The sequence below is a fragment of the Numenius arquata genome, chromosome 12, assembly GCF_964106895.1.
Source record: "Numenius arquata chromosome 12, bNumArq3.hap1.1, whole genome shotgun sequence".
NCBI classification, from domain to species: domain Eukaryota; kingdom Metazoa; phylum Chordata; class Aves; order Charadriiformes; family Scolopacidae; genus Numenius; species Numenius arquata.
The window spans coordinates 16,317,925-16,457,256 of NC_133587.1; the positions used below are offsets into that span (position 1 = coordinate 16,317,925).

At 55.3% G+C, this 139,332-nt stretch overlaps 2 protein-coding genes across 2 annotated transcripts; both read left to right on the forward strand.

Moving 5' to 3' along the window:
* Positions 1-33,419: 33,419 nt before the first annotated feature.
* EPB41L1 (erythrocyte membrane protein band 4.1 like 1) lies at positions 33,420-62,861 on the forward strand. Its single transcript, XM_074156987.1, has 21 exons — positions 33,420-33,578; positions 34,290-34,454; positions 36,849-36,953; positions 37,032-37,074; positions 37,735-37,810; positions 38,097-38,315; positions 38,421-38,508; positions 38,815-38,967; positions 39,755-39,852; positions 40,001-40,176; positions 40,574-40,722; positions 41,281-41,316; positions 43,232-43,423; positions 54,704-55,102; positions 56,467-56,553; positions 56,998-57,075; positions 57,268-57,330; positions 58,265-58,360; positions 60,288-60,368; positions 61,413-61,529; positions 62,721-62,861. The coding sequence occupies exons 1-21, from the start codon at positions 33,420-33,422 to the stop codon at positions 62,727-62,729; spliced, it is 2,589 nt and encodes an 862-aa protein (XP_074013088.1). The 3' UTR covers positions 62,730-62,861.
* A 4,120-nt stretch (positions 62,862-66,981) lies between these two features.
* Positions 66,982-75,015, forward strand: AAR2 (AAR2 splicing factor). The gene is made up of 3 exons (XM_074157479.1): positions 66,982-67,732; positions 69,681-69,910; positions 73,796-75,015. Exons 1-3 carry the CDS (start codon positions 66,982-66,984, stop codon positions 73,961-73,963), a joined length of 1,149 nt encoding a protein of 382 aa, XP_074013580.1. The 3' UTR covers positions 73,964-75,015.
* The last annotated feature ends 64,317 nt before the right edge of the window (positions 75,016-139,332 follow it).

Consider the following 139,332-nt stretch of genomic DNA (forward strand, 5'->3'; position numbering starts at 1 on the left):
GCTGCCTGATGGCATGAGAAGGTGCTGTTTGCACATCGGTCTTTTTGAGAGTAAAAAAGGCCTCTAACGTAATCTGGATCTTACATTCTCCAGCGAGAAGATTTGCATGGAGCCTCAGTGCAGAGCTGGAGCCGGGCGGGCACCATCTTGCGATGGAGAGAGCCCGGCTAACGGCCTTCCCTGCACTTCCCATCATCTCTGGGAAAGGCTTTTTTTTCTTCTCTTTAACCAAATCTGATTTCTTCTTTGCAGGTTCTGAATCGTGCCCGAGCAGCGTGCTGGGAGCAGCCCCTGGACGCAGCGTGAGTTTATCCTGAAAGCTTTTATTCTCCTTTCCACATCCCGTGTAAGGCTGAGTGGGTTTTGTAGCGCAGAAGGGGTTGCTCAGCCCGGAGCCAGTGCTGGAGGGAGGTTCCTTGGCCAGAAGCCCCCGGCAAGACTGGAAATCTGGGCTGCTACCACCAAAGCACGGAACTGCTGGGCTTGGGCTTGTTCTGGCTTTCTTTGTGTTGGGATTTTTTTTTTTTTGGTGGTTTAGTTAGGAGTTGGGCAACAGAAGGGCTCCTACCGGCTGCTCGAGTCTTTGCCTGCTGACGGAGTGACTTTGGGGACATCAATGCTTAACGCTGAGTTTCCTTGTTCTCTCTCATGTGGCGGATCTGAGGGAGGCGGTGTGTTTGCAAACCAGCCCTTGGATTCCGTCAGGTGTGGGTCTGACCCCAGGGTGCAGGTCCCCAGGCTCACGGGGACTGGGCAGGGGCTGGCAGCTGGGAGTGGAGGACGGGAGAGGAGAGCGATAGCTCTGAGCTGCGGAATTAAAATGTTGGGATGCCTGAAAGAGTGGAGAGTCTGTGGTCCAGGCTTTCTGGGAGACCCCCGGGGTCCCTCCGGCAGGGTGGGCTGCTCCGCTCCACGGCCCTGGTGCCCAGCAGGTTTGCACGGCGATGTCCCTGCGAAACTGGTCATGAGATGCTCCTGGGTGTCCCTCAGGCGGTGTGTGGCCAGGGATAGCAGGGAGGACAAGGTCTGGCTTCTGCTTTCGCTCCCGGGGCTGCGACGTGAGCCCAGGCAGACAGCAACGTGGCCGTGCTCCCTCGCTCTGTGCCTGGGGTGGGAGGAAGTTGTTGTCATCTGAAAACTGAGGACAAGGAGCTCCATGGCTGCACCCCGCCATCCTGGCTCTTTCCCTGGTGACAGGAGCTCACTCCATCCACAGATCCCTGCTGTCCCCTGGGGTTCAGCTCCCGCCTACAGGAGGCAAAGGGTGCAGAGGCGGGCAGTGCCCAGGAAGCAGGCAGGGGGTCCCCGTCTGTGCCGAGGGCAGTAATGGGCTGCTGCCATGTCCTCCTCGGGGCTGGAGGTGTCTCTGGCTTTCAATGGGGCAGCTCCTTACTTGTTATGAGTGGTGCCTCACCAATGGTGCTACAACACCATCCCTCCAGGAAGGGTCTTTGTGGGTCCGGCAAGATGCCACCTCTGCCCATGTCTGGGGACATGTCTGTAAGGAAAGCAAAGAGAATGACAGGGTTTCTTGTCCCATCTCCGTATGCGGTAGAGTTTGGGTGCTGGAAGACCTGTTTGGGAATTGGTGAGCGCAGAGGTGCAGGCCCAGCTTCAGTGGTGGATTGTGTAATGAAGATTACACAATGTGTAATGAAGGGCTGCAGCCCCTCTGCTGTGAGGACAGGCTGAGAGAATTGGGGGGGGGTTCAGCCTGGAGAAGAGAAGGCTCCAGGGAGACCTTAGAGCCCCTTCCAGTCCCTAAAGGGGCTCCAGGAAAGCTGGGGAGGGACTCGTGATCAGGGAGGGGAGCCATAGGAGGAGGGGGAACAGTTTTAACCTGGAAGAGGGGAGATTGAGCTGAGATCTGGGGAAGAAATTCTTTGCTGTGAGGGTGGTGAGGGCCTGGCCCAGGTTGCCCAGAGAAGCTGTGGCTGCCCCATCCCTGGAGGGGTTCAAGGCCAGGTTGGAGGGGTCTTTGAGCAACCTGGTGTGGTGGGAGGTGTCCCTGCCCAGGGCAGGTGGTGGGACTGGATGGTCTTTAAGGTCCTGCTCAACTCTAAGCATTCCATGATTCTATGTGATCCTGCATCACCGCATGCCTCAGTTTCCCTCCACCTTCCTTCCTGTGTGCTTCTTCTCTGGGCCTCTGCACGAGGAAGGCTGCTGGGGAGGCTGGGCACTGGCCACCACCGATGTGGGAGCCTTCGGCTCCTGGGCAATGCCTGGTGGGAAGCTGTGTCCTGCATCAGGGGGTGAGTCCCTCTGGGAGTTCCCCACCTTGAGGTGGCACTGGGAGTAGCAGGACACACAGCACCTCTGCGGTGACCCCAGTGGCCAGCCAACCCCTCAATTTCACTGGTGGCTTTGGTGTCCTGCATCCAGCTGGGGGTCAGTGGCCCAGGTCTGGGTGACTTTGAGAGTCGTGAGCCAGCACCGGGGACTTGAGGAAGCACTTACCCAGCAGAACTGCTTATGGCTTTGTGCTCTGAGCAGACTCACCGAGTCCTGTGCCAGTCCCCTGTGGGTCCTGGCTCCCTGGCAAGTCCGGGCAAGAGAAGTCTTGCCAGTACAGCGCAGGCCAGCTGCCGCTTTGTGTTGAGGGAGGTGTCCCTCTGCTTCTGGAAGGGTTGGTGATGCTCCTGTCACAGCACAGTGATCGTGTTGGCAATGAGCTGCTCATTTCTCTGTATTCCTACAGCTCCCTCTCGGCTGATGTAGCATCCTACCTCCTGGATGTGATGAAGGGCTTGCTGCTGGGATTTGGTAGGCAAGGGTGGAGGGGAAGCTTGCTCGAAGGAGATGGTCATCCATCAGTTGGACTAGATGATCGTTGTAGGTTCCTTCCAACTGAACTGTTCCATCTTCCTTGGAAATGGAGCACAAGACATGACCGTTGGTGGAAATGGAACTTTGTAGCCCCTGCTTTAGACTCCAAAGAGGGCTCTTATGGGGCTGCAGATCAGGGGACAATGACTATAGGCAGAGAGCTTGCACCTTCCTTTGGAAGAAAAGAGAAGATGGGAGAAGGCAGGGCCAAGCAGGTGCCTGAACTGGGCTCCCTTCGGTGGCTCCCCTTGCTCTAGGTTCTCTTCACCTACTCAAGCTCCTCCACCCTTCCAACATGCTGCTTACAGGCCGTCCTCGTGGTTTCCAGGGTGGCTGGTTCTCTGTTCTTCTTGAACACAAGGCAGTTGTTCTCCCCTGGCCGCTTCGTCCCAGTGGAAGATGGCTGGACCAATGGTCTCTACCTTTCTCCGCTTGCTTTTGTCCATATGCGGTGGTTGCTGCAGAGGCAGCGGGTGACCTGGAGTGGGGATGGGAGCTGCTCTCCACTGTCACCCCGGTGATGAGTGGTCCACGTGGTTTGCAACCCCCCTGCCTGCTTCTGCTGTGTATCTGAAGTGCTTTGCTCTGCAGTGGCAACCATGGGGTGTATCTGCAGCTGGGTGAAGTGGGTTTCAGAGACTGCTGGGTGTTACTGTCACAGCCTTTGGTTCTGTCTCCCTGCCTCTGTGACACCAGAAGACCCCCGGGTTCCCTGCCTGAGGGCTGGAGTAGGAGAGGAGGGATGGCTGCAGTGCTGGTGGTCCCCGTGTCTCCGTGGAGAACCTGGTCCCTGTCCGGTCTGATTGCTCCATTTGACCGTGGCCCCTCTTGGGCAGCCCCTTCCCTATCCAAAAGAGCATGGAGGGGCCAGCAGGGCAGTCCCATGCCACCAGCAGAGCCCCCCGCTCTCTCTGGATGAGGCACTGGGATGGTTTAGCCCCTTAACTCTGCCCGCAGGCGGTTTGTAGAGGCTGCGAAGCACAGATGAGCACAGAGGTCCCTCCCCAGCGCCCTGGGCAGGATTAGATCCTTATTGTAAGAATTGGCCCAGGACAGTGCACAGATCGCCTTTTGCTGGAGAAACGCCGTTGGTCCATGTTAGGGAGCAGTTGGGAGGGTGACGCTGTTCTTCTCTGCCTGCCCTTTGCCCCGAGCGGCGGCAGGAGCCCGGCATGGCCGGTGGGAGCTGGCAGCGAGTGTTGGCAGCGCTGGGGAGGCCATGCCCGCTCCCCCCGCCCCAGCTTGGGGCTGCTGCTGCGCTTTCCTCTTGATTTGGGGCCCATCCTCACTGGGAGACATGCCTGGGTCAATGAAGCTTGCTCTGTGCCATCCCAGCTGCTTTGGCCTGGGCTGAGCAAACAGGTTTGCGGTATGTGGCAATGCATGCCCCGGAGGTGGGCGAGAGCTGCCAACTCCCTCAAACTCGGCCCGGGAAAGGCTGGCTCCTGACCAAACACCCTGCTTGCTTTGGCTGGTACTTTTAACCTCTTCTGCATCACGTCAGTCAGGAGCTGGGCTTCGCCCGTGCTGAGGGCGAGCTGGGATGTCCACCCACCTGTGCCCGGCTGTTGAAGGGTCCTCTACCTGCGAGCCGTGCTGGGGCTGGCATCTTGTCCCACCTTTGACACGCAGCAGGAGATGGAGCTTTCCTTGGAAAATGCAGCTTTGCTGCTCTGATGGTGCTCGCCCAAGTCCTTGGCAGGTCTCAGTGTGGCAGAGAGGTCCGTTCCCATGCGATGTACCACCCTCACCACTGGTTTTGGCCAAGGATGTGCAGGGCTGGGACTGCTGCTGCCTTGCTAAACTGGTGGTCCCACTGGGACTGGGTAGAGAGGAAGAGCTGTCTGTTTCAGACCCCTGCAGAGGAGGACTTGCCACCTGCGATTGGTGTTTCAGCAGCTTTTTCGGCACAGCAGGACCCAAGGGATGCGAAGCTGTAGGCAGTGTCTGAGCAGACGCAGTGTGAGGTGGGGATCTGCAAGACTTGCTCCCAAGGGTGGATGCGGAGGCTGGACCATGTGCAGGAGAGCACCCAGCCCTGGCATGGGTATACTCCAGGGAGCAGGAGTATCTTCCAACAGATGAGTGCTGGTGGTGGCACCTCTCTGGGTTTCTTCCAGCCTGGCTTCCCCACAGCCCTTGTGGCTCTCTCCTTTCTTCTGGGACAGAGGCATTTGAATTTCCTTTCTTGGCTTTCTTCCCTGTTGTTGAAGGGGTTAAGCAGCGTTTGGGCCACTTCCCATCCTCAGCAGCTACAAGAGCATGTGCTGAGAGCTGCTGGGTGGGAGGCCAGCAGGTTCTATGGGGCAGGATCTGCTCCCCCCACTGCAGCCTGCCAGGCTCATCCCCATCCCGAGTGCAGGTCTGGGTGCTGGGGCTCACCTGCCTCCCTGGTGCCACCCCAGGAGGTGCTCCTTCCATGGGGGCTGGGGGCTCATCATGCCTCTGCTCACAGCATCTTGGCCTGCTGAGAGGGTCCTCAGCGTGGCTGGTGTTTTCTCTACTGTGGCATTGCTCAGGGACCTCTGGAAAGGGCCAGTTCTTCCTGGAGCCATGTGCTGCCCCAGGACTCGGGTCTTGGCTTGTGTCCTTCCCCACCTGCAAAGCAGGCAGGATGCTTGGTAGGGCGATGGAGAAGCTGGCGGGGCACCGAGGGGAGCTTTGTGCTGCGGTGAGGAGCTTTCAGAGCCTTTGAGGCCACCAAAGGTGCTGGATGGAGAGTTAGGTTGGGTCTCCTTGCCACTGGTGTCACCTGGAAGATGCTTGTCCTGCCCTCATGTGCATGTAAAGGCTCAGGCCATTTGAGGTACCCGGTGCTGAGACAGCACCCGTCACTCCACATGCAACTGCTGCATAGATCCCGCTTTCCTCCAGCTGACAGACCACAGGCTCCCGGTGAACCCCGTGGTGGTGGTTGGCAGGGTGAGTGGGAGTGCTGCCGCTCCCCATGACCCTGCCATGGTGCTGCTTGTTCCTCACCGCAAGGCTATGCTTTAATGATGAATTTTGAATGGAAAGGGCAGGAGGGCGAGGGAAGGAGGGGGCTGCTGTGATCCTGCAAGGGATTCAGCATGGATTTTGCTGCACAAGACTGCTCAGCTGCAAGTAAGAAGGTGCTGGTACCTGGGTTGCCGGGGAGACGGAGATGTTCAGCCGCTGGGGAGATGCGGATGCTGCGGCCACGCTGGGCGGATCGCTGTCCCACCCCTTTGCTGCCACCAGTGACCGCCCCAGCGGCTGACCCTGATGCTGTTGCAGGGGACGCAGTGCTGTGTGGTGTGTGTGCTGCCTCGTCCCCAGAGGCATTGGTGATGGAGCCCCCATCCCAGTGGCTCCTGGTGGCCGTGGCCACACCAGTGCCCTGGGTGGATGCCCCAAAGTCAGGGCAGGCTGGGGAGAGCTGGATGAATGTGGGTGCTAGTGGCATGGGTCAGGCGCCTGTGCCAGGCCATCTCCCAGTGGGTCCCTTGTGCTGGCCCCGGTGGGGTGATGCTTGGGGGGGAGGGTGTGCAGTGAGAGGCTCTGTGGGGTGCAGGTGGCCTTGACACTGCTCGGCTCCTACACCTGGCGACTGAGATGGGCAGCCCCGTCTCTTGGCAAGTCCAGACATCTCTCTTCTTCTAGAAGGCACCCGTCATGGGCCACCTTCAGGTCCCTGAGGGGTGACCAGGGACCAGTGAGCAGAGGCACATGCCAACCAGGGGATGGGTGCAGTGTGTTGGTGCTCTGCCAGGGCTACAGCCCTGCCTGTGTCCCTTCATCCTGTCACCCACACAACACCTCTTCCACCACCATGCCTTCTACCTGTGTGCCTAGCCCTGGGCGACCTCTGGCAGCTCCCTGCGCTGTTCCCCCAACACCTTCCTCTGGTCTGTGGGATGACTGTCCTGCCCACTGTCCGGAGGCCACAGTGGAAAGCGGCGAACGCATCAGGGATGGCTGCTGAGTATAAGAGGTATCTCTGTCTTGTTCCCCTCGTGCTGCGGTGAGAGTGCTCTTGGCAGCCGTGGTGTCACTGCCTGGTAGCCCGGCTGCCAGGCTGGGCTGCGTGGGACAGAGGGGTCAGGCTGGGATGAGCCTGGAGCTGCTGCTGGCTTTTCATCCCCAGTCCTGGCTGAGGCTGCCCCGGTTTAGCTGGGAGGGCAGGAGCTGTGCCAGCCTGTGCCCAGGTCTGCGTGGCACAAGCCGTGTGCCAGGGAGTGCTGCTGCCTCTGCCAGCCAGGGACAAATGTCTCCCTTGGGTTGTGCCATGGTGGGGCTTGGCTGTGGCAGTGGGGGCCCTGCTGCCCATGTTCAGGCTGGTCACAGCACCCTCCTGTGCCAGGAGCAGGGTTTTGTGCCCAGGGTGCCTGCGCTATGGGTTGGGACCTTCCTTTCTGGGCACGAGAGTAGGGGGCACTGGTGTTCACCACGGGCTCTGCCCTCCCTGGGGCTCTGCCCTTGGGTGCGGTGGGGAGGGGAGGCGTCATTCAGGTTTGCCCCCCCCTCCCCCCCCCCGCCTTTATTTATTTATTTCTTTTATTTAAAAACTTCTCCAGCCCTTCCTTCTGTTGTCATTTGATTGTGCAAGTTCCCTGAATACCCGTCACCTGCCTGGGGGTAGAATTTGAGACACATCAAAGCTAGATGAGCTTCTGCAGGCGCTAAGCGTACATCCTCTGGGAGCTGGAGAGAGATTAAACAGCCGAGAAAAACAACTGCTCAGGATTGTCCGAGAGGTAAAATGGAAGGGTTGGGGGAGAGCAAGGGAAAACCAGCAATATTTGCTTACCAGAAAATGTCTGCCTCCTGCCTGGGAGGCCGGCTGGAGTGGTGGGTCCCCCCTGGCGTGAGGCCTGGAGGATGCTGGATGGGGGAACACCAGGCTGGAGCAGTTCTGCAGTGGGAGCTGGGGTCTTCGGGCATCTCTCCCAGTTTTGACCCTGGCATGGCTTTGACCCTGGCATGGCTTTGTCAGGATTATATCTGTGTGTCATCTAAATGACACTGATTCCTGTTACCCCTCTGGCAGGGTTGGCGTCTGGTCGCATGGACGTGGAGGAGCAGTACCAGGGATGAAAAGGGTTAAAATTAAACTGGCAAACTGGGTGTCATACCTGGGCTGGATTCCTGTGTGGGGTCTGCAGGCACAGCGTGGGCAGATGTGAGGTCGGGCGGTGGGAGAGGACCTGCACCCACCCAGCTGCCTGCGACCAGAGGGGTGATTCAGACTTCGACTTCCAGTTGAAGGGGGGGGGGGGGGAGGGGGGAAATAACTTTAAGGTTTGCATTTGGGATTAATACAACGCAAATGGAAAAAACCTCAAGAGGTGGCATTGTTTGTAGTCTCAGGACCAGATCAAGCTGGTGCTTGGAGAGGTGTCACCATCTCGGTCTCTGGCAGAAGGTGGCTGCCTGCCTGCATGAGGGAGCGTGAGGTGGGGCTGAGCAGAGCAGCTTGCTGTGGGTCCTGGTTGCTGCCCTGTCCAACCAGTCCTCTGGGCCTTATTGAACCTGCATTCAAAGAAGAATAGGGTCTTTTTAGATTTGCTTTTTTGGGTTTTTAAAAAAAAAAAAAACAAAAACCAATAGTATTTTGTTGCATGAAGCATCTCCTTCCCAAATCTTAAAAAAAAAAACAACCCACCTAAGATATTCTACTCCACTCAAAAACCTTTGGTTTTGATGATGCTGATAAGCGAGCTGGGCTCGGGACACCAGGCCACACCAGCGTGGTGGCATCTCCTGTGCCATCCAGCGTGGCCCCGGGTGGGGGTGCAAGGGAAGGTGGGGACCTTTGGGAGCATGGCCTCTGGAAACCCAACTGCAGGTATCTCTGGCTACTTCAATGCACGGGGCCTTTGCCTCCTGTGGTGCTGGTGCCCAGTGCCAAGCTGCAAGGAGGCTGTTACTGCAGGGCTGAGAGCTCGTGGAAGCCCCTCAGCATTTTCAATGAGACTTTGGGGCAATGTGCTTGCGATCACATTGATTTCTTGCAGCACTGATGATTAATCAGCTTTTCACGTACCAAGCTGAAGGAAAAGCTTGGTTTGCTCTTTAGCTCTGATCCAGGAGAGGCTGGACCTCTGCTAGAGACACCGCTGCTGGGGACAGTTTCAGGAAGCCCCAGAAGGTCTATTTTTCAGTCTCCATTTTCCATGGTTAACATAGCAATTTCCTGCTCCTCTTTCCAGCTCATCTGTCTTCACTCACAAGTAAGATGAACAGCAGTACAAAGTGCAGGCGGTGTCCAAGACAACGTTTGCAAGAGCAATTCTCTTCCTTGAGCTCCAGCTCCTGCCTGTGTCACTTACTGATCTGCTACTTTTCTTCCTGTGAACTTGTAGCATTTTCTTCCCTGTAAAGGAATTTTGAGATGTTTGGAGGGATTGGAAAATCCCAAGTACGTTGGCCTCTATGGGTTGGGAAGCAGCAGCCGATGCTGAGGCTTGTGATTTGCCCTTTGCAGCTTGGGGACTTGCTAGGATGGAGCCAAGCTGTGAAGGATGATGCTGACCAGAGCGTGGAGGGGCTCAGATGCATCGGTGTCCCTGGGAAAGCAGGGTTGTGTGGTGCTGTGGGAGATGCTCCTTCCAGGTCAGTTGGGCTGACTACTTGAGATGGGCTCAGATGGCATGAAGTAGCTTCCGTTTGTCCTTTTCCTTTCCCCTTTCTAGCATTTATCAGCTTCTGGGGACAGCAACTGGACTTGGGGTGGAATATCTGTCTCATCTAAAAGCTTTGCTCCCTTTCCTGTAGGCCTTGGGTCTGTGGCAAGGCTGGGGGCTGAGACATGGGGACCAACGAGGTGCAGGGACACATTGCAGCATGTCCCTGCCACAGCCAGGCCCTGCTGCTTCATCGGGAAGGGGGAAGCTGGTGGGTTCCAGGTGGAGGTTTCTGGTCTCACCTCAGCTGTCTGAACTGTTGCAGCAGAGCTGGCGCTGCTGGCAGGGACGTGCTGGCGAGGTGGCTCCTGCGGGATGCTGGTCGCTAAGCAACCGGCAGAGGTGGAGCTTTCTGGGTACCATCCCCACCGCTGCCTGCCTGCTCCGGCATCGCCCGCATCCTCCCCAGGCAGCACAGGAGGTCCTGCCACCCTCCTGGCCCCCCCACGCTGTCCCTGGGCAGAGGGGTGCCCCAGGGTGTCTCTGGGCATTGCTGAACCCTGCTTTGGGGTTCCTCTGCCCAAGATGGCTGACGCCCTCACCCTGGGGAAGGAAGTTGTCTTGAAGCTTTGTTGACCCTTTTGTTTGGGGCTTCCACCTCAGTGCTGCTTCCCTACCTGGTTCTGCTGTTTCACCCCAAAGCAGGGCAAGAAGTGGGGAGCCCCAAGGCTCCTGTGCCCCTTGGCTCATGTGCAGCCCCTGGGCTGGGCTGGGGGTTGTGGATGCAGGGTGGGCTGGCTGTGAAAAGCTGGGGGAGCCTGTTTCTCCTCTGGAACAGTTGTGCTAATGGAGCCTGGGCCTCCTTAAATGGTGGCTCTGCCAAGAGAGGGGCGGTCAGGGTGATACGGGAAGGCTGGGTGATGCAGAAGGGTTTGGGGAGGTGTTGGTGGCTGCACTGCTCGGGTGTCCCTCCTCAGGGCTGTCCCCTCAGGGTGACTGCAACCCTGCTTTGGTGCCCTTTTCTTTACGACCTTCCTGAGGCTGGGTGTTTGTAAGGTACTTGGAAAGTCTTTGGATGAAGTGACATCCTGCAGAGTGGGAAGGAGCGGTGTCGATGGCTGCTCAGGGGCTGGAGGATGCGGAGGTTGCTCTTGGCGGTGGCTTAAACCCTTCAGTGCATCCACAGCGCTGGTTCACCACGTGCCATCACATCGGAGGATGTTGTGTGCTGAATGTTAAAGCAACCTGCTGTCTCCCCTGCCCACTCCTGCGATATTCCTGCCCACAGCCAGTGCTTCTTGCTGGACCTTTACTGGGAGAGCTGAATGCCCTGGGAGCATGTCATGTCATAAATCTGTCTCCCAGCCCCTGGCATGCTCTGAACTCTGCTGACAGCACAAGTGTGCCTTTGAAAAGGTATGCGTTTGCCTGGAAGAGGCACATTCCTTGCTTTACAGGGCTGCCTGACGTGAGGGAGGAAGCCAAGCTGGGAAGCCTTTGGTTTTGCAAGGAGCCTTAATGAACTCCCACACCCCCCAGGCTCTTTCCCAGAGCAGCAGGATGCGGGCAGCTGGCAGAAGGGGATGCCAAGGTGGGGGATGCTGGTGGCTGTACGGTTTCTGGCATGGGGGCTGCCTGTTTTGCCGCTGGATGCTGGTGTGAGGACCTGTCCCCGCTGTTCCTGTTGCTCCCAAGCTGCCACGCTGCCGGTGGCAGCCTGTGCTCGGCTGGGCTGGGGCTGAGCTGTGGGGTTCCTATAAGCCGATGGGCTGTACTGGCACAAAGGTGCTGCGTGGTGGTGTGGCTGTCCCCGGTCAGGGAAGGGACCGATGAGCGGAGACATGCCTCTGTCCCCGAGAGCCAGCGGTGGTGCTGGCACGGTGCAGCATTGCCACCAGGCTCTCTTCCCAAGGAGGCGGCGAGGTGGCCATCACCATCTGCCTGCTGAGCTTTGGAGATGGTTTGGAGTGGGTGGGCAGTGGGGATGGCTCTCGGGGAGCGGCAGCCGTGGCTCTGCCCAGGAGCAGGGGATGGTTCTCAGCTGGCTGGTGACAGGTAGGCATTTCTGCTTGTGCTACTGGGTGGCTGGTGTCAGGGGGAGGGAGCTGAGGTGTGAGGGAGTCAGGACAAAATTGGAGGGCTCTGGAATAGCACTGGCCCTTTGGCGCCTCCAGAGGCTGTGGAGCTGGTGCCCTGGGTAGGTGCAGGCAGGGCCCTGGCATGGCCAAGGGCATTCATTGGCCTTGGCTTTTGCAGGAGGAGAACAGGTGAGACTGGAGGGACCGGTGGGTGCCGAGGAAAGAAAAGAAATCCCCCGAGTGCTAAGCAGGAGGGGCATGGTCTGCTGAGAAGACGGTGCTGTGCTGTCCGGGCTCAGCGATGGCACGTGGCGTGGCTGGTGCTGCCAGCCCCATCCCACGTGGGAGGGCAACCCAGGGGACAAGGGGTGGCCGGGGGCTGTGGTCTGTGCCGGCGCTTTCATCTTGCTGATGGGTGGTGTCTGGGCTGCACTTTCATCTGGAGAAGCGTGGGGTGTTTTTCCAAGGGCTGAATCACCCTTCTCCTGACCCACCAGTTGGGAGATCTTCGTTTGCATGTTAACGAGGTTGTGTGGAAGGTGCTTCTTGGCTTCCCAAGCTGTCTGCTGTGAGGGGTCACAGCAATTTATTCCTGAAACGATTTATTCAGCTGGGAGGTGTCACCCGAAAGGGTGGGAGTGAAACTTTCTTTAAAATGGCCCTAAATTGCTTGGGTCTTGAAAAACGGCTGCGTGCCACTGTGCATGGCGGAAGAGAGGCAGGAGGGAGGAGGACGTGCTGCTTGAAGGAGGAGGTGCCTCAGCCCCGTCCCCCTCCCCGGGGACACAGCAGGGGTCACGCTCCTCTTCCCTGGTTTTTCCTGGTGCCAAAAGGGGCTGGGGCCGACGCACGGAGGGAGCGAGCTGGAAGGAGGGAGCAAGCTGGTCCCTCGGGACGGACTCTGCCCCGGCTGCTCTCGGCGCTGGCAGCTGAGCCGGGGAGGGGGTGAGTTGCCATCACTGACTTGGGGGCCCTCTCCCTGTGAACTCGGTGGCTTCTTAACTTTGTGCTTTTTTCCCCTAACTTTCTCGTGATTCATTTTTGACCCATGGCACGATGCCTTTGAGCCACTGGGGAGCTGAGTCCGGCTTCTGCAGTGTAGTTTGGTGAAATAAGCTCAGGCTGCTTCATTAACCCTGGAGCAGGGGGATTCCACCCTGGGCAGTAGGGCGATGCCTGTGGGGGACAGGGTGGTTTGTGGCGGGGGAGGCACTTTTCTGCCTGTCAGCTGTGTTTGCAGAAGCCCCGCATCCTGCTCTGGGGTCAGAAGTCTCCGTGCTGCCTGGCTCGCACATGATGAGCGAGCAGATGTCTGGGCTCTTGGCAACCGCTGACATAATATAAATACATAATTGCCCAAAAACAGATTCAACATGTGTCAATTAAGTCTGAGCTTGCTGCAGGAGAGCAGCTTTGCCAGCCCTGTTCGGAGAGGTGGGAGAGCCCCACGCCTTGGGCTTCTTCTACGTGGTGGATGCCAAAGCTTGTGGAGGTGTCACACAGGATCGCTGCCCTCACATGAGTGTGTTGCTGCGGGATCATCTCATCCTTGCTGCCTTTACTCTCCTGTTTTTCCCCCACTTGACCCAATTCACTGCTTGGCAGCTCCAGCCTGGCCATCGTGCACCCAGTCGATGAAGAGCCACCATCTGCTTCTCATCATGGTGCTCAGCGGCTGCTTCAGCCCAGAGTCTGACTCCTTTTCCCCAGCTCAGCATCCCTCAGGAGCTCCAGGTCAGGTCAGCGGTTGCAGAGCACACCAGCTCAACAGCCCAAGCTTGCCGGGCTTGCTCGGGGCTGGAAAACAACCACCTCCCCTGACAAAGGTGTCTGTAGTGGCCATCAAAGCCCTACATTGATTTAAGAGCTGCTGGGAAGGCAGGCTGGGGCCTGTCTGCAGGAAGGGGCTGGTCCAGACACCCTTGATGAGACCTTCCTGCCCTCCATCGCCAGTCAGGCTCTGAGCTAGACCTGTCATCTCTGCTGGAGGGACAGGAGCTGACCTGTCCCTGCAGTTTCACTGGGAGCAGCCTCTTGTGGTTAGTTGGAGGTGATCTCCTGCACCAGCAGGTTCAAACCTCATTGCTCTCCCTGCCTGAAGGCAGGAGCTGTGGTGGGGCTGGTCCTGCCAAGGACCAGTGGTGGTGTGTGGTGGGCCAGCCATGGTCTGGTAGCAGGAGAAAGCAGCAGAGCTCAGTTGAGGCCACGCGAGGTCTGCTCACAGGCTGGTGAGAAAGGTGTTTGAGAGGAAGAGGGAATGCTCATGCTGTCCTTTGTCTTCCTAGTGTGAGCTACTTGAGCTCACACCATCCTGCTGGGCAGGAGAACATCATGCTGTGTTGGTCTGACATCTCCTTTCCAAATGCTCCTGGCAAGGGGGTGGGAGGCTTGGAGGTGAGGGAAAAAGGGTGAGTTTTGGGCAACATGGCTGTAAGACCACACGTGTGTGCAGTGACATGGCTAAATGCATGGTGCAAGGCTCGTGGGTGGATGGAAGGGTGACGTCTGCAAGCACTGGATGAGGTGGATGGTAGTGGCAGGGGATGGGAGAGCAATAAAGCTTCTCCCAGCATCCTGCTGCTTCTGCAGTAATTGAGTCCTGTCACACAGGGTGCCCATGGGACGCAGTGCCCGTGCTCTCGTCCTGCCTGTTATGTGCACATTCAGGGGTCTGCTGGGCAGAGGAGCTGGGTCACTGGGAATTGGAGTGTGCCTTTGGGGTGAGACAAAGGGGGAACTGCTTTACTGTAAATGGAGAACATCACAAGAGGTTGTGATTGTCTGGAAACAGACTTGGATGCTAAGTTATCCATCTGTGTGACTGAGGAACAGAGAGAAAATAGCAGGATATGAGGAGGGAATGTAGAGAAGGGGCTTGAGACGAGTGTGTGGGCATGAGGGGTCCTGGAAAGCTGTGGTTACACACCAGATGGCAAATCTCAGTGCTGTGATGGCAAAGCCTTGCCGTCCTGGCTAACAGAGACCTGCAGGAGCCAGGCGGAGGCAAGAGGTGAACCCCGAGGTCCATCCAGTTACAGGGTCACATGGACTAAACCCTCATGGCGTAGCCAAGGCCCTGATGGCAGGAGGAGGAACGGAATGCTTTCGGTTTGAACCCAGCAGCACTCAGTGCCTCATTGCCTGTGCCTCTGCCAGCTGCTTTCTGCTCTTTCAGGGTTGAGCAGAGAGGAGCTCCCCGGGCTGGTCATACGGGGACCTCCCTGGGCAGCTGCCTTTGCCTCTGTAGACCTGCTGCTCTCTGAAGGCTTCCACGTTGCCCCTGGGAAGGCCCAAGGCTGGAACCTGGTGGACCTGAGAAGACACCATCCTATCGGGGTAGATGCAGGTCCTTCTGGCTGAATGCTGGCCACGGGGGGTTGCTGTCCATGGGCTGGGTGAGCTACCATGGGTGTCACCTTCTCCTCTGTGCTGGGTTTTGAGCTGCCACCGACACCATCTCTCTGCGGGGCTGCTCCCGTGGAGGGGTCACAGTGGCCTGGGGACAATGGGGAGCTGCAGAACTTGAAACCGCGGGAAGGCAGAAGGAGCTCTGACCCGGCTCCCTGGGACAGGGACAGCCACAGCACAAAATGACAGGGAAGGAGGTTTGGTGAGATGCTGAAGAACACCCCTCTGATGTGATGAGGAAAAAGCCCCTGGTGCAGGGAGAGGAGTTTCCACCACAGGAGACTATTAAAGGCTTGCTGGGCTGGTCCGGATGGAGCTGTTCCCTGCGTTGAGCCGAGTGGGATGAGATGACCTCTTGAAGCATCCCCTCCCCGCCGCAGTGGAGGGCTGCCACTGCCTCCCAGGGTGCAGGGGCAGTGTGGGGACCCGAAGGAGGGCTGTCGGGAGGCAGCTCACAGGAGGCTGTGGGGACCAGGGCTCCTGCGTCAGCTGCCTCTGGAGCCTCACCTCTGTGAGTCAGCGTTTCGCTGACGATGATTCACAGTGGCACTGCAAGACAGCCAGGGGCTGGTGCAGGGCTGAAATTAATTGTCTGGAAGGAGGGCAGCGCGAGAGGAGGGAGAGAAGATGTTTTCCCTCATCTTATCAGTGTTTCCCAAGCCTGGCTGTGAGTTACGCCAGCCCTGAGCTGGAGAGAGATGTACTCTGCCTGCAAAGGGAGCTCCACCTTTCGGTCCCCTCCCTGGCAGCACCTGCGGCGCAGGGTTTGGTGCCCTGGCACCTTGATGAGCTGGTGGCTGCATCCAGCCATCATTGTCCTAACCTGAGAGCACAGTCCCCTGCTTGGCTGGACCTCCTCGCATGCTGCTTCAGTCACGGACGGCCCCTGTATCCCCAGGAGCCGGCGGGGAGGTGGAGATGCCCTGCCTTCTCCCCATGTGTGTGTGGGCTGGCATCTCTGGTCCCCACAACCCATGCTGCGGGGCTCCTGGCTGACCACATGTTTCTGTAATTCAGATTAAAAGTGGGGGTCACCTCCCTTTTCCTGGTGGGACCCACCAGCACATCTGGCACAACTGTAAATTGTTGAGCTCTTCTGAGCCAACTTGAGGACGAGGGACAAGTACCATTGTTACACATCAAGAATATTATCTGGACATCTTTCCCTGTCCTTTCGGGGCTCAGACACGCTCAACCTGAGATGTAAATTGTCAGACCTGCCCACAGGTGTAATCCTCTCGGGACGCCTGGCCCTGACGTCGGTGCTGTAGCTCGGGGCTGGGTCAGAGGCGCCCTCAGTGCCTGGACCAGCGTCCAGGTGGGTGCTTTCCAGCCTCCGATTTCCTTCTCCTGAAGGATTTTTTTCAGCCCAGGTGCCCTGCAGCAAGCTGAAGCCTGATGGGGGTGGTTTTTTTGGTTGCATTTTGCAAGTCATTGAGAGGTTTTTCCGTTTGTCCCCTCTTCGGGTGTCCATAGTGTCCAGACAGTCGGATGCCAAAGGACAGATTCTCCCCAGCTCTGCGGGGAGACAAATGCTACTGTTTGCAAATAAGGGAGACTAGTGAAGTATTTTCTGAGCAAAGTGGAGTCAGAGCCAGGTAAGAAAGGTTGTTCAAGGCCACGAACCCCTTGCCATCCATCTCCACCGAGGCGACCACGTGAGGGTTGTTTTTTGCCACGGGGCAGCCCGTGGGGAGGTGTCTGCTCGCCTGCACCATGGGCCTTCCCAGCACGTGTAACCCGGGCTCCTGCCTGCTATTGCTGGCTCCTGCTCAGCCCTGTGACATCCTCAAGCTCCTTTGACACCTTGTTGGTCTTTCCTTCTATCTGTGAAATGCTTCAGAGCGTGGAAATTTCCGAGTTCCAGTTTTTCCCCGTGGCAGCGGGAATCCGGCTCTGCCACACGTATATTTTCGGGCTGGGGGGTGGGAGTGGGCACGGCATCGCCCAGCGCTGCGGGGGGGCTGGGGACCCGCGTCACCCAGGCTTTGGGACTCAGACCTTCTGAAGTGATGGCGCACAGCGTGTTTGACTGTGCGGCGATGACACTGCATTAATGTATATAATACAAACATTATGCATACATCCTGAATATAAAAGAAGCAGGGAAAGCAGCCTGGGCAGAGCTAATTGCTGCTGAGAGACAAATGGGGGATGGATAAGGGGTATTAAGCAGGAGGAAATGGGAATAAATCCCTTCCCCTGAACTGGTGGCCCGGTGTGTGGGCATTTCTTACATTGTGCCGCAGCGAAGCCGGGGCAGGGCTGGGGGAAGACAGCGTCCCAGCTCCTGGGGGTGTGACCTGGCGGGGAGCTGATGGGAGAGGAGATGGGGTCTGCGAGCATGGGGGGCTCATGAAGGCAGGCATGGGGCAGCCCCTGTCCTGCTCCTCCAGCCTTGGTGGCACGGCCTGTCCCCTCCCTGTCTCCTCTGTGGTGGGTGAGGAGGGCTGGGGGCCCCTCTCCTCCTTGCCCTCCAGGCTTACCCTGCACGTCCAAGCCCTGGTCCGGTGAAGTGGGGTGCTCCCCTCAATGGGTGCCTGCTAGAGCCCTGGACCCGGCCAGCACATCTCCTGGCAAGCTTTGCATCAGGTCCGGGGGTGTCCAAGGGGTGTCCTTGGGGACCCCATGCACTGGGGCACCATCCCAGACAAACTGGAAAACATGAGGATAGGCAAGAGCAAGCCTGGCTGTCGTGGGAGGCCTCTGGAGGGTCCTGGACAAGGGGGACCCAGGGGCACAGTGTGTCCTATGCTCTGGGGTGGCAGGATGTGGCAGGGCCTCTTGGGCAGCACAAGCTGGGGGTCTGGGTTGGGGTGCACCCCACAGTGCAGTTGCAGTCCTGGGGCAGGACTGAGGTACTTTCTCCTCAGCACCATTTTTTTTTTTTTTTTCCTTCTCAGTAGCCCCAGATCTGCCCTCATGGCCCAAGTCCCCGCAATGTTCTTCCGTGTCCCATGGTGTCCTCTGTGTGGAAGGTCAGAGCCGATGCAGGAAGCCCATGTGCTGCCCCCCCACCCCATGGCAGCTCTGAGCCAACTTGCTTTTTCTTCTCCCCACCCTCTGTCATCCCTCTTCTGTCCCTTCTGGCTTTTAAAACATTTGTCTTTTATCTTTGATAATTGCCTGCAAGGCTTGAACATCTCCGAGGCCTCAGAGCCTTGGAAAAAGCTAAAAAGCTCTTTTTTCCCATGCCTGGGCACCCGCAGAGGGTGCGTGTCCTCCTCTGCAGCAGCCTGGGAAGCCACTGCAGCGTTGGGACTGGGGGGGGGGCATATTTCGGTGCACGGGACAGGGTTCCTCCCTTTCTGCCCACCCGTTCCTCACTGGAGCTGCAGGTCTTCACCAGCGGACAGGCTGCTCCCCACTTCCCTCCTGCCTCCTCCTGTGGGTGGGTGCCCCCGACCCAGCTCGTTAGCAGGAAGTTGAACCCCGAGATGGGCTGGGGGGCTGTGCTGTGCATGCTGTTGTTATTTAGTCTTAATTGGTGAGGCTCTGGGGTTTCTTAGGGTCCCGATCCAGCTTTGGTCTGTTGTCACCAGTGGGGACGTGGTTCATGCCTGCAGAGCCACTAGGGTGCTGTGGGTCCCCTCTCCCGGCCGAGCATTCCTCGTGGTTGGGAAAGAGTTGGATGGGGAGAAACCAGAGCGAAGCCTGCGCTGGTGTCGTTAGGTGTTCAGAAAGCATGAGCCAGGCACCCCGAAAGCAGGGGAATGGGGTTAAAACCCACAAATATTCTAATAACAGCCCCTCCAGCGCTTGCTTCAGCCTGTGCAAACTCCGAGCTCTTTTTTGCGAGGCCAAATGACAGGGACATCAGGTGTGACATCAGGACAACAGGCAGCGACAGGGGCAAGTGGTTCAAGTGGGATGTCTTGGGAAAAGACTGTTTTGGACACAGACCGGACATGCTGTGCCGCAGCCCCTGGCTCCCCGAATCCCCCCCTCCTGCTTGGGCTGGGGGGGGCAGCAGGGGCAGGCACAGGCACTGTGTCCCCACACAGGGTGACCAGCCGTGGGGTGCCTGTGGGTGCCCCTGATGGCTGGAGGTTACAAGTCATGATTAGCCCTTGCTTGGATTTAAGGCCCCCTGAGGATTCATGTCACGTTTTCTCCTATGCCTACCCCTCCTTGCCCCTCTCGGGGGGGATGTCAGGCCTGAGTCAGCAGCTGGGAGTGGCTGCAGGATGATGCTTCATGCCTCAGTTTCCCCTGCCGGGAGCCGGGCAAGCCCCCTGCTGTGGAGGATGCCGGCGGTGCCACCCTCCCTCCCTGCCTGAGCCTCCTGGTGTGATAGGCACCACTTTCCCCTGCTCCCCGTGTGCGGGCTTGGGGGGGGGGGCACAGACTCCCCTGATGGGGCAGCCCAGGTGACATAGCACAGGGAGGAAGGTGCTTTTGCCCCTGCTTCTGGCATTGCAGAAGTGCTTGGCAAGTCCTGACCCCTGCAGTCCCTTGACCCCACAGTCCCCTTCCCGAGCGGGGAAAGCCATTGTGGCCACTTTGGCTGCACCCGAGCACTCCCCTCCATCTCTGCGGGCAGGTGCAGCCAAGGTTGTCCTCCACGGGACTTCCTTACGTGAGGTACTTCTTATTTTTTTAAATGCAAGTTTGGGTGAAGTTTTTCAATGGATTTTTCAGCATTTCCAGGGCAGGGATTGGCTTTGCCAGCCCTTGCCTGTCCCTTTCCTCCCCTTAAGTTTAATTTCTACCAAATTAATCAGAAACATTTTGATGCTCGAAATCATCAGGACATGGACCTGCTGGAACAAGTGCAGCAGAGGATCACGAAGATGATCTCCAGCATCTGAATGCTGGAGCCCCTCTGCAATGAGGACAGGCGGAGAGAGTTGGGGGGGTTCAGCCTGGAGAAGAGAAGGCTCTGGGGAGACCTTAGAGCCCCTTCCAGTCCCTAAAGGGGCTCCAGGAGAGATGGCGAGGGACTTGTGATCAGGAAGGGGAGCCACAGGACAAGGGGAAAGGGTTTGACACTGGGAGATTGAGACGAGATGTGAAGAAGAACTTCTTTGCTGTGAGGGTGGTGAGACCCTGGCCCAGGTTGCCCAGAGAAGCTGTGGCTGCCCCATCCCTGGAAGGGTTCAAGGCCAGGTTGGAGGGGGCTTTGAGCAACCTGGTGTGGTGGGAGGTGTCCCTGCCCAGGGCAGGTGGTGGGACTGGATGGTCCCTTCCAACTCAAACCATTCTGTGATTCTATCTCTGGGATTGACAGAAGCATAGATTCAGCTTGTAGACAGAGCTGTTCTGTGCAGGAGGACCTCCCTCTCTTCCTTCAGGTTTGCAAATGCCTCCAAGGTGCTGGTGGGCAGCAGCTTTGCCAACCTGGTGGGAGGAGGATAAAACCAGTGCCCCTCTGCCCCTGCAGCATTCTCCGCTGGGATCTAAGGACTGTGATGCTGAAACCTAAGCCCAGCTTTGCCCTGACCCCTTCGAAGAGTTGAGCTGTGTCCCACTGTGGTCAAAGGGACCTGGCTCCGCTTTGGTGCCCAAGTCACCAAATGGCGCTTTGGGTGGCAGTGGGGAATACAAACGGCCACCTCCTGTGCCAGTGGGATCACCAGGACATGAGGGAATGGTGCCATGACGTCAGGAGGGGTGGGGGGAGCAAGGAGGGACTTGCTAGCCACCACTGCCTTTGCAGGAGCTTGGCTCGGTGGCTCAGCTCAGTGCTTGCTTGGAGGGACAGTTCTGGGGTGAGCTGGTCCCCAAGCTGCTCCCTCCTCCAGAAGGGATCTTGGAGTGGGTTTTTGGTGGGTGAGGAGGTGCAGGATCAGGCCCAGCCCATGAGTCACATCTTCATGGGACAATCCCGGTGTGGGCGACCTGGTGGCACTGCAGCAGTTAGGGGTGCTCTTCTCTGGGGTGGTACCACAGCCAATGTCTTTCTGCTGGCCCAAACCCTGTGCTGAAACACACATGGAGGTCTCCTGGTCTCTGCCAGGACTCTGCCATCCACTCCCTTTTAAAGGGAAAAACGTGCCACACGAGTTGGCCTGTGCCACCCCATGGAGCTTGTCCATGAGGCAACTTCTCCCTACTCCCAGGAGCATGTACCATCCTCAGCTGCTGCCGGGGGCTTTCTGCTGAGAAGACAGAGCCAGGTTCTTCTCAGCCCAGGGACAGGACCAGAGGCCATGGGCACACACCAACACACAGGAGGGCCCCTCTGAACATCAGGAAACACTTTTCCACTGTCAGGGTGACTGTCCTGGGCAGCTGGCTGTGGGCAGCCCTGATGGAGCAGGAGGTTGGACAAGGTGAACTCTGGAGGTGCCTCCAACCTCAGACAGCCTGTGATTCTGTGATTCAGTCCTCCAGGACAACGTGGTGGCCTCTAGTGAGGGGAGCATGGAAGGGGTTCAGCAGATCGATGGGGTGCAGGGCAGGCACTGATCCCCAGGGACCAAGGCACCAGCAGGAACCCATTTGAAACCCATTGCTGTTCAGTTGCTTGTGTACCCCGTGGGTCTCACCAGTGGCAGATTTTGGAGCCAGGGAGAGGAGTGTTTCCAGAGGCAGCTCCATCCCTGTTAGGGAGCAGTGGGCACAGAGGGTCCCTCCCACCCTGGCGTCCTGGGGCCCGAGTGCCTCCAGCTGGGTCCATCATTGCTTCTTGCCAGGGATGGAGGGAAGATCCTTTTTGCTCTTGATTTCCCTAGGCTGCCTTCTGGAGCTGGCACAGGGATGTTTCATGGGGTTCAGCGCTTATCAGAGAGGGAGGACATCCCATGGTCGTTGCCTGCCCCCCCAGGCTTGCTCACTCCCCCGGGGTGAGCAGACGTGGCGCAGGAGCAGCTCCTGCTGCCTCTGTCCTGCTTCGGGCAGCACTCCCTGGGGCCGGGGAGCTTGGCTGAGCCGGGGGGCTGTGCATGACGTGATAAATTAGGTCTTTCCCTTCATGTGTCGGGTCCAATCTGAGGCACGGCTTGGGTCTCGGGGTCTTTGTCTGCCACCGTCTCTCCCTTCCCCTCCTTTTCCTGTCTGTGTTTCGTCTCCTCTCGCGGCTCTGGGCTGACGTTTCTCCCTGCTTTCTGTGTCTCCTCCTCCTCGTTCCTGTGGCGGCTCCGCACAAGGAGGTGGTACAGCTGTGGGCGCTCAGAGATGAGTGACGCCAGCCCTGACCACAGCGGGAGGGGTGCAGAGCAGCCAAGAGCTGATGGCCCCCAGCCCCACACCCCCGCTACTGCAAACCCCAGCTGCACTCACGGGGATTGCGCTGTTGAGGCTGGGGTGTTGAGGTGTGAGGGGGGAAGGGGAGATAACTGGGCCTGTCAAGATTAAGCCTGAGGAAAGCATGCCACGGTTTGAAGGAGGCCACATTAGTGAGGACTCACACTCTGACATTTCATCAGAGAAAGGTGATAGACGTTTAGAAATTACTGCTAGAGAACAATGGGAAAACCCTTTCCTAGAAGGGGAAAAGGGTACTAGGCTAAGAGTTAACAAAGCTCACGGACAGAGCTTTAAGCCGAAAGTTAAGGGGGATGGGGATAAAACCAGGCCTGCTGGTAATGAACCTGAGTGTCAAGGGCCAAAGATGGGGGTGAAATCAGTAGCCCAGGTCAAGTGCATCTACGCTAATGCACGTAGCATGGGCAACAAACAGGATGAGCTGGAAGCCATGGTGCGGCAGGACAACTACGACATAGTTGCCATCACGGAAACGTGGTGGGACGATGGTCATGACTGGAATGCTGCAATAAGTGGCTATAAGCTCTTCAGAAGGAATAGGCAAGGAAGGAGGGGGGGGGGTGTGGCTCTGTACATTAGGGAGTTGTTTGACTCTATAGAGATAGACTCCAGTGATGAAGAAGTGGAGTGTTTATGGGTAAGGGTGAAAGGGAAGGCTAACAAAGGTGATTTTGTGCTGGGAGTCTGCTATAGACCACCCAACCAGGATGAGCAGGTTGATGAGGTATTCTATAAGCGGCTGGCTGCAGTCTCGCAAACGCCAGCCCTTGTTCTAGTTGGGGACTTCAACTTACCAGACATCTGCTGGAAATATAACACAGCAGAGAGCAGGCAGGCGAGGAGGTTCCTCGAGTGTATGGAGGATAACTTCCTGACACAAATGGTAGGTGAGCCTACCAGGGGAGGTGCCTTGCTAGACCTACTGTTCACAAATAAAGAAGGGCTAGTTGGGGACGTGGAGGTCGGAGACAGTCTTGGGCTTAGTGATCATGAAATGGTTAAGTTTTCCATTCATAGTGAGGTAAGGAAGGGGATTAACAAAACCTCCATCTTGGACTTCCGGTGGGCAGACTTTAACCTGTTCAGAACCCTGGTTGGGAGAGTCCCGTGGGAGGTAGTCCTGAGAGACAAAGGAGCCCAGGAAGGCTGGACGCTCTTCAAGAGGGAAATCCTAAAGGCCCAGGAGCAGGCTGTCCCCATGAGGCGCAAAATTAAAGGGCGGGGAAAATGGCCGGCCTGGATGAACAAAGAGCTCTTGATGGGACTTAAGGAAAAAAGGAAGGTTTACCACCTTTGGAAGAGGGGACAGGCAACTCAGGAGGAGTACAGAGATTGTGTTAGGTCATACAGAGAAAAAATCAGGAAGGCAAAAGCCCAGCTAGAACTCAACCTGGCCATTAATATAAGGGACAACAAAAAAAGTTTCTATAAATACATCAACAAAAAGAGAGTGACAGAGAATGTCCATCCCTTACTGGATGCGGGGGGAAACCTTGCAACCAAGGACGAGGAGAAGGCTGAGATACTTAATGCCTTCTTTACCTCTGTCTTTAATAGTCAGACCAGCTACCCCCAGGGTGTTCAGCTTCTTGGGCTGGAAGATAAGAATGGAGAACAGAACAACTCCCCTGTAATCCAGGAGGAAGTGGTTAATGATTTGCTTATGCACCTGGACACGCATAAGTCTATGGGGCCGGATGGCATTCACCCAAAGGTTCTCAGGGAGCTGGCAAGAGAGCTCACCAAGCCTCTCTCCATTATTTATCAACAATCCTGGTCAACAGGAGAGGTGCCAGATGACTGGAGGGTGGCCAATGTGACGCCCATCTACAAGAAGGGCCGGAAGGAGGATCCTGGAAACTACAGGCCTGTCAGCCTGACCTCAGTACCGGGAAAGATCATGGAGAGGATCATCCTGAGTGAGCTCTCAAGGCATGTGCAGGGCAGCCAAGGGATCAGGGCCAGCCAGCATGGGTTTATGAAAGGGAGGTCCTGCCTGACCAACTTGATCTCTTTCTATGACCATGTGACCCGCTTTCTCGATGAGGGGAAGGCTGTGGATGTTGTCTACCTGGACTTTGGTAAGGCCTTCGACACCGTCCCTCATGGCATTCTCCTGGAGAAACTGGAGAATCATGGCATAGACAAGTGTACCCTCCGCTGGATAAAAAACTGGCTGGATGGCCGTGCCCAGCGAGTTGTGATTAATGGAGCAAAATCTGGTTGGCGGCCGGTCATCAGTGGTGTCCCTCAGAGCTCAGTTTTGGGGCCAGTCTTGTTCAATATCTTCATTGATGATCTAGATAAGGGGATTGAGTGCACCCTCAGTAAGTTTGCGGATGACACCAAGCTAGGTGGGAGTGTTGATCTGCTTGAGGGTCGGCAGGCTCTACAGAGGGACCTGGACAGATTGGACCAATGGGCCAAGGCCAATGGGATGAGGTTTAATAAGGCCAAGTGCCGGGTCCTGCATTTTGGTCACAACAACCCCAAGCAACGCTACAGGCTTGGGGAAGAGTGGCTGGAAAGCTGCCTGGCAGAAAAGGACCTGGGAGTGTTAGTGGACAGCCGGCTTAACATGAGCCAGCAGTGTGCCCAGGCGGCCAAGAAGGCCAACGGCATCCTGGCCTGTATCAGGAATAGCGTGGCCAGCAGGAGCAGGGAAGTCATCGTGCCTCTGTACTCGGCACTGGTGAGGCCTCACCTCGAGTACTGTGTTCAGTTTTGGGCCCCTCACTACAGGAAAGACATTGAAGTGCTGGAGCGTGTCCAGAGGAGAGCCACCAAGCTGGTGAGGGGTCTGGAGAACAAGTCCTATGAGGAGAGGCTGAGGGAACTGGGCATGTTTAGTTTGGAGAAGAGGAGGCTGAGGGGAGACCTCATTGCCCTCTACAACTACCTGAAAGGAAACTGTAGAGAGGCAGGGGTTGGCCTCTTCTCCCAAGGGAATAACGACAGGACCAGAGGAAATGGTATGAAGCTGCGGCAAGGGAGGTTTAGATTAGATATTAGGAAGAATTACTTTACTGAAAGAGTGGTCAAGCACTGGAACGGCCTGCCCAGGGAGGTGGTGGAGTCACTATCCCTGGAGGTATTTAAGAAACGTGTAGACGTGGCTCTTCAGGGCATGCTCTAGTGCCTGGGATTGTTGGTTTGTGGTGGGGTGTTGTGTGTGAGGTCATGGGTGTGGGGTTTAGTTGGTGGGTGCTTTTTTTTTTTTTGGGGGGGGGGGGTTGTTGTTTGTTTGGTTTTGTGTGTTGTGTGTGTCTGTTTGTTTGTGTGGTTTTTTGTTTTTTTTTTATGTGGTTGGACTCGATGATCTCAAAGGTCCCTTCCAACCACTAAGATTCTGTGATTCTGTGATTCTGTTGGGTTAGGGTGCAAATGGACTGGGCAAGGATTTTGGAAGAGGGGGTCTTGCTGGGAAGTGTGGGGTGACTGGTCCTTCATTGTCACAGGCTGCGTTTTGCTTGAGTGAGACCCCCCACGCCCTGAGCCATCCCACTCCGCATGGCTCAGGAGTCCCTGTGCAAGGCTGAGCGTGACATGTACCAGCCTCGCCAAGCAGTGCCCGGCTCCGCGGGGGGCTCACAGGGAGGGGGTGTCAGGGTACAACCAGGTCCCTGCCCTGCCGCTTCCCCCAGGGCTGATGCTCATGGGTGGGGGGAGGATGGTCCGTGAGCATCCCAACCCATGGGTACCATTTGGGAACTCATACTGGTGAGCAACTGGGCGGCTGGGGCTGAGCGGGGTTTTCTCCCTTTTATCCAGCTTGATCAGGTTCTGCGTGGCCAGACCACGGGGTGAGTGCTTGCACCCCAACAGCAGGAGTCTGCCAGGGGGCTGCCAGCGAGTCGCCTCGTGCTTGTGCTTCTTCCCCAAGGGCTCGTGGTGGCTTGGCGTGCTCTGGAGTTTTCAACAGTGTGTGCCCAAACTGGTGGGGGGGCTACCTGAGCATTGATCACCCCAACAGACTGCTGAGGGATGGGGTGCTGGGCACGCCCTGCCATCCTGCAGCTGCTCTGCCGCTGCCCCTGCCTCTGCTCTGGGATTTTCCAGCGCTCACCGAAGGCAGGATCCAACCCTCTGCCATGGCGGTGTCGATGCTGGGCTGTTTGGGCACTTTGGGATGTTGCGTCACAGGGGTACGAGGCACCTCTGGGGTGCAGTACCAGCTCCCATGTTTGCTCTGTGGCATTGTCCCTCCTGGGGGACAAGGAGCCACGTGCCCTGTAGGCAGGGATGTGCTGGGTGTCACGCTCTGCACTTCACGGTGGACAGAGGTGATGAAAGAGCTTCTGTTCAGCTCTTGCTGCTGGTACGTCTCCAGGCTGACCAGTGCAAGTGGGGTGCTTGGGGACGTGGTTTGGAGGCAGCGCACCGTTTGCTGCCCGAGGACCCATGGAAGAGATGGAGGGGGTGATGCAGGAAAGTGCCAGATTAACTCGGGATGAAGGTGTAGAAGTGGGTCCAGCTCCTTGCTGAGCAGCCAGTGCAGGAGCTGAGTTCTCCTTCCCTGCTGGTGCATTCTTACCTAGTGAGAGATTCTACCTTCTAAAATGTATTTTACCTTTTTAAAAGTGCATTTTACCTTCTTAAAGTGCATCATATGCGCAGGGAAGGATGCTGGCAGGATGGCAGCCTGCGCCGGCTCTCTGATGCCAGGCTCAGGATGAGTCAGGTGTTTGCAGGCAAAGGCGGGGGGTGGATGGGGCTGGCACCAGCACCCCCGTGGGACCCTCCCACCACGCTAAGGGGCGGCGGTGCGGGCACTGGGCTGCCCAGTGGTGGGATGGGAAGGCAGCCCAGTTCCCGGCTGGGCTGCGGCTGCGGTACACATCAATCACTGCGCGGGGGTGTTGGGGTTGGGGAAGAGACGGCTCTGCAGAAAGCGCTGCCTGGGACGCAGCGGCAGGGACGAGCTGCGCTGGAGGCATGGGGACCTGGCACCAAGGTAGGGCTGGCCACGCCGCGTAGAAGACAACAACGTGGGATGTTCTGCGGTGCTGCTGGCTGCCCACAGGATGCTCCAGGCTTTAGTCAGCAGTGAGTGCTGGGTGCGGGCAGCACCAGCCTGGGTGCACCCCCCCCGGCAGGCGTCCTGGAGCCTGGGGGCAGGGGACGGGGCACTTTTCCAGCTGGGGAATGGTTTGGGGCAGTGCAGATCCTGCCCCTGCCAGCCCTGCGTGAGGAGGAGCGGTGTGCAGTCTCCAGGAGCTGGGGACACCCTGTGTTTCTGATCCCCCCCCACCCAGCCTCACCATAAACAGGGCAGCTCGTATGATTTTTTGGCCTTGCTGCAGAGCAGCGCAGGGGAGCTCTCTGGGCCGCCCACTGCACTGCGGAGCGGTTTGGGGATTTGCATGTCGCCCGGTGCCAGGGGGTGAGGGCTGGGTGACGGGGGGGCGCTCAGGGGTGATGCTGGGGCTTAGGGGACAGCTTTCCTTGTTCGCCTTTTTTGTGTCCCTGGAGGATACCCAGGACTCCCCACCGGGGCTGCTCTCATGGTCCCAGGAGGGCTGTGAGGCACTGCCTGTGCTATCCTGCCTGTCCCTGACCAGCTCAGCCCCGGTGGCAGGGGTGCTGGGTTCCGCAGCCCTGGGGAGCTCCTCCGTTGTTCTTGTGGACTGGCAAGTACCTGGAGCCCCCTGCCCGGTGTCACACAGCTGGTGTCCAGCTTGGTCCCCATCTCCAGCCATCTGTGGCAGCCCTCTGTCCTGTGGCAGCTGTCTGTCCCCCAGCATGGCCGATCCGCCAGGATCAGCCCCACAGGGCCCTTGGCTGCTGCCGAATGCCGTGACAAGGGGGGAGGGTGCTTGATTGTTACCCAGCTCTGTGCACCCTGGTTGCACTGGAGCCCATGGAGTTGTGTTTGGGTTCTCACCACGGAGCTTTGCACAGAGACTTGTGCCTGTTCGTGTCAGTGATGCTTCAGAAGATGGGCAGCGTCCCCAGCAGGGAGCGAGGCGGGGAAAGCAGAGCCCAGGAGCAAAGGGGGGTTCTCGGCCTCGAAAACCAGCCCAGCAGCAGGGAGTGAATGGGAAGGGGAAAGCAGGCTTGGGCGAAACCCAGTTTGGAGGCAGCAGGGAAAGGAAAGGCTCTGGGAGGGGATTGCTGCGGAAGCTGGAGCCGGGATGTGCTGGGGAAGTGCGGGGGCAGAGCGTCTGGGAAAGCCGTGAATCCACACTCTAGCTTGGAGGGGGAAGAGGAAAACACCAAGGGAAGGAGGAGCAGGCTGGGAGATGATGGGAGGAGATTATAAGCATGACAAGCGGATCTCCCTCTGATCCTGCTGAGGCTTTCTTTGCAGTCACCGTTCCCATGTGCCTGTTTCAGTAGCCTGGAGCTCCGACCGGCTCCAGCCATTTCACCGGATGTTTGCCCAGAGGAAAATATCCCACAGCCCATTTTGGGTCCAGCTGCAGCAGAAGGAAGCCAGCCCTTGCTGAAAACCGGGGTCGTGCTCAACTCGTGGCACCAGGGACCCTTCAGCCAGCACCCTGCAGGGAGAAAGGGGCTGCGGAGATGGTGCTCGCTGCCTCCTGCAGCTGCCACCTGCAGGAGATGCTCCAGCCCTGGCTTCGATCCCGAGGGGATATGTGTGAGCAAGGCTGGGTGCTGGGAAGGGCTGGGACAGCCCAGGTAGGCTGCCTGCCCTGCAGGATTGGGTCCTGCTCCTGCTGTGGGCAATATTTAGAAAAAAATTCAATGATTTGGGACAGCATTTCCACTGGTCTCAATCAAGCTCACTGCAGCTGTTGTCTAAACCTGTTCTAAAAGTTTGTGATGGCAAATATATCAGTTAAATTCTCCCTTTGACAGCATAATGGGACCCATGTTCTTTCTTGACCCATGGCTCCCCACACCAGGGTCTCCTGGAGGGCTGTCCTGCAAGGACCTGAGTTTTGCATCTGGAGAGTGCTGTGTGCTGGTGAGAGCTCTGCATGACTGGCTTGTTGCTGTTTCATAGAATCATAGAATCATTCAGGTAGGAAAAGACCCTTGGGATCATCAAGTCCAACCCTCAACCCTACTCTACAAAGTTCTCCCCTACACCATATCCCCCAACACCCCATCTAAACGTCTCTTGAGTTTGAAAGTGTGCTTTCTGCCTTTAAATCAGGGGTGGTTTCTGGTGCGGCACAGAGGTGCTCCCATAATAAATATCTTCTGCTTTTGAAGCTCTTGAGTGCTGTAGGAAAAATCTATCTCCCCAGGGTGTAGAAGGGGCTGGGACAGGTCACACTGGCTCCTCCGCCATGAGTACTGCTACGGTCCCTACAGAGGACCCTAGGCGATGTCCCCAGAGTGCTGAGCACCCCCAGTCTGGCGGACGTAACAGTCGAGATGCTGGTGACCATGCCAGCCTTGGTGGCCTTCTCCCACGGCTGTGTCTGCAGCAGCCCCGCGTGCAGGTGACCAGGCTGTGGTGGAGGGTGGCAGTGTCCCATTACTGGCCCAAGCCCTGGAGCTCGGTTCCACAGTCCCCAGGGGCTGGGTGCTGCCAGGCAGAGGCTGACCCTGGGTTCACAGTCAGCCCTGAGCCCCTGGTCCTGCTGCAGCAGGAGAAGCTGCGTTGGGGCGAGTGGCCGGGTCTCTGCTAAGCTCCACCATGGGCAGGGAATGCCAGGCATCACTGCCCACATGACAAAGGGGAAGGGTTTGACACTGAAAGAGGGGAGATTGAGATGAGATCTGGGGAAGAACTTCTTTGCTGTGAGGGTGGTGAGACCCTGGCCCAGGTTGCCCAGAGAAGCTGTGGCTGCCCCATCCCTGGAGGGGTTCAAGGCCAGGTTGGATGGGGCTTTGAGCAACCTGGTATGGTGGGAGGTGTCCCTGTCCAGGGCAGGTGGTGGGACTGGATGGTCTTTAAGGTCCCTTCCAACCCAAACCATTCCATAATTCTATGACATGGCACCAACACCCCACCGGCTCCTGAATGCGGCCGTTGTGGCTGTGCCCAGGAGTGCGGCAGTGCCAGCATGCCCCCCCCCCCCCCCGCCAGTGCTGGGGCTGTGCACATCTGCAGGGCTTGGCTGCAGCCATGCTGTGTCCCCAGGGTCACTGGCTTCCCTGCCAGCCCCATGTCCCGAGGGACATCTCCTGGACCCTTTTACCCTGGCAGTGAGTTTGCACTGAGGGGTGCAAACTTTTGTTTGCCTTTGTTCTTGCCCCTTTGTTGGGGCTCTGCCACCCCGGCACTCCCATGTCATGCTGTCACCTCCTTCAGGGCCCCCGAGTCAGGCTCCTTGCCCTTTGTCACAAGGTTTGAACAGCAGCTTAATACGCAAAAGTAGGTTTGGCTGGGAGAGATGGGATGAATTCCCAGCCTGCCGCCCTTAAACAATCCCCATCATTTCCTCAGGGATCAGTGCTTCCTTGTTCAGGGAAAAAGCAGTTTGGAAGAAAAATTAGAAACTTGAGTAAAAACTCAGTGTGTTTTTGGCCCAAAGTGATGGTTGCCATTTTTAGAGATTTGATGTCGATTAAAAAATTCACATGCTGAGATCCAAACAGAAGTGGTTGGGACTGATCCACATGGGGATTGGAGCTGGGAGCGTGCAACTGCTTGAATTTCCAGTGGAAAAACAGCAGCCCTGTTTCCTCGGCGGAAAAAATAAACCACTGGTGACCTCTGAAGTCTTCTCGTGCCCTTGGCCGAGCCCTGGGTCTGTTAGGAGAAGTTGAGTTGACGTTTCTCAGGGGCTGGTGGCAGGTTGTCCTGCAGGTTCTGGCCAGGAGAGCATGGCCCTGGGGCAGGAGGGTGAAATCCTGTCTCTTTTGGTGTGAACCAGGTCCCTCTGCGGTGACCACACAGCGCTTGCATGGCCAGTGTGGGCAACAGCAGTGTCCCTGCTCGCCGGGCTGTGGGACAGGGCTGCTCCCGGGCAGGCTGAGCCCGGCTGCGGGAGGCACCGGCTGAGTCGCTCGGTCTCCTCTGCCTGTCCCTTCCATTCCTTCCTGTCTGTCCCCTCCCACCCCCGGGAGCCAGTTTTAGTGGTTTCTCTGGGTAAGGTTTCACATCTCCCCATTGTGCTGAGGACACCTGAAAGGCAGAGGTGGGACATGAGCTGTGGTGTGAGATGTCCTTTCTGTGTAAAAGAAGGTCAGCAAGTTTGCGGATGGCACCAAGCTGAGTGGTGCAGCTGACACACCGGAGGGACGGGATGCCATCCGGAGGGACCTTGGCGGGCTGGAGAAGTGGGCTCGTGAACCTCATGAAGTTCAACCAGGCCAAGTGCAAGGTCCTGCACCTGGGTTGGGGCAACCACTGGTATCAGCACAGACTGGGGGATGGATGGTTGAGAGCAGCCCTGTGGAGAAGGACCTGGGGACACTGGTGGGTAAGAAATTGGATGTGAGCTGGCAACTTGCACTCAGAGCCCAGAAAGCCCCCCACATCCTGGGATGCATCCCCAGCAGTGTGGCCAGCAGGGAGATTGGAGAGAGGGGAGGGGTTCTGCCCCTCTGCTCTGCTCTGTGGAGACCCCCCTGCAGTGCTGCCTCCAGCTCTGGGGCCACCAACAGCAGAAGGACATGGAGCTGTTGGAGCAGGGCCAGAGGAGGCCATGGAGATGCCGGGAGGGCTGGAGCCCCTCTGCTGTGGGGACAGGCTGAGACAGTTGGGGGGGTTCAGCCTGGAGAAGAGGAGGCTCCGGGGAGACCTTAGAGCCCCTTCCAGTCCCTAAAGGGGCTACAGGAAAGCTGGGGAGGGACTCGTGATCAGGGAGGGGAGCCATAGGACAAGGGGGAACAGTTTTAACCTGGAAGAGGGGAGATTGAGCTGAGATCTGGGGAAGAAATTCTTTGCTGTGAGGGTGGTGAGACCCTGGCCCAGGTTGCCCAGAGAAGCTGTGGCTGCCCCATCCCTGGAGGGGTTCAAGGCCAGGTTGGAGGGGGCTTTGAGCAACCTGGTATTGTGGGAGGTGTCCCTGCCCAGGGCAGGGGATTGGAACTGGATGATCTTTAAGATCACTTCCAGCCCACACCATTCTGTGGTTCTAAAAGTGGTCTTTCCTTGCCTGCCTTAGGTCATGTTCCTGACCAGGCTCTTGCTCTCCATACCTGCTAGAACAGTGTTTAGGTAGTTGGGACTTACAGGAGGTGATGGTGGTGTGTCATGTCACCAAGCGACTCCTCCAGCCCTAGGTAGGCCAGGTCCATGGCCTGGAGCTGCACTGGGACCTCATCCCTGTGTTAGTGCTGCCAGTGCTGGGGAAAAGCCTGGATTTTGGCAGCTCAGGGAGAAGGTGGCTCCCTGCCCATGCCACATGGGCTGTCATTCCCGAAACAGGGATCAGACATATTCCGTATGGGCTTCCACACTCCAAAAAAGTGCGTTTTTTCTGGTGTTGTCAGCATTACTCAGGGCTGCTCGTGTGGCTGCTCTGTGGGCAAGGTGGGTGATGTGACCGTGGGCAGATGCTGCCGATGGAGCCAGCTTGTCCAGGCATAGCCACAGCCCTCAGGCACTCAGTGGTGGCCATCCCAGCTGGTCCTGTGCAGCCCGGGGAGCCCAGCAATGGGGAGCTGGTGGGGCCTGAGCACCCTGAGTGTGTGATGGTCACAAAGAGTGCTCGATGACCTGTGTGGGCATGGACCCTCCCAGGAGCCCTTGCCAGCCCCATGCTGCATTTGCATAAAGGCTGCAAAAACGTGTTACTGTGCCTTCCCCTCCTCTCATCCTGGCCCCGGGTTTGTTTGTGCATTTTGCAGCTGGAGCTGGAGGCAGGTCTTGTCCCGCCACACTGGCCGTGGGAACCCAGCATGCTGCTGCTGCTGCTGGGAAGTCCAGAGGGGGAAAAAACCAGCCATCCCGGATGCAATATGTGGAGTTGTCCATGTTTGCAATTTCCTGTGTCGGTGCATCCTTTAACCTCACTCACAGCCTGGTTTTTCCTCCCAGAGTAAACCCTTCCACTCATAAAAAGTGCTAGTGAAGGTACTGAAGGCCCCAGGGCTGTGGGGGGGCAGGGGGTTGTGGCCAGCCCTGCTTCCCGCTGTGAGTGTGGGGATGGGGTGTGAGCCCCGTGCCCTGACCGTGGTGGGTCCCTGCCACCAGTGTCCCTCCCTGCATCACTGGCTCTTCTCCTCCACCTCAAATGAGTATGAAATCCTGACCTCCTGTGCTGCTGCCCCGTGCAAAGCCACCTCCTGCCAGCAGATCTGTGCATGGATGGTCCCACGCCTGCCCATGCAGCTGGGGCATCCCGGGCTGCTGGCTGCCATCCTCCATCCCCATGCGCCTGGGTGACACCTCCTGTCTCTCCTTGTGGGTGGCGGTGGCAGAGCGGGGTGACCAGCGGCCATGACGACGGAGACGGGCCCTGGCTCAGAGGTGAAGAACGCACAGGAGGAGGCTCCGCAGCAGCAGCTGGAGGTGGCTGCAGCCACCAACCCTGCCAGCCGGGACGCTGAGGCCAATGAGAAGCCCTGGGCACAGTCCGATGCCCGAAATACGGAGCCGGTGAGTGAGTGACGGCCGGGTGCCATGAGATGTGGTAGAGAAGGCGGCACAGCAGAGGAAGGGGACATGCCACTACTTTGCGCTGCCCATCACCGTGTCCTTGCTGCAGTCAGGGGCTGCAGAGACCCTGGTGAGGTGGGCACATCCCCTGTGCTGTTGGCCCTGGGGGACATCCTGGAAGGGAGCTCCCTACAGCTGGGGCAGTGGATGGGCTCTGCCAGCTGCCTCCCAGCTGCCTGCATGGGTCCTGTGGGGCAGGAGAGGCAGAGGAGCAGTATGGCGTCCTGGAGTGCTGGCTGTGCTGGAAATGGCACCACCAGCCAGGGTAGGGGGACAAGGATGTGGCCCCGTGTCTCCCAGGACTGAGCTGCCCCTGGCAGGGCTGGGAGCAGCGGCTGCACCCCGATGGCTGCACCCCGATGTCAGGTAGCGGGCACAGTGCTGCCCTGGCCCTGCCTGTAGCACCAGGCAGCTGGGCAGGGAGATTTTGGGTGCTCAACTAACCCTGAGCTCATGGACATCCATTTTCCAGGGACCTTGGTTGTGCTGGTGGTGTGGTGTGGGAACTGGGCTTGGCTGTGGACTCCAAAGAGGCCATCAGCTTTCCCCCTGTCAGCTGCCCTCTTCTGCCTGCTGCTGGAGGGCTTGCCCTGTCTGTCCATCCATCCTGGCAGTGGTGCTGGGTAACCCTCTGCGTCTTCCCCGCTGCAGGGCACAGACATGGAGGAGAAGGACTACAGCGAGACGGACGGGCTCTCTGACAAAACAACCCCCAGCAAGACCCAGAAGTCACCCCAGAAAACCACCAAGAAAGTGAAGAGTGCCCTCTGCAGAGTGACCCTGCTCGATGCCTCTGAGTACGAGTGCGAGGTGGAGGTGAGTCCCAGTGTCAGGGGGGCTGCGTGGGCACCAAGGAGGGGACGCGTCTCAGCCCGGGGAGCCGACCCAGCCCAGCGAGTCCCAGATGTCAGGGCTCTTCTGAGGACAGCTTTGTAGTACCTCTTTCCTAGGGAAAAGGTTCCACAGAAATGTTTTTAAGTTGAAACTTCAAAATAAGGAAAAAAATTGGAAAGAGAGACCCTAGCAGGGAATTCCAGCCCAGTGAATCTAAGTTTGGCAGCTACTGACAATAGACAAGCGTGTAAAAAGCAGAAATGTGGGGTGGGGGATAGAGGTCTGCCTAACAATAGGTGTGCGATACATCCGCGTGCCAGCGGGTCTGCTGACACCTCTGGAGCACAGCGTGTTGGCGGTCCCTGAGGCGAAGGACGTGTGTGCACGTGTTGGTGCGAAGAGGCTGACACGTGTGGACCCTCACAGCTGCCCCAGGCAGGTTTGCATCCATCCTCTGTGCGTTCACCTTCTCGTCCCTCGTTGTCCCTCCCCACAAAGCCAGGGGCTGCGTGGGGAAGCGCATTTCCCTGGTAGTGGCTGTCACTGCAGGGAGGGACAGAGGGGACTGGCACCTCCAGCACCTGCCTTGGCATCGGTAGATGCTGCAGGGCTGCTGCAGCCGCTGTCAGCATGGGGACCTCCCCTGCTAGGACAGGGGGACACCCGGGATCAAATCGGGAGTTGAGGCTGGGATTCATGGCAGGGTCCAGTGGCCCTGCGCCGGGGGTGCCTGTTTCTGTCCCCAGCGCCCGCTGTTGCCTCCTGCCTGCAGTGGTGTCCTGGTGGCAGGGACATTTGTAAGGACTGGCAACTTTGCTTAAAAATGCAAAAGCTGAGGTTGCTCAGGAGCAGAAATCCCGGAGCCTTTGCTGGGGAGAGCTCTGCACTCGCTGCTGGCGGGCGGGCAGGGGGGTGTTTGTTGGCAGCCCTGCCTCCCCCGGCTCTGGGCTGCGCAGGATCGATGATGCAGGTGAGGAACGTGGCTCCTGCTCACTGTGGCTGCCTGGGATGAGCGAGCACCCCAAGGCGGGGGGCGTCTGACCCCCTGCCCATGGCGCAGGCAGGGGGCCTTTGATCTCAGCACTCCAGCAGCCCTGACTGTGGCTTTAGTGGTAAAATCTGTCACAAAGCTGTGGGAAGATGGGCTGCCAGGAAGATGAAAGCCCTCCTGAAGAAGAAAAGGAGCAGAGCCCCCCAGGGACCATGGGGGGCTCGTGGGGCATAGGAGCAGTTCTGCAAGCCCTGGCGGGGTCGTCCTTCCATGGGGTAAGGATGATCTCTCCACTATTGTGGTGCAGAGGATGGGGTCGACTCTTAGAGAGCTGCTGCTCTCTAAAAAAGCCACCTGGGGCACAGGGGAGAGGGTTCAGTGTAGAAAGGCTGGTGCTGCATTTCTTTCTTTCTTGCAGGCTCCATAGGAATAGTTGTGCCTTGCCTGCATTCTTAATTAAGGCTTAATTCAGTAAAAATGAAAAAGGGGAGTCAAACTGTTCAGTGTGACACCCCAGCACGTGCCATGGGTGAGCCCCTGCCTTCAAAACATGGGTCAGCAGGAGGGAGGAGACCCAGGAAGGGTGACAGCAGTGGCTGGGAAAGCTTTGCAGGGCAGGAGCCCAGGGTTGCCATTGGGGCCAGACCACTTGGTGCCTGGGCTGCCGTCCCTGGGACACGTGGTGAAGGTGCTTTGGTAAATGGATGCCTTGGAGAGGGGAGACGGGAGCTGCCAGGCTGGAAGTCTGTAAATAGGGGAGAAACACACGTGGTAGGGGTTGTTCTTCCATCTCCATGAGCAAACCTGGGCCTCGCTGCCACTGGTCATGAAGGGAAATTCAGGGGAACTCGAAGGACTAGATAATAAGGGTGCCCTCCATCCCTGTGTGAGGCTCGGGCTCTTTGTAGCTCTCGTTTATCATGCCATGCTTTGGGACCCAGCCACCACTGCCACGGATGGAAGGGTGTTGGGAAGGAGCTTGCCCCATGGGCAGCGCTGGCTGCCACAAGCTCTGGGGCGCATTTGTCCCAGTTACCGGTCTGGAGCGGAGGTGCCTGGGCTGACTGGACCCCTCTCTGGCTTGGTGTCACTGTCTCCTGGTGTGATGGGGGATGAGCCGGGTGGGCACTGTTGGACCTGCTGCCTGCACCACACTGGCTGGGCTTGACCATACCCCATCCTTGCAGCCCCGGGACCACCTGGGTGTCCCCAGAGCAGTGCTGCCAGGTGAGAGGGCTGCCAGCACCTTTTGGTGGTCACCTGGAGGGCCAGGGCTGCCCTGAGCCTGCCCAGTGCTCCCTGCCTGCACCCAGCGGGTGCTACCTGCACCTGCTGGCTCTCCAGGGGAACAGGGCTCACCATCAGCCTCTCCCTGTCTCCCACAGAAGCACGCCCGAGGCCAGGTCCTCTTTGACATGGTGTGCGAGCACCTCAACCTCCTGGAGAAGGACTACTTCGGCCTCACCTTCTGCGACTCGGACAGCCAGAAGGTGAGCATGGGGGGGTCCCTCTGTGGCCGCCCCCTCCGTGGTGGGGAACCCCCCTGACCTGCTGTCTCCTTGTTGCAGAACTGGCTGGACCCCTCCAAGGAGATCAAGAAGCAGATCCGCAGTAAGTGCCCAGGGAGGGTCCATTCTCCCCAGCCCTGGGGTGTCCCACAGGGGTCCTGGATGGCTGTCCTGCAGCAGGTCCCCTCCCCACCTGCCCTGGAGGGGATCTCTGACAGCCAGCCTGAGGACAAGGATGCTGTTGCTCGTTCAGCTGCCTGTTACCCACCTCTCCTCTTAGTCATGACAGGGGTGGGGGGCAAAGGACCCTGTCTGTGCCATTGGAGAGCAGGCTGAGACCTGGTCCCTCTCTGGGCACCATCCCCACCTGCCCTGAGCAGGGAGAACAGGGACGGGGGGAAGAGTGGGGAGCTTGCTGGGACAGGTCCTGAGGTGTCATTGCCCATGATGTTGCTTTGCCAGGGTGGCAGAAGGGCTGTTGCCCAAAGTGTCACCTATAAGACATGTGAGGCTTTTGCTGTGACATTGGTAGTCACGCTGAGCCTATGCCTCCTGAAGTTGTGATGCTTTTTTCTCCCCAGCTGTTTGGGGAGGATTCACCAAGTCGTGCTGGTGTCCCGATGGTTGTTTACCCAGCAGCTTCTGGAGCCCCCTTGTCCCTGCCCTGTGCTGGACTTGGGGGACTCGTGGGACCCTTAGTGGATGCCCAGGTGCTCCTGCAGCAAGTGTGGGTGCTGCCCTTACTGCTCTCTCCCCTCCCTAGGCGGGCCCTGGAACTTCGCCTTCACCGTGAAGTTTTACCCTCCAGACCCTGCCCAGCTCACAGAGGACATCACAAGGTGAGGACCTGTGGGCACAGATGCTGGGGCAGCTCTCGGGGGATGGGCTGGCAGCATGTGGAGGGGCAGGGCTCAGGCAGGATGAGGGAAGCTGGGGGAATGTCTGGGGTCTCGCTGCCCTCCCGCTGCCTGTGGCATGTCTAAATCCTGCAGAATGGGGCCAGGAAGGTGGCCATGGCAGGCAGTCCCCACAGAGAGCAGTGAACGGTGGGGTGCCAGCAGCCCCTTCCCGGGGACTTCCAGCCTGCTCCGGAGGGCACACTCTCACCCTCTGCCCCTCCTGCAGGTACTACCTGTGCCTGCAGCTCCGTGCGGACATCATCACAGGGCGCCTGCCCTGCTCCTTTGTCACGCATGCCCTGCTGGGCTCCTACGCCGTGCAGGCCGAGCTGGGCGACTATGATGCTGAGGAGCATGTGGGCAACTACGTCAGCGAGCTCCACTTCGCCCCCAACCAGACGCGGGAGCTGGAGGAGCGCATCATGGAGTTACACAAGACCTACCGGTGAGCCCCAGGAGAAGACAGGCCGGTGGCAAAGAAGGCACGAGACAGCTGGCCCATGCCTGGTGGGGCACGCGGCCATGTGTCCCTCTCTTTGTCTCCCTGCAGGGGAATGACCCCTGGGGAAGCGGAGATCCACTTCCTGGAGAATGCCAAGAAGCTCTCCATGTATGGAGTGGACCTGCACCATGCCAAGGTATGGGGCCACCAGAGCTGGTGGCCAGGGACACCCCATCCTGCCTGCCGCCTGCCCATCCCTCCCTGCCCAGCCCCTTCCTGCCACAAGGAAGGTTCAACAAGGACACGGTCCTGGGCAGCCACTCTGGGTGGCCCTGCGTTGGACCAGAGGACCTCCAGCCTCACCCAGTCTGGTTTGGTGACCGCTCTGTCAGCCGGTCCCTCATAGCAGAGCACTGAGCAGGAGGGAGCATGGTACTGCTGGCCAAACTGGTTCTTACTGGGCAGCTGAATAGTCCCCTCCTGTCCCTCTTGCCTCCTCCAGGACTCAGAGGGCATAGACATCATGCTGGGCGTCTGCGCCAACGGCCTCCTCATCTACAGGGACCGGCTGAGGATCAACCGCTTCGCCTGGCCCAAGATCCTCAAAATTTCCTACAAGAGGAGCAACTTCTACATCAAGATCCGCCCGGGTGAGGTGGGTGCCGTGCACCAGTGGTCCCCAGTGCACAGCAGGGTGCCTGCTCTGCTGGAGTGGGGCTGCCAGGCAAGGAGGTCCTCGCCTGGCTCCAGCCTTTGCCCCAAGGGTCCCAAGTTAATGACCATGTTGGCCAAGAGAGCACATCTCCTGTGGTGTATGGAGGCTTTCAGCAAGTGCTTTCTTCTTCGTGCTCTCATTTTCTCACTGGCAAAGTGACTTCAGCAGCCTGAGGGCACCCCAGGCTCCTTCCCCCACCAGTCAGATGCTGTGACCCCGCTGGTGTAGAGAGGCTGCCCAGGAAGGCGGGTTGAGGGCCATTTTTGATGTGTCTTCCATGCTTCATAAAAAAACATCAGGAAGCTTTTTCATTAGTTTTCTGACTTCATTTTCACTCTCTTCACTTTTATGTGCACTGATGGGAGAATGCATTTCCACCCACATTTTCCAGCAGGCAGGAGGGCATGGACAGTGCATCTAAAAGGGAGAGCGATGCCCTCTCACCAAACGAGCTGTAAAAGGTTTTTGTTTCTTGAGGGAATTTATCTTGCACTGAAAAGCCATTTACAGTTGAGGAAAGTGCTTAGGCCAAAAGAACGTGGGCATGACCCCACCACCCGGTGGGACCGGGCATGGACCCTTCCAGCACTGCTTTGAAGAAGACTTTTTTTTGCATGGTAATGGCTCCTGGCAGGAGAACCTGAGGTCCTTGGCAAGGCAGGTCCCATCCCATTATGTCCTCTAGGGCAGGATCTGCCTGTAACGGTGTGTCTCTGTCTCCCCCAAGTACGAACAGTTTGAGAGCACCATTGGCTTCAAGCTGCCCAACCACCGCTCCGCCAAGCGTCTCTGGAAGGTCTGCATAGAGCATCACACCTTCTTCAGGTGAGGAGACCTTCTCCAGACCTTCTCCAAGCCTGGCTTCTTGGAGGCAGATATACTTCTGCCTCTGCCACAGTAGATAAATGTGGGGGGCAGTGCTGGGGGACACGGCTGGGGCTCGCTGACGGCACTTCACCTCCCTCACCCCTAGGCTGGTGTCCCCGGAGCCACCTCCCAAGGGCTTCCTGGTGATGGGCTCCAAGTTTCGCTACAGCGGGCGGACACAGGCGCAGACACGGCAGGCCAGCGCCCTCATTGACCGCCCAGCTCCCTTCTTCGAGCGCTCCTCCAGCAAACGGTACACCATGTCTCGCAGCCTTGACGGAGGTATGCCCCAAATTGGGGAGGGGGCGGGAGATTGGTCAGCTGGCGGGAGCGAGGGGGATGCTCAGCTCTGCGAGCTGTTGGGCTCATTTGGCAGGGTTACAGCAGCCATCAGACTTCCTTCTGGAGGCTGTCCCCAACTGCAGCCCCACGGCAGAAGGTCTATCCCCACCCCGAGTGATAGCTCAGACTGCGCGCAAGCTGGGGGACGTGGCAGGGCTGGGGTCAGGCAGCCTGGGGACAGGGCTTCCCCCAGCTCCCTGTTGCCCTGGGACCCCTGGGACCAGCGTTCAGGGCTCATGGGCCCCCAGGTCTGAGGGTGGGGGTCAGGGGCTGGGGGTCTGGAGTGGGGGGTTAGGGGTGGCAGGGCTGGGGTGACCTGGCTCCCCCCCACGGACAGAGTTCTCGCGCCCAGCCTCTGTCAGCGAGAACCACGATGCCGGGGCAGAGGGTGAGAAGCAGGATGAGGACGGTGAGTTTGGCAGCAGGAGACGGTCTGAGACAGAGGATGAGGAGGTGACCACCCCAACAAAGATCAAGGAGCTGAAGGTACAGAGGAGGCGGGCAGAGGGAGGGTGAGGTGGAGGGGCTGGCTGGCTCACCCCTGGAGAGGGCAGGCAGGGGACCGGGCAGAGGCAGGAAGGGTCACCTCGGGGCACAGTCAGTCCCTGCAGCCCTTTCTCCTAACCAGCCCTGCCTTAGGCTGGTGGGACCCTGGAGACACAGCTCTTGGCCTCACTGGTTGAAATGGAGCTGTCACAGGGGCTCGGCTCAGCTCTGATTCCCCAGCGCCCTCCTCAAGTCTCAAGGCTCGTCCCCAGGCAAGGCTGGACCCAGGAGCAGCCCTGCTCTGTGATGGGGATGGGGACAGGTCAGGCATACCGGTGCCCATTTGTGCCCACCACTGCCTGGGCACAGCCCACCCGCTCCCTGCCCCGGCCCACGGGCTGCCCCAGGGGCACCCCAGCCCATTTCAGCCCCACACTGCGAGGGGAGGGGGGTCCAGTCCTTCTGCACCCTACCAGCCCACCAACTTAACTGTGATGTTTGTGACAAGTTCCCTCGACTGACCCTGCTGGTTACTTTTAACCCTCTCTTTGCTGCCAGCCGGAGCACGAAACAACCCCCAGGCACAAGCAGGAGGTATTCTCTCTCTGGAGTATCTTAGTCCTCATCGGCGCATCATATTGTCCATCCTTTCCAAAGCAACACTGTGTGTCACCCTATTTACTGGAATACAAGATGCACTGGGGCGGGAGGGTTGGATGCTAGAGAAGCCCGATGAACAGAGAGCTGGGGATGTGCCCCAGCGCGCACACGGCATCTTCTATCCCACTAAGTAAGGTGGTCCTAATCGTACATGTGAGCAAGAGCCCTCCCAAGGCGCAACGGCCAAATCCTTGGCCCATTGGGAAGACCTGGCTTCTGCTCGTGTTACTGACTCCGCCATGTCCTCGCCTCGTGTCTCCTCTCCGTCCGGCCCTGTGGCCCTGGCTCTCCTGTGGAGGCTGGTCCCATCGCTCCCGCTGGCATCCCGACCCGTGCTCTGCTTCTGCCTGACCCGAACCACCTCCGTCACCCGCCCTGTCTGGCGGATGGGCCCTCCTGCAGCCCCCTGCTTTCCCCTCCATGGAGCCGGGCTGGAGCTCCTGCCGTCCCACCCCACTGGGGCAAACAGGTGCCGGAGCTGCCTGCGGGGACAGTGGCACCCACCCCCATGCCAGAGGGCAGCTGCTTTGTCACAGAGAAGAGGGATGCTCTGCCCTCCCCAGCACAAACTCCCGTGTCCGCGGTGGCCCCCCCATCAGGAATGATTCATCCCAGCCTAAAATCCACGGCTGCTCCCCGGGGATTTTCCCCTCCGCTCGTGGTGGGATGTGGATCCTCACCCGGAGCTGTGGCCGGGGGCAAGCGCAGCCGGGCAATGGGGTTTGCCGCGCTGGCACTGCACAGCCCTCACCGTCCCGCTGGGCACCGCAGGGCAGACCCCGCCGGGGTGGTGGGCACCGGTCCTGGTCCCTCCCCTGCCCGCCTCATCGCTTACCCCGCTGCATGTGCATGTGCTGCCCCCCCTGGCGCACCCCCAGCCCAGAGGTGGGCAAACCCTGAAGCGCTTCTCCACGGCTCAGGCATGCGGGTCCACGGGGGGAGCTTTTCCATGAGCTGCGCCGAGCCTCCAAGGGTCTGGATAATTTGCTCGGGTTTTTTCATGGGACTCTCTTGGCTCTCTGGGCTGCTGCTGAGGAGAAATACCAGGGAGGTGTTTTTAGGTGACTCCTTTCGAACCTCAAAAGAGGTTTGAGTTTGAAGCAGGAGTCAGGGTTCTTGCTCTTGCTGGTTCTTGCTCTGCGCCAGTTTGCCCACCTCTGCGGCAGGATGAGGGGAGCCACCCTGGTGCCTGTTACCGTCACGGAACGATGCTCGAACGCCTGAACCCCGTCTTGCACTTGAGCGCTCTGAGCTGTCCTCTCTCCACAGCAGGCCAGACTCACCCCACCCCAGGCTGCTGTTGGGCCAAGGCTGGTCCATGGTGGTCCAGGCTTGGCTCCATGCTGGACATCTCTGACCAGCCCTTGACCTCCTGCCCTTTGGCAGAAGTCCACTTTGAAGGAGCTCCGTTGGAAGTGCTGGTTTCCTGCCCTGCTGGGGCAGAGGCTGGGGCTCCCTTTGTGCATGGCACAAGAGAGCAGCAGAGGAGGCTGCTGGCATTTCCAGTAGGGCCCCATCCCTTGCTGGTCCCAAGGGAGAGCCCACTCTTTTCCCCCAGCTGGCTTAGCTTGTCCTCAGCAGGCCGTGCTGGAGATGCCGAAGGGTGTGCTGTGCCCTTCATGGAGGGAAGCTCCACCACATGCGTTTGGCCACATGCTGCTTTTTTGCTGCTCCTCACAACAGTCTTAGTGAGAACTGCAGACCAGAGTGTTCTGACACGCAGTTCATTTGGCTCTTGAGACCCTAAATTCAAGCCCAGTGTGAAGCAAACCCTTCCAGTGCCCCCGCTCATCTCTTTTGCCTTGGCCGGTGCTTTATTCATAGTTATCTTCCTCTCTCCTTCCCCAAGTTTTTAGACAAGCCAGAAGACGTTTTGCTGAAGCATCAGGCCAGCATCAATGAGCTGAAACGGACCCTGAAGGAGCCCAACAGCAAGCTGGTTCACAGGGATCGGGACAGGAGGCTGCCTTCCTCACCAGCCTCTTCCTCACCCAAGCATGAGGATGAAACACCAAAGGGAACGCCAGAAAAGGCCAGCGAGGTTTGTTTTGCTGCTTCTCTTACGGAGGGGATCAAGTTGTTTGCGGGGAGGTGTTCCTCAGCTGTTGGGCTCTGGGTCTCTGCCTCCTGGGGGACCGCAGTGGAAACTATGTGGTGGAGAAGGGGGCCTTTGGCCAGGGTCTTGTCTCTAAGTTCTGTAAGGAGCTAACCATTTCATGCTGCTGGTGGTGGTCTCCCCTGGTGCCCAGGCACTGCATGGGGGTGAACTTCTCATCCTTCTCTGGAGAGCTGTGTTTGAGGGTACGTAAGAGTTGGGCTGTGGCTTTGTTGGCCCATGAGATGGGTCTCTCCTCACCCCTCGTGGCATCAGGGCTGGTGCGTGGCAGGACAGTGCCACGCTGGCTGCACAGTGCCCAGTGCAGCTCTTGCCCGAGGGCTGTCCTCAGCAGAGTAGGACCGGGCGCCGGCACAGAGGTGCCCTGTGGTGCTCTCACCAGCCGGGACCTGGGTGGTGGGAGTAGGCGGAGGGGTGAGTGGTGCCACGCTGGCACCCTGCACCCATGGCCTCCCTTCCTGGCGCTGTGCCGGCTGGCTTTGCGGTGGGATTGTGAAACGATGGCGCCTGGGGTGGCTGGAGTTGGGGGTACCAGGACATGCAGAGCCCCCGGTGCTGTGAGGGGCGCGGATGGCCCAGCTGGGTGCTCTGTGGCGCGGGGTTCCTGCTTGGCTCGGTACAGGCAGCATGTGGCAAGGACATCTGCCAGCCTGGATGCCCTCGCCCCGCCAGGGACCCTCCCTGCTTGCTCGCCCCTCTGCGGTATTCCCTCCCCAGTGGGTGCTCTGGAGCCAGTCCTGTGCCCACACCAGTGGCCGTGGCTCCAGGCAAGGTGGATGCCACACGCGGGACCCGCTTTGCCCTGCCTCCCTCCTGGGACAGTCCGTGGGGCTGGGCTGTGAGGAGGGTGCGGGCCAGGGGCTGTCTGCGGGGGATTAGTGATGTGCACACGTGCCTGCTGGTCCCCAGCGCCGGCTGGAGACGTGGGGCTGCGGGGGGCCCCAGGCAGAGGTGGGTTCCCAGCCCCTCGTCAAAGCGCGGCGCTGGGAAGAAGAGGGACTTCACCCCACATCTTTTTTACAAGCAAATATCTAAAGTGCGGAGATGTAAATGGAGCATCTAGAGCTGGCGTAGCTGTGACCTCTGTTCATCCATCTATCTACCCACCCACCCATCCATGCACCCACCCACCCTCCCTTCTACCCATCCACCCACCCACCATTTGTTCCTTCCTTCCTCTCATGTGCTCTCTCTCTCTCTCTCTCTGTGTCTCTCTGTCTCTCTCTCTCTCTCTCTTTCACCATGGGTGCTGGGGTTTCCGTGCTGGCACAGACGATGGAAGAGGACACCTTAGACGATTTTGCATCCGAGCACGGAGCTTCCCTAAGCATGGAGTCTTTCACGCAGAAAAGCCTTGTCTCCTCTCCTGAGGTTGTCACCATCCTCCTTCTCTCCCCACCCCTCACTCTCACAGTTTGCCCCCCGTGGGGCCCTCTGTCCTTCTGAGGTGGCTCCTGCCCTCCGAGCAGAGCTGGAGCTGTTTGCTGCCCCCAACCCCGGGTGGTCCCCTCCCCAGCGATGGGCAGGATCCCTCGCCAGGACAGGGCTGTTGGTGAAATCTGCTCCCCTGAGTGTTTCTTCTGGGCTGTGAGACAGGGTCCTGGGAGAGACCTCCCAGTGGAGCCCTGCTGTGCACCCCCAGGGCTGGCTGGGTGTGGGGGCCATGCTGGGGGTCCCGAGGCAGCACTGACCCTATGGCACAGGCACTGTGTGGGTCTCCACTCCGGGTGCAAGCAGGCAGCAGCTACAAGCTGCCTTTAGCAATCCCTTGTGCTTTCTTTTCTCTTTGGCTACACTTACAGTTCCCTGGGCCCAGGCACCCTGAAATAGGACATCTCAGGGGGCATCAGGAATGTTGGACTTCTGCCTGTGCAAAGCAGGGTCATGCTGCCTTCAATGTCCTCGCCCAGTGCCCACGGTGAGGAATGTGGGCTCTCAGCACTGCTTGTGTGCGGGGTTTATCTCACATGGTGGTGGCTGTTTCCCAGGACAGCCAAGAGAAGATACCACTGGTCTTTGAGACTTGGTTCTGATGTGGTTGGACACAGCCATGACCCCATGTGGTGCTCAGCGGCGCTGGGGTGCACGTCCTACCTGAGTGCCCCCAGGGAAGACGGCATTGGGCAGGGGGACCAGTGGTGAGGCTGGTTGCATTTTCACTCCCTGTCAACTCCCTTAGTGCACAAGTTGCCAGCGTTGGCTGGCTGTGTCCTACCAGCACAGCTGGATCCTGAATCTGGGCTCCCTGTGTCCCCAGGAGGCAGTAGGGCTGTGAACGAGGGCTTGGGCACAGCCTCCGGCTTCAACGAGGACACACGCATCTTTAGTGAAGCTTGGTCTCTGCAGCAGCATCTCCTGGTCTATGGTGGGACCCTCTACGTGCCCATGTTTAGGAGGTGGCGGACAGAAAGAGCAGGAGTGAGGTGTGCACACATCTCTTGGTTCTGAGAGGCTTCCCCTCCACCCTCCGGGGTGCCAGGGCTGCGCTGTGGTGCAGGTGCCAAGGTGGCCTCACAGGTGATTTCTGTCTAGGCATTAGTGGCTGAGACTCAGCAGTTGATATGTGGGAACTTGTCCTCTCCTGGCCTGTGGTCACCATGAGGAATTTGTGGCCCCGAGAGGGTGATAACATGAGGACAGCACATCTGCAGAGCTTGGGGCTCTCATCATGCTCAGCCTGATGCCTGTGGGCATCAGACCCGCTGAGGCTGGGTTATCTCCCCCAGCTATACACGTCTCCACCCTCTCTTCTATCCCTCAGTCCTCACCCCAGCTGGAAGACAAGAACACTGGGCTGTGAGGTGCCAGATACTTTTCAGCTTTGGGTGACAAAGCAACCCAGTGTGTTGTCTCAACGCCTCGGATTCTCCCCTCCTTGTCATGAGGCCCATGCTTTCCTCTCAGGTGAGCTGGGTCTCCCTGAGGAGCAAAGAGAGATGGCAGGGACATCAAAGGATGCTTGAAGGGAGAAGACTCCTGCGTGCCATGGGCTCTGCCGAGGTTGTGGGCCCTTTTGGCAGGGACAGAAGGCTGTCTCTGCTCCATGCCATCATTTCTTTTCTTTCTAGCAACTTGCTCCCTCTTGTGATGTGTAGGTCACAGTGAGAATGACCTTCCCAAATGCTCCTGTTCTTAAAGCAGATTGGGCCATGGGGGGGAGGTGTGAAAGTAAATTATCCCTTGGGAAGTCAAGGTTGCGCTATGGACCCTTCCCAGCACCATCACGGGTGGTGATGCTCGGCTTCTGCCTTGGCACACTGTCCTGCCAGTCCACTGACCTCCAAAGCTCCAGAAGTTCTCTTCTTTCCTGGAGGACATACCCAAGTATCCAGATATTTATTCCGAACATCCCCAAGAGTCCTCATGCTCTGGAGACATAAGGGCTGCCATGAGCTGTGGAATAAGAGCTGTGTCTGGAGCTGGCATTGAGGCCTCCAGGGCAGAGCTCAGATCACACCACAGAGTAGCTGGCTGTCCCCTTGAAGCGGGCTGTGCTCATCCCAACAAAGCTTTAGGAGAAGGAAACTGGTTTGGAAATAAATCTGGAGCCTTTGGGTTTTTCTTTCTGGTTAAGAGGTTCTGCCATGGATGAACACATTGTTCCAGGCTTCAGAAGACTTGTCTTAAGGCTTTTTGATCTTCAATGAGTATCTCAAGCTTTAATTCAGAAAAGGAGCCTAAAGAAACTTGTCATCTTTGTCTGGGGAAGGTCTCCTCCAAAGGACTTTGCTCTGCAGCCAGAGAAGAGGGATGAGAGGACTTCACTGAAGAGTGTGTTCATGTGCTCACAGCCTGTCGTCCTTGCCTTGGCTGCAGAAAGCAATGAGACTGCAGTGCAGGAGCAGAAGAGAAGCTGCTGTACCCTCGGGACAGTAAGCAGTGAGTTGAGTCGGCCACAAGCATTGCTACAGAACAGGAAGACTGGTGTTGAGGGAATGCCAGAGACCAACCTGTGGTTCCTGGGAGGCCCAGAGCGGCTGCCAAGTTAGTGATAATGTTGCTTTCATGGGTCAAACCCAGCTGTGAAAGACACAGGTGGTGCTCCTGGCAGTCACTGACTGCCTCTGTTGTGATTTCCATGGACTAAGAAGAAATGAAACCTGTGTTGGAGGAAGGGACCTGGAGAGCAGATGGTGTTTGGGACCACAGGGTAAAGGGATATCAGAGAGGTTTGTGCAAGTGATGCTGGAGGAAGCTGGTGTGGGACAGGTCTCCTGAAGACCTGGCTTCTCCAGCATGGATATGCAGGGACCTGGCTGTGGCAGGGTACAGGTGCCATGGCAGAGACCCTGGCAAGGGTCTTCCGTCTGTGGAAGAGGGTGCTCTTACTGCCACGTGTGCGGCATGGCTTGCAGTGCACATGGAGCCCTCATGCACAAGGACATGGACCTGTCGGAGCGGGGCCAGAGGAGGCCCCTGAGATGCTGGGAGGGCTGGAGCCCCTCTGCTGTGAGGACAGGCTGAGAGAGTTGGGGGGGTTCAGCCTGGAGAAGAGAAGGCTCCGGGGAGGCCTTTATATTGGCCTTCCATTACGTGAAGGGGGCTGCAGGAGAGATGGGGAGGGGCTGTTTGCAAGGGCATGTAGCGATAGGATGAGGGGCAATGGTTTTAAACTAGAGCAGGGTAGGTTCTTTACAATGAGGGTGGTGAGACACTGGAACAGGTTGCCCAGAGAGGTGGTGGAGGCCCCATCCCTGGAGAGATGCAAGGTCAGGCTTGACGAGGCTCTGAGCAATCTGATATAGTTAAATATGTCCCTGCTCACTGCAGGGGGTTGGACTAAATGACCTTTAAAGGTCCCGTCCAACCCAACACATTCTGTGATTCCATAATTCTATGTGCCATCCCAGTGGCTGTCCTGGGGTGGCTTGGCTTTCTCGCTGGGGGCCAGCATCAGGCTGTACTCGCACATGGACCCTGTGGTGTCCCCTATCCAGGCACAGCCCTGCTGGCACTCGGGGGGGGGATTTCCAGGGGGCAGCCCTGCTCCTGCCAGGGCCCTGGACAGGAGAACAGGCCTGAGGTCCGCTGCCTGCCCAGGTGATGTCCCTGTGCCTAGGTACCTTTGCTTGCTTTGGCACCTGGTAAAGAAGGTGGCACCTGGCTGGGAGGTGGCATTTCTCTGCTGAGGGCTTTTGCCTATCTCTGATTCCCCTCCTTCAGGAAGCCCTTCCATTGGTAACTGGTTTTTCTCCTTTCTCTCTTTCCTCTAATCTCATCTTCTTTTCCCTTCCCTCTTGGCTGCTTCCCCCTGACCCCCCCGTTTCCCCTTATTCGATATCAGTTATTTGGTTTCCATTTCTGGTGCAGCTGCTCCAAACATTCACCCTGACACCCCTGCGTGGGGCATGGCTCACCTTCCCATGGATTATTTTTCCCAGTTTGAGCGGGGAGAGGGCAACCAGCCCCCGACTCCTTGGGGCTGGAGGGTATCCTGGTGCCACAGAGGGTTGGTCCTGCCCAGCCTGCAGAAGTGATGCCAGGTGGTGGCAGGGGCAGAGCCAGCCCCATGGTGAGCTCACAGGACCATGCCCGCAGCATTGCCTTTCGTGTGTAGTAGGACAGCTGGGGAGGCTGCTGGGCTTCTGCATCGGTGCAAATGTTCTCCTGCTGCTGTCTTCTCCTGGGTTATATTCTACCTTCTGTTCCAAAGTGGCTGAATTTTAGCAGTGCGTTGTTCTTGGCACTTATGAAATCTTTAGCTGTCTTGCAGGACAAAGTGTGCGTAGTGACAGTAATCTGGCATCCCCCCCTGTGCAGCAGCACAGGTACACGGGGTGGTATATCACAAACCCACTGTGCCCTCGCTGCAGGATACTCCACAACCTTTGCTTGGTCCTCCCTGCAGTACCCGTAGCTGTCTCAGCTGCCAAGCTCGTGGTCCTCTTTTACATTTCACAGGTAACCTTTTACAGGTTACATTTTCTGAACCTCTTGGTTTCAGCATTGCTAGACACCTCTGCTAAATAATTGCTTCTGATGAGATTTCCCTGGAGAGCTGGAAAGGGAGGATGGACTTTGGAATGGATCTGAGCTGCAGCATCTGGTGGGAAGGGGAAGGGGCCTTTATGATGCCAGGAGGTGGTTTCTTTTCTTACTCGTGCTCCTGGCAGAGTGGCATAGTCTTAAGGCAAGTGGAAGGGCAAGAGGGAACCTACTCAAAACACAAACCATTGCCTACAATGAAATCTCAGCTTTTGCTCACAGAGATTGCTAGAGCCAACTGAAAGCAGGCGTCAGAGGGGGACTCCCAGTTGGGTCTAACCAGCTGTGTTCCCCTTCCTCCTGAGAGATGCCCCGGTGGCTGTTAATGTGTCTGCTGGGAGCATTGCTCCTGGCTCTGTATGTCCAACACAGCTGCAGATACAGCAGGGATGTCAGTGAGCCACTGCCCAGAGCAAAACACAGTCCCTGGAGAGGATAGGGGGGCTCAGTCCCCATCATGGCATCAGCCCCCTTATTTTCAGTCCCTTCCCTCCATCAACAAGTTGCCAGGCTCTTTGTACAGACCCTGCCTCAACTCTTGCATGAATAATAATAATAATTTAGTCAGCCCTGTCCGAGGCAGACCAGCTTTCTGCCACTCAGTCATCAGCAGTTAGGTAAAGTATGTTTGATGCTAACTCTTCTTGCTCCAATTGCAATGCAGGGCTCAGAGCATTGGGTATTTATAGAGAGAGAAACTCCTAGGCTGGAAGCAATAGCTCTAAGGAAAGCTCTGGGAGTCAAGAAAGAAGAATCCCATGCAGGTACCTCAGAGGTGAAAATGAGCGCGAGCATGTCGAAAGTGGAGATGGCAGTAGGGAAAGCCAAGGAAGTGGCAGGCCAGGAAGAGCCAGCGGATGCAGCCCTGGATACCCAGACGAGAGCAAAAATGATCGCTAGTCCCGAGGATTTTGAGTCTGTCTGGGACGATGAGATCTATGAGAAGGAAAGCAGGGGGGAGCCCGGGCAGGAGGCAGAGCGCCTGCCAGCTGAGAGCATGGAGGAGCCCCAGGAGCAGGGCAAGGAAGCAACCGCCAGTGAGCCAGGTCTGCCCGAGCTGTGTCAGCAGCCCGAAGAGAGGCAAAGGGACAAGATTTTGGGAGAAAGCAAGGTGGCCTCCAAGGACCATGCTTCAGCAGCCTCCAGGAAGCAGGAGGCCAGAGTGCTGGCCACAGGCACAGAGCTCATTAAAATTAAAGTGAAGGCTAGTGACGACAGCTCAGAGACTTCTGCCACCCAGAGGATCATCTACTTAGGAGATCCAGAGGGAGAGGAGAAGGACAGTAAAACACACCTGCTCTCAGAGACTGAGGAACGGCTTGGCTTGGAGGAGAGACCAGAAGCCACTGTGAACACCTCCGGGGAGGGATCTGGGCATGTGGCACCTGTGGCAGAAGGGTTCCAACCCCCTTCCTCAGCCAGTCAGCAACACAGCACGGTGTCTGGAAAATCTGCTGAAGCACTGGAGCAGCCCTGGGCAGGCTGTGATGGGACCAGCCTGGTGGGACGGCAGGAGGAAGGGCTGCCCTTGCAGCAAGAGAAGGCATCTGTGGGGCTGACAGGCTGCAAAGCGCCCGAGGGAGGTGAAGCTCTACTGTGTTCCCGAGAGGTGGGACCAGAGGAGATGGATCTGCAAAGCCCAGTAGGAGGCTTGAAGCCGTGTGGCCTGGCAGGGGACAGCCACGAGGCTGAGGAGCAGCGAGGGGGCCCAGTACAGAGCCCGGACATCTGCATGGCAGCAGAGGGGCTTCCAGGAAGGATTGGAGCAGATGGTGACAAGGAGGAAAGTGCCAGAGTGGTTCTTCAAATGGAAGAGATAGAGACCAAGCCTCCTCCATCAGCTATGCCTGGGCAGGGCCACCCTCACAGCACCGTGGGGTTGGAGGGGGATAAACCCATCACTCCCGTCCCTGTGCCTTTTCCCCAGCAACCCAGCGCTGGCCCTGCAGAGCCAGCCCCAGGCACTGAGCCGGAGGGCAGAGACCCATCCCAGGCCACCAGACCTGTGGGAGGTGTGAGCATACCCAAGGACGTCAACCCCCCGGCGGAGGTGGCACGTGAGAAGGCAAGCTCTGAAGTAGGCAAAGGAGCACCCAAGGACGTGAGCCCTGTAGCAGAGGTGGCAATACCCAGAGGCGACAGTCCTGAATCTGAAGAACAACCCCAAGACATGGGCTTTGCTATGTGCAAACCACATCAAGGTGCAAGTCCTGTTGCAGGAGGAGTAACCCAAAACACAGATGCTCCAGCAGAGTCAATCCAGGTCGGAGACCCAGCCACAGGGGAGGTGGCCTGGGACATGGACCCTGTCGCAGCAAGGTCAACCCAGAGCAAAGTCCCTGCCACAGAAGAGCCACTCCAGGAGGAGAAGCCCATGATAAAAGAGCTGTCCCAGGACACAGGGCCCACATCAGGGAAGCTGACCAGAGATGAAGGTTGTGGGATGGAAGAACTGTACCATGACAAAAGCCCTGGCATGGAAGAGCTGCCTCCCAGGGCAGAAGAACCAGAACAACAGACTGAGGCCATAATAAGAGACCTGCCCCAAGAGGGTCCCGTGGCTGGAGGGCTCCTCCACACTGCAGATCCCAAAGCACAAGAGCTACCCCAGGACTTGGAGTTTAATGTGGGACAAGATCTCCTGGGCAGGAGCCCTACAGTAGGAGAAACCACCAGGGACAGTGACCTTGCTCTGGGCCAGCCACCGCAGGATAAGTCTCCTTCCAAAGAAGCTGCTGAAATCCCGCACTCCCACTCCCCTGTAGCAGGATTTTGTCAAGAAAGCAAGACGTACCGGCTCTCTACCTTGATCAATGAAGGTGGGGGTGAGCTGCAGTTGAGTGGTGGGATGCATCAAATAGAGTCTGGGTCATTGATGTGCGTGGCTGGGAGGACAGGAGTTGTGTCCCAGGAACATGGAGATGTCCCTGTGGCCCCAGGAGGCTGGCAGAACAGCGAGACCTACAGGAAAACCTCAGTGGCCTCTAAGATCAAGATGTTTGAGCAAAGCAAAGCAGAACGAAAGGCAACCCAGGAGGACCAAAAGCATGTCCCTGAAGCTGAGACATCAGCAAAAGCAAAGGGGAAGATGGGTCTGGGACAGGACATGCTTTTGAACACAGGCCTCACCTCACCGCCGGTGACGCCGGTCACTCCAGTGGGACGTGTGTCCGGTGTGGGCTCCTTGGCCCTTGGGCAAGGGGCTGGTTCAGGAGACACCTCCCAGCCTCTCTCTTTGAAGGAAGATGTTTCTGTTGACCTGGAGCACGAAGGAGAAGACAGTGTTGACCTGGCCTCCCCTGACTCTGGCTGCGAACTCACACTGGCAGAAGCCGTGGTAACTCTTCCAATGAACTGTCCGGACGGAAAGTTCATGCGCATGTTGTGTGGCTCTTTATTACCATGTTCAGTGGCTCCTCACACATCCATTGACTGACAGCAGTCGCTTTGCATCCCCTGTCCTTTTATGTATGTGTGTGTGGTCGGGCTTATTTGCTGAATGCAGACCCGCTGGCCAGTTGGTTCATCAGCTTTTGTTTTGTGACTCCCCCCCCCTGACATTTTGGCTCCCTGGAGAATGCCGCTCGCTAAACGCGAGAGCGGGCACCCAAGCTTCCTGTCCAGGAGCAAGGAAGGGAGACGGGGGGTGGCTGAAGGAGCTGTGACTCTGTCACGGACACGCACACACACCTAGCAGCAGTGTGCCCACGCTTCCAGCTTCACCCTTGCATTTCTTACGTTGATATCCCTTCTCGCTTAGCTCGCCGGCCTCACCCACCCTCCCCTGTCTTGGGCAAGCTGGTGGCTGGATGATGAAATAGCTTTCTTCGCTCTTGTTAGTGCTAGATCAGCTCCTGTAGAGTTCATTTCCTTACAACTAACCGTTTTCTCCAATCCAGAGCAAATCTCAGGAACCAAGTGGGGAAGAAAAGGATTTATCTGACCCGTCAGTAAAATCCAGCCTGAAAGAAGAGAATTTAAAGACTGCTGTTCCAGTGGTCTTCCAGGTCTCAGTGCTGTTTTACTAACTGCTTCTTACCGTAGTATGAAAGCTCACCTTAACCAGCTGAGGGCTGTGTGCTTCCAGCTCCTCTCCCCATCGCAGAGCTGTTATGTATATATTTATACATACACACACACGAAAACATGTACGCAGGTGTGTTCCTCTCTGAGTTTGTGTGACACCCTGTTTCTCATACCTCTCAACCTCCCAGCAGTGCCAAGGGAAGGTTGTGCCGGCACAGCCTGGCCCATGGCGGGGATGGCTCTGGCTGCAAAGGATTGGACCAGAGTCCAGGAGGTGGGACTCCTCTGGCATCAACGGGCTTAGAGCTGTTCCTAAGGGAGAGCTGCCTCGAGTGAGATGCAAAGTCCAGCATGGGTTTAGATTTCCCATGGCTTTGCGGCAAAGCGTGGTGAGGGGGAATGTACCCTCTGATGGCAGAGTTGAGAGGTATGGCCATGTCTGGAGAAGAGCTAACAGAGGGAGGTGATCCCTTGGCTCTGGTCGTGCTGTCAATTACACTGACCAAACACTCAGCCAGGTCACCCCTAAGACTCCCCCCGGCTGCGTGAGGGCTCTGGAGGGGGAGCGTTGTGTTGGTGGGGCAGATTCTCCCCCTGGCGCAGGGCTGGTGGGCAGCCCTGGTGGGGATGATCCTCCTCCCCTGGGCCCGCACGGACGCTCAGTGGAATTGGCACACTCCTTTGCTTCTCCTTCACCGTGCGTGGCTGATGGGACCCTTTTGTTTCAAACTCTTCTCTCTTTCTTTCCCTTCCTTATGTTTGTTTGGTTTTTTTTGAGTGCCCGACCCCACTGCCATCTGATAGCACTGGTGCCTGAGCCGTTTCTGAATGTCTCTTAGCAGACCTGTTGTTTTGCATACATTTGCTTCCACCGGGTGCCCTGACGTGCCTCCAAGCTGGCCAAGCTTTTCTGTGTGACTGACCCTTTTCTGAGATAATTAATTACCAATAGACTTTTGGCAACATCAGATTGAATAACACTTCTCCCCCCCACCCCGCCCCTGCAAAGTCGCTGCTGTCAGAAAGGTTTCAGTCTCCGTGCTTGAGTTGTGTTTGACTCTACTCTGTGATGTTTGCTGCAGCCTTCTTCCTCTTCCTTCTCCTCCCCCCCTCTCCCCCGTGGGCACTGCCAGTGCTGCCGCACCGTGCCATGCTCACTGTCCCTGTCTCTCTCCGCCATTGTGTCTCATTCAGAGAGCGGGCTTGAGGGAGGGCGCCGAGGAGAAAGCTAAGCCACCTCGGCACAGGGCTCCCGAGAGTGACACCGGCGATGAGGAGCAGGACCAGGAGAAGGACTCAGTCTTTCTGAAGGACAACCACCTGGCCATCGAGCGCAAGTGCTCCAGCATCACGGTCAGTTCAACCTCCAGCCTGGAAGCAGAGGTGGACTTCACAGTGATCGGTGACTTCCACGGCACTGCCTTTGAGGACATCTCCCGGAGCCTGCCCGAGCTGGACAAGGACAAAAGTGAAACGGAAGATGGAGGCCTGGTTTCCTTCCAGCACACTGACAAAGTAGTTGCTGTACTGGAAGAGGATGTCAAAGGCGGGGAGAAGGTCTCCCAGCCCAGCTCAGATGTCTCCCAGCTAGAGGTACACAGGGGGAACGTTCCACTGAGACTGTCTCAGTGCCTTCACACCTCCATGTTCCTTGTCCGGGTGCTGGTGTGCACTCCCACACTGGTTTGGAAGAGCATGCTGGCTTTCAAACACTCCAGGGTCCTGTCTGATGTAGCTGTTTCCCCCGATGCACGCTGTCGTCTGTGTTGCATGGCTCTGTCCCATGTTTTGTGCATCTGCTAACGAGGAGAAGTCATCGTCATCTCTTCACCCCTTTGCATTTGGCTGCCTGCCCTTGTCCCTCGCACCACTCCAGCATGTCAGCAGCTGGGAAAGGCACGTTGTCACTAACCAGCGGCTCTGTCCTTGTGTTTTGCATGAAGTCAGTGACCAGTTTGTGTAGTGAAGAGAAATGTGCTGCCAACTAACCCCTCTGGTCACACCGGGGCTGGGAGGGGTTCTCAGAGGAGCATGTGGGAGCCCCTCCAAAGCTCGTGGAGGGTCACTCCCATGGCCGGGAGCGATTATAATGGGGCTGAGAAAAATGCATGAAGCACATGTGTGGGATCTGAGTGTGCGCCACAGGGAGAGGATGGTAGAGCCGGCCCCAGCTCGGATGAAGCGTAGCCTTGTCTCTGCACCGTGCCAGGGTCATCTCCTGCCCGGCCAGTGCTGGGGCAGCCCTTCAGCTCTGGCAGGTAAGTCCCCAACACTGCCTGGAGCTGCCAGGACGAGTCCAGAGCTGGAGTCAGGAAAAAGCTGCAGAATTAGAGGGAGCTTTCTCTGAGATAGCCTGGAAACCCTTGTGCGGAGCATCTGACGCCATGGGGTCACAGCGGGGGAGATCATGGCCAGCACTGGGCAGGGGGGGCATTGGCTAAGCATCCCCCATGCAAGAGCCCTTGGCACTCCAGTTTCCTGTAGCCACGGAGCACTGGAAACCTAAACCTATGCCCATTCCCCCGAGGTTCTGACAGCCCAGGTGTACCCACAGCCACTGGGGGCTGGTGCAGATCATAAACCTGCTGCGGGGTGTGAGTGAAATGGCTATGGTGGGTCTCACCCACCTTTTGAAGACCAGTTTGTCCTAACCCATAGTGTCTGTACATCTAGCAAAAAAATCCCTGAAAACCCCAGGGACAGAGCATCAGGTCTGATTTGGGGTATATCCATCATACCGGGCACTTTGCATGGTGGCCATCTGCCCAGGGCAGCAGCCTGTCCTCTGCTCCTCGCCCAGGTAGGGCTTGGTGTGATGCTTGCAGGACATCATACAGTTGTGGCACTTGCAGAGGAGTGGGGCAGGGATGCTCTGCTCGCGGGGACTGGTGCACAGGGAGCACTCAGGGATGTGGGCGTTGTGCCCCAGTGCCTGACGTGCTGTGTTTCTTCTGCAGTCATCAGCCCCGAAAGCAGATGCTGTCACCATCGTCCCAGGGCCGGACATGAAGAAGCCTGAAGCAGATGGCTCCGCTCCCCACCAGGTTGGCACCACATACACAGCCCAGGTGATGTGGTGGCTCCGTCCTCCTGTGGCAGACAGAGCCCTGCTACCCGATGGCTCTGATGAGCCCCAGTCCAGCAAACCCTGTCCCCAGGCAGCCCCGCTGGGAAGGCAGGAGGCTGAGTGGGGTGGCAGGGAGCCTCTGCTCACCCTTGTCTTGCTGGAGTCCCCAAAACATCAATCCAAAGCCCACCCAGAGATATTCTGTGTGCGTCCCTGGCCCCATCTGCCACGCCACTGGGCAGCACTGGCACGTGGGGATGTCTCCAGAGGGTGACAGCCACCATACATGCTGCACTGCATGTGTTTATGGACTCATGGCCCTCCCTGGCTTGCTCTGGCAGCAAGGGCAGCCGCACTGTCCCTGTGAGTGTCACCCCTCCCTGGCACCTCCAGGCTCACCAGGTTTCCTTTGCCCCGGCAGGTGGAAGGAGGCCCCCCAGGCAGGGACACCACGGCCACTGCTCACGCTGGCACTGCAGAGACGTCACTGGCGACCTCAGTAAGCGGGGCTGGCCCCTTGGGAGGTGGGGGACCTGCTGTCCCCTGCTGTCCCTCTGCTCCGGTGAGGGCAACTGGGGCCAGCGGTGCTGGGGGGGGGACCCTGCCCCACCGGGGATGTCTGCAGAGGGCGACCTGCTGTGTTTGCCCCCATGTTGCATCCGAGCCAACAAACTGTCTGCTCTTCTTTCAGGATCACAGCACCAAGGCTGGGAAAGGAGCTGTCCCCACGACAGACCTTCGCTCCCTCTCACCGGTGAGGGGGGGGACATGGTGCCAGCAGCCAGGCCATGTGGCAGGGAGGGAGGAAGGCAGCCCTGGGGGGCTGGGGGTGGTCTGGGGATGGTTCCACAGGGCCCCCTCCCATGTTCCCAGCACCAGCACCGTTGGCTGGAGTGTTGGTACCGGGAAGAGGAGGAGGATGCTCTCCTGATTTAACCCCAATTCGTGGGTTGAGATACAGACAGTTTAACAGGTAGAGCAAAAGCCACACACAGAAGCAAAGCAAACCAAGGAGTCCGTTCCCCGCTCCCCAGGGGCAGGGGGGGTTCAGCACCCCCAGGACAGCAGGGCTCCATCAGCGTAACGGTGACTGGGGAAGACAAACGCCATCGCTGCGAGCGTCCCCCCTTCCTCCTCCTTCCCCAGCTTTATATACTGAGCGTGACGTCACACGGCATGGAACGTCCCTTTGGTGATGGGGGTCAGCTGTCCTGGCCGTGTCCCCTCCCAGCTCCTTGCGCCCCCCCAGCCCATCGCTGGCGGGGTGGGCTGAGGAGCAGAATGGCCTTGAGAGCTCAGTAACAACCAAAACACCAGCGCGATATCGCTCTGTGCCCATCCCAGATCCAAAACACAGCGCTGCACCAGCTGCTGCAAGAAAGTTAACTCCATCCCAGCTGGAACCATGACAATGGGGAAGAGGGAAACGCTGCCATGAAATCACTCCCTGCTGCAGAAAGCCCTTTCCTGCAGCTCTGGGGTTGGCGTAGCTGTGGAAACCTCTCCCTGCCCCCCTCAAAAAACCTGGGTCCAGCTGGAAGCCCAGTGCGGTGTCTTGTTTTTCCCTTGCAGCTCTCTCCCCTCCTGTGCTTGGCTGAGTAGGTGCATCCCAGTGGGAAGGTCCCAGCTCCTCGGGAGCCAGCCCTGGGGTGTCCCCGCTGACGCCACTGCCACTCTCTGTCCTGCAGATCTCCAGCGGCTCCGCTGGGAAGGAAGTGCTCACCAGCATATTCAGTGCCACTGCGGAAACCCTCTCCACTTCCACCACTACCCACGTTACCAAGGTAAGCGCAGCTCCAAAGGCGGCAGCCGGGGTGTTCCTGCTGCAGGCCACTGGGATCTGAGTATGGGTGGATTTGTGTTGTGGTTGGTACAGCAGAAAATGCCTCTCTCCTTACAAGCTGTTATGGTTTGGGAAACCTATAACAATTTGTTGTCGTTTAGACAATTATTCTATCACCCAATGACCACTCCCCACCCAGAAAAGGGAATTGAGGAAAACAAGGAAACCAGAGGGTTGAAATATAAATAGATTTAATAGGATAAGAATAAATAATTAATAACAATACTAAAGAATCAGTATTGATCCCAATACCAATATAAGATACCCAAGGACTATCCCCAGCCCATTCCCCAGCAGGAAGCCGTGCACTCCCAGCAGGGACAGCAAATGCGGGACCCCGCAAGCACTGCGGCTTCGGGAGGAAGGGAAGGGCTGAGGGGTCCGGCACCGAGGCAAGGAGTTCTCTGGACCCACCACCATCGAGGGAGAGAGAACTACGCAACAAACTTTCCAATTTATATTGAATGTGGCATTCATGGTATGAAACGATCCTGTTGGCAGCCTGGGTCAAGTGCCCGGGTCTCGCTCCTCCTCATCGCTGCCCCTGGAGAGGCTTGAAAACACTGAGACCTTGAATCCCACAGAGCCCAGCTGGCTATGAAGGAAATATTTTCACACATTCAGACAGCAGAATCTTCTAGAAGTGCAGTTTTCCCATGCACTAGAAGAGAAATTAGTCCTGTGTCACTCAACCCAGGACACAAGCTGAAAAAGTGCATTCTGTCCCATGGGGGATGGAGCCAGCCCAGAGCCCCGTGCCTGGCTCAGCCCTGCAGGGCAGGGAGTAGTTGGGGTGAGAGGGGAGAGCAGCGCAGCGTCACTGACCTCCTGAAGCCAACTGCTGGGGTGGAAGGGACTCAGAACTAGGCTGCCAGCAGCATGTGTGCCAGTCCCTGCCTGTGCAGGTGGGGTGAGTGTTCCCAGATGTACCTACAGCCAGAACCCCCAGGTCCCCCTGGTCCAAGGAGCCCACAGCACCACTGCTGGAGCATCTCATCTTGTCTTGGGTCTATTAGAGCTGGAGTGGCACAGGCAAGGGTGGAAATGGTAGGAAATGAAGGAGATGAGGCTTCATCAGAGGACCTCACCGGTGGCCATTTCATTCCCAAATTAAGTGCACATAAATGAAAGCAGAAGCTCAGAGAGGGACCCAAGAAGGAAGGAGGGGTGCTTGGTACCTGTCCCCAGCCCTTTTCACGGAGTCACAGAATGATATGGGGCTGGAAGGGACCTCTGGAGATCATCCAGTCCAACCTCCTGCCAGAGCAGGATCACCCAGAGCAGGTTGCACAGGAACGTGCAACGGGTTTGAATGTCTCCAGAGACAGAGGCTCCACCACCTCTCTGGGTAGCCTGTTCCAGGGCTCTGCCACCCTCACAGGAAAGAAGTTCCTCCTCATGTTTAGAAGGAACTTCCTCTGTTCAAGTTTGTGCCCATTACTTCTTGTCCTGTCACTGGGCACCACTGAAAAAGACTGGCCCTATCCTCCTGACACCCACCCTTTAAGTATTTATAGGCGTTGATCAGATCCCCCCTCAGTCTTGTCTTCTCCGGACTAAAAAGACCCAAATCCCTCAGCCTTTCCTCATCAGAGAGATGTTCTAGTCCCCTCATCATCTTCGTAGCTCTTTGCTGTACCCTCTCCAGCAGTTCCCTGTCCTTCTTGAACCTTCCTCTCCACCTGTGGCCAGCTGTCTCTTGCTGGTTCCAACCATGCACCAAGTCAAGGGTAGTTGGAGATGCACTAAATTATGGGGGGTGTTCCTGGGGATGCTGGTGGTGTCCCTCCACCCACGGGCAGAGCTGTATCCCCCGGAGCTGGCTTGTGGGGGGCCTGTGGGTGAGTGTTTTTCTTCTCGTTGTGCAGACTGTGAAAGGAGGGTTTTCCGAGACCCGAATAGAAAAGCGCATCATTATCACAGGAGATGAAGACGTGGACCAGGACCAGGTAGGACCAGGACGCCCTGGCTTTGCCCGGCTCTGGCTGTCCCCAGCTGCAGCCCCGCGTGCTTCTGGTTCTGGCTTATACCTGTTTACTCCTTCTCTCCAAACACTGAACCTGACACCCCAAACCTACCAGCTCTGTCCGGCAGTGTAGGTCCCCACGGGCACAGTGGCACCCAGGGGAAGGCCCAGACCTGCTCCCACCTCATCCCATGCAGCAGTGGAGGAGCAGTAAAGGTTACATCCCAGCACAGAGCCCAGTGATGGGATCACCTTTTAATTTTCTTAAAACACGTTTCGTTGCCCTTTCCCTGTTGAAACACTCCAAAGTGACCCAGGTTCTTCCTCCCTTTCCAGCACAGTGCCACTACAGGTTGACTCGCTCCAAGTGATGGTGTTTTGCATCTGCCTCCATGATAGAGGAACAAAAAGTGACAAACTTTTATGATGAAGTAACAGAGATTGACACAAATCTCTAGGGCCACGTGGTAATTTTCCTGTGGCCTAACCCTTTGGAATTTGTTGCTTATGAAGAAAAATTGAAAAAAAAAAATGTATTTTAAAAAATGTATTAAAAATTTGTATTTAAATGGCTTTAAAATAATGTTTAGATGTTTTTAGAGTTATAAAAATAAATTTAATTAGATTATTATTGTAGATTTTTGTAGAATCATAGAATGGTTAGAGTTGGAAGGGACCTTAAAGATCCTCTAGTTCCAACCCCCCTGCTCTAGGGTTTTGCTGCAGAGAGAATCGCTGCCGTTCCTTTGCCTGGGTTTCAGTAGGGAGCCGGGGACGTAGCCCGTCTCTACAGAAAAATAAAAAGCAAGAGTAAGGCATTGCATGAGGCATCCCAATGGTGTACAAATCCCTCATCAGTGTTGGGCTCCAGCCTCTTCCACCAGGCTACCGTGGGTTCAGCTTTGAACCTCTGCCTCCGTGTCCTCCTGGAATCCCAGCTTTGTGGCTGCTGGTTCTGTCTGGCTGAGAGCCATGGGCTAGATTTCAGGGAGGTGACGACAAATGCTTGCATCCTCCTGGTTTCTAGGCACTGGCTTTAGCAATCAAAGAGGCAAAACTACAGCATCCCGACATGCTGGTAACCAAAGCTGTGGTGTACAGAGAAACAGAACCTTCTCCAGAGGAAAGGGACAAGAAACCTCAGGTAGGTGGAGAAGTTCCCAGGTATGATTTATAGCTGCTGTATAAGGGGTGGCTGTCACTGGGCAAGTCCCTCTGGTCCCCACCGGCTCCAGGTTGCTGCTCCTCAGCACTAGGAGTGGCAGCTCTTGGCCAGCAGTTCCAGTGTGATGGTTGCTCCAGGCACGGCCACCTGGCTGTGGTTAGAAAGCTGGTGCCGTGCCACCAAAAGCACTTCTGCAGATGTCACCTTGCTGTCCTGCTCAGCAGAGGGGTCAGAGTCATTTGCATGTAAAGAAGAAAGGTCCTCCTTCTTCCCCTGGGGTGGGGAGGGAAAGAGGTGATACCACTTTTGTGGATGGGCTGAGAAGCTTGGCCACAGGTTCTTCAAAGCCAGTCCAAAGTATCAGACCAGTGTTTGCAAAAAAAAAAAAGAAGTTTCTTTAGTCCCGTTCAGATCCCTGGGTTGTCTTTTTATACACATGGAGCACACTGCAGCGCGCAAGGTTTGCACCTCTCTGCAGGTGCCCCAAAGACATTTTTCTTCAGGGCAAAGCTGGCTTGAGGAGCCCTGCCCCACTCCCAGCCCCTCACTCTGAGCCCGTTGCTGCTCCATCAGCTGGGTCAGGGCAGGTCTTGGGTGGTGGCACAGCTCAGCAGATGTGTGTGTCGGAGCCGCTGAGGGGCAGAGGAGGGGGGTGGAAAGAAGAAGGGCAGCCTCACTGCTGAAAAACATATGAGGAGCTCTGTCACCAGCCAGGCTGCAGGGGCATTTCGAGAGGCCTCTTTGGAAATGCGATGTCGTGTTGCTTTATCATGTGAAGATTTCGATTGACGGCTTTTAAGCTTGGAAAAGCCACCAGCTCCATTGCAGCTTGGAAGGTCAGAAGAGGCTCTTGCAGCTGCCTAATCTTACCTCCTATCGCCTGGTACAAACAAGCAAGCCCAGACACTTCTGCACCGCTTAGGGAGCCACTCAGTTTTAATTGAATGGCTTAAAGTAAGGGAGCAGTGAGTCACCGTTTCCTCCCCCATACACCAACACCAGCCCAGTGAATTGAGAGTTCCTGCTAATTAAGTGCAAACTGTGGTGGCCCCAAGTCTTTGCAAATTTACTTTCCAGTGTCCTCATACAAAGAGGAGCCCTTTTATAGCCAAAGAGATCACACACACACACCCCCACCCATGACTGGTCCTTTCCATCTGCCTCGTACAGGAATCTTGACCAACATGTTGATGGAAGTCGGCATCTGTGTTCAAACCTGGAGAACAGCAGAGAAGGAGCCTTCATGCTGGATTTGTCAGCAAGACATAGACATCCTGGCTGCAATGTTCATGGCGAGAGACAAAAATTTTTAAAAAAGGAATAGCAAATATATTATATATATATATACATACATACATATATATATATATATATATAAAAACAGGAAACAAAATGCATCCTTGCACTGCTGCTATGTGCTGGAAATGAATAGCAAACAACACCACCAACAAACAAAGCCAACCCTCTGCAGATAAATTGAAGAATTTACTGGATTGGTGATAAGATTTAAAACATCATAATAATAACAACAATAATATTGTTAACAATACAATAAGCCACCATCTTGCATGTTACATTAAAGGATACACAATCATGAGTTCATTTGTTGCACACTGAATGGAAAGGAAAACTGCTTTGCAACAAAGCAAGAAATAAGCAAACTGAAATAAAAAAAACCACAAGCAGAAGCAAAACCATTCCCCACCTCTGGAAAGAAGAGAGAAAAACATTCAATTTGTTACCTTAGAGTTATTTTCTGATTTGCAAGTGTCGTTTTGCCCTTCTCATTCCATGCTGGTTCTTTTGCATCTTTTGGGGTTATGTTAACTCTTCCCCTTCCGTTCCTGATCTTCTTCTCTGTGCACTTGTCCAACCTCTTGTTCTCTGAAGGTGTTTAAGAATGGATTTCATTTCACACAAAGCAAATGATATGTATATGGTTTCTCATTTATAAAAAAGCAGCCTGTAGGGGTTTCATATGGATGTGCGTTTAAGTTATGTATATTATTATATATAACGAGGGGGGAGGGAGGGAACAATACTGAAATAATTCAACAGTGCTGGTAAATATGATGACGACATTTTTAAATTATTAACTCTTTGGTTGACTGTGGTTGGTGTATTTTGAGACTCTTAGATCACTCGTGGGACTCTCGGTCCTGCAAGAAGAGAACGGGGAAGGTTTCAGCCGCTGCTGTTCTTGGGGGGGGAAGGGGAGAGGGCGAGAGACGGGAGATGTCCCGCCGTCTGGTCTGCAGGGGATGGTGGTTGGGTTTGGAGGGTCAGTGGTGACTTGGAGGGGCAGGGAAGGAGGTTGAGGCTGTGTAGGGAGGATGGTTTCCCCGGCCCCCACCCAGAGCCACGGGAGTCATCTGGGAGCAAGGTGGCAGCTGCAGGACTGCATTCCCCGCTCCTCTCCAGCCCACTGAGCCGTGCCAGTGGTTGGGGTGGTTTTGCTTTGTTTCTGGATCCCAGTAATGAAGTTCCTTGATCTTTGTAGTAGGGTTGAAGGCAGAGGGGTTGTTTCTGCCCAGCCTCCCCCGCTGCCCGGGGTGCGATGGCAAGGGCTGGTGACAGCGATGGCGGGGTGATGGCAGTCCTTCCCCCAGCCTGCCTGGGGCTGGGCAGTAGAGAGACCGAGCTGTCTCCATTGCTGCAGAGCGTCCCCAGCACCCCAGGCTGGAGGAGAGAGCCCAGGCCCTCCACGTGAGGAGGCACATGTGGAGGAGATGTTGGTGGAGCTGCCTTCCCCCAGCTCATTCCAGCTCGGCTTTTAGCCACAGGTTTCCTTGCTGGCTGCCTTTGGAAGGGGATCATGGGCCAAGCCCAGGGCCTCGTACACTGTGAACCAGGCAGTTAGGGTAGACTTGGAACCAAAATCAGCAAGGAAAGGAAATAAAACGGGTTTCCTTCTAGGAATCGTCTCTAGCTCCTGCGGAAACAGAAGGGCCCACGATTCTGCACCATTTTGCCTTTAGTCTCCCACCCCTCACACAGACCCTGCCCAGAAATAAACGCATTTTGCCAGGCCCTGCAGTGGCTCGGAGGAGGACAGCGAGCAGGAGAGCCTGTCCTGCAAGGATGCTGTGGGCAGACCCCGCTTACTGCCTCTGCTGTCCCAGGAGAGACCCTGCTCCCTGGCAGCCACGGTTCACCAGATGCTTGCGAGTATGTTCCCGTGAAGTCTGTTCTCCTCCTGGCAGAGAGGTTTCTCCTGCCAGCCTGAAGGGCAGGGGCACAGACTGCTCGGGACATGGCCAGAGCTGCTGGCTGGCCCCAGCGCTGCCAGCTCCTGAGGGTCTCCCCAGCTTCCACCCGAGAGCCTTCAGCTACCTTTAGACACCAGACCCCCAACCAAAAAAGAGTTAAGGCAGTTGCAAAGAAGCTCCTTTTCTCTCTTTTCTTTTTTTCAATACACCCAAACCAGCTGTGATCAGCAGTGGCACTCTCAGAGGGAGAGGCGGGGTGGTGGAGGACTTGTGGTGCTGGTCTTCTTCAGCACACGCTGTGTTCCATGCCCAGAGGAGCCCACCCGGCTTTGGCACCTTTGCGACCCACCAGAGGCTACTGTGAAACTAGCTACTTGCTTTTGACATTGTGTAGTTATAAAAGTGAAGGTTACTGTTAAAATTAGTGGCCTTACAGAGTTAGACTTGATGTGCGCTTGGACTGAAATGAGTTATGTTTGGAGTGAGCAGATCCAGTCCCTGGCTCCCGCAGCGTGTTTAATGGGTGGCAGTGTTTAAAAACTTAAAATAAAATAAAATAATAATAAAAAAAGGAAAAAAAAAAGGAAAGAAAAAAACCTCACTGCTTGTTCGCCTGGCGAGGTGTGGGTTTCTGCTGCTCAGCAACAACTGCTGCCCCCGCGGGCTCAGCTCCCCTAGCCTGCCCGTCACTGTGCTCCGTTCCAGAGCTGATCACAGCTTGGTTTCTTCCAGGGGCCTTTCTGTTGAAAGGGGTGGGAGACACGAGTGCCTGTTTTTACCTGATCCCACAAATTCATTCCAAACCTGGCCTGCGATTGCATGAGTAATAATAACAGTAACAATAATAATAATATTTATTTTTATTTGAGAAGCACCTTACCAACCAACTGCAACACTGTTGTTCCTTCACTAACTCTCCTTTTCTCTTCCCTTGTTCTCCCTCTCCCCCCTTCGGTCATACTCCTCCTTTTCAGTGCTCGGTGGTGTATGCGTGTGTGCTCACTGTTCTTGTATTCAATAAAAGTGAAATAAATGTGTTTGATGCTAAATCAGCTTGGGGCCTCGGTGGACTCTTTCCTGCCAAGAGGGTGGAGAAGTGAAGGGGGGACCTTGCAACTGGGGTCTCGCACATGGAAGTACTTTACAACCCACAGCCAAACTCTGCTCTGTCTGAAGGGAAGATGAAGATGCTTCCAGGTTGGGCGCTGCGGCTGGTGGTGCTGGGACCGGTGTCATGTGGTGGCTGCCGACCCTCGTACGCAGACATGGGGCAGCGAAGGAGGTTGTGAAGATGCTCAAAACGCAGAGAGAGGAGGTGGCAGCTGTCCCTGAGGAGCTTGACTCTGTTGTCCTGGGAGGGAGGACGTGGTGCTGGGAGGGGGTTAAGAAGGACACAAAGCTGTTGGAGCGGGGCCAGAGGAGGCCCCGGAGATGCTGGGAGGGCTGGAGCCGCTCTGCTGTGGGGACAGGCTGAGAGAGTTGGGGGGTTCAGCCTGGAGAAGAGAAGGCTCCGGGGAGACCTTAGAGCCCCTTCCAGTCCCTAAAGGGGCTCCAGGAAAGCTGGGGAGGGACTCGTGATCAGGGAGGGGAGCCATAGGACAAGGGGGAACAGTTTTAACCTGGAAGAGGGGAGATTGAGCTGAGATCTGGGGAAGAAATTCTTTGCTGTGAGGGTGGTGAGAGCCTGGCCCAGGTTGCCCAGAGAAGCTGTGGCTGCCCTATCCCTGGAGGGGTTCAAGGCCAGGTTGGAGGGGTCTTTGAGCAACCTGGTCTGGTGGGAGGTGTCCCTGCCCAGGGCAGGGGGTGGCACTGGGTGGTCTTTAAGGTCCCTTCCCACCCAAACCATCCTGTGATTCTATGAGCTGTCCCGCTGCGGGGTCTTCTGTCTCACTGCGAGGGTCTCTGTGTGTCTGTCCTGCTGCAGGGCACTCAGTCCCCGGGTGGGGGGCCCGGGGGAATGGCGGCCAGCTGGGGGGGTCTGGGGAAGCGAGACCGCCTTTGAGGGACCTTGGGCCAGAGCGGAACAGCCATGGAGGAGCCCGGGGAGGACAAAGCGGAACAACGGCCGAGTTTGGGGTCTGGGGAAGCGGGGGAGGCGGAACCGCCGTGCCCGGAACCGCCGTGCCGCCCGGACGCTTTTCGGGGAGGACCGGGAGCGCTCGGAGGTTCCGGATGCTGAGGAGCGGAAGGGGGGCGGCGGTCGCGGCATGCTGTGCCCTGCCATGGCGGCCCCGCGGCTGGACCCCGAGCTGGCCCGGCAGCTCTTCTTCGAGGGCGCCGCCGTGGTGGTGCTGGGCGTCCCTCAGGGCACTGAATTCGGCATCGACTACAGCACCTGGACCGTGGGGCCCCGGTTCCGCGGCGTCAAGATGATCCCGCCGGGCCTGCACTTCCTGCACTGCAGCGCGGGGCGGGCGGGCGGCGGCCGGGAGACAGGCCCGCGCACCGGCTTCTTCCTCAGCCTGCAGCGGCGGGAGGTGCGGGTGCTGCGGTGGGACCCCGCCGGGGAGGCGGTGGGGCTGGCGGCCGCGGGGGAGGCCGAGGCTTTCCGGGAGAACCTGCAGGAGATGGACCCGTTCCTGGGGCCCTACCCCTACGAGACCCTGAAGAAGTGGGTCTCCCTCACCAGCTTCATCAGCGAAGGGGCCATGAAGAAGCTGCAGCCGGAGAGCGGGCGGATCTGTGCCTTCTCGGAGGTGCTGCCGGTGGTGGCCGGGCGGCACACCAGGGACCGGGAGGAGCAGCACCTGCCCCGCTTCGACGCCGAGTGCCGGAGCTACGCCGAGGGCATGGCGCGGCTGCCCCAGATGAAGCCGAAAGCCGGCACCGAGATCAGGTTCACGGAGCTGCCGAAGCAGATGTACCCCGACGGTGCTACGCCAGAGGAGATCACCAGGCACAGCATGGACCTCAGCTACACGCTGGAGAAGGTGATTAACCAGCAGTACGCCAGCCAGCCCCTGGATCTCCTCGGTGGGTACTGAAACCACTAGGTAGAGTCTTGGGGTGCTTTCATAGACTAGCCTGGGTTGGAATAGACATTTAAAGCCCATCCAGTTCCACCCCTCTACCCTGGGCAGGGACACCTCCCACCAGACCAGGTTGCTCAAAGCCCCATCCAACCTGGCCTTGAACCCCTCCAGGGATAGGGCAGCCACAGCTTCTCTGGGCAACCTGGGCCAGGCTCTCACCACCTTCACAGCAAAGAACTTCTTCCCCAGATCTCAGCTCAATCTCCCCTCTTTCAATTTAAAACTGTTCCCCCTCCTCCTATGGCTCCCCTCCCTGATCACGAGTCCCTCCCCAGCTTTCCTGGAGCCCCTTTAGGGACTGGAAGGGGCTCTAAGGTCTCCCTGGAGCCTTCTCTTCTCCAGGCTGAACCCCCCAACTCTCTCAGCCTGTCCTCAAAGCAGAGGGGCTCCAGCCCTCTGATTATTTTTCTTGCCCTCCTCTGTACCTGCTCCTGCTTACAGAGAATAAAGTAATTTCTCTGTAAAATGAGAGCCCTGGGATGAAACCTGTGCCTGTTCTGTGGGGCCTGTCCTCTGGCACCCTGAGGCATCTCTCTTAATCACAAAATGGAAGTTTGTGGAGTTTTTAGCAGCTACAGCTGTTCCAGTTGTGCTTTTGTCCAGACCTGCCAGCCTGCCACATTTGCCTCTCTCACTCCTGGGTGCTGCGCTTGGTGCCCAGATTGCTTTAGATTAAGTCAAAAGCAGCAATTGCAGGTGCCCATAAACTGCATCTCCTGCAAAGGGGGTCTGTCATCTGGCACCAACCAGCCTGGCAGTCTGCCTGTGAAGTGAATCTCTGAGGACGGAGCTTACAGTGTCCTGGGAGCACTGAATGGGGCTGAGCATGGCAATTTTCAGGTTCTTGTTCCCATTTTGGTGGTATGGGGTCTCCCAGCAGGCGGTTCCCGAGGCAGTAGCTGGTCCCCTCCCTGGCTGGAGCGGTGGCCACTCAGCTGCGTGCTGCTGGCGACTCTCGGTGGCAACATTCAGGGTTTGCCAGCCCTGCTGCAGGAGACATCCACAGCGAGGGCTGCAGCTCCCACTCCCAGGGTCTTAATTACTTGCCAGCCATTCTTGGCAACTTGTGATATGAATAAGTATCAAATCTGTGGAGGTCCTGAACCTCCCGTGGAGGTTCTGTTCTGTGGCAGGATGGACAGAGGGCTTGGGAACCCAGCGGAGCTGGAGCCTCAAGGCTGCTGAGGTTTGGAATAAGCCTTTGTTTTTCCATTCTTCCATTTTTCTCTATATTAATATTATACCATTTATTCTTTATCAATATTACCAAGCACAGCTCTAGGATATACAATGAACGAATTACCTTAGGGAACGCTATCATTATGATGCTGATCACAGCTGATGCTGAACATCGAGTGAGATGAACCGTGGCTCTTAATTCAACGAGATAAGAACATCTATTAGTGTACTGCTCACCTCTCCCAGTGCTCCCACAGCCCTTGCATTCAAGGGCAGTAGCATTTGCACTCCCATGTGGCTCCAGAAACCCGGGCATAGGCGTAACGAGGATGCTTGCAGGATAACAGCAATGTCTGACTTCATTGTTGGAGTGTCCTTCTGAGAACACGGGTGACACTGGAAGTCCTTAGGTGGCTGTGTACTCTGATTGCCAGAAAGTCACTGTCCAAAGATGATAATCACAGTTACAGGCAGACTTGCCCAATTATGCTTGCTTTTTCTCCAGTTGAAGAGCAGAGCCCTAGGAAATAGTGTTTGGAGTATTGACTGCCATTAGCAGAATCGCTGGAAGGTCAAAATGCATGTGCAAAAGACAAACCCAGAGTTTTATGCAGTCATTTACAGGGCTTTCGAAAGGACACATACCTTTGATGTTTTTAGTCTTATGTGTGTTTTGTTTTGTTTTGTTTTCCTTTGCTGAATACACGCAGCTGAGTTGCAGTTTGCTTTCATCTGCTTCCTGATCGGGAATGTGTATGATGCGTTTGAGCACTGGAAAAGACTCTTGAACATCCTGTGCCGATCTGAAGATGCCATCGGGAAGTATCAAGACCTTTACATCAATCTCATTTCTGTGCTGTATCACCAGCTTGGTGAAATTCCAGCTGATTTTTTTGTGGACATTATCTCTCAGGACAACTTTTTAACCAGCACCTTACAGGTACGTTTCTCTTGAAACGTACTTGAAACAACTCTCTCTTGAAAACTGGGAGTGGGAGGAGAGGGCGCACAGGCCGTCAGAGGAAATTTGGGGAGAAGCTGCAAAGGCAATTAAGCTACTGTTGAGCTGCGTGGGACACAGTGAGCCTATCTAAGCACGTGCATATTTTCTTTTATTTTTTCCCCTGTGTCATTGACAAAGAAATGCCATTTGCTTGTCATCTCCGAGTTTGATTGGCTCAAGCTCTGCCTAGAAGTGTCTAATGCGGTATAAAATGGAGTTAGTCTGTGTGCAGAGAGGCCAGTGGAGTGAGGCAACCAGAGGAAAGGCTAGTGGAGATGGCTGCAAGGGAGAATGGGGACTGTGTGTATTTTATTGTGTTTTCCTTGCAAATAGTGCTGAAAGTAGCCTGTTACCTAGACATGGTTTAGAGTCCTAAATGTGCCTGGACTGTGCCAGCATACTTTTTCTAAAAATTCTTAAGGCCTTTGACTACATTAAGCAGATGAGCTATGGGAGAGGCTCAGCGAGTGCAAGATTATGTCTGTTGATTTTTTTTTTTTCCCAAACACCATTCATTCTTTTTTGTTTTTTTATAAAAAACCCAAGACTTCGGCATAAAAGGCTGATGATGTTTATTTTTGGTCAGCTTGAATGGTTTGCTTAGTACGCAGAGAAGTTGCTGCAAAACCTTATCAAGCTTAGGGCATGGATAGATTTAAGAAGCTTTTCCGTTCCTGTTAGCCTTAAGCAAAGCTGAAGATTTCCTGTAATAAAGTTCTTACCCAGAGGGAATTTATGGTTAGTCTGAAATGCAGAAAACACTGCTGCTACTGGGATGAGCATGAGCAAATCATAGAATCACTGAATGGTTAGAGTTGGAAGGGACCTTAAAGATCAGGGAGTTCCAACCCCCCCAACCCTGGGCAGGGACACCTCCCACCAGACCAGGTTGCTCAAAGACCCCTCCAACCTGGCCTTGAACCCCTCCAGGGATGGGGCAGCCACAGCTTCTCTGGGCAACCTGGGCCAGGCTCTCACCACCCTCACAGCAAAAAAGTTCTTCCCCAGATCTCATCCCAATCTCCCCTCTTTCAGTGTCAAACCCTTCCCCCTCCTCCTATGGCTCCCCTCCCTGATCACGAGTCCCTCCCCAGCTTTCCTGGAGCCCCTTTAGGGACTGGAAGGGGCTCTAATGTCTCCCTGGAGCCTTCTCTTCTCCAGGCTGAACCCCCCAACTTTCTCAGGCTGTCTTCATAGCTGAGGTGCTCCATCCCTCTGATCATTTTCATGGCCCTCCACTGGGCCCATTCCAACAGGTCCAAGTCCTTCCTGTGCTGAGGACTCCAGAGCTGGACACAGTGCTCCAGGTGGGGTCTCCCCAGAGCGGAGCAGAGGGGCAGAATCCACCCCCCCTTGTCCTGCTGGCCACGCTGCTTTTGATGCAGCCCAGGATGCGGTTGGCTTTCTGGGTTGCCAGTGCGCACTGCCGGCTCATGTTGAGCTTCTCATCCATGAGCACTCCCAAGTCCTTCTCCTCAAGGCTGCTCTCCAGCCGTTCTCCACCCAACCTGTATTTGTGCCTGAGATTGCCACGTCCCAGGTGCAGGACCCATCTACAAATCTGCAATTCAGCACTAGTCAAACCAGTGGCTCCCAGGGATTGTAACCATGCTGACAGCTGAGCAAACAGACTAATCAGAACTTGGTTTATATAAAAACCAAAAAGCCCAACCCAGATACGCTGGTGAAGCTCACCAATGGAAACTTAACCCCCACAGAAGCAGCAGGAAGGTATGTTGCAGGTGCTCGATGGGAATCGGTAGCGCCTTCTCCTTTCTCGGGGAGAGGTTGCTTTTCTCTACTTGTAACTCCCGGTTCTTGCTGTAGATTTTGGGATCAGAGAGGTGTTTAATTTGCTGGGTAAAGTGTTATGGGAAACATTGCTTTAATCAAGTGACTTTCTTCACTTTTTTGGAATTTGGATTCATAAAAGTCTCATTTTTTAGAATTTTTGTTTTATTTCCATTGGTGGTTTTTTCCATCCCATTACAAAAAAACCTAGCTCTGTTTGCAGCACGCTCACAGAGCAACGCTGTGCACTGTCAGTTTGCAGCAGTAAAAAGGATGTGTCAACCAGCCATTCTTTCCAGCTGATGGGAGTTTTGGAAGCCCCCTGACTTGCTGATTATCTTTCCTTTTTGGATACCCGGGTCTCGTCCACCCTTGGACTTCATCAGGCTGTGGTTTTATTCCTTAAACAGTGGAAGCTGATGCCTTTAGGTGGCTGTGCTGGCTTCAGCCAACACTGTTAAGCCCCACCAGGAGTCACCACGTTTTTAGTAACAAAGAAGAATTTTGCCTTCTGATTGAAGCGAGCCTCTCCTTGCTCAAAGTTCTCTGTTTCTCTGCTCCCGCGGGATTTCCCTGATGCGCTGAAATAATTTCAGGGAACCTCTGGGACTTGCCTCACCCCATCACTTTATGTACACAGCCATCAGAATTAACACTCTTAACTGGGTGTGGGCAGGTGGATTGGTGGCAGAATGGTGTGTGTGGGGGGAGTGCATTATCTGTGGTAGCTTTTGCTCAGCTTTGAATACGGCAACTTTATTTTTGGAGTTTGATCTAAGGCAAGAAGCGTACAGCGTAACCTCCACTGAGTATGCAGCCCTAACAATGTTTAAAGAAAAAAAATTGATGAAATAGCTAATTTAATGTGCAGTTCATTGAGGAGAAGTGGGAAGTATAATCTTTTAATATTTTTTTTTGTTGTTGTTAATAGCAGCCTTGCTGCCTAAGGGAGTTCTGTTATAAAGAGGCAGTTTCATGGTAGAATGAACAAGGAAAAGGCAAATGCTCATAAACAAAGCAGCGCACTTTGCTGCTTGTTGTCAGTGTTTTATCCAGCTGTCAGTAGGTCTCTCCCAAATAAGAGCCTGCTTTTCCCCAGAGGGCTTTCCCTTTGCTTCCATTAAGCAATGATTTTTTTTTTTTTTTTTTTTCCTCTTTGGCTCTGAACTATAAGTTTCTTCCTATGGAGGTGAATTCTGGGTGAGGATTTGGGAAGAGGAGCAGAAACAGGCTGGTGAGAGGTGGACTCTGAGGTGAAATGCCCTGTTTAACCATATGCTGGTGCTTTAACTCTCAACGTGCCAACAGAAGCTGTGAATTTGTGACAAGTTAATAGATCAGTGTGTGTTTGGATGATGGAGGGGAGCCAGCCTTAGGGGTTGGTCCAGATTCCAGTGCCCTGTGCTCAAGGGAATGGCTGTGCTGGAGATAACTGGACTTTTTCCAGAGAGCTCCTATTCTTCTCTGACCTTCAGTGTTGTTTTATTAAGTTTCCACTGTATCCTGAGGTATTGGTGATACCGTGTTATAAAAATACTTTGGGGGTTCTCCTGGTCCATCCAGCCATGAAAAAGATGGGTATAATTAATTACCCATTGGTCTTTTTGACACGTGCTGTAGAATTGGCTGTGTGGAAAATGAAAACTGAGAGTCCTCTATTTTTATTTTTTTTTCCCCCTGTCTGCTCAGATATTTTTCTTTGCTGACACTTAAAAGTATTTCAGAATTCCATAGTATGTATTTAATTCCATATATACTCCTGCTTGGACCAAAGTTATTACCTTAATGCAAATCTTCCTAAGGCTGACTGAGTGGAGCAGAGGTGGGATGTCTGTCCTGGCAGTGGGATGGGAGGAGAAGTGTTGGTTCTGTTTAGGTAGCCCCAAAGCTGGGGTGGTTTCCAGGGTGGCGGGTCCCCTACCAGTGGCCTAACCTGAAACTTTTCCTGGTGCACCCAGTTGATGATGTAGGAAAGAGATGACAGCTTGTGCCATGTCTGAGTTCTTACTGACCTCTGCTCTGTTCTTTTAGGTGTTCTTTTCCTGCACGTGCAGTGCTGCTGTTGGCGGGACCCTAAGGAAAAAGGCTGAAAAATTCAAGGCTCACCTAACGAAGAAATTTAAATGGGACTTTGAGGCAGAGCCTGATGACTGCGCTCCTGTAGTGGTAGAACTTCCTGAGGGCGTGCAGGTGGACTAAGCAAAATGGTCGCTTAGGAACAAAGAGCTTTTTAAAATAATTCTTTCTCTACATCTTCTCCAGCCTTGCAAGCTTCCTAAGGTCTGTTTCTGAAGCTGACTCCTCTTTCTGCTCTAGAAGCAGCTGTGGAAAACCCAGAAGGATTCCTAAATTTGTGAGGAGACCAGAAATATTGGAGTTTGAGTATTGTCACACAGCGACTTTGGACACTTTGTTTTTCCCCCTAGCTCTTCTGCAACATCTCCTCATTCCATACTCATCTCACCTCTAGATCCCTGGTCTCTTCTATCCTCCTGGGCCGGAGGTGACACCCTGTTTGGAGAGTGTCTGTGGTTCACACTTGAAGCCTTTCCTGCTCCGATTTGGTATCTCCCAAGCAAGGAGCGTAAGCCCATGTGGCTGGTGATCACAGCTTTTGCTGGCCCGAGCCCAGGCTGGGAACTGAGTTCTGCTCTTCCTAGGCTTGCGGAACAGGGACATAACCACAGCTCTTCCAAAACTGTGTTTGCTGCTCACCACTGTGATTTATTGCAATGGTCTGTTGTGGATGAGGACTCAAAGCCACAGCAAAATTTCTCCCATTTCATACCCCAAATAATGAGATATTTTATTCCTCCCATTCTATTAAAGCCTTTTGTGTTTACTGCTGACATGCTGTGTAGCCTGATGTAAAAGAAAGTTAACAGTTTGGTAACAAGAAATAGAGTTACTGGACAGTAGTCACCCAGGTCTTGAAGAAGGTAGCCAGCATGAGATAAAAGCTCAGACTTCCACGTGAACTGGATCTTCTGTTGTGTTGTAATTGGAAATCCTACGTATTTTCACTGGTGACAGTCTCTTCCCATTTCCCAATCCCCATTTCCCACAGGTAGGCTGTGAGAAAACTGGTGGCACTCGTTCAGAGCTGTGTGGGTTCTTGGTCCTGCCACTCGCTTGTTACTTTCTCGGCTGTTAGACTCCTCCTGGGGTTCGTCTGTATGCACGTCTAACAGGATAATGCTGTTTGTTAGTCTTTTATAATTCAAAATAAATCCCAAGAGCGTCTTGCCTACAGAAAATATCTGTACGAATAGTTTTTAGTTATTTAGCCGAAGCTTACGGTGCAGTGACACTCCCCCCTCTCTCTCGTCGGAATGGCTGGTGTCCCCAGAAGTAACATCACAATGGTAGCTGTGACATCCGAGGACAACTCACAGCGAAACGGTACATGGCAGGGCAGTAAGCGCAGTGTGTTCTGGGAACGGTGTGTGACCAGGTGTTTCCAGATACTCAGGTACTTACCACAGGAGCCAGCTGTCAGAAGCCTTGTCTGCTGCTGGTACTGTTTCCTATGCACTCTGTTACTCTGGTGTCTTGGTTTGTCCATTTTAAATACTCTCCATACTGACCACAGGCCCTTAGAGGAGGTTACTCCGATTTGGAAAGTTGTTCTTGAATCTTTCTTTTCCGTGCTTTCTTGACCTTAACACCCTTGAGATGTTTTGTGTGGCGCTTTGTGCTCTCCTCTTTGTTTTCTTGCTGTGTTTCTCTCCACAGGCAGCGCTGTCTTTCCAGTTGCCAACTGGACAAATAATTTGGTCCCAACTTTGATGAAAGATGGTTTGTTGGCTCTTTGCACCGACCTGGTGCCTGGTTCTGTTGCTTTGGAGCAGAACACACTGATCCCTCTTGTAAGGAGTGAGTGGTGAAGGCAGCATTGGAGCCTGGGGACCTGCCCATCTGGAAGGGAGGGAGGAACAAACAGTACTCTGTGGCTGCAGAGCTGGCAGTGACAGTGCTCTGCGGGCTGTGCTCCCCCTTCTTTGATGGATAGGTTAATTTGAGCGTGTCTTTGTTAAATCTCAAAAACAATAACCGAAAATTAACTTCCAAAGTGTGTAACAGTCAGGTTCCCATAAGGAACTGCACTTTTTAGCAGCTGAGAAAAGAGAATGTGATTGTACTTCCATTGTCCTTTTTTCCTTTTGGCATTAGGGAGAGGTAATGTCTCTTACTAGACTCACAAAATAGATGGGGAAGGAACAGGCCTTTGGGGTTGCAATCCCTTTGTTAGATGTGAAACAGAAGCAGCAAACTTTCAGCTAAATACTGGTTGAGGTGTTCAGAATTCAACTCCATCGCACGCTTTGAGGGTAAAGGGAAGCTGGCACGTATGAAGCAATATATGTTGGATGTTTGTAAGGGGAGGGTTATAAATTTTGGGAGGGAAAATAGCGCTGTTATTCCCGTTGAAGTCAGCAGGAAGGAGGGTATAAAAGGAGAGTGGTAACATGTAATAGGAGTATTTTCTTGCCCTTATATAGCCTGGGGTAAACAGGCTGTGATGACGCTGCCCCTTCCTCCAGCTAAGATGGATGTAGTGATCTGAAATCAAATGAGAGATGGGGTGTGTGTGAATGTGCGTTGCTGCAAGCTAACGAAGTGTGACGTGTGATGTGTTTGCGACACCCATTCAGCAGTGAATTAGGGGCAGGACAAGCAGCTTTGGGTGCGTTGTGAAGCGGCACTGAAGCGTGAGGGACATTGGCCTCCTGCTTATGTGGCGAGTTGTCCAGTTACCAGAGCTGTGCGAGGGAGGCACGTCGGCACCATTGCTGCCCCGTGACATGCTCTCACTGCAGATTGTGTGGGACCAGGGGCCCTGCCTGGCTCTGGGTGAGGCTGGGGATCAGCAGTGGCATGAGCTGACCACTGGGTACCCCCAAAGATGCACAGCCCACTGCATTTACAACACAAAGCCTACTGTGAGTGGATTCAACCCCGAGAGCTGCTATTCCTTTTGTTTTCCCCCTTTCCCAGTGACGTTAGCCAAAGCAGAGTTTTAAGTCAGTGATATTTATCCTGTATGGCACCTTTGTGTTGCCCAGCACCACACCAAAGATAGTTGCTTCTTGTTTCATTGACCCTGTGGATTCAAAGATGTGGAAAGTGCCGCCTGAGGCTGTAAAAAGCTGCCTGCCCGTCCCGGTGTTGCGGTACATCCTGGTTTTATTGGGAAGAGAAATGGCACATCTTGCTCCACCAGTTCATGCGGCTTCCTTTGGGGTTTCTACCACCTCCTCCCCAGCTGCCCCAGAAGCAGACAGACCACTTGGGGCTTTCTTCAGGGGGATTGCTGCCACTGGCTCCATCGTGTCACTGAGGAACAGCCACAGTGTAGCTTTGCAGTTCAGCTTGGCTTGGTGTGGCACCCGTCTCGGCAATACCTTAACTCCTGGGACAGCAGAGCTTGCGGGCCTTGAACAGCACGGAGCTTGTACAGTGTTAGATGCCACCCAGACACATAGAGGTTCTTCTTGTCCCACAGCTCTTGGCCTCTAAAGGCCAACTAAAGGTGAAAGGGAGTGGGTGGGGAAGCTGTAGAAAGTGATTGGTGACCCTGTGTCAGGTCTTACCGCTCTGAGAGCAAACAGTTTCTGCACAATGTGCTGTTAATTTTCAGAGAGTTCAGTTAGTTAGAAGAGGCTTAGCTAAAAAGTGAAATTACTGCATGGGAAATCGGTTCTGTTTTACCTCAAACCAGGACAGTATAGCTTGTTAGTGCTGTGGTTTTAAATCTCGAGTGAGCTCAGGGTTCATTGTTATGTGAACCAGCAACTCGTCCTTGGTGCTTTCACTGTTACTGCTTAATGGTAAGTTGAATTTTTGGTTATTTGCGCAGTTTTCTTACGGTAACCCTAACCGTTCTGGGTGCATCTTGCTTCAGTTCAAGTCTTTTTCTATTTTTATTAGGCTTTTCTGGTGTGTGGTAGTATTGTACTCTTATTTTTCTCATCCAGAAATAACAAATGATGAATATTCATTTGCCATTTGTGCCTCTAATATCTAACAGGAGTGAGAGATTTTTCAGGGTCTCTTAGACATATACCACCTCTGTTTGGAGCGATGTTTATTTCTGCTACTGCTTTGGCAGCTGGACACAGACTGTGCCAGTGGCTGCAGATGGAGCGTCTGGCACTGAGCTCCTGGAATATGGAAAAAGATGAAATGGAACATCTTGATCCCTTTCTCTGAAAAAGGAAATAATCTTCCCCCGATACGGCTGTTCATTGTCCAACGAAGCTACGACGGTGGTGTATCCTGCAGCCCCGTTACTATAAAAGGGATGTGCTGTGAATGGCCATTCCTTCCCAGTGCGCTCAGCTATTTCAGAGCTATTTCTGTTCCCCCTCCCAGACTGTCACCTCCTGCCCCACGGCAGGCGTGGTGCTGCTGGGGATTAGTGGGGCTGGGGATTAGTGGGGCCGGAGCCTGCCCCATGGAGGCCAGCGGTGTACAAACCACAGAGCAGAGCTGGGGAGGATGCTCTGTGAGGCATGGGCTGTGCTGGAGCCTGTAATTAATGCACAGGAGGCATCGACTTTGCGGGGGCCTCATCAAGAGAGAGTAAATGAGCTGCGAAGAGGCCTTACCACAAATAAACAAACTCCAAAAGGGTTAATCAATAGGAAGAAAAATCCATATATAGCGACTGTCAGAGCTGCTGCGTTGGATGTGTTGGCCCAACTCTCTGCCCTCGGAGGGGCTGTCTCTGTGCTCGGGGGCTCGGGTTTTCACAGGGCAGGGGCTGCTCTTGGGGTGCAGCAGAAATGGGCCAGCGAGGTGCCAGGTCTGCACCTTGCCAGCGTCCAGCGGAGCTGAGCTCCTGCTCCAGCAGCTCATGGTCACCTCAGCTTGAGGGGCTCCATGGATTTGAAAGGAAAAGGCTGTGCTCCTGCTCGCTGTGGCATGGTTGCGAGCCGAGGCAGCCCCTGCGGCGTCTCAGCTTTGGGCAGAAGTGAGAGGGAGAAGGAAACGGCGAGAGGATTGACTTCTTGTCTCACGCTGCCATCGCGAGGGCTGTGTCGTAGCCTGGCCCTTGGGGACTCCCAAGTCCTGCGTGGGATCAAATGGGATGCTCAGCCCAAGTGCCAAGAGAAGTTTCCCAGACTTCACACCCCTGAAGCCATAACACAAGTGGTTTTTCCCGTCTGTGAGGGAGTTTGCAGCTCAGTCACTGTCTTACAGATGCCGTGCCTTTTTTTTCCAAAGGCAGGTTTAGCTGCCACATTTGATTCATTTTGGAAGAAATTGATTTTTAAAAGCGAAAGTTGCTTCTCCTCCCCAGCTCTGATCACTGTGCCTGAATTCATTGGGATGAGAGGGCAGCATAAAGGTAATTACTGTGATTTTTATACATTACAGCAAATTTAAACCCTAATAGAGATGGCAAGTTTCAAGTTTAAAGGTATTTAAAAAAAAAATTTAAAAAGGAAAAGGTCATTGTTTTATATTCAAAAATCCCTGATTTCTCCCTCAGCCGGGGAGCAGCTGTGAGGAAGAGCAGGTGGTGGCCAGGAGGGCTTAACCCAGGCTCCTGGGCTTTGGAAATGAGGGACATCAAGGTTGTTACTGTTGAAAAAGGTTTGGAAAAAGCGTTCTCTCTCAGCATTGGAGTAGGCGTGGGTTTGTGCTTGCTTTGGAGGTATTGGATATTGCATGAAACGAGTTGTTTCTTTTGACTAGACAGAATTTGGGATTCTTCTTGCACTTGAGCAAGCAGAGGTGGCCGTGTCTGTTGGGAAAGGATCTCTTTCTCCTTTTTTTATTTTTTTTATTTTTTTATATATATATATATATGAAGCTATCTTTGTTTAAACAATGGGAGTAGCTGTTAATTGTTTTTCAGGAGCCTGTGCTGAGTACCCCAGGGTAACTGTAGCTGGAAGGTTCGCAGTGGCACAAGTTACCTGTGGGCCTCTCTTCTCACTGTGAAAGCTGCTCAGAACTTTACTGAACTGGAAAGAAGCTTGTGAGTTAATGTTGCAGGAGCAGCCCCGTTAATGCTGTGAGTTTTTACAGCTTCCTCCCAAAAAATATCTTTACTTGTGCTCTGGGAGGGAGGTGCCACTTGCTCTGCTCTTTCTGTGAGGAGACAGTCACCGGCAGGAGCACGGACTTCATCATATGTTTAAAAAAAAACTTTACCATTAAAATCTGTTTGGCTCCAGAAAGCTGCTCCTTTGGAGAGAAGGGGTGTTCAGTGGAGGAGAAGGACCTCTGGGTGGCTCCATCTTCACAGGTTTGGCGCTGGATGTTGTCATTTCTGCATGCGTACTACATGACCAACTTTATTTTCCTGATCCATCCTTACGTGTTAAGGGCAGCACTGGATATTCGTGCCAGGCTAACGCAGCCGGCTGGGGATGGTCTTACTGGAGGAGGCCAGCCCAAGGAGTTGTTTCCAGCAGATGGTTATCTCCAGGAGCACTGCCCCCTCACTGAACGCTGGTGGGGGATCCCGAATCTGTCCTGGGTGTCCCGGCTGGGAAAGGGATGGTTCCTGATCGTGCTGAGGAAACAGGGCTGCCTTCTCCAGCACACAGTATTGTACTCCACCGAGCAACAGAACAGGCTTCGCACCATCTCATTGTGCAATAATCTGCATTTCAGGGATGGTTGTTCCCTCCAAGCAGAGGTTGACTGTCCCTGGTAACAGGAAGATGCATTGTTCTTTTAATATGGTCTTCTGGAGGGTTTTATGTAGCTACATTAATAAGTATTCGCTCAGTGCCGCTTGTTCCTTCTCTGTGTAAGTTCATGTGCCCTTCACACTGCTGCGAGCTGCTCAGATGGGTTAATGGGGGGTGACTGAGCCCCCGTGTGCTCTGAGGGGACCTGGAGCCCCGCTGTGCCAATGGGGACAGCTCTCTGCGGGGACACCTGGGGTTATTGGGGCTGTGACACAGGGTACAGCCCGGCTCCATCCTCACCATGCATGCCTGACCACGTCTCTGTGATTCCCAAATCGTGCTGAAGTGAATTCCCGGTGTCTGGGCACAAGGCGATGGAGCAGGGATGAGCTGGCAGAGCTTGCAGCAACTGGGGAGAGGAGACGACTCAGGCAGGAGAAGCGCTGGGTGGCCCCGTGGGCTCAATTCTTCTGTTTGTGCTAAGCACGGCCTCTTGTCTGGTGGTGGTTTTGTTTAGTTTTTCAAACAGCCACTTCAGGATTTAAAAAGCATCACTTGAGAGTCTGCTGATCGTTGCCGTGAGCTTCACAGACTTCTGAGAGACCTCCTGTGTGCAATCCAGCAGGGACCTGTTAAACACTTCGCCCGGCTGTGGTGTGTGGTCACTCCCGGGGCTCTAATGGCTTTATTTCATTAGCAAGAGTTCACCGGGGAGGGCTGCGCATGTTCGCTGTTGCTAGAAGTTCACACTGCCCAAGTGTGTTCATTTAATGGACTTATTTTCTTACCACAACCAATAACCAGTGTGATCTAATGTTCCTTCTGGGACTCTCATTCACTTTATTCCTCCGCAGAAGCAGGCAGGTCAAGAGCTCTCTTACATTAGCAAGAAGATGTTCCACCTTCCTTATTATCCACCATTCCCTGCAAAGATTCTTTTAAACCAAAGGTAACATTTTCTTTGGGAGTTTACTTTTTTTTTTCCTCCCTCTTCTTTTGCTTCTTTAGTGACAAAACATTTATTGATGCCTCAAAAGACCAGACAACTTCTCCTGTGGTGTCAGGGGTCGTAGTCCAATTCTGATGTAACTTAACTGCATCAGCCTTCCTGTGCTTCGGGACTGAAAGAAAACAGCAGGTTTTGTCTTGTGCCAGCAGTAAACCAGGTTTTTTTCCCGTGTTCCTCTCAGTAAAAGCATCTTCTGGCTGGCTTGACCAGTGCCACCAGGTAGGGTCCCTCAGAGCTGGCTGATGTATGGGAAGTCGTAGGGGTGTGGATGAGCTGCACCACGTGTGTGCACCACGGGGCTGGTAACAGCTCTGCTTCTTCCCCTGCTGTGGGAGCCGATGCCAGCAGGACCCAGGAACAGCCACAAAACCACGGATCAAAGGCAAAGAACAAATTTAATCTCAATACCTCGTGGATCGGGGAACCTCTGATGCAGCACCCGGGCAGAGTTGTGCAAGCAGGGGACACAGGCACCGTGGAGTGAGAGAGAGTCCTTGTGAGTAAGGGAGTGAGAGAGCAAGAGCTCACACTTGCTGTTCTGGCCTGTATTTCCAGCATTCCGGCAGGCAGAGGTTTCTGCTGGGCTTTGATCTCTCCAACAGCAGGGCAGGAATCTCAGGGATGTTCCATAAGGTGCCCCTGAGTCCATCCCAGGCCGACGATATCTAAGTGCAGGTGTTCTACTGGTTGAGCACATAAGACTAAACAACCATTAGTGTGATATGTGTGTTTTCCAGCACCCTATGTGTGAGTCACTCGAGCGTGTTTACAGTCCTCCTCACCCATCTGCCGTTACATTCCCACCCCCTGGTTCCTGCCAATGCCTCTCAAAACCTCTCTCCCTTGTGTCACCTGGGGGTGATGGTGGGGCTTCAGCCTGTGCTGGTTCTGCTCTTGCAGCACAGGATGGAGGAAATGGGCACAAACTTGAATGTAAGAAGTTCCACCTAAACATGAGGAGGAACTTCTTTACTTTGAGGGTGGCAGAGCCCTGGAACAGGCCGCCCAGAGAGGTGGTAGAATCTTCTTCTCTGGAGACATTCAAACCCGCCTGGACACGTTCCTGTGCAACCTGCTCTGGGTGACCCTGCTCTGGCAGGGGGTTGGACTGGGTGATCTCCCGAGGTCCCTTCCAGCCCCATATGATTCTGTGATGGGAGATGCTGAAGGGAGGGGTGCCTTGGAAAGGGCTCGCACCCTCCATCCTCTGAATCCACACCAAACCTGCAGAGGGTGCACCCATGCAAAACAGGGGGGAAGAGCTCCAGGGAGGAAGGAGAGGGAGACTGAGGCCTGGGATGTCCTGAGGATGTCTTGGGCATCAAAGCGCTGTGGCAAAGCAGTGAAATGTTTGGTGTGTGAGCAGGGGGTGGCTGCATCCAAGTTGGCTGCTGGAACGGGACCCATACGGCCTTCACTGTGGTACCCGTGTCAGAGTCTTGTGTCCATGAAATGAAGCCATCAGCATCTGTCCTTTTTCTGCCATTTGTGAAGGTGAGGGAAGAGCCGAGGAACAGGATCTCCTGCTCAGCTGCTGCCTGATGACTGCTGGTCACCAATAGTCCTGGGTCTTGGAGCTGTTTCTCCTCCTCCCCACCCCACTGATTTTCCCCTTTGCTACTTATCCTGGTCTCTCCTGATTCTACTGCGAATTGATGGGAAAATCATAGAATCACTGAATGGTTAGAGTTGGAAGGGACATTAAAGCCCATCCAGTCCCACCCCCTGCCCTGGGCAGGGACACCTCCCACCACACCAGGTTGCTCAAAGCCCCCTCCAACCTGGCCTTGAACCCCTCCGGGGATGGGGCAGCCACAGCTTCTCTGGGCAACCTGGGCCAGGGTCTCACCACCCTCACAGCAAAGAATTTCTTCCCCAGATCTCATCTCAATCTCCCCTCTTTCAGGTTAAAACTGTTCCCCCTCATCCTATCACCACAAAATCCAGCAGAGGAGAGCTCTGTGAGACTTCCTGCTTCCCTGACCTGCTGCTTCCCACAGGGAATGGGGACGAGTGGGTGGATGAGTGCCCAAGGCTGGGCAGCCCTTCCTCTGGCTGTGAGCTGGCCCCTGCTCAAGGTGGTGGCTGTCTAGTCCTGTCACACGAGCTTCGACAGGGACCTGTCCTGGGTGACTGGACATCAGATGTGTAAGTGAAGTGCCCAGGATGGTGGGGCTGGTCCTGCGCTGACACAGCATATGGTGGAAGAGCTCTTTGCTCTGAAGAACCTGCAGTGTCAAAGGCAGGACTGGAGGCTGTGCTTGAGCTGGTTCATTAGTGATGAGGGCACCAGCTAAATTAGCAAGATGTGGCTCATTGGAGGTGTGAAGAAGGTGTGAAGGTGCTGAGCAGGCTGTTGGTCAGGTGAGATGAGTGGGGCTGAGGAGTGGAGGGACCACAGGCTGGGCTGAGACAGTGCTGGAAGTATCCCAGTCCCTCCCAGCTTTGGAGTCCCTGTGTGGCACCAGCAGCCCTGCTGGGTCCAAGAAAACACAGGGTGGGATCTCCATGAGAGCACTGTGTGGGTTGAACCCTGCAGAGGTAGGGAGGAGAGCAGTGGTTTGCTCTGAAGACCTTCCCCTGTGCAGCTGGTGGCCTGTGGCACCAGTAGTGGGGTTTAGGGGATGGAAATGTGAATGTTTGCTTGGATTTGGCAGGAGGACACTGGGAACACAGTTTTGGGGGACATTTGAATAAGATGAGGGGAGCTGCAGGCAGGATGGATAGCTGACCATGGGACTTGGGGCAAGCGAGACAGGTTGTGCCTGCTGTGACAAGGAAGGACAGCAAAATCTGACAGAGCTGGGGGGCTGGGGAGGTGGGACAGAGGAAGAAGACCTCTGCCCATTCCCCCCGCTCCCTGCAGCTCTTCCTCCCTGTGACGTGCTGGACCAGGGGTCCAAGCAGTGAAGAGCTCGACCCCAGGGCTGCGAATGCTCCTTGGCTGCTGGCCCTGGGCACGGCTGTGCAGGCAGATGGAAGCCCACCCCTTGGGTGGGCAACATACCCGGGAGCTGGGGGCTGCCGGCAGTGCTGGCGCCTGTGCCTCTGGCAGCAGGACTTCCCTGGGGGGACCTCAGTGGTGACCAGACCCAGGGGGTAGTCTCTGCAGCTCACAGTGGGGACAGAGACCTGTGGGTGCCTGTGGGAGGTCCCAGTTCTACAGTGAGTGGCCCAACCAGTGTCTGGCAGTCACTGCTTGACGTGGGTTGGAAATGTGCTAGTAGGAAGGTGACGTTGAGGAGCAGGATTTCCCCCTGTGTGACAGCAGGGAGGGGGGTGGCTGGGAACCTGTGCTGCTGTGTCTGCTGGGGCAGAGCTGCAGGAACATCTGTCTTCCAGCCCCTGTGGCTCGGTGTCCTCCTGAGCTGCCTGGCTGGAGAGTGACACGTGCGTAAGGAGTGACCTCCCCGAGGGGCAGCACCGGGCACCTTGGTGTCCTGAACTCCACTGTAACCTGTGGAGGAGATGGCTGCAAAAGCAAGAGCAGCCCATCTGTCCTGCAGGCTGATGGCTGTGCCGGGGCTGAGGTGTGCAGTCGTCTATGGGGTCACCACCTCCTGTTAGCGTTTGGGGGGTGTCGATGCTTCCCTGTGCCCTTCTGTCGGCTGAATCACCCTTTTGCTGGGTAGCAGAGTCCCCCAGGCAGTGCTCTGCCCGTCAGTCCCCCCAGCAGCTGACATGGGCTATGGAGGCTGCAGGAAATAACCCTTCTCCGTGTGTCCTTGCAAGCAAGGAGAGCTGGTGTGGAGGACAACAGGAGGAGCTTTTCCTGGAGGTCACCTTTCCTGGAATGGTTCTGCTTTCCTTCTGATCCTGCCTGAGCAACGTCTGTCGGGTTTTCTGTGCTCTCGCAGCAGAGACAGGGCTGAAGATGCTCGCGGGAGGAGAGCTGCACTCCCGTGTCGAGATGCTGATGGAAGCCAGCTCTAGTATTTCAGTGCGGTGTCAGGCATGGCGTGAGCTGGGTGCTGTCCTCAGCCTGGTCCCCTTCCCAAAGGACAGCGCAGCTTGTGAACCACATCGCTTCTGACAGCAAGTGCCTTCACAACATGTCCATTTGTCTGTCTGTCCCTGAGCCCTGGTGCCAGGCAAGGCAGCACCCGGCACGCCGAGGCCTGGCAGAGCTGGAAGGAGATGAGCTTGTTTAGTTTGGAGTTTCTCTGGGCATGTTTAGTTTGGAGAAGAGGAGGCTGAGGGGAGACCTCATTGCCCTCTACAGCTACCTGAAAGGAGGGTGTAGAGAGGTGGGTGTTGGACTCTTCTCCCAACTGAATAATGACAGGACCAGAGGAAATGGTGTAAAGTTGCGGCAGGAGAGGTTTAGATTGGATATTAGGAAGAATTACTTTACTGAGAGGGTGGTCAGGCACTGGAACGGCCTGCCTAGGGAGGTGGTGGGGTCACCATCCCTGGAGGTATTTAAGAAACATGTAGATGTGGCTCTTCAGGGCATGCTCTGGTGCCCGAGATTGTTGGGGGTTTTTTTGTGTATGTGTGTATGGTTGGACTCGATGATCTCAAAGGTCCCATCCAACCATGAAGATTCTGTGATTCTGTGAGATGGTGGCCACCTCTGTGTGGTGACCAGGACTAGTGGGTGAGGGCTGCTCCCCTTTATGGGCCACAGGTGGATCCAGTGAGTTGGCTCCAGCTGGGATGGGCTCTGTTAGGTTGGTGGGGTTCTCAGCTGTACCCAGAAAGTGTTTTGAAGTGGCCCAAGCGCTAAAAATACTATTTGTCTGTAGCTGGCAAAGACATGCTTGCATTTCACGTGGGGAAACTGGGTGGCATGATCTCGGCTTGCACAGCGAGAGTGTGATGGAGCCAGGAGGAGACCCAAGGCTTCTCCAAACATCTTCTCTCAGCGCCTCCTGCTTCTCTGCCACCATACACCCAGCCAAGGCTGCACCTGACTGTTGAGGCAACAGCCAGTGTGGTGGTTGATAGTGCTGAGACACGTGGCACAGGCATGGTGAGAGCACCCACGTGCACTCAGGTGGCACTGGGGTGCAGATGGGAGCCACTTGTGGCCAAGTGGTGGGGCTGGGTGGCCGAGCCCTGACCCCTTGGTGTCACATCGGTCCCAGGAGGAGCTCCCAGCCCTGCCTGCCTGGCACAGTGGGAGAAATGGCGAGTGTCCCCTTCCCACGTGTAGCAGCCCTGGGTGCGGAGGAGCAGATAATTGCTGTGCTCCATGAGAAGAAATAAATGAAAAGGACTTCTGCAAAGAATATAATCTCCTGGGGAAGAAATTGCTGCTCTGCTCCACCCACACCATGCATGAGTGGCCTTCGTGCACTGACTCATCCCTTCCTCTCCAGTGGCAGTGGGTAGGGCTGTCTGAGCCCGCTGCTGGGGGGGCTCCGCTGGCCTTTCTACTGTGGGGCAGGACCAGGGCTGGGCTGGGCAGCTGGGACAGTTGTCCTCCATGAAAACTTCAGGGGACCTCAGTGCTTGGAGGATTTCAGCTCTGGGTGCCTGTGGTACTCCAGGAGCTCTCGTGACCCTGCATGGCCAGACACCTGTGTGAAGCATCTGGAAACTTGGTGCTGAGGTTGGAGACTGACTCTTGGCTAAAGGGCTTGTGCTTGAAGAGTGGCACTTGGCGCTGGCTCATGGATTTGGGGTGAGGGGTGGAGGACAAGCTGTGGCTCTCGGTGCCGTCCCTCCCTACTCAGCGCTGACACAGCCCATGAGAGGCTGCTCCTCCTTCACCGTGAAGTCCTTCCCATCTGTGCCTCCATCCTCATTGCAGGTCAAGTGAGGAGGGACCTCCAGGGCCCTGATGTGGCCTCCTGATGACATGGGCCCCTGACCACATGGGGCCAGTGGTGTGTGCCCCATCGGTGTTTTACTCTCTATATAGCATGTCCTGGTTCTGGCCCCTCGTCGGTGCCCCTTGGGGACACAACCACAGCGGTGATGGGAAGGGGAAGGAGTGGAGCTGCTTGGCAGCGGAGTCCTGGGAGCTGGGGATGAGGGACATGCAGCAGGTCAGCAGCACCTGGCAGCTCGCCTGGACCCACTGACGCCCATAAATCTGGGTTTGTGGCTGAGAATGAAGTCTCAGGCCAGACACCCGTCTGCACACGTGCACGGTGCTACGCAGGGCATCAGGAAGCACATGGCAGATGACAGATAAGAGTTAGTGTTGCTTTGCTCATCACAACACAATCCGTCTGGCTTGTACTGAAGGAAGCGCTGAGCTGCAAGGAGCTGCCTCCTGATGAGGACACCATGTACCAGAAAATCAGGTGCATGGCTTGATAATGGTACGATGGTACAATTTGGGCTCATGCAAGCAGCAACAAGAGACAGGAGCAGAATTCAAGGAGCCGAGCATCTCGTGAGAAAAGAACCAGAGCGAGAGATGCGGGGAGGAGATAGGGAAGACTAGATCTAGGCTGTGATAGGGTTGTTGCCTCTGGCTTAGAGCTTGGGATCTATCCATCCTGGGGAGAGGATGGGTGGGCAGAAGATGTCCTTTTACTGTCCTCCCTACTCGTGCAGGGAGGTGACAGTGTTGGTTTTCCCCTCGTGTCTGTGGTCTGCTCTCTCTTGGCAGGAAGGGGTCGGCTCCCCATGCCAGGCTGTTTTCAGTTTTTGCTTTGTTTTCTTAATAGAATAAAACCCTTGGACATGCAGGCGCCGACTCTGTGAGCTGGCTGCTGGTGCTCAGGGGGATGCTGGCTAACCATGCAGGAAGCATCGCTGGGGAATGCTCCATGCTAATACATAATATGCATAATTTACCGAGACATTAATATTAATGATCATCCTAGCCTAACCCCTTGTAAAAACAATCAGCAACAAAACTGCTCCTGCAGCTGTGTGGAGGTCTCATTTTTCCACTGGCAGCAGCAGGGCTTTTCTTCCTGCTTTCCTCTTGCTCGGATCCCCAGCTCCTCCCTCAGCGCCGGGTGAGGCGATGAAAGCAGCTTTTAGCAGCTCTGGGGCCACACAGGAGTTCGTCCTGTACCTCTGACACTCAGCACAGCCTCGGGACTCCTTGCCCTACCTTTCCTTCCAGACGCGGGGTAGATTTTCACAGAAGTGACTTTGCAATTAAGTTTCTTTTCTTTATTTTTTTTTCTCCTTTCTCCATCTTGGGCCCATCTTATCCTGATGCCTCTTTCCCACCCTGCTGCTGGGGAGCAGCTGTTTATTATTTTACAGTCGCCATTCAAATTGTCTCCGCTGGCACAATACGGTGTATGAGTCAATGCCTTGGCAATAAGAGTAGATTGATGTCTCCTATAATGAACCTCCGTTCTTGTGTCCAGCTCCATCCAGACCTTCATGGGTTGCTGCCCTGCACCCATCCCAGAGGAGCTGGTTCCAAGGAAGTGAAGCCCAGGTCTGACCCCAGAACTGGTGGCTGTGCCACCAAGAGGACAATACCCTTTTGGAAATTGCTTCAAATTGTGGCCACTTCTGGAGGCAAAAGCAGCTGAGAACTTCTCTGGGAGCATCTCCAGAGAGCCTGGTTCACTGAATAGCCACAGCCTTGTGGGCCCACCTCCTGCTGAGCAGCACCCTGGTATTTTGGAAATATTCCCCCAGTTCTGGTTCCCTCATCCCAGTGATGTGGGCTCCCAGCAGCTGAGGAGATGTCACAGTTTGTGGCACCATCAAGGTTCAGGAGAGGCTGGCAGCGTAGAAGGAGATGGATGGGAGGGAGGGACTGAGGGAACAATGATGCACCAGCTTCTTTCCAGCCTGCCCTCACAGCAAGGGGGCAGGAGGCCAGCCCAGGCTGATGCTCAGATGCCTCTTCCGATGTGTTCATGTACCTGCACATAAACTGCTAGGAGGGCTCGGAGAGGGCTCTGCAGGGCATGAGGGTGGGCATTAGCAGGTCCCTGTGCGCAGAGCAATGGTTACCCTCTGCCAGAATGATTAAAGGTGACGCAGTTGTGTCCCCTCAGAGGTCCCCTCTGACCTTCCCTGTCCTTTCCTCTCTGCAGACACCTTGGCCTTTTTTTCTAGAAACTCTTGAATGGTTTAAACCTGAGTAAGCCTTCCAGCTTTGGGGTTGGAATGCAGGAACTGCCGCCTTCCTTAATGGCTGCACTTGAGCAATCTTTCCTCCCAGAAAATGGGAGACTGAATGGAGACCATCAACCCATAATGCAGTCTTCCTTTCTTCTGCTAATGCTCAGCCACTAGTGAGGGGGGAAGCTCTCAGCTCCTGCCAACCAAGTGATGCACTATCATTAAAGCTCTGAAACAAAATGCTTAAGAATATCCTTGAAGTGCTTTCCAGAGCCTGGAGAGAAATCTCACAGCTGCAGTGTAAGGCTGAGCCCCACCAGATGCTTGGAGGAGCTCTCCCTCCCCAGCGCTGTGCCAGAAGATGGGACAGCTGGGACATTTCCTCTTCAGGCCCTGGACAGCCACGGTCAAAGTCCAGCCCCTTCCCTGGGGCTCACGGGGACAGGAGATGTTCCTGGAGGACCCTCGGGAAGCGAGTGGGGAGGTGACTGTGGTGCAGTCAGGCTTGTGTTTCCCATCAAAGCTGACTGCACTCGGCTTTCTCCATTTATCTCCTGCTGTTTTGAACCAGGCTGGGGGGCACATTTGGACTGCGATGGTCCAACTTGGCGATCTTGCAAAGAATTCTTACCTGTAATTGATAAAATGAGGATTGACACATTCAGGACATGTATGGGATGTGCCGGCATCCTGGTTCACACTCTTGGTGGTGTCTGAACCTCCCTAGGTGTGCGAGACATGGCGTGGGGATGGCAGAAAGGCACAGGACCTGCAGGGGCTCTGGCTGCTGGCAGGGTGTGCTGTGGGGCCGGGGGGGGCCGCACCGATCCCTGACTGAAGCAACTCAGAGCCGTGGGTCTGCCCTCCAACACTCCTGCTCTGCCCCTTTGGGCACAGCTCCGCTGCCCTTCTCCCTGTGCCCCACAGTTCCTGCTCCCCACACGTGCCCTTGCTTTCACGGAGCAAGGAGGGGGAACAGAGATGGACATGGGACAGAAGAGGGGAGCAGAGATGGACACAGGAGGGAGAGCAGGGATGGGGTCAGCAGGGCACCCCCTTTCTGGCCACCCTGTGCCAGGGAGGAGGAGAGCACTGCTGAGCGCAGAGGCATCTTCTTTGCCGCACGGCCGTGTTGCATTGCTCATCTCTCTCCCTGCTGCTGCCCTCATTTGGCTGCTTTTTGTAGATGAAAAGTGGCCTTTAAAATATAGGCCAAGGTCATCCTTCCCTCCCCAGGCAGTGATTGCAGCCCGTGCGGCTGTGCCATGGTGACAGCCGCTTTGCAGAGGCACTGCCTGCAGGTGCCAAGGACGGCCACACAGGGACACAGCCCCACAGTGACATGCGTGTCCCTCGGATGGGCTGGGCAGTGGCAAGGGTGCTAGTTGGTGCCCTGCTCTGGTGCCACCAGGCAGGGTGGCACTGGGCTGGTGGCCAAAGGGCTGGAGCTGGCATCCAGCTCTGCCACCGCTGCTCTGTAACAGGCTGCTTTGCATCGCATGGTGCCTATACCCCCTTTCTCAGCCATACAGCTGGCTACCCCATCATGCCTGGCCAAAGCCCTGCTGCCCACCTTGCAGGAGTGATGCCTAGTCCTGCCTCGTGGTTCCTGGAGCAATGGGACTCGGGTGGTTGGGTTTGCAGTCACTCCTGGCCCAGCGTGAGCTGCTGTGGGTGGAAGTCTGTTTCCACACGAACAGGAAATGTTCCTCCTCCTTACTTGTTCCTCCTGGCTCTTCCAGTGCTGCTGAAAGCTTTATTCCACTGTGCTGTGAGCTGGGGGGGGGGGGGACACCAGCACGCCAGCAGCCCAGCCAGTGTTTGTAGAGTTGATACCCTGCAGACCAGTGCCAGGTGGGCATGGTGGAGGGTGCCACAGTGGGATCCAAGGGGGTCTGGAAGGGGTCTTCCACGTCAGGATGGCCTGAGTGAATTTTATTGCACCTTTCTACTCCTTTCATTGCCATTAGATGTCCTCTCAGTGCCTAAGCCCTCTGCGGTCCAGAATGTCACCACTCCAGCCCCACCAAGCCATGATGTGTACAAATGAACTTCCTTGGGAGCCACCCAAGCCTGAAAGTCCTCTGCCCTCCTTCCGAGTGGAAAGATATTGAATATAAACTGGCTTGTTATCTCAAGGGGAAACAGGGGTCTAAGGCAAAGCCTCCCAGAAGCCGACACTGAGCAGCAGCAGCCCTTCTTGATGAGAAGTTTCCTCCTGCCTGTCCCTGATGGCTTTCCAGGTGGATGCCAGCACTCCCATAGTGCTTTTAGTTAATGGAGAAAGATGATCCTGATGTCCTGGCCAGCACTGTGTCTGTGCAGTGCCCAGGGCTGTCCAAGCTGCTGATGAGTGTTCTGTTTCTTTGCACTGCTGTGTGCTGCCAGCACCTACCTCTCTGGCTGGAGTTCCCTGTGCCCCCAGGAGAGGACAAGCTGGTGCCCCAGGCCCGGGACCATCCTGTTCTCGGGGGTGCTGAGCCAGAGGTGGGGGGCAGGAGGCCCAGGGCGGCACTGGCCTGGGCACGGAGCACACTTCTCTGCTGAGGTGTTGGCTCGGTGCCTTCTACCTGCAGCCCTTCCATTGCAGGCTCTTGGCACAGAGATGCTGTTGCTGAAGAGAGGAGGCAGGTGGTCAACCCAAAATAACCAGCTGGTGCTGTGCCTCTGAATGTAGGACAGGGTGGACCTGTAGCTCCCAGTGGTCTTGAGCAGTGTCTGAAGGCTCCTTTCAGCTCTCTGAATAGAAGTGCGAGGCTGGGATTGATGCTGCCAGCTCCTGCCCCAGGAGAGGATCCAAAGGACCACAAGAGCCATGGGGGTCCACAGTCATGCTGGTGCTGGAGACAAGCTGGTGGTGCCGCAGGGGTGAGCTTGGCCCCCCTGGAGTGGAGGAGCTATTCCTGTCACAGCAGCACCGCAGACGATGGGTTCGCTGTCTGGGCTGAGATTATTTCCGAGCTGATGTCTGGGAGACAGAGCTGCCGGCGCAGCAGACCCCAGCACGGTGCCTGCACAGACGGAGCTCGGGGAGACCGTGGGCTCCAGCCCCGCTGCCGCTGGAGGAGCAGCCCTGTGTGCTGAGGGCTGAGCACGCCTCTGGGCAGCGTCCCCCCTCCACCTGCAAGTCAGATCTGCTGTAAGAAAAGCATGGGCTCTGCACAGCCAGGGTGGATGGCCCTATCGTTGGACATGGGCTTCCGAGTGGCTCCAGGTGATGCATCTGAAAGGTTGATGGTTCCTCAGCAGGGACCTCCTACGTCTGTCTCTGGCTGAGACTGGGGGATACACCCTTCGAGGAGAGTTTATCTGGGAGATAATGGAAAAGTCCTAGGGGTGACTGCCCTTGACAAAGAGGTGTCTGGCTGGTTCTTTGCCTCATGCATTTCTCAGGGATGCCTTTTGGTCCTGTGGCCCAGAGGCATCTTTCAAAGCCAAGAACTCTGGATTGAAGATTTTTAACCCCGCTAGGATATTTCGTTTATTCACTTACTATATTATATTGAGGTGTGACTGGCATCCTTCCACCTTTCCTCTGAGGAGATAAACCCACTAGAAAACATGCCCATGATTAACTACAGTCTGTTTGCCTCCTTGACAGTGCACACAGATGACCCCTGTTCATCCTGATGCATCCTGATGGGTACTGACAGGCAAAGCAGTGCTCCCGGGCTTGTCCACCAGCTTGGTCTGTGATTCCAGGTGTGGAAGGGAAATGATTGCCTTGACCCTTCCCCACCCTCCTGCTGCCTGGCTCGATCCATCTAAATTTGGAAATAACAAGTTTGGTGTCATACCAGAGCCCTGGGTGGCATTTGATAGCCCAGTGGCTTCCAGTCTCTCAAACATGCCAGATCTGAGATCCCATTTTGCTCCCAGATCTCAGACTGGTGGCTTTCAGTTCTCAAACTTGTGGTGCCCAGAAGGGCTTGTCTGGGCTTGTCTTGGAGGCTTGTCTTAGATCCTATCAAACAAGGCTTGTCTTAGATCCTATCAAACTGGGAGTCTTCTATGCGTTAGTCAAAAGAGCAGTCCAGCCCTTCAGACAGGGTTTGGGGTAGTCTCCAAAAATGTTAGGGATATGGAGGAACAACCTTTGGGTGCTTATGGAGCATTATATATGGTTTGTCTGGTACTTGACACAGAGTTGGTGTGAACTGGCTGTCTGAAAGGCTTAAGTCCCTCTTAAAGACTTAAGCAGCTTGTTGATGCCTTTGGCTCCAGGCTGGGCTGGGTAGGCTCACAGCAGATGAGGTCTGGGCTGGGGTCCTGCTGTCCCTGGGCTGGAAGGTCCACTCAGGCAGTCCCAAGGGTGCTGAGCACAACTGTAACAGAGGGGCAATTGTTGGTCTTTCAGGCATGCACAGACAGAGGTTGTTGCAAGATCACACTGGGTCTGTATCCTGCCCAGTTATACTGGCCTTACCCACATCTACTTGGACCAGCCACCTCCAGATGTCTTCTCTGAGTGATAGTAAGAGCATTTTGCTGGCTAAAGCCTTTAACCCAGACTGTCTTGGTTCAGAATAAAACCCAAGGGTATCTGGTTTTAATACCTAGAAAGTATATTTTGTCCATGCTGACTCCTTTGCACATAATATCCACAACTGCAGGATGTTTTCTCTCCTGTCTCATAAACACAAATGCCACGTGGCTCACAGTAGCTTGTTCTATGTGCTGACAAGTCAAGTGAAGAAGACACAGTGGGGACGAGCTCTTCCACGCTCCCTCCACCAGGGAGTCTGCAAAAGATCTCTGCTGTGAAGTTCAGGCACCATCAGCCTTTATTAAACATCATTAAACTTGTCCCGGCAGACTGGCAACATGAAAATTTCATGTGGCTCTTAGTAAGGCTGGGCGGAGCTTTTAAACATCTACATCTTGAGAAAGATGCAGGAAGAAATCTGTGCCAGGAGGGGCCATCGGGAAGAAGTACATTGGAGCTGCCCCAGCATGATTTCAGGATGGGAGGTGATCTGTAGTGGACCTCTGATGACTCTGTCAAAACCACGCTTATTTTTTTAATCATCTACCTGATTTTGGGGCAGGGATTATAGGAAGTAGCTGCTTGTGGCAGAAGAGTTTAGAAACTCTGACCCCAGATGACCCTTTTTTTCCTGTACCTGTGAGGGCAGGGAGTGAAGGAAAAGAGTTTAAAGGAGACTTGATGGGGACAAGGCCACGGCAGTTTGGTTACTGGGCAGCGTCGAAGGAACTGGTCCCTCTGCACCAGTCTGTGGGTGGGACTTGGTTTGGGTGGGAAGGGTTTACGGAAAGCCTGGCCCACAGGCGGTGATGCACTGCTGTATGGCAACAGGACCACCAGGGCACAAGTGGGAACACAGTGAACTAAACCCTATGGAGCCGTGGGGAAGCTGGATGGGGTTAACGTCAGGGTGGGAGGAGGTCGGACTGGCATGGAGTGGACATGGGTGGGGACATCTGGGTCCTGTGTCCAGGACCACCTTGGTCCTGGCAGCCTGGATGAAGGCGGTTCTGCAGCTGCTCCATCTCACTACCACTTACTGCTCTTCAAGGCCTCCCTAACTTTGGGAACCACCTCCTGCTCTCCAGGCTGTGGGAGGCCGTTCTGGGTTGGCATTTGCCGTGATCGTGCTGGTCCTGAGCCCCCTGGTCGGTCTGTGGGGTTAGTTCCCCCCACACTGCACCGTGCTTTTTGGCCCCATTTCCTATCGAAGCTGGGACATGCTGGGCTCTCTCCCAGGACTTGGCAGGGCTGGGACAGAGGCACCTGGAGAAGAGAAGTTGTCTGGCCCCTGGTGGCCTGTGGCAAATGGCCCCAGTGGCAGGTACCCCCAGGGATGTTTGAGGCTGCTTTGCATTCGCAGACCCCAGTGTGGAGGAGTGAGCCCGGCCGGGGACTGTGCCCACACTGCCCACACATTTCCAACTGGGCACAAAGGCTTCGGGAACTTCCCAGAAGTGGGAGCCTACTCAAGTGTGACTTTTGCCAAGTGACAGACCTGGAGGTTGAGCTCCAACCCAGCCATAATTAATGTAGCACTTATTTTAATGACTGCTGCTAATTGCAAAAGCAGACAACTCAGCACCCGCATGTCACTGCAGCCCTGCAGGTGATCCATGGCTCCTCCATCCAGGAAGAGAGGAGGAGGAGCCTGGTTTTTCCTGCTCCCAAGGTGACACTGGGTCATGCTCCCCTGTAACGGTGAGGGATTACACAAAGGACCCCCCCCTGCAGGTTGCCCTCCCCCTGTGATGGAGGGGCAACAGGACTTCTCTCTAGTCCAGCTCTCGGATGCCACAGGAACGCCAGTCCACCCTGCAGGGCAGCTGCACTTGTGGAAGGCAGCCCAGTGGCAACCTCTCCAGGCACAGGTGACCTCTGGACACTATGAACTGTCATTGTCCCTTGCCCACGGCCAGTCTCTGGCCCTGACACCCTTTTAAATCTCCCACCTCACTGCGCTGCTCCCCCCAGGGGCACTGGGGCAAAATCCTGGGCTGTGAAACAAATGCTCTCATGTGGGGGGACCGTGAGAGGGATGTAATGTTTCAAGTGCAGAGATGAGCTCTCCTTTAGGGCGTACGGAATGGGGGGTGAGACCTGCAGAGCACAGTGGGATCACCAAGGGCTGAGGCGGGAGCCTTGAAGCTGGAGAAACAGGGAAAAGCCTGGGAAGCGGGGAGGAGGGTCTCCCGCATCTGGTCCTTCCTTTCACCCGCTCTGAGCTCCTTGCCTGTGGAAAGCTCCCCAAAAGGCAAAATCACCATTATTTTGTTTTCCCATCATGAGCTTTCAGTAAAAAAATAGCTGAATAAATATTCCTGATGCAGCAGTGGTTTTCAGCAAAGGCAGGAACGTGACTCTCCAGGTCTTGCCATGGGGTGGGACGGGGACACGTGGAGGGGAAGAAGCTGTCCTGGAGCCCTTCCAGGATGTTTGTGTGCAGGCTTTGTGTCTAATGAGCCCAGGCTGCCAGCCCTGCTGCCCAAACTGAGCATGTGAACCCCGGAGTGCTCAGGGCATCAGCCTGTGTGTGCTGAGCCCGGGGTCCCTGTGCGTCAATAGGTCCAGTCTTGTTCAACGTATTCATCAATGACCTGGATGTGAGGACAGAGTGTATCGTCAGCAAGTTTGCTGATGGTACCAAACTGGGAGGGCTGGCCGACACTCCAGAGGGCTGTGCTGCCATCCAGCATGACCTGAACAGGCTGGAGAGCTGGGCAGAGAAGAACCTAATGAGGTTCAACAAGGACAAATGTAGGCTCCTGCACCTGGGGAGGAGGAATGCCAGACATCAATATAGGTTAGGGGTGGACCTGCTGGAAAGCAGTTCTGAGGAGAAGGATCTGGGGGTCCTGGTAGATAGTAAACTATCCATGAGCCAGCAATGTGCCCTTGTCGCCAAGAGGGCCAATGGGATCCTGGGCTGCATAGGGAAGAGTGTGGCCAGTGGGTCAAGGGAGGTCATTCTCCCCCTCTACTCTGCACTGGTGAGGCCACAACTAGAATACTGCATCCAGTTCTGGGCTCCCCAATTCAAGAGAGACAGGGAACTACCGGAGAGAGTCCAGCGAAGGGCAACAAAGATGACTGAGGGATTGGAGCATTTCCCTTATGAGGAAAGGCTCAAAGAGCTGGGACTCTATAGACTGGAGAAGAGAAGCCTGAGGGGAGACCTTATTAATGCTTATAAGTATCTAAAGGGTGGGTTGAAGGAGGAGGGAGCTGGACTCTTTTCAGTGCTTCCCAGTGACAGGACGAGGGGCAACGGGCACAAGCTGGAACATAGGAGGTTCCACTCAAATATGAGAAGAAACTTCTTTCCGGTGAGGGTGCCAGAGCCCTGGAACAGGCTGACCAGGGAGGTGGTGGAGTCCCCTTCTTTGGAGATCTTCAAGACCTGCCTGGATGCAGTCCTGAGTGATGTGCTCTGGGCATTCCATCCTGCCCGCATCAGAGTGGCACCTGCCCATCCCCAGCCCTTACTCCAGTTGGTATGCGAGGGCCCATCCCTGTTTGTAAGTCCCTTTCTCAAAATTCTGGCTGGAATGCAGGGAGGGCCTTTGCCTGCCCCCACTGCTGCCTGCTGCTCCCCTGGGGTCACCCCTGCTGCGGCTCACACTGGCTCCATCACTGGTGGCTCTTTCATCTCGTAGAGCAGAGATGTTGCAATAATCACAGAATCACAGAATCTTAGTGGTTGGAAGGGACCTTTGAGATCATCGAGTCCAACCACATTAAAAAAGAAAAAAACAAACAAACAAACAAAAAAACCACACACACACAAACCCACACAAAAACCAAACAAACAAAAAAAACCCCAACAACAACAACAAAAAAACCCACACCAGAAAAAAAAAAAAAAAAAAAAAAAGCACCCACCAACTAAACCCCACACCCATAATCTCACACACAACCCTCCACCACAAACCAACAATCCCGGGCACTAGAGCATGCCCTGAAGAGCCATGTCTACACGTTTCTTAAATACCTCCAGGGATAGTGACTCCACCACCTCCCTGGGCAGGCCGTTCCAGTGCTTGACCACTCTTTCAGTAAAGTAATTCTTCCTAATATCCAATCTAAACCTCCCCTGCCGCAGCTTCATACCATTTCCTCTGGTCCTGTCATTATTCCCTTGGGAGAAGAGGCCAACCCCCGCCTCTCTACAGTTTCCTTTCAGGTAGTTGTAGAGGGCAACGAGGTCCCCCCTCAGCCTCCTCTTTTCCAAACTAAACATGCCCAGTTCCCTCAGCCTCTCCTCATAGGACTTGTTCTCCAGACCCCTCACCAGCTTGGTAGCTCTCCTCTGGACATGCTCCAGCACTTCAATGTCCTTCCTGTAGTGAGGGGCCCAAAACTGAACACAGTACTCGAGGTGAGGCCTCACCAGTGCCGAGTACAGAGGCACGATGACTTCCCTGCTCCTGCTGGCCACGCTATTCCTGATACAGGCCAGGATGCCGTTGGCCTTCTTGGCCACCTGGGCACACTGCTGGCTCATGTTAAGCCGGCTGTCCACTAACACTCCCAGGTCCTTTTCTGCCGGGCAGCTTTCCAGCCACTCTGGTTCCCCACGCCTGTAGCATTGCTTGGGGTTGTTGTGACCGAAATGCAGGACCCGGCACTTGGCCTTATTAAACCTCATCCCATTGGCCTTGGCCCATTGATCCAACCTGTCCAGGTCCCTCTGTAAAGCCTCCCGACCCTCAAGCAGATCAACACTCCCACCCAGTTTGGTGTCATCTGCAAACTTACTGAGGGTGCATTCAATCCCCTTGTCTAGATCATCAATGAAGATATTGAACAAGACTGGCCCCAAAACTGAGCCCTGAGGGACACCACTGATGACCGGCCACCAACCAGATTTTGCTCCATTAATCACAACTCGCTGGGCACGGCCATCCAGCCAGTTTTTTATCCAGCGGAGGGTACACTTGTCTATGCCATGATTCTCCAGTTTCTCCAGGAGAATGCCGTGAGGGACGGTGTTGAAGGCCTTACCAAAGTCCAGGTAGACAACATCCACAGCCTTCCCCTCATCGAGAAAGCGGGTCACATGGTCGTAGAAAGAGATCAAGTTGGTCAGGCAGGACCTCCCTTTCGTAAACCCATGCTGGCTGGCCCTGATCCCTTGGCTGCCCTGCACATGCCTTGAGAGCTCACTCAGGATGATCCTCTCCATGATCTTTCCCGGTACCGAGGTCAGGCTGACAGGCCTGTAGTTTCCGGGATCCTCCTTCCGGCCCTTCTTGTAGATGGGCGTCACATTGGCCACCCTCCAGTCATCTGGTACCTCTCCTGTTGACCAGGATTGTTGATAAATAATGGAGAGAGGCTTGGTGAGCTCTCCTGCCAGCTCCCTGAGAACTTTTGGGTGAATGCCATCCAGCCCCATAGACTTATGGGTGTCCAGGTGCATAAGCAAATCATTAACTACTTCCTCCTGGATTACAGGGGAGTTGTTCTGTTCTCCATTCTTATCTTCCAGCCCAAGAAGCTGAACACCCTGGGGGTAGCTGGTCTGACTATTAAAGACAGAGGTAAAGAAGGCATTAAGTATCTCAGCCTTCTCCTCGTCCTTGGTTGCAAGGTTTCCCCCCGCATCCAGTAAGGGATGGACATTCTCTATCACTCTCTTTTTGTTGATGTATTTATAGAAACTTTTTTTGTTGTCCCTTATATTAATGGACAGGTTGAGTTCTAGCTGGGCTTTTGCCTTCCTGATTTTTTCTCTGTATGACCTAACACAATCTCTGTACTCCTCCCGAGTTGCCTGTCCCCTCTTCCAAAGGTGGTAAACCTTCCTTTTTTCCTTAAGTCCCATCAAGAGGTCTTTGTTCATCCAGGCCCTCTTGGGGTGGATGCGGGGAGAGGACAGAGAAGGAATGACGTGTCCCCTAGTCATCATGCTCCTCAGCCCAGGACAGAAAGGGTGGGAGAGGAAAGCCATTGCCTGAGTCCTTCTGCCGTGGCTGGTCTCAGTCCGAGCCCCAGCGCTGCAGATGGGGCTCCCATTCCCCTCCGCAGCCGGGATCGCCTCCTCCTCTGCTGCTTCTGCTGCGGTGGTGGCCGCAGGCTGCTCCTCAGTGAGCTGGTGTTCCGCTCCCCGGCCACCAGCCACCCCAAAGGGGAGCCCACCACCCTCCCCACCCCAGGGACGAGCACTGGGTTTCTGAGCCCGCTCGAGACTTTGCAGAAGCTCGGCTGGGGGTGTGTGCGGGGGATTTATTTATAACCTCCCCGGTTTCACCTGTCTGCTCAGTCATAACAGTCCCAGACACGCTGCCTTTCCTCCCCCGTTTTCCATATGCTAATGCTTTCCTCTCACCTGCCAGGGGCTGCTAATAGACTTGTTCGTGTCAGCCTGATAGACAGCCCTTTAATTTTCTCCTCCCGCAAACTGCGGGGCTGCAGGAAAAGGAGGCCACCTGCCAGGCGAGGCACGGTGGTCCAGAGGGTTCCCGAACCCCTGGGGTCCCTTGGGGTGGGTGTCTGCATCTGAGCTCTGGGGGCTTTGGGACTGCCCTCTGCTGCTGTGCCCGACCTAGCCCCAGTGAGAGGCTGGGACCTCTCACCAGCTGGTGGTGGGGAAGGCCAGGTAGAGACCACACCAAGGTCCTTCACCCCCCCAGCATCCTGCTCCCCTCCTGCTCCCAGCCTGGCAGAGCGGCTGAACCCATCCCAAAGGGTTGCTGCTCACCCAGGAGCAGGGACTGCTCACCCAGCACACACGGTGAGACCCAAGGACAGAGGGAATGTGACCCTCGGGACAGGGTTGCTGCGGGGACCCTCGGAGGTGACAGTAGTGGTTGGAATCCCTGCCTGTGCCCAAGAGCTGGGTGCTTTTTATGACCCATCCTGCAGCGATCCTTCAGCAAAGCTGCTCCTCTCCCACTGGCGCTGAGGTGATGGGTGGTGATGTCTCAGGGAGGCTGGTGGCAGTCCCCTGGTGTGCTGGCCTCTGGGCAGGTTGCTCTGCCAGCTCCCCACCTCAGTTTCCCCAGGCAGGGCCACAGCCCTGTTTTCCCTCAGTGCCTTTGTTTCCACTTATCTCTAAGCCGAGGCAGTTGTGCTGTCCCTGGCACACAAAAATCCCAGACTTTCCAAAACTGGGAGCAGATGTGGCACGAGCCTCCATTCCTCAGCTCAGCCTCCTGCAGACTCTCCAGTCCTGTGCTCCCGAGGCAAACCCCAATGCTTCCCCCTCCTCACCCCTCTCCCAGACGGCAGGAGAGCCCAGAGCCCTCACCCAGGACCTGCAGCAAGCTGGGGACACACTGGGCATCAGCACCCCACAGCCCTGGGGCCGGTGTGGTGCCCGGGTGGACGGTGGGGCTCGGCAGCCTCCCCTGCCCGCCTGCCCTTCCCAGGCCTCCCCTGCCGTGGGCTTATTTTTCTGACTAGATATTACTCGTGTTGAGCACCTCCCTTTATTCTTGGACATTTTGAGCATCGTTCGTTTCCCAGGCATTCTCACCTCGCCCCGCCCCCCCCCCCCCTTTTATTTTTAAATTAAAAAGAAAAAAAGAGATGTTTCCATAGGAACTTGGTGAGAGGCTGATCCCGACCTCATTATTTGCTCAGCGAAAGGAACTTTATTTTCGTCTGTTTGTGTACATTGTCAGATTTTGGCTAAACCTACTTTCCTGACTTTGTACAGTGCGTTCTTTTAATCTTCATTTCAAATGCATTCATCCCATGGCTTAATTTATCCCGCATTGTGATCAAATTTAGCTGAAAGTGATCTGCTTTGCCAGTTCTGAATATTCATCAGCTGCCTCATTCATTCACTGGAGCAAACCCTGCTCGGAGCAGGCGGTCGTGGCCCTGGCCAGGTGCTTGCTCGGGGCCCTGCCATTCCCCTCGCCTTCCCCAGCCGCAGAGATGCCCCCCGGAGCCCGTGCCTGCTGCCAGGGAGCCCAGCCACGGGCAGTGCCGGCAGCCTTACACCCTGCTGGCTGACTCACCGGGAACAGCTGGCGGGGACGGGCTCCCTGGCACCGTTGTCTTTGGATCTGCCTGAAGAGAGAGAGAGGGAGGAAAGGAGGCGGCCGTGTCCATGGGGAATCACAGGGAATTAGGGGATGGATGTCTTTGCCAGGTTCACCCGGAGGACCTGGAGGTGGTTGAGGACATTTCCCATGGGGACAGGCTGAGAGAGTTGGGGGGTTCAGCCTCGAGAAGAGAAGGCTCCGGGGAGACCTTAGAACCCCTTCCAGTCCCTCAAGGGGCTCCAGGAGAGATGGGGAGGGACTCGTGATCAGGGAGGGGAGCCATAGGATGAGGGGCAACGGTTTTAACTTGAAAGAGGGAAGATTGAGCTGAGATCTGGGGAAGAACTTCTTTGCTGTGAGGGTGGTGGGACTCTGGCCCAGGTTGCCCAGAGAAGCTGTGGCTGCCCTATCCCTGGAGGGGTTCAAGGCCAGGTTGGAGGGGTCTTTGAGCAACCTGGTGTGGTGGGAGGTGTCCCTGTCCAGGGCAGGTGGTGGGACTGGATGGTCTTTAAGGTCCCTTCCAACTCAAACCATTCTATGATTCTATGATCTCCACCTCCCTGCCTTCCATACCTGTCTGGGACTCATGCACAGACAGGACCTTTCTGATCTCTCCTTGTAACGCAGTTTTCTCCTTCTTTATCCAGACCTGGCTCATTTCAGCCTCCATCCTCCTGGGAGTGTATGAACGCAATGAGGGGAACAGGAGGAGAAACACCCACAACCCAGAGCCCAGAGGAGAATTCACAGGAGCTTTGGGGAAACACAGCCAGCACAGGGACTAGTCTGTATTCCCCAGTGGTCCCCAGCTGACACTGGGGCACAAGCTGGGAAGGTGCTGTCACCAACCCCCCTATTCTGTGCCTGTCTTGCCTTTGACTCGATGCATACTCGAAGTGCAGACCAAGGGTCCCTGATCTCAGCCATTAACAGTAGGGAAGGTGATGGGTGGTGATGTGAGAAGTGGGTGCTGGGGTGAGTGGCCCCCACTGCGGCGCAGGGGCTTGAGCCCCGTGCTGCTCCCCGCAGATGCAGGGGGCAGGAGGGAGGACAGGAATCCCACAGGCTCTGCTATCCCAGCTGCTGTCCTGTGGGAAGGATTTGGTTTTCACCTTAATTTTCAGGCTGCAAGTAAAAGTGACAAAGTGGAAAGAAAAATGACTTGACTTTGGTGCTGATGTTGAGGTTTTGAAGAAGCTTGGGTACAGATTGAATTGAAAAGATGTGGGATTGCCCCATTCCCTCCTTCACCTTTATCTCTATGAATCAGCAGTGTCTTAAAGACGTGAAAAAGTTTGTTTGAAAACTGGGACGAAACAGCACCGTTCACTAAATATTAGTGAAAAAAAAAATTAAAAATAAATTTGAGAGTTGGATTGTTTTGCTGAGTGAGTACCTGGTCCCTGTCCCCCATCTCAGCCTGTGCCTTCCAGAGCCGCTGCACCGAGTGGGAACTGCCCTGGACCCAGTGCAAGGACCTGCTGCTGGTTTGCAGACCAAGGGGTGAACGTGTGTGGGGAAGTGATGCACCAACAGCCCCACAGCAAAGCAGTGGTAGATTCGGGGTATGCTGGCTGTTACCTGACACTATTCCACCAGACCATGGCGTGTCCTGGATAAAATACACCTTCAGCCGCTGTTTATTCATCTATAAGAGCCAAAGTCTACCATAGTTTGGATAATGGATCAAACTGGTCCACAGCTGGAAAATGGGGGTACCTGAGCTGCCCGTGAGGTCTTCACAGGTCCAGGACCAGTATGAAAGCTGGGTAGTGGGCTTCTCTAAGGCAGTGCTCAGTGCCTTCAGTCAGCCAGTGCAGTGCTTGCTATGTCCTGTTCTCCTCTTGGGAGAAATGAAATTAGTTAATTCATAAATAAATGAGGTTTGAGAAGTGCTTCATGAGACAGATCGGAAGCTGTGGGAGTCCTGTGGCTGAAGAGCCAGCTGGGTGAGGGACATAGCAGTTGAGCTGGCTTTTTAGCGTGACACAAAATTTGGGCTGTTGTTTGCTCTATCGGCTCGGGAAGGGGAAGAGAGGGTGTGCGTGCAAGGTCTCGGGAATGTGCCTCAGGGCTCTCACTGATTCCCCTTGTCCCCTGGTGCAGAGCAAGAACCCCTCAGCTGCAGACCTGCACCCCAGTGTGGGCAGCGGGGATGTGAACAGCCCCACATGAACATCATGGCCAAAGGGACTCAGCAAAGCCAGGGGCAGCGCTTGTCAAAGGGATGGAGCACTTTGTGCATCACCCATCTCTGCAGAAGGGCTGGGGTGAGATGCCCGGAGTGAGACAAAGCAGAAGTTCAGGCACAATGCTACCTCCAAATCTCCCATTTAGTCCATCCCTCTCTATGAATGTCACTTTACAGTTCTTGCACCAGCATCGTGCGGCCCCTGGAGACTGGAGAGATTACTGGGAAGGCAGCAGGCCGGTGCTTTGCCCGGGGCTCCCACAGCACTGTGCCACCTTACACCCGCTGAGCATCTGCCCCTAAGCTGATTTAGCCGCACACAGCTCAACAAAACCACTAAGTGGATTGTCTTATCTCTCCTCCACTAACCCAATCTGCCAATTAGACCTGGCTGGTTTCTGCTCGGTGTACGGGTCTGTCCCCAAATCATTCAGGAGATCTGCACAGACAGGCTGGCACGGAGGCTCCAGCCACCTGATGGCAAGCTGCTGGGGGCACGCTGTGGTGTGTCACGACCCCCCCGGTCCTGGGCTGCCCAGCATGGTGAAACACACCTCACTCCATCTCCTCTGTGTCCTCTGCAGACCCACATCTCCTCCCCTCGGTGGTTGCACCAGGGGGAGCAGCAGGATGAGTCCCTGGGCTGATTCATTCCCTTCTCCAGAGCCTCGTCCAGACGGATGAGACTTGCAGAGTGGGAGGTGGGAATGCTGTGGGGGCAACTATTGCTGTGCCCTGGCACACTCAATGGGACGAGGAAGAGGAAGGGATCAGCAGGGTCACAGCCACTGGAAGGTGGCTGGAGACACTGGTATGTGTGACGCAGCTCATGTATCTGTCCTTCGTTTGGCTTCAGTGGGACTGCTCCTGCCTCCCCAGCCCTTCAGGCCACCGGGCTGGTGGTGCAGCACAACCAGCTCACAGCCTCTGCACCAGGGACAGCAGGTCCCAGCCCTGGAGCACAACATCCAGCCCTGCTGCAACCTCACGTTGCCTCTGCCAGGTCAAGAGGGCTGAGATGAAGGGCAGGTGGGCAAGGGATAGATTTGGGCCAGAGATCTCAGGCTGAGTCCCCTCTTGAGGCATCAGCTGAGCATAAGACGATGCAGTGTCCCCACAGCCACCAGCTCACGTTTGCAGGACCCTGGTAAAGGGTGCAGCGTGACCACAGAGCAACCCTGCCACCACAGCCCCAGGTATGGGGCAGGAGCAGCGCTGTCCCAAAGCCAAGACTGGGACAAAATATCCTGGACAGAAACCCCTTATTTATGTAAAGAAGTGCATCTCAAAGCATTCTCCCTCCCAAGGAGATGGGGATGGAGGGCAGTCTTGCCCCTGACATCCCATCTTACCCCACCAGGGAAGGGGACAGACCCTCAGGGACCAAGAGGTGGCTTAGTGGAAATGAGCATATTAATTTTCTGCCTGGGGCTTGCCGAGGACAGGCTGTGTCTGTCACCAGCAGCACTGCAAGATACGCAGTCCCTGCTGGAGCCATGTTACACTAGAGACACACTTGGCCTCCTGCAACCAGCTCCATGGCTCCCCAGCCTTTCTGATTACTGGCCTTGTTCCTATCAATTCTTGTCTGCGGCTGGTGACGGCTTTTTAATTTTCTATGCTGCTTGCTAGGCAAGAGCAAATTGCCTGCTAGAATCAAGTGAGATTGGATATGTCTTCTACCGGGACAGCCACTTTCTTGGGTTTTTTCAAAAGAGAAAGAAAACCCCCAAAGCTTTCAGAGACAGGTTAAAGGTTGCTCAAATCCTCAAGGCTTCAATTTAGATCAAGATCGGCTTTTTCTTACTGTGAAGGTAAAGGTTAGAAGGGGAGTCATTTCTGGCTGTGTCCTGAGAGATCCTCTCCTCCCAGATGTAGGTCTGACACAGCTGCAGGTGTAGCACCTCATGCTCAGCTGCTCCTCAGCATCGGTTGCAAAAAGGGATGCAGCAGAGGGGAGTGTTGGACTTGCTTTTATTTCCAGGCTTTGTGACACAAAAACACGTTGAGAGAGTGGCTGCTCTGAGGGTTTATGCTTTGAGCTGGGTGTTCAACACCGCTGCCCCTCTGGAGACCACCACTCCCCTCTACTCCACCTGCAAAATGGTGATGAACCTTCTGCCCATGGTGCTCCTGTTGCTCTCCAGTGAAGCCTGAAAATGGGGCTGACAGAACTGGGACCCGCAATGCTCTTCTTTAGCAAACAAGGTAGGGAAAAGCAGCACAGCTCCAAAACCCCAGGCCACCTGGGACCTTTCTGCCTCTTGCAGGGTGCTGTGCTTTGCCTCGTCTCTCCCTTGCTTTGTGTGGACGCACATGCCATGCCCTGTGCAGCAAGCTCCGCGTCCCAGCATGCCGGCGTTCAGCGCTAACTGCAGCTAATCACTGGGCTGACTTGATTTTTAATGGCAGAATGAGGTAAGTGCTGTGCCTCGGCAGGACCTCACCTTCCTTCCTTTGCAGTGCTGAGAGGAGGAGGAGGAGGAGGAGGAGGAGAAGGAGGTATGCTGCAGGCTGCGCATCATCCCCTGCTCTTCTCGGGGCAAGGAAGAGTGGAAGGGAACTTGTAGCATGCTGGTGGTAACACTTGGGCATTTGATAGTGAGCTATTTAAATAGTGAGCTTTGGCTGGAGCTCAGGAACAAAAAGAAGGTTTATGATCTTTGGAAAAGGGGCCTGGCAGGCAAGGAGAAATACCAGGAAGCGGTGAAGATATGCAGGGGGAAAATTAGAAGGGCCAAGGCTCAAGCTGAGCTCATCTTGGCCACTACAGTTAAGAATAACAAAAAGGGTTTTTTTGGTTATGTAAACAGTAAAAGGAAGATTAGGGATAATGTGGGCCCACTGATGAATGAGATGGGCACCCTAGTGGTGGAAGACACGGAGAAAGCAGAGTTGCTGAATGCCTTCTTTTCTTCAGTCTTCACTGCTAAGGCTGTCCCTCATGAATCTCTGGCCTTGGAGGCCAGGGGGAGGGTACGGAGAGAGGAAGTTTTTCCTCCAGTAGAGGAGGACCAGGTTCGGGACCACTTGGCCAAACTGGACATTCATAAGTCCATGGGCCCTGATGGGATGCACCCACGAGTGCTGAGAGAGCTGGCAGATGTTATCGCTGGGCCACTCTCATCTTTGAAAGGTCATGGAGAACAGGAGAGGTGCCTGAAGACTGGAGGAAGGCCAACATCACTCCAGTCTTCAAAAAGAGCAAGAAGGAGGACCCTGGGAACTACAGATCAGTTAGTCTCACCTCCATCCCTGGGAAGGTAATGGAGAGACTCATTCTAGATGTCATCTCCAAACAAGTTGAAGAGCGGGGGGTTATTGGAAGTGGGCAACATGGGTTTACCAAGGGTAAATCATATTTGACCAATCTGATAGCTTTCTACGATGCTATAACTGGTTGGTTGGATGAGGGGAGGGCAGCAGATGTCATCTACCTTGACTTCAGCAAGGCTTTTGACACAGTCTCCCATAGCATCCTCATTGGGAAACTAAGGAAGTGTGGGCTGGATGAGGGGACAGTGAGGTGGATTGAGAACTGGCTGTGTGACAGGACCCAAAGGGTAATGATTAATGGAGCAGGTTCAAGCTGGAGGCCTGTAACCAGTGGTGTCCCCCAGGGGTCAATACTTGGTCCAGTCCTGTTCAACATATTCATCAGCGACCTGGACGAGGGGACTGAGTGTATCCTCAGCAAGTTTGCTGATGATACCAAACTGGGAGGGGTGGCTGACACCCCGGAGGGCCGTGCTGCCATCCAGCGAGACCTGGACAGGCTGGAGAGCTGGGCAAGGAAGAACCTCATGAGGTTCAACAGGAAAAAGTGTAGGGTCCTGCACCTGGGGAAGAAAAATGTTAGGCACCAATACAGGTTAGGTGTGGACCTGCTGGAGTCAAGTTCTGAAGAGAAAGATCTGGGGGTCCTGGTAGATAGCAAAATGACAATGAGCAAGCAGTGTGCTCTTGTGGCCAGGAAGGCCAATGGGATCCTGGGCTGCATAGGGAAGAGTGTGGCCAGTAGGTCGAGGGAAGTCATTCTCCCCCTCTACTCTGCACTGGTGAGGCCACAACTGGAATACTGCATCCAGTTCTGGGCTCCCCAATTCAAGAGGGATAGGGAACTACTGGAAAGAGTCCAGCGAAGGGCAACGAGGATGATTCAAGGATTGGAGCATCTCCCTTATGAAGAAAGGCTGAGAGAGCTGGGACTCTTTAGGCTGGAGAAGAGAAGGCTGAGGGGAGACCTTATCAATGCTTATAAGTATCTAAAGGATGGGTTGAAGGAGGAGGGAGCCGGACTCTTTTCAGTGCTTCCCAGTGACAGGACGAGGGGCAACAGGCACAAGCTGGAACATAGGAGGTTCCACTCAAATATGAGAAGAAACTTCTTTCCGGTGAGGGTGCCAGAGCCCTGGAACAGGCTGACCAGGGAGGTGGTGGAGTCCCCTTCTTTGGAGATTTTCAAGACCTGCCTGGATGCAGTCCTGAGTAACATGCTCTGACATGCTCTGGGCAATCCTGCTTCGGCAGGGGAGTTGGACTAGATGATCTTTATGGTCCCTTCCAACTCTAAAAATTCAGTGAAATTCAGTGAAATTCAGTGATGCACCGTGGGACAACCAATCACAACAATTCACAATATTTAGTGAATTTTACTGATTTTTATGACTTTGCAGAAGCAAAAGGTAGGGCATGCTTCTTGCTACCAGGTGAGAAGATTTGGGATTTTGCACGAACAACCCATGGGCAGAGGAGGGTTGCCAGGTTCAGCCTCACCTGTGGTAGCTTGGGGTTGGTCTGGGGGAGCCAGTCCTAGGCAAGGCTGTAGATCTGCAGTGGCTACAGTGATGGTGGCTCTGAGACCTCCTTCACCCGTCCATAGTTAGTCACAGCACTGCGTCCTGCATCAGCCTGCTTTGGCCCTGCTCACCAGGGCACCAGGTGAGGACATGAGATGGTGAAGCATCTCCTCACAGCAGGTCTCAGATCACCTCCTCAGTCAGAGACATGGACAGTGGGATCAAGGGCACCCTCAGCAAGTTTGCCAATGAAAACCAAGCTGTGTGGAGCAGCCAACACACTAGAGGGAAGGGATGCCATCCAGAGGGACCTGGACAGACTTGAGAGGTGGGACCATGTGAACCTCATGAGTTAAACCAGGCAAAATGCAAGGTCCTGCACCTTGCTTACAGCAATCCCAGGCACAAATCCAGGCTGGGTGGTGAATGGATTGAGAGCAGCCCTGAGGAGAAAGGACTTGGGAGTGTTGGTGGATGAGAAGCTTGACATGAGTGGGCAACATGCGCTGGCAGCCCAGAAAGCCCCCCACATCCTGGGCTGCATCCCCAGCAGTGTGGCCAACAGTTTGAGGGAGGTGATTCTATCCCTCTGCCCCACTCTGGGGAGACCCCACCTGGAGTGCTGCCTCCAGCTCTGGAGTCCTCAGCACAGGAAGGACATGGACTTGTTGGAACGAGTCCAGTGGAGGGCCACAAAAGTGATTCGAGGGCTGGAGCCCCTCTGCTGTGAGGACAGGCTGAGAGAGTTGCAGGGGTTCAGCCTGGAGAAGAGAAGGCTCCGGGGAGACCTTAGAGCCCCTTCCAGTCCCTCAAGGGGCTCCAGGAAAGCTGGGGAGGGACTCATGATCAGGGAGGGGAGCCATAGGAGGAGGGGAAAGGGTTTGACACTGAAAGAGGGGAGATTGAGCTGAGATCTGAGGAAGAAATTCTTTGCTGTGAGGGTGGTGAGAGCCTGGCCCAGGTTGCCCAGAGAAGCTGTGGCTGCCCCATCCCTGGAGGGGTTCAAGGCCAGGTTGGAGGGGTCTTTGAGCAACCTGGTGTGGTGGGAGGTGTCCCTGTCCAGGGCAGGTGGTGGGACTGGATGGTCTTTAAGGTCCCTTCCAACTCAAACCATTCCATGATTCTACGATTCCTCCAGTCACACTGGAGGAATGGTTCTGTACTATGCTCTGCCTCAGCTGGCTCTGAGGGGACCAGCATCTCGAAGTCTCCCATCCCTGGGCTGGTGGAGGTTATGAAGGCTTTGGGACAGGGTCCATCAATCCTGAGAGCGAGGTGGTCACCTCAGCACCTCAGTAATTTGAGTCCTGTGTTATGGGACATTTGTCTCACTATTCTGTCCACAGTGTGGCTATCCTGGTCCTCAGAGGCCCCCGTGGCCACACCAGCTGAGGTGAATGGCTGTTTTGAGGAGACGGATAAGGGAGGAGGTTAAATGTGGTGCTCAGAGGAGCCCCTGACTAAGGCTGCAGGTGATGGTCCCAGCCATGCTGCATTCATGCCTGGTGACAAAGGCTCTGCTGGTCTGTGACCCTCATCCTGTGGGGCCGGGGACTGGTTGGCAAGAAGGGATTCAGGTGTGAGTCTTCAGAGGCTCTGGAGAGGCATCTTTTTGGTGCACCATGCCCCAGATTGCCTTCCCTCAGCCCATCCTGCTGGTGGTACCTCTGATGGTGTGGCACCACCTCTCCTGCAGCGGGCAGACCCCCAGGGCACCCAGGACACAGGGCTCGTAACCATGGGGCTGCCCCATATGACCAAAACAGAGGGGGATGAAAAGGATGAAGCATCCCTTCTCCTCTGCTGCACAAGATGACAACTTAAGAGCTCCTCCCAGGACACAGGCTGCTGTGCTGTGACCAAGCACGGTGTTGGGAGGCTGATCTCAGGTAACCACCACTGATGACCCTGCAGGCAAACACGGGCCTCTAAAAGCTCTACAGAAGGCACAGCATCTTGGGAAGGCGTCAGGGTAGGAGGGATATCTTCAATGGTGCTTTCCCATTTCTCTGCACATAGTGGGTGAACTGGAGAGGGGAGGCTGTGAGAAGGCAGCTTTCTTTCTGCTTGCTCTGAAGCACATGATGTTTTTAATACTTCCAATTAAGCCAGGCAGAGGAAGCCAGCTATCACAGGGTATTACAGAAAATTGAGGAGTTCCGCACTCTGCACAAAACCTGAGCAGCCGAGCAGTGCCTTTGAATGAAACGCAGAAATCAGCGGCGAGCACAGAAGAGTTTGTGGCTCTTGTCAGTCTCAAGAGGTGATGTTGTTGGGGCTAATGGATCTCTGATACGAGATAAGATCTTGTAGCAATTCAGAGATGGGGAAAAAGGCTCAGAAAGCCACCAGAAGGACACAGAATTAACTCCAAACCAATTGGGATTCACTCACCAAAGGAAGACCTGCAGGCTGACTTGTGGAGCGTGAGTTGTCCTGACACTCTTGGACAGATAGAGGATCTGGTCGTTACAGGAGAGGACACTAGGTCAGAGTTTACAAACAGCAGCACACAGGTCTGCAGGTGCTTGAGTCAGTGATGGATGGGGAATGGCTGTGAAGGGTGACAGATGACCTCCCGCTGCAAGGAGATGCCCAGGGTGGGGAGGAAGGAGCTGGTTCAGCCTTCACTTGAGGGAGGAGAGCTCTGGACAGCCAACGTGCTTCGCGGCAGCAGCAGGGGAGTGTGAGAAGCATTTTTGCAAACAGAGGGATGAGATAAAGACAATCTGCCTTCCCTGGTCACTACTGAGGTCAAGGAGAGCTGAAGGAATACCATGACTTTGTCTGCAAGAAAGTATGTTCTGCTGCCTCCGCCAGCTCCCTCCACCAAATAAATTCCTGCCCTGGTTGTATCTGCAGCATCTGGGAGATGCCCGTAGGGAATGCAAGCACATCTTTGAGAATTCAGAATCTCCACCAAGAGGTGGTTTCTTCGATGTCCACCGACAATGTCTTCGTCTCTGAGATGCTTCACAGCAAATGGTCCATTCAGAAGAGTATGGCAGGTCCCATGTTCTCCACTGGTGACTTTTTCATCCAAGAGAAACCATCAAACACCAGCCTGTAAGAAGTTTTGGGAAGAGTCAGGCCTGATGAGTTAAAGTAATGAAAATAATGTCCTCAGCAAATAATATGTCTGGGACAGTGATGGACCCAGTGAGGTGCCAGACCCAGGCACCTGATCACTGATCACTGGAAAACACCAATTATACCGGTGCGAGGGAGATCTGGCCCAATTAACAGCTGTGGGAAGTTGCCTGATGTCATCCAGACCACCAAGACCCCACCACAGTGGGGGCTGTGCTCTCTGCTGCTGTGGCTCTGGGGCCACCAGTGGAGCAGGTCAGGCTCACCTCGGGGCTGCGAGGTCCTGGCTGGTGCTCGATTAAGGGCTGAATTAAGTGGCAGCAAAAGAGTCAGAGAGGCCAGGATGGAGCTGGGGCCACCAACCCTGGGATCTGCGCATTGCCAACATGTGCCACCCACTGAGGTGCTGGTCTGCACCACGAGCCATCCTTACAAACACCATTTCTGGGTACCAGAGCTGAAATTAGTCCCCATGGTCACCGAGGGGCTGTCAGTTTGCTGAGGCGGTTTCAGACTAAGTATCTGTCAGCTTCCAAGGCCACCCGGCAGCCGTGTGCTCTGCCAGAAGCTGCTGCTATCAGAAAGGGGGGAATGGGAAATGGAACTGCCTCAAAAATGCAGCGGGCAAGAGAAGGAGGGGATGGCATGGCTTGGGGCTACGTGGGCAGAGGCACATTTCTGCAGTTGTCTTTGCAGAGCCTGTCTCCCCTGTCTGCAGGGCTGCTGCTGGGGCTCAGTGCTGGGGGAGCCCCTATCCTGCCCTCCCAGACTGGGGAGGGTTCCTGCTGCCCCCCTCCAGCTCATCCCTGGCTGCCCCTGGACCCTGCACCGCTCCTGACACCCTCGTGCAGGATCCTGCTTCCCTGCATGTGCCTTCTCCACCACTTCAGTGCTGGCATCTCCACACATCTCAGATGAGGTTTGTGGTCTCCAGTTCATTTCATTTGGGTCTCTCTGTCCTTTATATCCCAGCTTTGGTCTCCCAGGGGCACAAATACTCCAAAGGAAGACAAATGCACCAATTTTGCATCTTTCCATGCTCTGAGGAAGACCAGGGTCCCATCCTGGAAGAGTTAGAGAGTCTTCAGACTCACGCATGGTATAATTGTAACACAGAGATGTCAGTCCATGGGCAGGGGGAGAAGTAACACAAGGGCACCCTACCCCAAGGGACAGTGCTGGATGGATGTTGAGGACTTTGGTTCCTGCCCCAAGCTCAGCCCAGCTCTGGCATTTGGGAGATGAGCTGCAGCTTGCACTGCAGCCAACCTGGCCCTGCTGCTTCCCACTCTGCTGCCAGTGCTCCTTCCACACGTGTTCCTCCGGTATCGCTTTTATCACCAACATGCTTCCCGGGCAACAGTTATTTGGAAGCAAAATGACTATTAGCTAACAAACATTTGGGCAATATTTGTCTTCCGTAGGAGTTAAACAAGCCCATGCGCCTTGTCCTTAGGTTGCTGCTGGCTGCGAAGCCTGGGTGGGCTGCAGAGTCCCAGCCCTGCCTGGTAAGAGTCGAAAAGAGCCTTGAACTGGCAGGATGGGGGTGAGAAGGGGGGTGTCCCCCCTGCTGTGAGCAGTTCTCTGGCTCCCCGATGGACCCTTGTTAGATGTCAGCCACTGGGGCTTACCCATGCGGGCCAGAGTGACATTTCTTGGTCTCTCACACAAGGACAGCCAGGCTCTTTGGAGAAGTATTTCTTGATCTGTGGACCTGTGTTGACACGTGGGGGTGGGCAGCTTTGCTCCATCACACCAAGGCTGCCAAAAGCAGTTGTCTGACCCCTAAGCAGAGGGACATTGCCTTCTGGGTGCTTGTCACACACAGCTGAAAGGGCCAGTGCCACCTTCTCTGCCAGGCTTGAGAGTCCTCTTTGGCCATCCCAGCACCCACACCAGTGGGTCCTGAGAGCCTCCCCCTGCAAGGAGGCTGGGCTGGTAAGACTTGGGGCCAGCTGAGTGTGGCCTCTGTGTTTTGGTGCCCTTGGGTGGCACAGTGTCCTGCAGGGAGCCGTGTCACAGCCATGCCTGCACCTGGCAGGGCCCCGGTCCCCTGGACCCTGACCCGGGGACTGACTTTCTGCCCCAAGCCCTGACCTGCTTCACCACTGTGGGTTTGCTGGGTGCTCACTGGGCTGTGTCCGACCCTGGTTACCATCACCTTCCTGCCCTGGACTTGGTCCTGTCTTGTCATCAGTGACTTGCCTGATGACCATGATTCTTGGCTGACCCTGGCTGCCCTGCCCTGCTCCCTTGCTCGGGTACAGTGGGACAGACCCCCCGGGACAAAGCCCTGATGCCACCAGCCATGGTACCTTGCCCTCGCTGCACCCCAACAGGCATTGCCGTGGAGTGCAACACTGGAAGGACTGTTTTCCTTTGACCCGTGATGCAAAATGAATATAGAAATGAGCTGAAACCTTGCTTTGCAGAATATACCAGGTGAATAAAATATGGCTTTGTGCCTCTGGTTAGGAATTCCTGCTCTGCTTCCGGCTGTGTTTTGCAGCCAGGAGAAGGCATGCTTGGGCAAGCATGGCTTTCCCTTGCAGCTCTCTACAAAAGATCAGGGATAAGGAGTCACACAGTGACCTCTTCCATGCACTGCACAATACCCAAAACCTTCCCAGAGTGTACTTTAGGTGCCTGGAGCTGTACATTTGCTATGAAAAGGGCAGGTACCGCTCCAAGGAGCGGAGGTAGGAGTACCTGTGTCAGAGGTACTGAGGAAAGGAGCTGAAAAGCTGAAGGCTTTGCTGGCAGAGTCTGTGGAGGACACACAGGGAGAAGTTTAAGAAAGATGACAAGCCCCAAGCACCTTCTCCAGCTGTCCCATTGAGGTGTCGCTGCTTGTTCGGAGGCTCCTGAGATTGTGTGCAGGCCACCCTCTCAGGTGTTGGATGTGTCCCATCTTGAATGCCTTTATTCTCTTTGCCAACACAATGCCCTGTGGGGAGAAGGTCCACAATTTCCTCACACAGTTGCATGGGCAGATCCTTCCCTCTGCATGTTTTAAACCTTCTGTGTGACAGCTTCTTTGCTGGCTTAGCTCCTGCCTTGTGAGTCGGAGCAAATAACTATTGCTGATTTGTGTTCCCACCCTCCTCGTCTCCCCATCTGTGCCCCCAAGACCCTGCAGGAGCAGGTCCCAGCCACCCCACAGAGTCTGATTTTTCTGATGGGACAGTTCCCTTCAATGATTTTTTTTTTTTCCAGAACAAAGCCTTTTGTACTGCTTAATCTGTGAAGATAAGCCAGAGTGCAGGACGGTCTACAGTCTGGTTAATGCTCACCCCATGCAAGAAGTATGATGGCTTTCCATGGAAGGCACCAGGGGCTGTGCCAGAGCCGATGCCAGGAGGTGCCTGGCCCTTCCCTGCCCACCTCCCTGTGCTGGCCCACCCCTTCTCTCCTGATCTGCTCCCACTTTGGCTCCGGCAAGTCCAGCCCTGGCCAGACAAAGCCCTTCTGATTTGGCTGAAATGAAGTAAGCTGTATCACAGAATCACATGGTGCTATGGGGCTGGAAGGGACCTTTGGAGATCACCCAGTCTAACCCCCTGCCAGAGCAGGGTCACCCAGAGCAGGTTGCACGGGAATGTGTCCAGGTGAGTTTGAATGTCTCCAGAGACGGAGACTCCACCACCTCCCTGGGCAGCCTGTTCCAGGTCTCTGCCACCCTCAAAGGAAAGAAGTTCCTCCTCATGTTTAGATGGAGCTTCTTATGTTCAAATTTGTGCTCATTTCCTCTTGTCCTGTCTCTGGGCACCACTGAAAAAAAACTGGCTCCAAATGTATGTGAGACAAGGACTGAGTGTGAAATGGCTCTGTCCCTCCCCAGCAGCTAATTTCCAGATTGTCAGAGCCATTTACAGATGTCTCCCTGCTGCAGTTGCCTTGTCCTGCAGTACGATTGTAGCCAACAAAATGATGAATAATAAAATGGGTTTTATCCATTAGCCCCATCTCTCAGGCATGTGCTCTCACACAGCAATCTCGTGTGACTTGGTAGGAAGGGGCTGCAAGACCAGCACATCTCCGGGTACGGTGACGAGGAGGTGAATCACTGGCAGATGGATTCAGGCAGACAACTGCCAGGCAAGCACATGGCTGGATAAACAGAGGTACAGGAGCTGAGCAGTCGGTGGAAAAAGCATTAAAGATCCTTTCATGGTTCATCTGTAGTGCAATAAATAAGGCTCTCGCCAAGAGTGTGGAGCACATCTCTCTGCAGTCTGCAGGGCTGTGAGTGATGTACCTTTGGCATGATCTATATGGAGGGACGATACGGTCCCTGATTAATAAAGCCAAAGATTTTTGCCTCTGATGCTTCCAAAACAGGTCACACTGAACGGCGAGCTGAGATGTGCAGAAAAAGGGGAGGATCTCAGCTCTGCAGAGCCAAAATTTCTGGTACAGTGATCCACTGTTTTTCCACTTCTCAGATTTTTGTTCTTAAAATTGAGCCTTTTCTCTTAGATTCACAATATGGATATTTCCAGGCTAAGAACAATCCAAATCATACTTAAAATTTTAAATTTTTTTTTTTAATACTTCCCCCAGTGATTAGAGAAACAGACCATTTTTAATGAAAATATTTGTAACATTTTGCAAATCTGCTGTGAAAACAGGATGATTCTTGCATTCCTAATGAAGAGCGAGGAGACTGGCAGAGAGCATTTCCCTGCTTTGTGGTGTGTATTAGTCACTCTTTGAGTGGAAAAAAGGGACATATGTAGAGGCAAGCAGAGAAATAAATGTATAGGAAAGGAGCACTTTGTGAATGGACAGATGAGGGGCAGAAAAGGGGAGAAATAGGGTGGAATTTGGGCAAAGTGGATGTAAGAACAGTGGTGAACCTGGGTAGAGAAAGGCATGGAGGGGTGGCCAATGGGAGGAAGCCCTGGTTGCTGAACATCTTCTTTGTGCCTGAGGGCTTCATCTTGTCCCTTCCACAGCAGGTCATGGTCTGCCCATGGTGCCTGGCTGCCCCAAGAACAGACATCTCTGAGAGCAGCGGCGGGTTATGTGCTGCGGGATTTACCCTAAAGAGGGCAAGGAGCACACGGGGTCCTGCGGGGACATTGGCCATCCCAGCACAGCTCACCGAGACCCCCAAACACAGCGGCTCATCTAGAGCTGCTACAACACTCCTGGATGAGGTGTGGGGCTGGGGGACTCGCCAGCCACCGTGTCACCCGCCTGAAGGTCCTGTTGGGGGCAAGGAGAGCTCGGCCACTCGTCCTGGTGCACTGGGGCTGCACAAGCAGTTTGCCTGAAATGCTCTTAACCTAAGCTCAGAGGGGGACAGGAGACAGTGGCCTTCAAGCCCACCCACCACCCAGTCTTGCTGAGGCCTGGCTTTTTTTTTCATTTTTCAAAACTTCACTTGGGAAACGACAATTACACTCAGCGTTAATTTTAATTTTGAGACCCTGCTTTTCCAGGTTTGCATCACCGTGGGCATCATTTTGATGCGGTGGTCCGGTGCACGCATCGTATTGAAAGATACATCATGGTGTGTACAACCACCACTGGTGTATCCTGATAGAATTGTTTGGCAGTGAAATGTTTTGACACTTTGAACAAGATGGGAAGAAAAGCACACAGCGTACTAATTAGAAGACCAGCAGTTTTCAATATATCAAATAATGATTTTAAACTAGCACAAAGCTATTGTGTCAAAGTATTTCATTAAAACACAAAGAAACACCTTGATCTAGAAAATAAGATGTTTCAATCAGGGCTAAGTAAAAGCTCTTCAGAATGATGTAAAACAAACACAGTAATGGGAATAAAATAATGGAAGAGCTGGAATCCTCTGCCCCGGCGCATGCCTGATGCATGTTACACAGTGCTGCTGCTGCCACGTCCTGAGTGACAGAAATGTAAAGAAATACAGTTTGTATCCCTGGGAAAATGATGACGTGAATACTTTATTTTAAATTTTATTTGCGTATTTTATTTTAAAACACGATTTGCACTCTTGTTGTCCAAACTGTATTTGTTCCGGAATTGTTCATTTTATAGGACAGTTGTTTCCCTGAGTTAGAATTAGTGCGGGTTCCAAGATATGACATTTTCTTATTAAAAGCAGTTTCCAAGTTGCAGCCGCCGGTCAGTTCGGCTCGTTGCTCCCATCTGGCCGCCCCTTGCCTGAGACCCCCCTGCCCTGCTCCAGGCTCCTGGCGCTTCCCCTTCGCCCCCACAAAGCCCAGGGACTGCTCCTGGGCTGTGACCACCGCAGATGTCACAGCAGGGCTGAAAATTGGTTTTTCCTCCTCTCCCTTGGGGCGGATGCAGGGATATGGGGTGCAGGATGGCATCCCTCCCCTGGGTCCCAGTGCGGGAGCAGGTCCCTGCAGCCAGGGTCTGTTTGGAGTGCTGGGATTCTCCACGGACCCACGGCATTGTTAGAAACAACAGCATCGAAGGGAGTAACGATCAGCCTCTGACTTGCCCTTTGGGCCCTAATTCTGTTTCTCGTTCACAGATGCCAGGCCCAGCTCTGTTGGGAGGCTGCGGTGTTATCCCGAGTGCACCCCAAGCTCCCTGTGGTCCATCTCTCCTCCCACCGTTCATTAGAGGACCCGTTTCCCACCGCGGAGGAGCAGCAGGCAGCCTGGGATGATCTGCATGGCATTAATTCAGTCCTGGCCTCTCTGGTGGCCCAGGAAGATCCAGAGAACCTCCTTCCCAAGCTGCAGCCTCACAGCAGCACAGCACACTTGTTTCCACCAAACCCCAACCAGCAGCTCCGTTCCTCGTCCCATCCAGAGCGCCGCTGGCTCCCATCCAAACACCCGCAGCACCATTGGGACAGAAGTCTCGCAGGTGGGCTTTGCACTGAGCTGTCCCCAGTGAGCTCTCTGTGGCAGCTGGGGTGTCCTGCTGCCCCTCACCTCCCCGGCCAGGAGACAAGCCTGGTGTGTTCTGTCCCGCTGCGTTTTTCATATATATGCTAAGCAGGTAACCCTGGCCGGTAGGCATAACCCATCCATCTTAACACGGCTGGGGATCCGTCCGTTCCTTTCTCCTGTTCTGCAGGGTTGTGCCAGCACTTGCTGGTGGTACCTGGAGTTGGGAAAGTGCCCGAGATGCTACAAATCTTTCAGGGGGACAGCACCAATGTCCTGCTTAGGCACAGAGGTAGGCAGCGCTGCAGCTCTGGGACAGGAGCCCAGGCAGCCCCTTTCACCTCCTGGGCACTCTGTCCCCAGCAGGGTGGGGGGCTGACTGCCCCCTCCTCTCCCACACCCACACCTGCCAGGTGGCTGCACCCAGCAGACCAGACCCATGGGGATGTCCGACCACAGCACCCATCCTCCCACCGCCCACCTCCTCCTCCGGCACGGCAGCGAGCTCCTGAAGAGGCGGCTGAGGGCGGAGTGCGAAGGCTCAGCGGGGCTGACAGTGGCGGGGATGCTCTGCGGCCATCTCTTATCGTTGCCTTTGACATGATGCTAAAATAATGAAGCCACCATTTTCCATCCTGGCGAGAGCTTCTGCAGGACCCGCTGTCACAGTGCACAGATGCTTGCCCTCATGAAGGGCAGGAGCAATTTCTGTGCCCATGAAACAGCGCCTGCAGGATTGTTCCTGACTCCATCTGCAGACTCGCAGAAGGGCTGCAGAAGGGAAGCTCCAGCTACACCGTCCAGCTAAAGCGACTGCATCCCAGCTCAGTGGCCTTAGCTCCAGGGAAGTCCTTCCTAGTCCCCTTGGTGCCCTTGCAGGACCCAGAAGACTGCGGGCTCCGCCTGAAGCACCAAGGATGGTGCCTGCTTGGGTGCCTGTCCTGGTTTGAGCAACATGGGACTAATTTATCTTCCAAGGCTTGAGAAAACTGCACTTTTAGAAGGCTCTAGTGTTTGAATTTGTGCAAATATTTACTTTACAGCCAGCTCTGGTGTGCAGGTTTCAAGGTCTCAGTGTTTTCGAGCCTCTCCAGGAGCAGGGATGAGGAGGAGTGAGACCCAGGCACTTGACCCAGGCTGCCAACAGGATTGTTTCAAACCATGAATGCCGCATTCAGTATAAATTAGAAAGCTCGCCGCATGGTTCTCTCTCTCCCTCGATGGTGGTGGGTCCAGAGAACTCCTTGCCCCGGTGCTGGAGCCCTCAGCCCTTCCCTTCCTTCTGAAGCCACAGCGCTCGCAGGGTCCTACATTTGCTGTCCCTGCTGGGAGTACACGGCTTCCTGCTGGGGAATGGGCTGGGGATAGACCTTGTATTATTTTTTATATATTATATTATTTTTTATATAAAATATAATATATTACATTATTTTTATATATTATATTATATTATATTATATTATATTATATTATATTGGGACTGGGATCAATATCGATTCTTTAGTATTATCAGTGTTAATTATCTAGTCTTATCCTATTAAATCTCTTTATATTTCAACCCATGTGTTCCCTTGCTTTCCCCGATTCCCCTTCCCAGGTGGGGAGGGGTTCATTGGGTGATGGAATAATTGTCTAAACGACAACAAATTGTTGTGGGTTTCTCAAACCATAACAGTGCCCCAGTGCAAAGTGCTCAGCTGGTCCCCAAGTCACTCCTGCCGTGCTGCTCCCCTAGGGCCACCCCCTGCAAGTGACATGGGCTTTGGACCAGGCGCTGCTTCTGCATAAGAGGCTCAGGAGATGCTGGGCCCTGCCGGAGCTCCCATGTTTAATGCACCCAATCCCGCACAGGCAGCAGCAGCCGAAAGGAAATGTACAGATTGTCAGTAAAGGAGAAAAAAAATGGCTGTCAGTGAAAAAAAAAAGTGTATGTCACTAAAAATGGCAAGATAATGTAGAAAAATCTGCTTTTCTTCCTTTGGCTTTAGTCTCTCATTGGTGTCAATGGTTTGAATGCAGAATGTGGATTTAAGGGTTTCTGAGTGTTCTGAGGATTCAAAATGATGGATCTGGTATAAAGAGGAGCAGATATCTCATAGTGCATGCCTGGACTGGTCTGTCCCTGCTGTGGGTCTGTCCCACATGTCCCTGAGTACCCTGGTGGTTGCCGAGGCCTGACTGGGGACTCCCTGAGCTGCTCCCATGCATTGCTCACTGCTGACCAAGTGGGTTCCCACTGGCCTCAGGCACCCACCAGGCAGGCTGGAGACTCACTAACTTCTCCCCAGACTGCTCCAGGGAGTGAGCCATCAAATTCCTAGAAACACAGCATCATAGAATGGTTTGGGTTGGAAGGGACCTTAAAGACCATCCAGTCCCACCACCTGCCCTGGACAGGGACACCTCCCACCACACCAGGTTGCTCAAAGACCCCTCCAACCTGGCCTTGAACCCCTCCAGGGATGGGGCAGCCACAGCTTCTCTGGGCAACCTGGGCCAGGGTCCCACCACCCTCACAGCAAAGAATTTCTTCCCCAGATCTCAGCTCAATCTCCCCTCTTTCAGTGTCAAACCCTTTCCCCTCCTCCTATGGCTCCCCTCCCTGACCACGAGTCCCTCCCCAGCTTTCCTGGAGCCCCTTTAGGGACTGGAAGGGGCTCTAAGGTCTCCCCAGAGCCTTCTCTTCTCCAGGCTGAACCCCCCCAACTCTCTCAGCCTGTCCTCACAGCAGAGGGGCTCCAGCCCTCCCAGCATCTCCGTGGCCTCCTCTGGCCCCGCTCCAACAGGTCCATGTCCTTCTGATGTTGGTGGCCCCAGAGCTGGAGGCAGCACTGCAGGGGGGTCTCCCCAGAGTGGGGCAGAGGGGCATAATCTCCCCCCTCATCCTGCTGGCCACACTGCTGGGGATGCAGCCCAGGATGTGGTGGGCTTTCTGGGCTCTGAGTGCACATCGTCAGTTCATCGCCACCTTTTCACCCACCAGTACTCCCAAGTCCTTCTGGGCAGGGGTGCTCTCCATGCCTTCATCTCATGGTTCATGGTTCAGTGTTCTGAGCTCAGGGACGTCACAAGCCAGATCCGGTTTCTGGCTATGAAATAACCTGCCTGTGGATTTCATTTATTTCCATTTATTTATTTTTCACACTTGTAATTTCACCTTCACAATTTTCTCTTTCAAGCAGCATTCTAGTCTCCATCTATTGCTGTACGCTCTTGGCATCCTGTGGCCAGGAGCACCACAGCTCTGCCTCTGTTTCATCGCAGCACTCGGGGTTGGGTTGAACTTCCTTGCTGTCAGTTTCACTTGGAGCAAGACTCTGAGCTTTTTCCAGGTCTAATCCCCGCGTGCACTGAGAGGAGCAGCACTGCAGTCAGTGTTCAAGAAGTGGTTTTCAACTTGCACTGTGGCCCTGCCCGTCTCCTCTCTTCTGCTTGTGTTGCCGGGGCCCCACTGCAATGTTGGAAAGGGCACAGCTTCCCCAGCTCCATGGACACCTCGGGTTGCACTCGGGAGTGAGACTGAGCTGTGTCTCATCCCACCCGAGACCCAGCTCCAGGCCCTTCAACTGCAGGAGCTCCAGGTCACGACCCCCCCAGGGGCTGCCTCGCTGCCCAGGAGGGTGCTCGGGAGGGCAGCAGAGAGCTCTGCGCCCTCGCCGTGTGTCACCTGAAGGGGCTGGGAGGCACAGCACAGCCTTCTGCAATGGCCTCTCTATTTCATCACTAAAATGTGCCTTGTGTGCTTTCCGTGTCTGAAAAATAAAAAAAATAAAAAATAAAGTGGTGGTATCTCCACACTGCAGGGAGATAATTAAGACTAATAATGAACCGTGTTGTAAGTGATTTTAAAAACAAAGCACAGCTATTTCTATTTCTATTAGGCTTTTATAAAGCTTTTATAGGCTTTTATGAAGCTTATAGTTGGGTTTTTTAGGTAATTAACTGTAGGCCCTAGCCTAGGGGATGCTGATGTTGCACCTTCAAACCAGCCGCACTCCCCCACCCTGCACCGAGCACCTCGAGTCAGGGGACACCTCTCCATCCACTTAATAAAATACCTCATAACGGTTCTAGATTTTCCTCCACGCTGGTATTAAGCTAATTGCTCTGTGATAGCTCAGTGATCCCACATGTTGTGTTTCCTGCTTCTCAGTTCATGGAAATCCTACTTTTCTTGAGGGAACTCCAACGTAACGCTCACCTGGAAGCTGCATTTCTCCTGTCTCCAGCTCAAAGCTGGTTCTTCTCCCAGCTGTGTTTTCCCAAAGATGTACCCTGCAAAAGGGGAAGCAAAACCTGATTATTTTTTTTTTTTTTGTCTTTATTTTGGCCAGGAGTGGGATCTGGAGATGGGACCGGATGGGATCTGGAGATTTTAGAAAGGCCAAAAGATGCTGAAGGGTGAGAGTGGAGCAAACCCAGGCCATGGCCACATGCTGGGGGCACGAAGCAGCATCACCCCCCGGCAGCGACAGCCCCTCTCCCGTCCCCGGGGCTGCGCCATCTCAGTGACGCCGGCATTTGTGTCCGCAGCTCTACCTGGGTGGGAGCACACATCTCCTGGTCACCACCACCTGCCATGCCCTCACCTCTTAGGCCACCACTTGCTAATGAGAGGGAGCCAAAGGAGGAGATTTCCCCTGATATGAGCCTGATACATTATTTATAAAGCAGTTGTGTATTTAAATCAGGAAAAGGGGATTTTAATTATTCTGTGGTAACTAATTAGGTTTGACCATGATGCACATGAGAGAAAAAAGGGTCCCACTGTTAACATCTTTGCCTCACTAGTCAGAGAGAAGGCTGAGGGGAGAACTTTTTAATGCTTACAAGTATCTAAAGGGTGGGTTGAAGGAGGATGGAGCCGGACTTTTCTCAGCGGTTCCCAGTGACAGGACGAGGGGCAACGGGCACAAGCTGGAACATGGGAAGTTCCATTCAGATAGGAGGAGAAACTTCTTTCCGGGGAGGGTGCCAGAGCCCTGGAACAGGCTGCCCAGGGAGGTGGTGGAGTCCCCTTCTCTGGAGATCTTCAAGACCCGCCTGGATGCAGTCCTGAGTGATGTGCTCTGGGCAACCCTGCTTTGGCAGGGGAGTTGGACTAGATGATCTCTAGAGGTTATTCTCAGTGTGTCTATGAGAAGAAACATCTCACACTGGCCCCCATCTCAGGACTGTGTGCTCCATCTGAGGAAAAGAAGGTATGAAATTCCTTTTTATAATTTTTTTTAAATTATTTATAAAAATTATTTTTAAAAATTTGTATTTCTTTTACAAAATAACCGGAAAAGTTAAAAGCGAATGTTTTAGGTATGACCTGCCAATCAAGAATGTCTTCTGCGATCAGCTGGATATAGCATGAAGGGAGGCAGGCAACGTGACAGAAAGTATTAGCCTAGTACCGAGGCCAATTTGCCAGGGTAAAATGTCCCAAAAAGAGCAAGAGCCCCTGCCCCAGGGTGTCGGCTGGGGCTGGGTCCCGAGCAGGTCTCCCCTGGGCCACCCGGGAGGCTGGGCTGTGGCTGGGCTGCCCGGTGGCCAGCGGCCAGGCTAGGAAAGGTTTCTGCAGTCTGAACTGGGCAAATAAAACTCTGCAGCCATCAACGCGTCTGTAGATGCCTGCCCACCTCTGCTTTGCTCGGTGGATGACGGTTTCATCATTTCTCAGCATTTTGGTTTGAATTCAGTCAGGTTGTAAAAATATTCATTTTATCGCTGGCTCAGACGTTGAAAGCAAACGTCAGTTAGAAGCAGAAACCCAGAATTCTTCTGTGGGAAAATGCTAAAAAGAGGTTCTTCAAACTTTTTTTCCCAAACTAGAATAAATTCTCCAGCGAGGCCGTTTGCCCACGCGAGCCCCGGTGCTCTCCACAGCGCGGCCCCAGGTCCGTCTCGGCCCGTGGGGGCGTCTGGTGCCGCTGCCCACCCGGCAGCACTCAGCTCGGCACCTCACAGAGGCTAAAAATACGTGTAACCTCCCGCAGCCCCATTTCCCTGAGCCGTGCGGTGGGGCCATCTCAGCGCCTTTCCCCTCCCTGCCCTTGGCGTTATTCTTATGTAACAGGAGCTTAGAAACACAAACTCTAAAGGTTTATAAAGGAGAAAGTAAATACAAGTGCGAACAATTATTATTTTTAACCTCTTCAAATCCATAATCCAATGACATGGATTTAAAAAATAGTATTTTATCTTGTTGACCTTTTCAGGGAGGCTGATTTTTTTCACGCTTAGAGTTCACCATGGAGTCACTTCCTGCTTCTGCCAGGGGACTGGTGCCACAGGGGTCTGGGTTTACTGTGTCTCCAGAGCCAGGAACCGGGCTGGGTGAGAGCCACCCTGCCTTGGGCATATCAGATCACTCTCAGACCCAGCTTCCTGGGGTCGCAAACTCCAGTTCCTATAAGGAAACTCCATTTTCAGCAACCACTGACCAATCATCAGCACAGGATCCGGGCCCTGGGAGAAGGCAGGGGTCCCCAGGGGAGAAGGATGCTGCCTGGCTGGCACTGGGTGCAGCCACTGCCCTGGCAAAGAAATGCCGTCACCTCCTCCATCCAGCCTGTCCCCAGGTCCAGGCCCCGGCATCTACCTCCCACCTGGGAAAGGGACATTTCGCTGCTGTCATTTTTGTGGTTAGCGCACTGGCTTTGCTGTGCCTGGCGTGTGCCCCAGTGAAGCCTTCCTCATTTCTATTTCTGGGTCACATCCTCAATCTCCCTTCTTATCAGGCTGCATCTACTTTTTTTTTTTTTAATTGAATGCACTTCTGCTTAGCTGGTGCGTATTATCTCACCTGCATCCTCCCTGGCAGAAACGTGGCTTGTTCCTGGATGTTCGCATGCTGAGAGCTATTACCGTGCCCACTGCAGCTGAGAGCAGTGTATAAAAATACTGGGTTTTGGGGAGGGTGTGTAGATTTTGGGTGCATGGTTTTAATTAGAAATTGACATTTCTAAGCCTTTGGCTGCCAAGCAACAAGCATCTAGAAAAATGATCTCAGTTATGATATGTAGGTACCCAGCGTCCATCCTCTCGGCTGTATTTAAAGCCTCAGAAAGGGCCACCTCACCGGTCACTGCACAGGCACCCATCGGTAGTTAAGCTGGATGGAAACCACGGCAGAGTGGCTGACCCAGGACCCCGTCACCCCCCACTGCTGCTGGAGCAGCAGAGACTGTACTTAAATGATGTAGGAATGAAATTTGGTAGCAGAGCAGCTAGGATGCTCTGAATCTGCAGTCTGCTCCCTGGCTGACTGGAGCCTCGACTGCTCTCTGTGGGTGTTAGGTCAAGCCCAGGACTTCCCACAGCCTGAGGACCTGGCCCCACGTTCAGTGAGCAAACGGGAGCCCCGAGCCCGCACGGAGAGAATGCAGCAGGAGGCAGGGACCACGGAGAGGCTTGTGCAGCTCTGCGGGTGCTGCCATACAGTCTCCCTGGCCGCAGCCTTACAGAACAAGCAGCTTCCTCCTTACCTTTCCTTTCTGGAAGAGATTCTAGCCTCGAATTAGCTGCCTGACTCACTGTACTCTTTGAAAAACAGTGTTTTGTCCTTTGTTGCTTGCAGCACCTCCCCTCGAGCTCTTCAGCCAGGCTGGCAGCAGAGGAGAGAAGCGAGGGGTCGTCTCCAGGAGCAAAGCCCTGCAAAGCTCTGGCCCCTCGGGGCCACCCTGCAGGTTGGAGGGGCTGATGGCTACAGCACGGTCCTCCCTGCACTGCCCTTGTACCTCTGTCCCCGCCCCCTGCCCTGGGCTGGCAGGAGACGGGGCTGCAGCGGGTCCCCTGCTCGGTGCGGTCGGAGTGTGGTGGCGAGATGGGCTCCTGAGCAATGGCAGGAAGGCTGAAGCTGCCTTATTCGTGTCCCTCGTCCTTTCCTGGTAGTGACTCATTTCTCACAGAATATTACCCAGAGCTTTGCAGGTACTAAACATACCGGTATCTCTGCAGGAAGAGCTGGACAGTATCATAAACTGTTTCCTGGTGCCCAAGCCATGGTTTCCTGCAGTGAAAACGTGCAGTCACACTGGAGCAGAGTGATGGCCTGTCTGGTCCAACACTGCATGTCCGACAGTGGCTCATGGCAAAAGCTCCCATGGAAATCATTATACGCTTTTAATGTGCTTAATGGTGCCATCCTGTCCTGTGGGGGCCGGATCCCGGCTGGCCAGCAGCTCTTGGCCAGAACCTCAGGAGGTTCTGCTGTCCCTTGTTTGCTTCCTTGTCTGGCCTCTTCTCCCTAAGTGCCTAAGCTTCTTTCCAAATCTTGCTAAGCTCTTTCCTTCAGTTTTATCCCATTACTCCTCAGCCTTCCTCCCTGGCACCCTTTCAGATAACTAGATATGGCCTTATACCTCAGCCCTACTGTGCTCATTGCTTGGCTCTGCATGTGTGGAGTTGAAATTGGTGGGTTGCAAACGGGAGAGTGAGAGTCTGACAGGGTTTAGTCCATTTATTTCACCCTTCTGGGTATTCAGTTCTTGGTGCGCCCTGCTTTGCATGCTCTCTGAGGGAGGGTGCAGGATATTTTTTATTCCAAGATACCATCAACTATAGATGAAGCATCTTGTCTACGTGGAACATGTCTCTCCTCAGAGGTGCTTATAGTCTCCAGCTTGTTCAGGTGGAATAAGAGACCCGTAATCTGCCTGTAGGTGCCCATGAAATAACCACCTCATCTGTCCTCAGAGAGACTGTGGGCTTCAACCCTCCAGCAAAGCCTCATTGCCTGGAACAAACCATTGCCTGAATAGGAAGGATTTTATGACAAAGGGTAGCAGAGGCTGGTCTGATGGACTCTTCCTCTGTGGCAAACCAGGCTTTGTAAGACCTGCCACCCAAGACGAAGTCAGGGGCAGAGGGAGAGTTTTTCTGTGAGCAGGACACAGAGACCACAGGAAGGCTGGGGCTGAGGTTCTGAGTGTGTGGAGAAGTCAACGGGCTGTTACTCATCAGCGAGGAGCAGAGAGGAGAAGAGTTGACTTTCTGAGTGACTCGTTGACAGAAGACCAAAGCAAACCAGCCATCTGCCTAGCTGGGGGATGCAGGAGGTCTTTTACAGCCCATGGCAGATTTTCTGCTCTTTCACCCCTCGGTGGTCTCCAGAGGTATCTGCAGCACCCTGAATGTGCAGGGGGTTGCAGGAACTCACTGGAAGAGCCACACCAGCTCAGAGCTTCATAAGCTTGGAGGATGCCAACCCCCTATGCCAATGTTGGGTGCATCTCCCCTTTTCTGTCCCTCCAACTGTGTGAGAACACTGGGGTCTGAACCCTGCACAGGGAGGTTTGTTCCCTGCAGTGCCCTCATCTGGGATCACTGTGTCTCTTCCTTATTCCCCCAAGTCCCAAGTCAGTCATGGTCATTTGTCTCGGGGTCCTGTAGACTCCACAGCCCCAGTATTGCTTTGTGTGTGCTCAGCACTGCATTCGTCACCCTGCACTGCCACCGCGTTTACCCCTTCTCCTCTGACCTCCCTCCCCATAAGTTGTCCTCGGGTCCCTCCCCAGCTTTGCTTGCTTCCCACGCAGAGCCAGGCTGGGCCATTTCTCCTGTTGGCGGTGAACCTTTGGGCCAGAATAACAGAAATGGGCAGTGGCATCTTTGACAAACGATGTCACCCTCGGAGACCGGAGCGATCCAGTGCCAGACGAATTGTTTCTGTTTAACAGCTACATTCAAAGACTGTCCCAGGGGCTGCAAAGCCGTTCGCTAGCTACACTTCCAGGGGGATAAAACTTGGAATAGAAAGGCCTCTGTGTGACCAGGGTGGCTTTTGTTCTCTCACACCTCAAGTGCCCATTGCTTGTACAGTGCCATAGCGCAAGTCCCAAACTCAAGGAAACTCCTCGACTCAAAACAGTTCCTCTTGGATTTGGTTCTGCCTCCTCTTTCCTAAATGACTCTGTTCCTCTCAGAAAACTGAGCTCCCACACAGCATCCTGCCGTTGTCTTCATAAGGTTTGTAAGAGATCCTGACTTGTCAATCCTCATCCTCTTCTGCTGCTCGGTGGAGACAGATCTCCCCTGCCACCTTGGTGGCACTCTCCTGGATCCTTCTGTTTTCCCTGGCAACCCCGTCCCCTTCCTCCTGTGGAAACAGCCCCCCTCACACCCTCACATCTCTGCTCTCTCCCCAACTTGTTTAGGGCCCCTCAGGCTTACAGCACAAGCATCTTCTAAGCCTGGAGAAACCCCCTCAGATGGCTGCCCCAGGCCTTCTCCTCCTCCACCTCTACACTCACACTGTCTCTGCCTTCTGTCCCACTTGCTCAGCACTGAGTCCTCCGTGCATGATGGTTTCAAAGCTATGCTCAGTCTTCATCTTTGGTCTTTCTCCTGGTCTCCACACATTCAGCCACACTGGCTTTGAAAGCTGGTCCTTCTCAGCTTCTCTGATGTCTTTCCCTGGTTTTCCGCCTGCCTTTCTCATCTCTGCTTCTCTGCCTCTTCCTTACGCCCGCCTCCCTCTTCTGCTGGATGCCCACAGCATCCTGTCCTTCAGCCCTTTCTGTTCTCCTTTCACACATTATCTCTGGGTAATCTCCACCACCCACTAACTCCAACCGCTATCTCTATGGTGACTCTCAGATCTACCGTGCTGTGCCAGACTTGTCGCTTTCTTTCCAAAAAAAATCAGCCAGCCTGGCTGACATTTCCTGGTGGAGGTCTAGCCCATCAGCCCAGTTTTGGCTCAGGGAGAGCAGAGTTCACCACCTCTCACCGGAGCCTTCCCCCGCCTCTCCCAAGCAGGCGATTCCTCCGTGCTGCACCATCTCGAGCTTAGCTCCCCAGTCCCAGCTATCCCACACATTCTTTCCATGCACTGGTTCCAGATAAAGCCTTTCACATTCATTCCTCCAGCTAAAATCCTTGTCTGGGCTCAAGTATGTTGCCATTTGATCACTGCTACACTCTCTTCTCTGGCCTGATGGCAGCAGCCATGTTAATGAATACTCATCACACTGGGTCCTGGAAAGATCATTTCCACTTTGCCTTGAATGTGTCACCTCTTCCTGTGCCCCCTGGATGTTCCCTCCTTTATCACCAGGAATGGGAGCCCTTTGTCTTCACTTGGAAAAGCCCCTGCAGCTTTCCTGCTGGCATCCGACTCCCCTCCTGACTCCTGTACACCTCAGAAGTGAGGTTTGGGGCTATTTTGAAGACAAACCTCCCCAGTTGCCCTTCATTCCCAATATCGCTCCTTATCCCACCATCTTATTCCTCCACATGGGCTTTGATGGGTTGCTGACTAAAAACACAGCATGGGAGCATGCCAGCCTGCCCTCCATCACCCTGGGTGCTCCACCTGGCTGTAGACCTCTTAGGACACCGAGTGGCTTTTCGGAGGAGCACACGTACACTCATGGTAAAATCAGCAATAAATAGCATTTTTCATACCTTCATCTTCATTTCCTCTCGGACAGTTGGGGCTGACGTAAGGCTCGGGAGGGCTGTGGAATAGACAGGATGATGGAAAAGGCATTGCCCCTCAAAGCCAAAAGGTTCAAGACTGAGTGGTCCTGCCACCGGGACCTGGAAGCCTCCTTGCCTTTGACAGAGATGGAATGTGCTTTGCCCCTGCGGCAGCATGGAGCCTTCCAAAGTAAGCCATTCGCTCTCTTCTGTCCCCACACCTCTGGGCCCCCGTCTCCATCATTGACAAATAACCTGCCAAATTTCAGTTGGAGAGGAAAAACCATTTTGAAGCTGATGGGTATTTGGAGAGGGGTTTTGAAAGCACATGGGTAGCCTTCAGTGCCCTGCAAAGGGAGCCAGGCCCCTCCTGGAACTTGGGAGAGGAAAATGCCTGGGCTGAGAAAGACTTTAGAGGGTGCAGGGAGCACTGTGGGGCTCGTTGTTCCTCTCTCCTTGGTCATTTCCCCTTAGGGATGAACTGAATGGTCAATTCTGTATTCAAGGCTGTGAAGGCAGCTGCACTTTTGCTGAATCTGCTACAGGAAGGAAAAAAAAATCTGTATATTTCCATTTTCCTTAGAGAATGAAGCTTCTTCCCCAGAAAGCCAAGCTCTCCATTTGCAAGAGCACTAAGGCAAAGTGATGAGAAAATAGCCATGATAGCTGCTCCCCACATCTTGTACTCATCCCTCAGGCCTGACTCTGACGCCTCTAGGTAGGGAAACGGAGGCGCACAGTGGCTGTGGCATTGGTTTTCAGAAATGCCCACTGCTTGGCTCTCTGAACACCTCACTTTCTCATGGGACAGCACTGGTCAGGCCTCCCAGAGCAGCATGGTCCATGAATTAGTGATCAATCACCTCTGAAAACACAGATACTGGAATTGCCCGAGGCCAGGCTGGGAATTCTTGGCACAGGGAAGACGAAGAGGTCTTGCTCAATGTCCTACATGGACCCATCTGCTCAATGCACTTAAACGCTCATTTCTTGTCCTGCACACACCTCAAAGGGGAATCTAAATAGAGGGGATGTTCCTCCAGACAGGTTCCTCAGCTCTCCCCAGGAGAGGAGTATGGGGGTCAGGCAGGCTGGGCAGGAGGAATGCCTTCCATCCAGTTAGGAGCAAAGCATCCTGAGAAGATCAGAGAATGCGTGAGGAGCAAGAGCCCTTGCCTGCAGCCCAATGCTGGCTGCCAGGCCTGGCAAGGTCACCCCCAGCCCATGGCAAGCTGGTGCCTCGGAAGACACATATGCACTGGAGTGACCAAAAACTATGGGCAAAAGAGAAGTGAACAGTTGAGCCTAATTTGTGCAAGGTTGTAAATGAAAATCACTGTGGCAGATGGTCAGTAGATTATTTTCCAGAGGGTTAAGCAAGATCCAGATTAGGAAAAGCTGAGAAACTTTGTTGTGGTGTGCAGGACATTATCCTGGGGCTCAGGACACATGGACCCCCCAGCCTTTTGAGGGTCTCCTGGCTGTTGCATCCCCATCTGAGGATGGCAAAGCTGGGAGGCTGCAAGGGCGGCTGCAGGGCCAAGCGCATGGGGTCTGAGCACTAGGTTGGCATCACGGGCAAAAGGTGCCCCCAGAGCTTTACATGTCTTTAAAGCCAGCTCCTGGCTGGTGACCCCCTGGCTGGTGTCAGCCCTGACTTAGAGGAGGAGGACATTTCGGTTTTGCAGGTGAGCCCTGACACTGCTCTGGCCCCGCGTGGGGCCGTGCCCACCGCCTGCATTCCCCAGACTTTTGCTTGCCCCTGCCACCCTCACAGCATCCCTGGGGTGCTGTGCCGAGCTGGATGGAGGGTGCTGTGCCCGCCCCGCTCCGCTCCCTGCCCTGATTTCCTTGTGGAAATCCCAGAGTCTTCTCCAGATCCAGCTCTGGTTTTGGGGGCAGCCATCTCCCTCTCTCTCTCTCTCTCTCTCCCTTTCCTCTTCCCTCCTTCTGCTCTCCTTCCTCCTCCTCTCCCTCCCTCCCCTCCGCACTGTACTCTCCGGGGGCTCTGGGTACCGCTGCAGCATCACTCGCCACCTCCATCCCGGAGGCTGGGAGCGCGGGGCGGAAGGGGAGGGCTGCGGGGGACAAACTGAATGAATGGGCATCGCCTCGGTGCTGCTGGAGCCTCCGCATAGGGGCGAGGCGGCCGGACCGCGCCGCGGGCAGGGGGGCAGCGGCGGCCGGCCAGCGGCCGGGGCCGGGCCGGGCCGGGCCGAGCCGAGCCGGGCCCCCCGCCGGGCCCGCCGCCGCCGCCGCCGGGGCGCTGCCAGGAGCGGGCTCTGCCCCGCCGCGGGACCGCTCCGGGCTGGGCGCCGCCTCCCGCGGCCGCCGATCGAGGTGAGCCGGGGGTCCGGGGGGTTCAGGGGGGAGCGGCGGGGCCGGGAGCCACGGCGGGACCGGCCCGACGGGGCGGGCGGCGGGGCTGAGGGCCGCGGCGGCCGCCCCGAGGCAGCGGGGGTGGGTGGGGGGGACAGGGAGCGGGGCGGGAGGCGCAGCCCGGAGGGCGATGTGGAGATGGGACGGGCTGGAGGGTGCGGGGCTGGGCTGGACGGTGCGGGGCGTAGGGACGGACGGGGCTGGGAGCGGGCTGGACCGTGCTGGGGCCGGGATCGGTGATGCTGGGGCCGGGCTGGACGATGCTGGGGCTGGGCTCCGTGGGGCTGGAAACGGGCTCGGTGATGCTGGGGCCGGGCTGGAGGGTGCGGAGCTGGGCTGGATGGTGCGGGGTGAAGGGATGGACGGTGCTGGGAATGATGCTGGGGCCGGGCTTGGTGATGCTGGGAACGGGCTGGACAATGCTGGGACTGGACTGGACGATGCTGGGGCCAGGCTGGAGGATGCGGGGCTGGGCTGGATGGTGCAGGGCTGGGCTGGATGGTGCTGGGGCCGGGCAACAAGGAGTTAATTGGCTGCGGAGCAATCGGGCTCAGAGAGAGAGAGAGTGTGTGTGTGATCCAGCACCCACGGGGGGGGGGGCGTGGCCCATGGCACCCCACGGGTGTTTGTGGGAGGCCGCGGGGTGCAGGTGCTGGTTGCAGCGTGTTGGGGCTCCACGGCTGCGCAGGCTGGGTGCGAGAGCCACAGCAGAGCCTGTCCCCCTGTCCCCGCCACGTATCCCTGGGAGCCACATTGCGCTTGTCTGTGCGTGTGCGGGTGTTTGTGCATGTGTGTGTGTGTGCGCGGGATCCACTGCAGAGCTGGCCTGTGAGGTGGTGCCGGGGTGGGAGACCCACCGCCCGCCTGCCCGTGTGCGGAATGCTGTGCGGGATGCGGAGCGGAGCGTGTCCCCGTTTCTCTGAGCCAACCGCATTGAGCCTCTGTGTGTGGGAGCAACCCCAGCCCTGGCGTGTGTGTGTGTGTGTGCGCGCATCTCGGTGCATGCGTGTGCACTGCTCCGGGTGTCATGCATGTGTAGGTGATGCGTCCCCGCGTGTCTGGGTGCTGCAGGGGTGTGTGTGCGTGTTGGGGGCTGTGGGTGTGTGCCAGGGAACATATGAGTGGGATGGAGGGAGCAGGCACGTGTGGGGAAAGCGGGGCGGTGCGTGGAGTCTATGAGCACCCCTGGGCCAGGGCTGCCTCTTCCTCTGCAGGCAGGGCGACAGCGTCCCATGGCAGTGCCAGTCTGGCTCCTGGGATATCTTGTGAGCGTCTTTGCCCCCCCCCCCCGTCTCACCAAGCATGGCCCCAGACTGTGTCTGGCTGTGTGCATCTCTCCCCTCCCTTCCCTCGGGCCCTGAATGTCCCCCTCTCCTCTCCCGGGGACGGGGACGGGCACCGGGGTGCTGTGCTGCGCTGTGCATGTGGGCAGGCAGTGCCCGCCAGAGGAGCTGCCTGCAGAGGCAGGGTGGCCAGCCTGAAGCTCACCCGTGCTGCCCACTGGGTTTTGCCCACTTAAAGGTGCTCCTGCTTCGCACCGGCTCCCAGCAAGCCAGAGGGGCTGCAGGGAAATGGAGCTGGCTGGCAGTGCCAGGCAGTGCCCTGTGGATGCTCCTGGCGTGTCCCTCCGGCTGCAGCAATGGCGTGGATCAAGCCCTCACAAGTGTCCCCCCACAGGCTAATCCCCCTCCAGGAGAGAGCTGCCATGGAACAAACTCTCCTGCGGGCCTTTGCCATGATGCAGTTAGGAAGCCTGGGTCCAGGATGAGGCCCAGGCAGGAGCAGGGTTTAGAGCCTTGTTGCCATCATTTCCTTTGGAGTTTGGCACCAATGTGCCTTTGAGAGTGTGAGCCTCGGTGACCTTCCCGACACCGTGCCACCATCCCGGTGTGGGGCTGGCACCTGCTGCACCGTGGGCAGAGGTGTCCCCGCAGATGCAGCTCACAGGACCTGGGCATCTCCGAGCGCTTCCTGCAAAATGGACTCTCGGAGCCTCCCGAATCTGCCTCCGACTGCTTCTCCTCCGAGGAAGCACAAAGCAGAGCCAGCCCGCAGGCTTCCTGCAGGAACCTAACGCCCGGTCGGAGCCACTGCTTCTGCTCCTCAGACATTGAGCTGCCTCTTAACGCCAGCAGAAAAATGGGGCTTTTCCAAATGCGGGCTCTGCAGCCGGTGTGTGCGAGCCCAGCCCTGGGCTCGGCAGCAGCTCGGCTCCTGGCGGTGTACATGACGTACCGGTACAGCATGAGGCACGGCTGCAAGTGGGGAAGGAACGGAGCAGCTCAGGGGAAACATGCCACTCCGCAGCAGGAGACTTCTGCACCTTCTCACACCCTCCTGCCGGTCCGGTGGCGCCGGGCTGGGTTTCACTCTCGGAGCATAAACATCTGGCGAGCCAGAAAAAAAAAATGTAAATCGAATAAACATGGGTAGTAATTGGAGACCTGTTTTGAAATTGGTTTGATACCTGCATGCCTCCCAGGCAAGCTTTTCTCCTGTTAACCATCGTGCATCTTTGCATGAAAAATGAGGCTTTATTTTCAGGCTGGGTACCAACACGCTGTGTCCCCTCTAATCTGGCCACAATCAGGCTTCTCCCGAGCACTGAGCTGCTGCTGCTGGCGTCGGAGATGAATAGTCCTGGATCCAGATGGCAGCCTGCTTTTCTCGGTGCCCACATCATCCCTTCACCATCCGCAGAGGAGGGGAGCCAACCTGCGAGGCAGCGTCCCTGGGAGGACCCCCCCGGTGCCATGGCAGCCACCTGCGTCCCCGCTGTCGCTGCCCGTGGCTCAGGCCGGAGCCGTCGGCTTGTGCTTGGTGGCGTCAGCCGTAGGCAAGGTGGCACCTGGCTGCCAGGAGCTGTGCTGGTTTCCCATTTGCTTTTGGACAGGGTTCAAAGAGCTGATTTCGAGCTCGGAGCTCAATGTGGTTCTTCTTCTCTCTGTCTTCCAGCCTGGACCCGTTGCAGCCAGGGCTGGAGCCGCAGCTGGCCCAGGGCTCTGGCCACCCTTGTCTGGGGCTGGGGGCTTCTGGCAGCCCCTCGCTGCTGCTCTGCAGCCCTGGGTGGCCGTTTTAGTCTCCTGGACCGTGGTGAGGTGAGCTGAGTCTCCCCAGGTGATGCTGAGGCATCACCCACCCTCCCTATGAGGAGGCCGTGTCCGAGGAGAGGGCTCTGGTCGCCCTTACTGAAAGCAAAGGGGCTGCAGGAGGGTGGCAGGCCATAGCTGCGGTGATCTGAGGGGGTCAGAATCACAGAATCCCAGAATCATATGGGGTTGGAAGGGACCTCTGGAGATCATCTAGTCCAACCCCCCTGCCAGAGCAGGTCCACCTAGAGCAGGTTGCACAGGAACGTGTCCAGGCAGGTTTGGAATGTCTCCGGAGAAGGAGACTCCACCACCTCTCTGGGTTGTTTTGAGCAGGGAATCTGCTTGATTATTCTTCATTTTGGGGGTGGTGGTTTTAGGTTTATGCAGAATAAATGGAAGAGAAGATTTGGCTCCTCTGCTTGGGCCTGTGAGGGAAGCCCTCAGCGTGAGGTTTGAGGTGCTGTGTCTTGCCCAGAGCTGGCTACGTGACAGCAAAGCTTCGGCGAAACAACACTCCCCGAGATGTGCACCAACCTCTTGCAGCTCGGACTTGGTGTGTCCTGCTGTCTATGGCACAAAAATGACGATGCTTTGCAGAAGATCTCTGTATTTCACACTGTGTATCTGCTTGCACATCGTGTTTGGGAACTGGGCTCGCTGGGTGGTGTCTGTGGCTACAAGAACCATGCAGCTATTAGCAGGGTTTGCAGCAGGCTCCTTGTGGGACCTCCCGTTATGGTTTTGCGTCTCCAGGAGAAAGGGAGTCCTGAGCCCCTTTTTGCTTGCAGAGACATGCCACAGGGAAAGGTCCCATCAGGTTGGACCCTAATGAGCCGGTTCTGGTTTTGTTGTCACGGCTGTCAGCCTTTCCCAGCCCTAACGGATGCCCAGTGGGTTTGGACTATGGGCTGTCAGGAAAATTACCTTTCCTGAGAGCTTTCCCTGAAGGAGGCCTGGCTCACTGCAGCTCTTCACAAAGTTTTCCAGCTGCTCGAAGGAAGTGCCATACAATTTCCAGGGCTGTTATGGTGATTTTGGTGGGTTTATGCCCTCTGGGGATGGCCAGGGGGGTGTGTTATGATGAACAGCCACCAACCCACACTCTGCTGGCTGCAGGATGGTTAGATGTCTCCTGGGTCTGGCTCCTGCATTCCCTAGGGAGCATGGACCCTTCTGCACATCCCTTGGGTGACTGTCACATTGAGGCCCCCAGCAACTGCCTTTGGGTCTGGTGGCCCCTTTTGTCTCCTGTGCTGCCCATAGACCGGTTGGTGAGGACTTGGAGGAACAATCTCCGCAGAAGGGACCCAGGAGCTTTGAAGAAGGGTGTTGACACGTGGAGGTGGGCAGAGGTCTGGCCTGCGAGCGGGGAAGGTAGGTGGTGTGTGCATAAAATATGTACAAGGCAGGAGTGTTGAAACTACTTGGCACTGGCTTAGCTCTGTGCTCAGGAGGAGCAGTATGAGATCCATGACGAGTGTCATGGAAGTCTCCTTACATCGAGTATTTAATACCCAAATCCCTCAGCTGTTTGTCTCAATGTGTCTTTGGGGCCACCCACACGCTTTCCCTTGGAAGATGACAAATGCGTGGCAGCACCAGCCATTCCCCTCGCTGCACAGCACTGCCATGGGGGCTGGCCACCATGGCTGGGCTGCTGGGACCCTCTCCCCACCTCTCCCCCTCCGTTTGCCGTCCCTCTCAGATGTGGCAGGGTGTTTTTGTCATCCACATTGTCTCAGGGCTTTGGTAGAGGAGCAGGCGCTGGAGGTGGGTCATTGATTTCTCATGTTCAGTGCCCAGGATGGCCAGGGCTCTGCAGGGAGCAGCTTCTCTCCATGCCGTGTGGGCTGGGAAGAACATGAGGTGGATGTCCGCAGGATGTTTCAGGACATCTGCTTGTGCCCTGAGGAGCCTCAGGTGCCACCTCTCCTCGTGTGAGACACCCCTCTGTGCCTGGGGTACCCATGAGGAGGACAGAGCTGGGGTGGGGGAGAGGGACTGGGGGGGCTGGTTTGAGTCAGACCCAAGTCCTCGGCTGCAGCCTCAGGGAGCTTTGCGATTTGCTTTGGAAACATCCTCTGGGTGCTTTCCACCATCTTCCTACCTCCGTCCTCCCCCGGCTCAGCTCCGTCCCCTCCAGTGTCTCCAGGGCTTGAATAGCTCTTGCCCCGTTCCCATCGACCATGGTTCTCTCCCAGCCCCTCGCTCTCCTCTGGGGCTGCCCTGGCACAGCCCTGCCATAATGTGTCCTTCTGTCCTTCACCCTCAGGGCAGGGCTGGGCAGCTGCCGGCTCCAGGGATGGTGATGGCTCTGCCTTCCCTGGGAGGCTGCCGGGGCCAGCACCAGGGTGGGCAAGGGCCACGTCCTACTGCTCCATCAGCAGAGCAGCACCCCAGGAGGTATTTATAGGCTCAGTAATGTTATTCCCCTGCCAAACTATTACTGAAATAGGCTCAGTGTGTGTCATAGGAGAGAGGATTTCAATGGCACGGTTTCCTTGCTGCGGGAATGAAGTTGACTCTCCCTCACCGTTTCCCTCAGCCGATTAATCTTTCCCGTGGAGGAGAGGTGCGAGGGGATGGCTGCTCCGGGGGCTCGGCTGGGGCTTTGTGGGCTTGGGCAAGTCCTTGAGATGAGCACCTCAGCCTGGTGCTCATCGCCCGTGCCCACCGGGACCTGCTGCCTTGCACCCACACCTGGCTGCACCTGAACTGCAGGGGTGGTGGTGCCTTTCTTCATCTCCCGACAAGATCCTGGGGAGCACCAAGCTCTGTGAGAGCAGCCTGGACCCCAGGGACCCTCCTCCAGGGACAGATCTGCTGAGGCAGCCAGGATTTGGGGCTGGTGTTGGGACTGAGCACACACAGTTTAAGGGACGAGGTCCCTTTTCCAGTGATTTTCATGTTCTGTACCGTAAGGCAATTTTCCAAATGATCAGAAAGGGTCAGTTTGGCATTTTCTAAATAACCCACCCTGCTTTTGTCTCAGTTGGGCACTGCTGCTGGTTAGAGAGGAGGTCAAAGACCAGTGAATCCTTTTAGCGATGTCTGGAGGAAGTGTTTCGGCTGGCTGAAGCGCAAAGGATTTCTCAGCCTGTCAGTTCATAGACACTGGTGTGATTCCCTGTCTAGTCCCTGCCTGCTGCGGGTAAAAGTCTCTGGGGTGGGAAAACCATTCTCATGCCAGGTGTAGGTTTGAGTTGTGCTTTCCGGGCAGCATGCTGGGTGTTCTGGAGGCTGGAGGTGCACGGATGGAGGGACCCACCACAGCACGGTGGCTGGTGTCCTCTCCCCCAGGTGGAGGATGTTCACTGAAGGTGTGTGAGCCCTCCACGATGGGATGTGGGGCAGCAGGGCTGGGCAGGAACAAGGGCACCCAACCTCCTGTGAGCTCCTCAGTCATTTCCTGGGGCTGGGCATGTGTGGAAATCTTGGCCCCAGCGTGTCAGACGGATCTGCCTGTGGGGTCTGAGCCTTGGGGGCATGAGCAGAGGAGAGCAGCCCTCCCGCTGCCCAGCGCAGGAGCAGTGGGGGCCAAGGTCATGGGCTCTGGGCCACAGGGGAGCCAAGCCCCCTTGTGACATGGGGGTGGGCAGCTGCTGCA

Excerpts from the sequence above, each read along its gene's own strand:
- EPB41L1 (XM_074156987.1), top strand. The coding sequence starts at position 33,420 with ATGACGACGGAGACGGGCCCTGGCTCAGAGGTGAAGAACGCACAGGAG. Across the intron at positions 34,455-36,848 it reads AGTACGAGTGCGAGGTGGAG|AAGCACGCCCGAGGCCAGGT; the intron begins GTGAGTCCCAGT and ends TGTCTCCCACAG. Across the intron at positions 43,424-54,703 it reads CGCCAGAAAAGGCCAGCGAG|AGAGCGGGCTTGAGGGAGGG; the intron begins GTTTGTTTTGCT and ends TGTCTCATTCAG.
- AAR2 (XM_074157479.1), top strand. The coding sequence starts at position 66,982 with ATGGCGGCCCCGCGGCTGGACCCCGAGCTGGCCCGGCAGCTCTTCTTC. Across the intron at positions 67,733-69,680 it reads CCAGCCCCTGGATCTCCTCG|CTGAGTTGCAGTTTGCTTTC; the intron begins GTGGGTACTGAA and ends GAATACACGCAG. Across the intron at positions 69,911-73,795 it reads TTTTAACCAGCACCTTACAG|GTGTTCTTTTCCTGCACGTG; the intron begins GTACGTTTCTCT and ends CTGTTCTTTTAG.